The 140,018-nt window shown below is 49.4% G+C and overlaps 3 protein-coding genes and 1 pseudogene across 14 annotated transcripts in view; 2 read left to right on the plus strand and 2 right to left on the minus strand.

The window, feature by feature from the left end:
* The first annotated feature begins 1,606 nt into the window (after positions 1 to 1,606).
* EPN2 (epsin 2) lies at positions 1,607 to 95,712 on the plus strand. Of its 5 annotated transcripts, none has more exons than XM_012472061.3 (11): positions 1,607 to 1,768; positions 45,179 to 45,301; positions 46,171 to 46,935; positions 48,836 to 49,006; positions 70,812 to 70,924; positions 72,957 to 73,049; positions 73,995 to 74,169; positions 87,521 to 87,697; positions 88,359 to 88,445; positions 90,798 to 91,013; positions 92,918 to 95,712. In XM_012472061.3, exons 3-11 carry the CDS (start codon positions 46,341 to 46,343, stop codon positions 93,214 to 93,216), a joined length of 1,926 nt encoding a protein of 641 aa, XP_012327484.2. In that variant the 5' UTR covers positions 1,607 to 1,768; positions 45,179 to 45,301; positions 46,171 to 46,340; the 3' UTR covers positions 93,217 to 95,712. The 5 variants fall into 5 exon arrangements, with proteins under 5 accessions (XP_012327484.2, XP_012327487.2, XP_064234323.1 ...); XM_012472063.2 differs by having other exon boundaries at positions 1,737 to 1,768; positions 45,203 to 45,301; XM_012472062.3 differs by lacking the exon at positions 1,607 to 1,768 and adding an exon at positions 34,709 to 35,391.
* LOC105730698 (large ribosomal subunit protein uL15-like) lies at positions 84,925 to 85,395 on the minus strand (annotated as a pseudogene).
* A 6,564-nt stretch (positions 95,713 to 102,276) lies between the features above and the next one.
* On the minus strand, positions 102,277 to 118,866 carry B9D1 (B9 domain containing 1). Of its 3 annotated transcripts, none has more exons than XM_012472060.3 (7): positions 118,678 to 118,866; positions 116,484 to 116,552; positions 114,012 to 114,123; positions 106,840 to 106,936; positions 106,316 to 106,378; positions 102,892 to 102,959; positions 102,277 to 102,561 (listed from the first exon to the last, which is right to left on the minus strand). In XM_012472060.3, the coding sequence occupies exons 1-7, from the start codon at positions 118,738 to 118,740 to the stop codon at positions 102,419 to 102,421; spliced, it is 615 nt and encodes a 204-aa protein (XP_012327483.1). In that variant the 5' UTR covers positions 118,741 to 118,866; the 3' UTR covers positions 102,277 to 102,418. The 3 variants fall into 3 exon arrangements, with proteins under 3 accessions (XP_012327483.1, XP_021530440.1, XP_021530439.1); XM_021674765.2 differs by having other exon boundaries at positions 102,481 to 102,650; XM_021674764.2 differs by lacking the exons at positions 102,277 to 102,561; positions 102,892 to 102,959 and adding an exon at positions 105,993 to 106,240.
* A 16,344-nt stretch (positions 118,867 to 135,210) lies between these two features.
* MAPK7 (mitogen-activated protein kinase 7) overlaps positions 135,211 to 140,018 on the plus strand; it is a 33,015-nt gene continuing 28,207 nt past the window's right edge. For 2 of the 6 annotated variants that reach the window (XM_064378255.1, XM_012472090.2), the window contains exons 1-7: positions 135,327 to 135,382; positions 135,731 to 135,967; positions 136,602 to 136,767; positions 137,426 to 138,504; positions 138,599 to 139,284; positions 139,630 to 139,763; positions 139,871 to 140,018. The exon at positions 139,871 to 140,018 is cut by the window's right edge. In XM_064378255.1, the coding sequence (XP_064234325.1) occupies positions 135,736 to 135,967; positions 136,602 to 136,767; positions 137,426 to 138,504; positions 138,599 to 139,284; positions 139,630 to 139,763; positions 139,871 to 140,018 (2,445 nt within the window). In that variant the 5' untranslated portion in view covers positions 135,327 to 135,382; positions 135,731 to 135,735. Of the gene's footprint in view, positions 135,243 to 135,326; positions 135,471 to 135,730; positions 135,968 to 136,601; positions 136,768 to 136,803; positions 137,319 to 137,425; positions 138,505 to 138,598; positions 139,285 to 139,629; positions 139,764 to 139,870 lie in introns of those variants that run through there. The other 4 variants (XM_064378254.1, XM_012472089.2, XM_012472092.2 and 1 more) reach the window with 3 other exon arrangements.

Below are 140,018 nucleotides of genomic sequence, written 5' to 3' on the forward strand. Positions count from 1 at the left end.
GACTTCCAGCCCCTAGAGGGGAAAGGTTGGCTCCCTTCATCGCAATGTGAAGAAGGGCCACCAAGCAGCTGGAAGGGTGGTTAACTGGAGAGTGTTTCTAGCATCTAGAACTACCAGTGTTTGACTTTTTTTTTTCCCTCTTTTTTTATTGATCGAGACAGAGTCTTGCTCTGTCACCTAGGCTGGAGTGCAGTGGTGTGACCTTGGCTCACTGCAACCTCCGCCTCCCAGGTTCAAGTGATGCTGTTGCCTCAGCCTCCCGAATAGCTGGGATTACAGACGTGCGCCACCATGCCCAGTTAATTTTTGTTATTTTTAGTAGAGACGGGGTTTCACCATGTTGGCCAGGCTGGTCCTGAACTGCTGACCTCCTGATCTGCCCACCTTGGCCTCCCAAAGTGCTGGGATTACAGGCATGAGCCACCGTGCAGGCCGTGTTTGACTTTTCAAAGGAAAAGTGGCCACGTGGGTTTGCAAATGTGTTGCAAGCTCTCTCTATTTTTATTGTTTTTTTTTTTTTTTTTTTTTTTTTTTTTTGCCAGAGAATGGAATTCCAGATCTCAGCTTGTGAGAGCCGTAAGGGATACTTTCATACTTTCATCCCCTGGTTTCTATACAGGGAGGAGGAATCTGAGGCTCAGAGAACTACGGTGACTTACTAAGGTCCCTCAGTGAGTGAGGCCAGAGGAAGACTTTTGGCCATAGCTTCCCTGAAGCCAGAGCTAGGCACAATGTTGATGTCACCCAGGCAACAGGGATGGTGCCCTCTGCCCACCTAGCTAGCCCTGACTCATGCTCCGAGCCCCTGCTGTGAGAGGTCTCTGCTGACTCCCACCCTGATTGGAGCAGGTTAGTCAGCTTTGAGGTGCAGCCTCCAGTCTGCACCTCAAATTCCGAGACTCTCATTCGAGGCATTTGGGGTTGTCTCATTTCTGTGCCCAGCACAGGGCTTGGCACACAGGAGGTGACTTGTGGGTGCCCGCCAGTCAAGGGTTTCCGTTTTCGTGTCATTTAGGTATTCCCTTGCCCCAGTCGTGCCTTTAGGTAACCACTTGAGCAGCCTAAAGAAGCCTATGGACTTCTCCGAGTCATTTTTCAGTATATTTTATTGATGTGAAATACATGCACGGAAACACAAATCCAAAGTGTACTTCCGTGCATCCTCATAAAGTGAAGACACTCGTAGCCTAAGAACCCAACCCTACCAGCGCCCGGCAGGCCCTGGCCCCCTTCCAGTCTCGCCTACCGAGCAAGGTTTTTGAGTGAAACCGGCGGGCCGGAGCGAGTTTCAGCTTGACGGGGCGGGGCCCGCGCGAGGTGCCGGGCCGTGAGTGTGGGGACCGTGGGTGTGCATGGGGTGGAGGGGCCTGAGGGGGCAAAGGGTGCGCGCGTTCGGGAATTAATTTGCTAGGGCTTGTGTGGCGCTCCGGATTGGGGGTTGTTTGGGGGATCGGGCGTCGGCTGTGGAGCGCAGGAGGCTGAAGGGGGGGGAGCCACAAGGGCAGGGGGAGGGGGCGGGGCCCTGAAAGGGGTCGTAGGGGCGTGACCGGCGGGCGTGGGGGCGGGGCCTCGGCGGGCTCGGGGGCGGGGCCTGCGGGCGCGCGCGCGCGTCCGGCGCGCCCCCTCCCGGCCGCCATGTTGGCTGGTGTGTGGGTGTCAAACGGAGCCAGACGCGGCGGCGGCGGCTCCGCGATCTCAGGTCGCTCCCGCCTACTCAGCGCTGCCGGTGGCCGCAGCGGCGCACCCACGCCGGCCCGGAGGAGCACAGGTGAGCCAGAGCCCGTGGGGCTCCGGGGCCAGAGCGGGCCCCCAGGGCGCGGACCCTCCCCCCTCCAGAGCGCGGACGCCCATAGAGCACAGGCTCCCACACCTCACTAGCACCCCCAGAGCATGCATCCTTGCCGTCCTGCTGTCCTTACCCCAGGCTCTGGGGGTTCTCCTTCTTTCCAACCAGGCCCCGCCCCACGGGCTGGAGCATGGCCCTCTCCCCATCTGGATCCAGCTTTCCGCTGCAAGGATCTACCCCCTTACGCGTGCCTATCACCGAGAGCTTCCTTCTGTGTCCCCAGAGTCCAGGGCGCCCCTCACTCCCACCTCAGATCCGGAAGCCCCCTTCATCTTGGAACAACCCCGCCCCCCTCCCCAGACCACGTTCCTCCCTTCCCCGGGGCCGGCGCCCCTTCCTCCCGAGCCCAGCTTGGTGTCCCGTCCGCCCCCGTGCAGAGCCCGGCCCGGGCGCACTCCGGGAGTCGGGGGGAGGGGTCCTTTTCTCTGTCTGGGATCCGGCCCGTCTCACCTTTCCTGGGGGCTTTAGCGGCGCCCCCTTCCGTCCTCGGGGACCAGGTTCCGCACTCCCCAGCCCCCACCCCCACGGAACAGCGGGGACGGGGGCGGAAGAGCCAGGCTCCAGCTGCCTTTTGTTCCGCGTGGGATGGCAGAGACCCACCCGGCCCGGCGGTCCTGCTTGGCTGATCTGGGTGGGTGAATGGGCGCGTGGGGGCTGGCGTCTTCCAGAAGACACTTCTCTTTCCCTATGGGGCGGCTCCCCCAGAGCCGAGCGCGTTGGGAGGCTGGCCTTTGCTAGAGGAGTCGGTGCCAACAGGTTTTTGTTTGAGACCTTAAGTTTGCCCAGTGGCTTTGCCTGGGGCAGCTTGAGCTCCCTGTGAACCCCCGCAGGAGCTCGTGGAAGGCCATTTTTGCGCCCAAGGACTCCATCTGGGCGATTCCTTCACTGTTGTGTTGCCCTGGGGACGTATCTAAAATCTGCGCTTTAAGAGCGGAGAGGGCTTAATCATCATTAAGGTTCAGATGAGGGAAACTGATGCTCAGAAATGCAGTAATTTGCCCAAGGTCACGCAGCAATATTGTGTGAGTGCAGAACTAACTGGAAGCTACGTCTCAAGGGCTCTGTTTACCACATTTAATAACTTTTTTTTTAGGGAGATGTTCAGGACCCTACCTTCCTCTTTATTTTTAACATTCACACAAGAAAGTGGGCAGGAAAATATGAGAAGGAATGAGTTCTTTTTCACTTACAGAAAATACCCTGTAAAAGAAGGGATTGGAACAGGGGGTTAAAATGATGGGGAAAGGTGAATTTTAAGAATCCAAGCTTCCTCTCATTATGTAATATGATGAAGATTTGGCAGAAAACGTGCCTCTTGTAGCTCTAGATACAGAATACTAAGTACTGACAAAATCTGATGCTGAATCTGGCACAGCAGTGATTGAGTTAGCACTGATAATTAAGTTTTCATCTGTATTTAAATGAACATCAAAAGGGACTACAATTTGCTTCTGAATGGTACTTGTTCAGTGCTTGTTTTTGGGACAAGTGATTGTGTTGGGGAAGCCCACCTAGACCTTTAAATCTTTTATTTATTTATTTTTTTTGATACGGAGTCTCACTCTGCCACCCAGGCTGGAGTGCAGTGGCATAGTCTCGGCTCACTGCAACCTCTGCCTCTTGGGTTCAAGTGATTTTCCTGCCTCATCCTCCGGAGTAGCTGGGATTACAGGCACATGCCACCACACCCAGCTCATTTTTGTATGTTTAGTAGAGACATACATACATACATAGTTTTTCACCATGTTGGCCAGGTGGGTCTCGAACTCCTGCCCTCAGGTGATCTGCCCACCTCAGCCTCCCAAAGTGCTGGTATTACAGGCATGAGGCACGGCGCCTGGCCTAAATCTTTATCTGTATTTTTACTTTTACATTTTTTTTTTTTTTTTGAGACGGAGTTTCACTCTTGTTACCCAGGCTTGAGTGCAATGGCGCGATCTCGGCTCACCGCAACCTCCGCCTCCTGGGTTCAGGCAATTCTCCTGCCTCAGCCTCCCGAGTAGCTGGGATTACAGGCACGTGCCACCATGCCCAGCTAATTGTTTGTATTTTCGGTAGGGACGGGGTTTCACCATGTTGACCAGGATGGTCTCGATCTCTTGACCTCGTGATCCACCCGCCTCGGCCTCCCAAAGTGCTGGGATTACAGGCTTGAGCCACCGCGCCCAGCCTACTTTTACATTTTAAAAGCTTATTTGTTTCCCTAGTTTACAAATTGGGCTAGTCATTTTTCCCAGTCTCACTGGACTATTCTTTTGTAAGCATGGAATGAGATACAGGTTACTAAAGACTTTGGTAAAGTGTAAATTACTATAAGGCATGATTCAGGACTGCGTCCCACAAGTCCCTGACTCGGAGCCAGTTTGGATTGTCTTGTGGTATGTACCAAGTTCCCCCGGTTTACAGACGCTTTTTGCCTCTCTAAAGCATGAGCTGGCCAGATGGAGAGCTCTGTGGAAAACTCTTCAGCAGTGTGCCAAGCACTTGAGGTGTGAAGAAATGTAAAACTTTCAAGTGATAATATCTAGCATTGTGTATGCAGTCTTGAAAAATGACCCAACCTTTGTAGACATTCTCTGTATTATTAACCCTCTTCCATGATGAGCAGAGAGGATTTCTGGAGAATTGGGATTCTGATAAGAGTCCTGCAAAAGTTGAAAAGCTTTTGGGACTCTGATTTATTTTAATAGTTTGGTTTTTCCTGAACTTAAAGGAAGGACAGTTTTTTGGGGGGGGGACTTTAATTAGGAGGAGTGGCAACTTTCAGTTGTGAACTGAAGCATTAAGAGATTTTTATGCGTGCAGTTCTCCTTGTCATACTTTTGGAAAGTACATTAACATTTTCTAAGCTTTCTGGCAATTCTCACTCTTCCCCATAACCTTCCTGTCTGGCTACAGGGTGTGAAGGACCATGATTGTTGTCATTTTATGGCATGCATACCTGGTGACCCTGAGCCTTGGAGAAGTCCAAGGGCTTGGATTTGGGGATTTTTTTTTTTTTTTTTTTTTTGAGACAGAGTCTCACTCTGTCACCCGGGCTAGAGTGCAGTGGTGTAATCTTGGCTCACTGCAACCTCTGCCTCCTGGGTTCAAGTGATTCTCCTGTCTCATCCTCCTGAGTAGCTGAGACTACAGGCGTGCGCCATCATGCCCGGCTGATTTTTGTATTTTTAGTAGAGACAGGGTTTCACCATATTGGTCAGACTGGTCTCAAACTATTGACCTCAAATGATCCGCCTATCTTCACCTCCCAAAGTGCTGGGATTACAGGCATGAGTCACCGTGCCAGGCCTTGGATTTGGGGAAGTCGAGGCTTGAAAAGATGTGAGGAATTATCTAGTTTGTATCCCCTTTTTGTCTGTTGGACTTTTAACTCATATATTTGGTGTCAACAGACCTCTTCTGTCGATACTTTGCTGGCTAGCACCCCTGATGTTTGGCCCTTTTTTTCTCCTCTGTCCTACCTTCACTACCCCATGCAGTCTTTTGTTGCACTTATGACATCTTCTGTGTATCTGGGGCTCGTGTGACACTGTGACATCTTTGAGGCCCGTGGTCACCCTGTCTTTACTTGTCCAGTACCAGGCTCAGTCTCTGATAGAAGGTAGGTGCTCAGTAAAGGTCTATCATCAGTAGTCCTTGAGGCAGGGGAGCACATTTTTATGGCTCCATTACTGCAGGCTCTACTGTTCTGTCACACTGTTGCAGAAATCACTGCTGTTGGTCCAGCAATTGTGTGTCAGTTGTGAAGGTTTATCCACCTCATCTGCAGGTGAGAAAACTGAGGCCCAGGGAGCTTAAGTTACATGCTCGAGGTTGCACAGCCAATAAGTGATTTGAACAGAGCTGTTGGACTCCAGAATTTTGTTATACCCATTATCTACTTTGAGGACCAAGTCTCAAGGGGATGAAGAGACACGCTGCAAGTTAATGGTGGACTGAGGGACGTGGGGTGATACGATTAAGGTGGTTGAGGATGGGAAGAGCATTTGTTTTTGTTTTTTGTCAGATGCATTGTGAAATGATTCAAAGTGACATCTGTGTAATTCCCATGCCTGGGTCCCTTCTCCACCGGCCCCTGTAGAAGGCTCCACAAAATAATAGATATTTACTTAAATTATAGGATAAATTTGTGGTCTGAAAATCACTACCAAGTTTATTTAGAAGGTTGGGAATTGGAAATGATGAGATTTCTGGCTCTTTCCTAACCTTAGAACCTTTGAAAACACTGTGGTTTGAATGTCAATAATTAATGGATTATTTTAGCTGAAAGACATTAGATTTGGGGTTTGATTAAAAAAGAAAAAAAACCTAGGCCAACCATGGTGGCTAATGGTTGTAATCCCAGTATTTCAGGAGGCTGAGGCGGGTGATCAATTGAGGCCAAGAGTTTGAGGCCAGCCTGACCAATGTGGCAAAACCCCATCTCCACCAAAAAATACAAAAATCAGCCAGCCATAGTGGCATGCACCTGTAGTCCCAGCTACTCAGGAGGCTAAGGCAGGAGAATCACTTGAACCTGGGAAGGGGAGGTTGTAGTGAGCCTCCAGTCTGGGTGACAGAGTGAGACTTTGTCTCAAACAAAAAAAAAAAAAAAAAAAAAAAGCCTGCCTTCTTTTGAACCAGATCTGCAACATTGTTAAAATGCTCCCTGTGTATGCATTGGATTCTTTCTGGTGACTCATTCCCCTGGTACCTGGGTGCTGGAGCCTCCTTTGTTCCTTTTCCTGATTCTGTTTCATGTTGGTCCTGGTCTTGGCAGAGTGTGCTTTACTTTCAAGCCTTCTAGAGACTGAACAGGTAACTTAATTCTTTCTGTTCAAAGCAATACAGGGAATTGGACGTGCAAAGGGCTGTAAATAAAGGGACTCCCTGTCTTCTCTTCATGGTAACCCTGTTGATACATAGGACAGGGAAAAGTAGGCTCATCCTGGGGGATGGCTGATGATTTAGGGCTAATGCATGATGTGGATTTAAAAGCATTTATAATTAATCACTTCTGAGTGCAGGCTTCAATCTTCCTCTTGGTCCCACCCCTCTTGGGTAGTTGCACGTTGCAGCAGCTCAATATCTGAAAATAACAGTGGTACAGACAATTTGGCTTCAAAGGTCGTGTGGCAGATAGCTTTGAAATAAAGTGTGGGTACTAATGGGCCTCCTGGCTGGATAGCTTTGGGCACTTGAATCACTGAGCTTTGGCTTCCTCATTTCTAAAGTGGGGCTCGTAATCACTACTTCATGGCATAGACTAGCCATGTTTCTCAAACTCCATTGTGCAGCAGAAGCACCCAGAGGGCTTGCTGAACACATGGCTGGGGCTTCACCCCATTGTTTCTGATTAGAGAGGGAAGGCCTGAGAATGTGCCTTTTTTTTTTTTTTTTTTGAGACGGAGTCTTGCTCTTTCTCAAGGCTAGAATGCAGTGGCACGGTCTCGGCTCACTGCAACTTCTGTCTCCCGGGTTCAAGCGATTCCCTTGCCTCAGCCTCGTGAGTAGCTGGGACTACAGGTGAGTGCTACCATGCCTGGCTAATTCTTTTGTATTTTAGTAGAGACTGGGTTTCACCGTGGCCAGGATGATCTTGATCTCCTGACCTTGTGATCCACCTGCCTCGGCCTCCCAAAGTGCTGGGATTACAGGCGTAAGCCACTGCGCCCATCCTTTTTTTTTTTTTTTTTTTTTTAATAAAGATGGGGTTTCACCATGATGGCCAGGCTGGTCTTGAATTCCTGACCTCAGGTGATCCACCCACCTCGGCCTCCCAAAGTGCTAGGATTACAGGCGTGAGCCACCGTGCCCAGCCTTTTTTTTTTTTTTTTTTTTTTTTTAAAGACAGAGTCTTACTCTGTCGCCCAAGCTGGAGTGCAGTGGCACAGTCTTGGCTCCCTGCAACCTCTGCCTCCCAGGTTAAAGCAATTTTCCTGCCTCAGCCTCCTGAGCAGCTGAGATTACAGGTGTGTGCCACCATGCCTGGCTAATTTTTTATATTTTTAGTACAGATGGCGTTTCATCATGTTGTCCTGACTGGTTTCAAACTCCTGACCTCAAGTGATCCGCCCTCCTTGGCCTCCCAAAGTGCCGGGATTATGGGTATGAGCCACTGAATCTGGCAGAGAATGTATATTTTTAGCCAGCTTTTACATGCTACTCATAGTGCCGGTCTAGGGACCAAATTTGGGAACTTTGGCTCAGAGGACTGAATAAGAGGGTGTGTTAGGTGTCTAGCACCTGCTGGCTGTGCAGCAGGAACTCAGAAATGACACTGAAATGTTTCTAAATATTGCTTCGAATATGCTGGATGGCATGATATTTGGAAGGGAAATTTGGGTTCTCAAAGAGTGTTTTCACTTCATTCTTTCATGATTGTAATTTGGACTGTGGTCGCATGGATTATCACTATGTGGGTTAATTGAGATGCTTTCCTTAATGAAGGGGACAGAAGATGTCAGTGTCTTTCAAAAAGGCTGTAAATCTTGGATTCTCTTGAAAAAGCAGGTTCATTCTGACACATCATGCAAGAAGTTTGCTATCTAGGCTTTTTAGAATTGTAACTTGGGGGCTGGGTGTGGTGGCTCACGCCTGTAATCCCAGCACTTCGAGGCTGAGAGGCTGGTGGATCACTGGAGGCCAGGAGTTGGAGACCAGCCTGGCCAACATGGCGAAACCCGGTCTCTACTAAAAATACAAAAATGAGCCAGGTGTGGTGGTGTGGGCCTGTAGTCCCAACTACTAGGGAGGCTGAGGCACAAGAATTGCTTGAACCCGGGAGGCAGAGGTTGCAGTGAGCCGAGATTGTGCCACTACACTCCAGCCTGGGTGAGGAGTGTGACTCTTCTCAAAAAAAAAAAAAGCCAAAAAACAAAAAACAAAATTGTAACTTGGAAAGGTTGAGGGAGTAATGTTGGTGGGTCCTACTAGACTTGCACAGGGCTGTTTGGGATGGACCACTGGTGTTAATGGAAGTTGCTTCTCCTCCCTCCAACGGTTCAGATTTAATACTCTTTCATGTTTACAGTTCGCAGTTCTAGTATTTTTTCTCCAGTGGTAATTATCAACTTGTCCATTAAAACCGACTGTGCAGGGAGGTGTGTATGAGCCCAGATGGCTTTTGAATAGTTCCTGTGTGCCAGGCCTTACGTTACTGATTTTATGCACTGTGTTTAATTTTCATGGTGGTCCTGCAAGTCCTGTCACCTTTTCTCTTTTTGCATTTTAGAAAACTAAGAGGAGTTCAGTAACCTGCCCCAGGCCACACAGCTAGTAAGTGCCCCAGCTGGCATTTGCTGCCATCGGTGTCAAACTGAAAACTGCTTTATTTATATGACCTCAACTGCAACTGTGCCAGGTGTGCCCATTACCTCACTGTATCCTCACAACAACCCCGAGAGGTAGGCTGAGCAAGCTGGGGTTGGGAAGAGGCAAGCTTGGTCATGGGCACCCAGCCAGTGGCTGGCTGGACCTGAATTCAGTCCCACGCCTGTCTGATTTTGGAGCTTTATGAAGTTGTTTCTATGACAACACCTCACCTCTCTGTCAGGCTAAGCTGCCTGGATGTGTACAACAGGGATCTAGGGCTATCCCAGCTGGCTTGACCCCAAGGAAGTCTGTGTAGGCTGGTAAGGGTTTTTGTGTTTGCAAAGCTGTGTTAAAATAGTTGGCCAAATCGCTCTTTGAGCGAAGGGAACATTTCTTTTTGCTTTGTGATCCTGCAGCTCTGCATACTGGTATGGGTACTAAGGACCGAGAACCCTCTACTAATGCTATTGCTGGGAGGCTGAGGTGGGTGGATCACCTGAGGTCAGGAGTCGAGACCAGCCTGACCAACATGGTAAAACCCCATCACAAAATCAGCTGGGTGTGGTGGCGCACCCCTGTAGTCCCAGCTACTCAGGAGGCTGAGTCAGGAGAATCGCTTGGACTCAGGAGGAGAAGTTGCAGTGAGCCAAGATTGCACCACTGTACTCCAGCCTGGGTAACAGTGTTTCATCAAAAACAAAAACGGGGGGGGGGGGGGGTGTCAAATTCATATGGAAGTTGGTAGGTGTTTTTTTTTTTTTTTTTTTTGAGATAGAGTCTTGCTCTGTTGGCCAGGCTGGAGTGCAGTGGCACCATCTCAGCTCACTGCAACCTCCTCCTCCCCAGGTTTAAGTGATTCTCCTGCCTCAGCCTCTCGAGTAGCTGGGACTAGAGGCGTGTGCCAACACACCTGGCTAATTTTCGTATTTTTAGTAAAGACGGCCAGGATGGTCTCTATTTCTTGACCTTGTGATCCACCTGCCTCGGCCTCCCGAAGTGCTGGGATTACAGGCATGAGCCATTGTACCAGCCGGAATTTGGTAGTCTTAAAAAGTTACATGTAAAGTATCTCCTTCCCCGTCAGGCAATTAACACCTGGGTTCCAGCCAATGGATATTTTCTCCTGGTCTTACAATGTCCAGGGTGGGAAGGCTCGGGTGTGAGCACTTTCCCAAGGTTTGAGCACTGCTTGCAGCTCACCAGCCAAGGAATGGTAAACAGCTATGTGTTGGTGCCTGCCCTGCACTTGTGGGAGGCCCTGGAGACTTGGACTTGAGTTTGTTTTGTGAACGCTTTAAGACTCTGAGATGAATAAATCAATGCAAGCAAAAAGGGGTACTAAGAGCCCTCCCTACCCACCCAAAAAAAGTCCTCACAATAAAGGAATATGGACAGGTTACAACAGTCACTTTTTTTTTCCCCCAAAAGCAAATCCTCCCTGTGTGCCTTTTTGATACTCAGAGCTGTCCTGGGATATAATGACTGTACTATGGATGACAAAATTTGGGAAACATCTGATTGGAGAAAGAATTTGTCACTTTATAAGAAGCAACTGGGAGATGTGGAAGTATAAGTATTTCAAGGACAGTTTTATGACTGAGGCCAGTGTCAACCTGAAAAATGTGGAACATATGATCTAGAGGTGAATAATGGGTATAAAAAAAATGCCACCAAGAACTTAGTCTAATTGAGAAGACAAAGTTAATATTTGTGAGACAGAAGCTAGCAGTTTGTTGAGCCATGATTTTGCTTCTTTGTCGGGATGAAGAATGGAGAAAAAATCTGCAAGAGTCAGGGAGGGCATCAGGAGAAGATAGGATTTGAGCTGGACCTTGAAGAACAAGGAACAGTATCCCTAAGTGGAAGGCAAATGGGAAGGCATTTTGGATCTCAGGAGCAGCAGGAGTTAAAGCTTGAGATGGCACGGGGTAGGTGCCATGAGTATGTGCAGGGTCTTGCGGCCAGCACCGGGTGGATGCCTGCTGGGAGCAGTGAGCACCCAGGTGGCTTGGGGTTTGGTTTTCTGGGTAGTAGGGAGCAGGGTAGGTCTTGAGGAGTGGGTGCCTCCTCAAGTGTTGGGGAAGGGGGCCCCTGGCAGTGGCCTGTGGAGTAATCTCTGTGGGTGGGGCCTGTCCCAGACTGGGTTCCTGAGACTGGCTAGATAGCAGTTCTAGAGATGGAGGGTAAAGAGAAGCCAGAGTTGAGTTCTGTTTGGGGAGAAAAGGGAGCTTCACCTCTGGCTGGGAAGTTTGGATTTGACACTCTGGGAGCCTGCAAATCATGTGGCCTGGAAAGCTAAAAAAAAAAATGCCCATGATGGGGCCCCACCCTAGACCAATCAAGGGGAAAGCTAGTAATCTTTAGAAGTGCCCCCAGACAATTCTTATAGTCTGTGTGGGTTGAGAAGCTGAGCTGTGTGCTCAGAGGAGCCTCTAGGAGTGTCAGGGATTGGAAGGGGAGAATTAGAGCCAGATGAAGCCTTTGAAGTAATGTGGTGTGGGGACTGGGTTCCTGAGCTGTTGTAGAATGGCTGTGGATGGGCTCGTGGAATCAGGGCTGGAGAGGAACTGGCAGGGAATGATCATCCTGGCTGAAGTATGCCTGTAAGCTACCTTGGAAAAGAAGGACAGCTTAGCAGAAAGTTTAAACAAGAGACGGGCAGAAGAGACTGTGATCCACCGATTTGGCAAGCCTCCTTTCAACCTGCATTTTAGCCACAGAGCAGGCACAGCAGGTTCTTATCTGTTCTCTCACGCTTGCTAGCCAAGTTCCTCCCCACACCCTAAATTGTAGTGACTGCAGCAGATAGTACTTGTAAAATTTTAAATTACATTTCTTTAATTTTACTAAAGATAGTTATAAGGTAGAGTTACTAATTTAGATAGATTCTTATTAAAGTCTAGAAGTAAGGTTTTACATAGTACAGTTAATGCATGTCACAATATCATTGTAATATATGGTATTTCAGTCAAAAAATGAGTTTATAGTCCACTTCATTTATTCTTTTTTTTTTTTTTTGAGACAGAGTTTCGCTCTTGTTACCCACGCTGGAGTGCTATGGCGCGATCTTGGCTCACCGCAACTTCCGCCTCCTGGGTTCAAGCAATTCTCCTGCCTCGGCCTCCTGAGTAGCTGGGACTACAGGCGTGTGCCACCATGCCCAGCTAATTTTTTGTATTTTTAGTAGAGACGGGGTTTCACCATATTGACCAGGATGGTCTCGATCTCTTGACCTCATGATCTACCCGCCTTGGCCTCCCAAAGTGCTGGGATTATAGGCATGAGCCACCAAACCCGGCCCCATTTATTCTTAATGCTTATTGAACACATATGTATTATGTGCTATTGACTGAGAACACATGAGTGAATAAAATGTAAGATCCTCTTTCCAAAATAGTTTTTCATCTGCAGATGGTGGCTCTTGCCTCAGTAACAAGTAATATTAGCTTTGGGAGATAGCTGGGGGAGGGAAGTTTAGAAAGTGGAGTCAAACACTGGGAATGGAACCTGGGAACCAGAGAAGGTTTCCAGGAAATAGTATATAAGTCAAGTCTTTTTTTTTTTTTTTTTTTTTTTCTTTTTTTTAGCTTTTTTATAAGTCAAGCCTTGAAGGAAAAGTGGGAGTTCTTGGGGACAGAGATGAGAGGATCCTTGGCTGAGAGAGCTGCATTATGCAGAGGGCTGAGCTGAGCAAGGAAGGCGCAGAGGAGTAAGAGCTGGACATGTGGCCGAGGCTCAGCTGCCTGCTGACCAGGCCATCCAGGCAGGATAGGCAAGAGCTTGGTGAGGTTTGGCTCATGGACTGTGGTTTTCACATAGCCTTTTGACTGTGAGTGGGCAGGGCTGTGGGCCTTCCACCCCACCTGTAATCAGAGTATCTCTGCGCTGGTGAAAGTGAGGAGCTAAAAAGAGCCCACTTGACAAGTTGTTGTTGAAGAACAACCAAAGTTATTTGGAGCTGTGGTAAGCAAGCTGGTACCCGGAAGGTGGCTGGGAGGGAGAGATTGGGGGCTTCTTCCAGAGGACCTGAAGAGCCCTCACTTTTTTCTGTTTTCATCTCCATGAGATGTGATTAAACAGTCCCTAGGGAGTAGAACTCCTTTCAGTTAAGCAGCTCTGTTTTCCAGAAATCCCTGGATAATTTTATGACCATGTGGTAAAAGTAAGGGACCTTGTGTTAACTTGGGATGAATTTCAGAGAGCTGCTGTGTGCTAGGCTCTGTGCTGGGCACCCAGGAAATGGTCCTCACCCTTGACTCTGCTTAAAGCAGTCTGGACTAGAAAAGTGGTCCTTGGGTGGATTGAGCTCACGGATGTGTTTTGTTTGTGCCTCTTTCTAAACACTAAAATTGGTTGTTCTGTCAGTTTCCTATGGCTGCTGTGACAAATTGCCACAAATGCAATGGCTTAAAACAACACAGTTGTATAGGCAGGAAGTCCAACACAGGTCTTCTTCAGTGGGCTGAGATCGTGGTGTAGTTCTGGCTGGCTCCTGCTGGTGGCTCTAGGGGAGAACCCGTTTCCCTGCTTTTCTAGCTTCTTGAGGCCTTCTGTGTTCCTTGGCTCGTGCTCCTTCCATTTTTAAAGCCAGCTGCGGCTTTCCAGTCTTTCCCACATGGTTTCTCTCTGACCCTGACTCTTCTGCCTCCAATTTCCACTTTTAAGGATCCTTGTGATTACATTGGGCACACTGAATAATCCAGGATTCTCTTTTTAAAAGTCAGCTGATTAGAAACTTAAAATCTTTTTTTTTTTTTGAGATGGAGTCTCGTTCTGTCACCCAGGCTGGAGTGCAGTGGCACCATCTTGGCTCACTGCAACCTCCGCCTTCTGGGTTCAAGGGATTCTCGTGCCTCAGCCTCCTGAGTAGCTGGGATTACAGGCGTGTGCCACCATGCCCAGCTAATTTTTGTATTTTTAGTAGAGACGAAGTTTTACCATGTTGGCTAGGCTGGTCTCAAACTCCTGACCTCAACCAATCTGCCTGTCTCGGCCTGCCAAAGAGCTAGGATTACAGGCGTGAACCCCTGTGCCCTGCCTAGAAACTTAAATTCCAACTGCTACCTTAATTCTCCTTTGCCACAAAACCTAACATATTCACAGGTTCTGGGACTAAGATGTGGGTATCTTTGAGAGGCCACTCTTTGCTGATCATAGTTGCCAACATGAAAATCAGGAGATCTTACATAGCCTTCCAGTCTTGTAGCTTCATTGACAAATCAGAACACTTGGCAGCCTGGGGCCTGTACTGTTGCCTGGCAACAGTGGGTCAGAGCCAGTGTCTCTAGTTGGGGCTTGCGGGTGCCAGTTTTCCACAGTCCTCCGCTCTCCCCATGGTGCCTGCTCATTTCTCCTGGTTGTTTGGTCCCTGCTCTGGGGACACAGGGGCTTACGCAGAGTCCAGTCAAGGCAGAATCCCCAATGCACGGTGGCTGAGTTTGTCTGCCTCTCTGTTCATGCCCTGCTCTTTGCCCCCCTACACCTCCACCCCCGCTTACTGCCTCTATACCCTTTCCTGAAAGCCTCTTCTGCCTCTGCCTGGCACATACTGTCTCTCCTTCTCTCTATGCCCTCCTCCCCCTGACCCCCAGGGCTCTACATTCCATGGCATCTCTGGTGCTATTTTAGGTGGGATTGTTTGTGCTATCATTCCTTGTCTTTTGTCCCCTCCTTTTCTGGCACCCAACACTGGTACATTCTGATGCCTTCCCTTTTATGTCTTGCATTGGTGTTTGTGAAAAAAAGTCTTTATAATGTACCTTTAGAGCAATATTCATTAAATCCAGGATCACACAACAAGAATGTAGTTGAACATCTGTGTGCTCTGCATTCTCCTAGACATTGGGAATGCCATGGGGACTCCTGGCCTGCCTCCCCCATAGATCTATTTCTAGAAGAGGGATAGGGGAAAGAGGTGGATAGGCAATCACAGTGTCACCCTCTTACTGCTTCTGGAGAGGCAGGATCTTGCTTCCTTCAGCCCCCAAGCCTGGAGGTGAGCTCTGTTTGCATTATGTGTTGGGTGGGATTGTTTGTGGGGCTCTGTTAAAAGCATTTCAGTGGAAAACCCCAGAGTTTGCAGACATCACCTGGACCCCCAGCATTTTTAGTAGAGACAGGGTTTCACCACGTTGGCCAGGCTGGTTTCGAACTCCTGACCTCAGGTGATCTGCCACCTTGGCCTCCCAAAGTGCTTAGATTACAGGCGTGAGCCACTGCACCTGGCCAGGTAGTTGAATTTTGAGCAGGCAACTTGGAGGCCTGGATAGCATTGGTTGAGTATTCCTTGTCTGAACTGCTTGGGACTAGAAATGTTTTGGATTTTGGAGTGTTTACATATGCATAATGAGATATCCTGGGGATGGAACCCGAGTCAAAACATGAAATTCATTTATGTTTTGTATATACCCTACACAACTTGAAGATAATTTTTTTTTTTTTTTTTTTTTTTTTTTTTTTGAGACGGAGTCTCACTCTGTTGCCAGGCTGGAGTGCAGTGGCGCAGTCTTGGCTAGCTGCAACCTCCGCCTCCAGGGTTTAAGCGATTCCCTTGCCTCAGCGTCCCGAATAGCTGGGACTACAGGCTTGTGCCACCACGCCTGGCTAATTTTTTTTTTTTTTGAAGATAATTTTATATAACATTTTAAGTAAGTTTATGTACAAAACAAAGGTTTGATTGCATTTTGGTTGTGACCTGTTGCGTGAAGTCAGGTGTGGAGTTTTCCACTTCTGGCATCATGTTGCTGCTCAAGAAGTTTCTGATTTTGGAACATTTTGGATTTTGGATTTTCACATGAGGGATACTCAACCTGTATTGATTTGTAGTATGAGAGATTAGGCCACACAGCTCCCTGCACTGCTGCCTGGTGATCTGAACTGGGGCTCTGATTATTTTCTGTGAGGTCTTTTGTGTGCCTTCTGTGGAGGGGCTTGCACTAAGTGAGTCTGCACTGTTGGGCTCAGGGTGGAACATGACTGGTTGGGCCACCAGAGTTTGACAGCTTATGGGCAGCTGTTATTTTATCTACAGAGTATATTAATATGTTAAAGATCTTTGGAAATACACTTAAAAACAAAATGAAACCTTTCATTATGGAGGATTTTAAACAGAAAAATAATTTAGTGAACGCCTGTCACTTAGCTTCAACAGTTTAAATTCTAGGCTCCCCCTACCTTGGATGATTTTAAAGCAAATCCTAGGCTTCACTTTATTGGCAAATGCTTCAATATATATCTCTCTAACAAAGAGTGGACTCTTTATAAACTTATTTTTAAGTGAAGAATGACCACCAGCCCTCCTAATTCTGATTCTCGTATTTCTGTGTTTGAAGCTGATTTTTTTCAGTTGTGGAATAATTATATTTATACAAAAGCTTGATTGATTTATTGATTGATTGATTGACTGAGACAGGATCTCACTTTGGCACCCAGGCTGGAGTACAGTGGCATGATCTCTGCTCACTGCAACCTCTGCCTCCTGGGCTCAAGCCATCCTCCCATCTCAGCCTCCTGAGTAGCTGGGGCTACAGGTATGTGTCACCATTGCTGGCTAATTTTTTCTATTTTTTGTAGAGATGGGGTTTCACTATGTTGCCCAGCTCCAGGCAGGTCTTGAACTCCTGAGTGCAAGAGATCTGCCTGCCTGGCCTCCCAAAGTGCTGGGATTGTAGGTGTGAGCCACCGCGCCCAGCCACCTTGCTAAGGATTTAAAAGTGAACAATTCTGTGGCATGTGGTACATTTATAGTGTTGTGCAACCATCACCACTGTCTAGTTTCAGAACTTTTTCATCACTCCAAAAGAAAATCCACACTCATTAGGTAGTCACTCCTCAATTTCCCCAGCCCCTGGTATCCATTAACCTTCTCTGTCTCTATGGGGTTTGACCATTCTGGACATTTCATATAAATGCAGTTATACTATATCTGACTTTTTGTATTGGCTTCCTTCACCTAGCATGTTTTCCAGGTTCATCCATGTTTTAGTATCTATCTGCACTTGATTTCATTTTATGACCAATAATATTCCATTGTATGGATATACCACAATTTATTTACTTGTGGACACTCAGGTTGTTTCCACCTTTGACTATTGTGAATAGTTGCTTTTTTTTGAGACAGGGTCTCACTCTGTCACCCAGGCAGGCAGGAGTGCAGTGGTGTGACCATGGCTCATTGCAGCCTTGACTTACTGGGCTCAGATGATCCTCTCACCTCAGCCTCTTACGTAGCTGGGGCTGCAGGCCTGGCTAATTGTTGTATTTTTGGAGAGACAGTGTTTCAGTGTTGCCCAGGCTGGTCTTGAACTTCTAGGTTCAGGTGATCTCCCTGCCTCAGTCTCCCACAATGCTGGGATTATAGGTGTGAGCTACTGTGCCTGGCCAATAGTTGCCATTTTAATTTAACTTGTCATTGCTTAATTTGAAACCTGGTGATGTGCTGCCTAGATCAAAAAGAAAATGTCACATGTGAGAGGGAAAGAGAGTGATTTGCTCTTGACTCTATTTATTGGAATAAACACATTTTGAAAGAATTTATAACAGTCAGTCATAGTGGCTCATCCCTGCACTTTGGGAGGCTGAGGCAGGATCAGTTGAGGTCAGGAGTTTGAGACCAGCCTTGCCAGCATAGTGAAAACCCTGTCTCTACTGAAAATACAAAAATTAGCCAGGTGTGTTAATGTATCCCTGTGGTCCCAGCTACTTGGGAGGCTGAGGCAGGAGAATCACCTGAACTGGAAGGCAGAGGTAGCAGTGAGCTAGTGAGCCAAGATTGTGCCACTGTACTCCATCCTGGGTGACAGCAAGACTCTTGTTAGAAAGAAAGAGAGAGAGAGAGAGAGAGAGAGAACTTACAACTGAAGTATAATAAACATAACAGAGCTCATGCTTGTAATCCCAGCACTTTGGGAGGCCAAAGTGGGTGGATCACTTGAGGTCAGGAGTTCGAGACCAGCCTAGCCAACCTGGTGAAGCCCCATCTCTACTAAAAATTAAAAAATTAGCTGAGCATGGTGGTGCACTCTTGTAATCCCAGTTACTCGGGAGGCTAAGGCAGGAGAATCCCTTGAACCCAGGAGGCAGAGGTTGCAGTGACCTGAGATGCCACCACTGCATTCCAGCCTGGGCGACAGAATGAGGTTGTCTCAAAAAAAAAAAAATAATAATAATAAACATAACGGAAACTGTACTGCATATAATGTTAGTACGTAAGGGACGAGGCCTCTTCTGATCGTTTCTGGTGACCATTAAGCCTGCTTAACAGACTGCTAGTCTGATGGGCAAACCCCACCCTTCTTAGTCTTGAGAGGGCACTGCTGCAGGTGTGAGGATGAGCAGTGGCCTTTCTGAGCACTGGAATGGAGGTGGGTGATCAGCAGCCTCTGGGACTTTACCCTACTCCTGAGTTACAGGGACAGACTTCTGTTTTCATGAGGGTCATTAACAGAGGAGTTTGTTTTTCTGGATACCAAGTCAGTGCCTTTATTAACCTCAGTGACACAGGAAAAGAGTCTGTGCCTTTGTCTTATGTTTGCATTGTCCTGACGGCATCGTTGTCAGTATGGAAGATGAAGTGGATTTGGTAGTGTGTTTTATGTGTAGGGGACTGGTTCCAGTTAAGAGTATGTTTCCATCTAAGAGTTAGAGGGCAGCCCCTAATGAGTAGCCAAGTACCGACTGGTGGGTACCTTTCTCAAGGGCTACTTCTGTGGAACTGTGCTTTGAGAGATGCAGTAAGAAGTGGCCTTTGCCATGTCTTTGGTGGTTATGGTCACAGTGTTGGGGCTCATACTCTGCTGCATCATGGTGTATGTCCTCTTGTGGAGGGTGCGAGGGAGGCATTTATCTCAGGCCCAGGACAAGGAGAATTGTCTCTAGTGAATCTGGTTTGCTTTTTATCTTGTAGACAGTGTGAATTCTCTGGCTACCAGGAAGCTTAGTTCAGAGCCATCATTTCCCAGCTGTAGTGTGACCTGCACTTTGGGTTCTAACCTGGTCTTCTGGCTCAACTCCTCTACCCCTTGTTTCCTTATTTATTGCTTGAGTTTCTTCATTTACTTGTTGTTGTTGTTGTTTTTTCCCTCTCTTTCTTCTCTGGATTTCTTTAAGCCAGTGATTCTCAACTTTGACTGTACTTTAATCAGCGTCCTCTGGGGAGAGTTTTTTTTTTTTTTTTAAGTGCCAGTGCTTGGCCCTCACCCCTTCTGTTTGCTTGATTGGATTGATTTTATTTTTTTTGAGACAGAGTCTTGCTCTGTTGCCCAGCTGGAATGTGGTGGCTCACTCATAGCTCACTGCAGCCTCCAGCTCCTTGGCTCAAACAGTCCTCCCTCCTCAGCCTCCTGAGTAGTTGGGATTACAGGCATGTTCAACCACATGCTGCTAATCATTTATTTGTTTTTAGAGACAGAGTCTCATTTTGTTGCTCAGGCTGATCTTGAACTCCTAGCTTTAAGCAATCCTTCTGTCTTGGCCTTCCAAATTGTTGGTGTTACAGATCTGAGCCACCATACCCAATCTCTCCTGTTTTCATTGTTCTGGGATGGGGCCTGAGCAAAAATGTTTCCAGAGTTCTCCAAAAACTGGATGTGATGGCCTACACCTGTTATGCCAGCTACTCAGGAGGCTGAGATGGGAGAATTGCTTGAGCCCAGAAGTTTGAGACCAGTTTGGGCTACACAGCAGGACTCTGTCTCAAAGAAAAAAAGTTCCAGGCCGGGCGCGGTGGCTCAAGCCTGTAATCCCAGCACTTTGGGAGGCCGAGGCGGGTGGATCACGAGGTCAAGAGATCGAGACCATCCTGGTCAACATGGTGAAACCCCGTCTCTACTAAAAAAAAAAAAAGTACAAAAAAAAATTAGCTGGGCACGGTGGCGCGTGCCTGTAATCCCAGCTACTCAGGAGGCTGAGGCAGGAGAATTGCCTGAACTCAGGAGGCGGAGGTTGCGGTGAGCCGAGATCGCGCCATTGCACTCCAGCCTGGGTAACGAGCGAAACTCCGTCTCAACAAAAAAAAAAAAAAAAAAAAGAAAAAAAGTTCCTTAAAGATATCAGCCTGGGCTACACAGCAGGACTCTGTCTCAAAAAAAAAAAAAAAAAAAAAGAAAGTTCCTTAAAGATTTGAATGTGTGGCCGGGTTTGAGAACTACTGCTTTAGGCCATTTAATGTCTTACTAGCATCAGGACAGGGATAAGTAATCAAAAAGGGTGGCGTCTGGGAGGATAGCGGAACCAAAGGCCAGTGGTATGAGCTCAGAGAAGCCTCCTAAAGGGGATTATATAGCTTCCAGTGGTTTTCGGCTGGTCGCACCCAGTGGGAGAGCTCTGAGGGGCTCCTCTCCTTATCTAGAACCACAGGAGCAACTTAAAATTTAGCTGTGAAGTCCATGGGCCTGTCTAATGGTGGCACAGCTTTGTCACAGGATCTTCTGGGCCTTTCAGGACCCAAGTCCCACACTTGGAGCCTGATTTATGCTTAATATCATTTGCTATATAATGTGAAATGTTTCTTTAAACAAACCAAACCCTAATTTCTCCCTTCCCCCTCAAAAAAAAAAAAAAAACCCCTAGATTTTCCTTTAGCTATTTTGTCTTTGAACAGAAATCTTGCTTTTTCTCCCTTCTTCGCCCCCTGATAATCAGTAGTTTTCAAAGACTGTGTAAAAGTCAGGTCTACCAAAACAGGTTATACGCAAGATGGTGTTTGCAGGGTGCATTTATTTTTTGTACCAGGTTGCATGGAGATTGTTTAGGATGCCTGTTTTAATTTAGGTCATCAGAGAAGATTTGGAAAGTATGCCTAAGTAGGAAGGACCAAACTAGAACCTGACCTATAGCCTTAGAACCTATAGGTTAAGTCCTAGTTTGGTCTGTAATCACTGTTAATATTTTGATTTATTTTCTCTCTTTTTTTTTTTTTGACACGGGGGTCTCACTCTGTCACCCAGGCTGGAGTGCAATGGCACAATCTTGGCTCATTGCAATCGCTGCATCTCAGGTTCAAGTGATTCTCCTGCCTCCACCTCCCGAGTAGCTGAAAGTATAGGCACATACCACCACGCCCGGCTAATTTTTGTATTTTTAGTAGAGACAGGGTTTTGGCATGTTGGCCAGGCTGGTCTCTTAACTCCTGACCTCAGGTAATCCACCCGCCTTGGCCTCCCAAAGTGCTGGGATTACAGGTGAGCCACCACACTCGGCCTGGTTTATTTTCTTCAAGTAGATTGTGTTTGTTTAGTACTCAGGGATCTTTATGGTCTCTGTAACCATCATGGGATGGCTCAGAGCTTACCCTTGACTGGCTATGCTGGGAAGAGGTCAGCTGCCCACTGTGATTTGTTTTCTATTCAAGGAAGCTTTTGGTCCCGGTCTCCCATGCTCCAGGTGGTAGGTGTCTGCAGCCCGTCAGAGGCTTTGGGAGGCCAGGAGGGGAGAGGCTTTATTGGACTCATAGGGTGTGTTGTTGTTGTTGTTGTTGTTTTGAGACTGAGTCTGGCTCTGTCGCCTGGAGTGCAGTGGCATGATCTTGGCTCACTGCAACCTCTGCCTCCCAGGTTCAAGCAATTCTCCTGCCTCAGCCTTCTGAATAGCTGGGATTACAGGCGCCCACGACTACACCCAGCTAATTTTTGTATTTTTAGTAGAGACAGGTTTTCGCCATGTTGGCCAGGCTGGTCTCAAACTCCTGACCTCAGGTGATCTGCCCACCTTGGCCTCCCAGAGTGCTGGGATTACAGGCAGGAGCCACTACACCCGGCCGATAGGGCGTGTTAACCAGTTAGATGTGGGTAAGGGAAGAGGAATAAACACTGACTCAGGTGACTGCTGGTGCTGGTGCTGGTGCTGGTGCTGGTGCTGGTGCTGGTTCTGGTTCTGATGCTGAGACAGAGTGTGGAGAGAAACTGGCCTGGTGGGGAAGATGATTTCAGGGCCAAATAATGGGACCAAAGACTGCTAGCCCTGTGTGCACTTCAGAGGCTTCCAGAATGGGGCAGAGACACTTAATGCTCTCTGGGCTTCAGTCTCCCCTACATGAGAGAATGGAACTAAATGGTCTCCAGGTCCTTCCCAATTCCAGCGTGCTTTGATTCTGTCTTTTAAGACTCTTCTATTGGGTGAGAGTTGCATTCCTGCTGGCAGCTGTTTGGTTGTTTCTGAGTGTGTTCTCTCTTTGGTGACATTGGGTTGGGTTGACAATGGGAAATTGGCAGTGGGTGTTAGCATATTCTTTCCACACAGTTTTTTGCCTCTCTTTTCAGGAATTTTCAGAAGGGAAAACAGGCCAGTTCCTCAGGAAATATGTTTGCCTGAGTCTTAGCAGCTAACTGCGATTTAACTTAGAGAGCTAGTCTAGGCTGTGGGTCAGACAGATCACTTCAAGGTGACCCATGACATGCCAGTGTCTAGTAATTTTCTTCTGGGTGCCCTTGGCATTGATGCTGCATGTAGACATCATGGTTTGTGAGTCCCTGTGAGCAGAGTTCCCACAAGGGAAAGGTCCCTGGATCCTTGCCCAGTGGTGTTGGGCCCACCTGACCGGTCGCAGAGCCAACCCCAGTCTTCCCACAGGACTGCAGCCACAGGGTAGGACTGCTGTGTCAGTGAGTCTAGATGAGGGCCTGCCACGTATGTGGCTCAGTACACACTGGAAGTCAGCATGTGTGTGCCACATCATATTAACAACTGGTGGATATTAGGGAAATAATCCATTTAATAGAAATTTAAAGGCTACTGTGAAGGATTTTTTTTTTTTCCATTTGGAAGAAAAAAAATCAGTTTAGAATTTGGAACAGAGAAACAGATGTTACCTGCCTTAAAAGAAAAAAAATTCATTCTATAACATAGTGGCTGCTGAATCAAGATCTTGAAAATTTGTCATTTTTGAAAACCGCCCTATAAGGCTCGTGGAAATACAATTTGGAATCCACTAGCTTCAGATTTTTCTCCTTTGATAGGTGATAGGGAAACATGGTTTTGCTGCTGTTTTCATCCAATGTGAGAGTTGTAGCTCATTGATCTGGCATCTTTTGAGTGTTGAGTCTTTTCAGAGGGAAATTCCCTGACTGATGAATCTCCTCCCTTTAGGGGGTCAAAACTTTTCATCTTTACTTGCAGCTTTTGTGTTTTTCTCTTTTACACTCTCCCTGTTCCCTGATTAAATGAAGACCATGCTTGACTGGTTTCAGGGAAAAGGCCAAGGGTACCTGGAGCAAGGTGGATGGGACTTGTTCACAGATGGGCCTTGAGAGAGTGACCCCTCCCTCCTAAATGCCCAGAGGAAGGGGTTGACTTCATCATGGACATTCCACCTTCCTGCTTTGGCCTGTGGCCTTTCTTCACTTGCTTTTCCTCATTTTGCTTGGAATGTGCTTTGCCTGTTGCGTATCCACCTCATCTGCCCCCTTGCACGCTCCATGGCTGCCCTAAAAGCTCAGTCTGCTGTCCTGTGCCCTTTAGACTTCCATGGTAGGATTATCATCTGTATCCACGCTCCCTGTGAACTGTGTCTCTGGAGCTCTTTGCAGATGGGGACCATGTCTGATTGGCCTCCATCCTTCAGCACCAGCCCAGTGCCTGGCAGGTAGCAGGAGGGCGGGAGCTGAGGAAGAGGCTTGATGCACAAGTGGATGCCAGGAGCTCTGGTTCTTCACTCCTTGAATCTGCCACCTTATGATGGGAGGGACACAGATCTGCTCAGGGCTATGCTGGGTTTGTGCATGATGCTTTGGGAAGCCCATGGGAGAGGGCCAGGAGGAAGGAAACCCAGACCAGAGTGGATAGCAGACTGGATGGGAGCATGGACAGTGGGGGAAACATTGAAGGCCATTTGCAGCCTTCCAGGTATGAAGCTGGAGTGGCCTGGAAGAGAGATACAGAAAGGAAGGGACAGACATGGGAGAGTCCAGGGTTCCTGCCCTTCAGCTTCACAGGTGTTGGTGCTGGGCTCTTACATGGGTGTGTGGCAGAAGGACACAGGTGGGATCTGGGCTGGTGGTCACTCCTGGGCTACTCTTGGCGCTGGCGTCTGAGACCTGTTGGCCAAAGGCTTTGATGTGCTTCTGGTGTTTTTTTTTTCCTTTTTTTTTTTTTCTCACCCTGTTGCCTAGGCTGGAGTGCAATGGCCCGATCTTGGCTCACTGCAACCTCTGCCTGCTGGGTTCAAATGATTCTCCTGCCTCAGCCTCCCGAGTAGCTGGAATTACAGGTGTGAATCACTGTGCCTTGCCTCTTTTTCTTTTTTGAATGAGAATAGAACCTTTTTGTTTTTTTAATGAAGTGCTCTTTTGAATAGGCAATACAGTCACTTTTCTAAAATAAAAAGATACTAAAATACACTTTAAGAAATTTTGCCTCTCACTCTTGATCTCGTCTTCTGTGTCCTCCCTCCTCCCTGATAACTACCTGTAGTAGTTTGAATATCTTTCCAGTTTTTTTTTCCTATTTTTTTTTTTTTTTAACCAGGCTGGAGTACAGTGAGTGGCACGATCTTGGCTCACTGCAACCTCTGCCTCCCAGGTTCAAGTGATTCTCCTGTCTCAGCCCTCTGAGTAGCTGGGATTACAGGCATGTGCCACCATGCCCAGCTAATTCTTGTATTTTTAGTAGAGATGGGGTTTCACCGTGTTGGCCAGGATGGTCTTGATCTCTTGATTTCGTGATCCACCCGCCTCGGCCTCCCAAAGTGCTGGGATTACAGGCATGAGCCATCGTGCTCGGCCCCATTCTAGTTTTTCTTAATGCAAGTACAACAAACATAAATTGTATATTATTATTTCTTTCTTTTGGTAAATGAAAGTAGCATTCTGTGTATACTGTTTTTCACCTTATGCTTATTTTTTTTTTTACTTATCCTGAGATTTTTTCATATCGGTGCATGGAGAATCCTTGCCATTCTCTCTTTCAACTGTATAGTATTGTGAAGTTGTCCCTATTTGAACGCTCACCCCTGAGGAAGGGGGCCTGGCTGTTTCCAGCTTGCCGTTTCATGACATGCCGGCAATAGTTGTCTCACCTGCACATCATTTCCCACATTGCATTGGTCCTGCAGGGTGGCATCCTGCAAGGACGTTGCTGAGTCAAAGGGGAAACACAGTTGTAATTTTGACAGCTTTCGCCCAGTTGCCCTCTACAGGGGTTGTCCCATGTTGCACTCCTACTGGCAGTGTTGATGCCTGATTCCTCATGGCCTTGCCAACAGAAAGTTTAGTCAAATGCTTGGAGTTTTGCCAGCCTGACCATTGTAAATAATATTCAGTATAGTTTTAATTTGTATTTTTCTGAAGTGGAACTGATCACGTTGTCATGTGTTTAAGGACCATTTATAGTTTTCTGTTCTTTGATTTTCTCTCGGGTTATTGTTTTTTTTCTCAATTTCCATGAGCTATTTTTTATATTTTTAGAAGGTTAGTTCATTGTCTTATGAGTTATAAATTTTTTTCAGGCTAGAAATTATTCTGATCTAGGCAGAGTCTTTAAATAATTCCATTCCTCCCCTTCCCTCTGCCCCATCTCCTTGTGTTTCAAGATTCAGACAATGGCTTTGGGACAGAGCCTGGTCCCTATTGGGACAGAATTACACCTTTGGCTTCCTTCCAGGATTTAAGTTAATTGGCATGAGACACATTTTCGGTATGGACTTATGGTAGTGTGAATGTATTTGAATTGTATCAGGATATGGGCTACATGATGTGAGAACAGCCAGCCCCTCTAACCTCAGTGGCCTAACAGCAGAGGCTCATTTCTTTTTCATGCTGTGTGTCCAGTGTATGTGGTCAGGAGACTTGACTCATCATAGTCATTCATGATTCCAGGATGATGGTGGCACAAGCTTTCTTTTTTTGTTTTATTAACAGTTTTATTGGCTGGGCTCACTGGCTTACGCCTGTAATCCCAGCACTTTGGGAGGCCGAGACGGGTGGATCACTTGAGGTCAAGAGTTGGAGACCAGTCTGGCCAACATGGTGAAACCCCATCTCTACTAAAAATACAAAAATTAGCCCAGCGTGGTGGCATGTGCCTGTAGTCCCAGTTACTTGGGAGGCTGAGGAAGGAGAATCACTTGAACCCAGGAGGCGGAGGTTGCAGTGAGCTGAGGTCTCACCATTGCACTCCAGCCTAGGTGACAGAGAGAGAATCCATCTCAAAAACAAACAAACAAAAAAGGTGCCAGGGGTGGTGGCTCATGCTTGTAATCCCAGCACTTTGAGAGATCGAGAGTGTGAGACCAGTCTGACCAATGTGGAGAAACCCCATTTCTACTAAAAATACAATATTAGCCGGGCGTGGTGGTGCATGCCTGTAATCCCAGCTACTGGGGAGGCTGAGGCAGGGCAGTAATTTGAACCTGGAGGCGGAGGGTTGCGGTGAGCTGAGATCGCATTATTGCACTCCAGCCTGGGCAACAAGAGCGAAACGCCATCTCAAAAAAACAAAACAAGTTTTTTTTTTTTTTTTTTTTTTTTTTTTTGAGACAGAGTCTTGCTCCATTGCCAGGCGCCAGGCTGGAGTGCAGTGTTGCGATCTCGGCTCACTGCAACCTCTGCCTCCTGGATTCAAGCAATTCTCCTGCCTCAGCCTCCCGAGTAGCTGGGACTATAGGCGCATGCCACCACGCCCAGCTAATTTTTGTATTTTTAGTAGAGATAGGGTTTCACCATGTTGGCCAGGATGTTCTCGATCTCTTGACCTTGTGATCCGCCTGCCTTGGCCTCCCAAAGTGCTGGGATTACAGGCATAAGCCGATGCTCCTGGCAAAAAAACCAAGTTTTATTGATATATAATTTATTTGCTATGCAATAAAATTCACCATCAGCATAGTCTTCTTTTAGAACATTTTATTATCACCAAAAGCAACCCTGTACCCATTAAGCAATCATTTTCCCTCCCACTCCCTCCAGTCCCTGGCAACTATCAGTCTGCTTTCTTTATCTATGGATTTGCCTGCTCTGGACATTCCACATAAATGGAGTCATACAGTATGTGGGCTTTTGTATTTGGCTTCTTGCATTCAGTGTAATGTTGTCAAGGTTCATCCATGTAGTAGAACGGACCAGAACTTCCTTTTTAAGACTGAATAATATTCCATTGTGTAGACAGATCACATGTTGTTTATTCATTCAACAATTGGACAAAATTGTCTCCAGTCTTTGGCAGTCGCGAGTAACACAGCTGTGAACATGGTACATGAGTCCTTGTGTAGACATGCTTTCCTGTCTCAGGCTAGATAAGGAGGCTCCATCCTAACACAGGCACCCACTGTCAGCACCACAGGGAATGTGGCACCTGCCTTTTACTGTTCAGCAGAGAGTGACACACATTATTTCTATCTCATCTTACTGCAGTGTCTTGGCTGACTTCAGAGGAGTGGGAAAATGCACTTCTGTTATAGACCCAGAAGTGGATGAACTGGAAATACTTGGTGACTAGAATCAGTACTATAGAAGAGAAGAGAAACAGACATTCCTGGAGCCCAGGAGAGTGGTTTTGTTTGGACAGGTCACTCTGGAAAGCGTTCATTAATAAAGAGAGAGTTCCAGGATAGAAATTATGTGGGTTGGCCTTGAAAGGTGGTTGGTGGAAAAACCTCACATCTACCAAGGAGTGTCTTAGATGGATATGATGATATTGAAACAGAGAAGGGCAACCACATAGAAGTAATACTAAATAGAACAGAGGTTTAGGATTGGATACTTCTGAGTTTCACAGGAGGTGTTGTGGCCCAGAGCTTTATCCCAGCTCTGTGACTTGCTATATGTTACCCTCTTTTGCAATGCCTCCCTTGCAAGAGTGCAGCAAGATCAGTGCCATGAAACCCCTGGGTCAGTGCCTGGCACATGGTAGGCACTCAGTAAATTACAGCTGTCACCTTGGCGCATTTGACCAGCAGTAGCTGAGCCTGCAGTCACTGAGTGACCACAGCTGTCCTTCTTGAGGCCTTGGGTTTATGTTTTTCTTGTGAAGCATTACTGTGCTGAAGAACATCCCTGTTCTCTTGGCCTGGTTATCCCTGTGGTGGCTGAAGGAAAGCGGGCTGGAGCGAGGAGGGGGGTTAGGGACACAGATGTAGCCAGTGTACATTCTGAGGGCAAGTAAACAGTTCTTCCTCGGCCTCTCGGCGCAAAGTTCTAAAGTGGAGCAGTTTCTGAGCAAAGGAGCCACGGGCAGATCTGCACATGCACTTAGTTGTCAGTGCTGGAAACGAGCCCCTTTATTATTATTTTTCTAAACAAAGCAAGACAATGGCAGTGTAAACATTGCTTGAACAAAAAGCATTTGCCCAATGGAGATAAAACCAAAAGGAAAATAACAACTTTGATTTCCTTTTGGTTTTTGTGTTTTGACATTTGGTAGCATACTTCTAATCTTTTAGGAATTAAAAAAATTATATGGTATGCGAACTCCAGTTTGTTTATGCTGTTAAATTTAGTGTGAAGTAGACTCAAAAATTCCCCTCCTGTTGGGATGTCAGCTTGTTCCCATTTTTGCTTTTCTTTGGGAGAGGTGTGATCAAGGGTCCAGTGGGCCCTGAAGAGGGCCCATAAAAAGCCTGAGGCACATGGGGAAACCTGTAGTAGAAGCAGAAGGTGCAGTCTGATTTCCCACAGCTCGCTAATGTTTCTTATCTTGTTGATCTTCAAAGGCTGCCATTTCCATTTTACAAATGAGGAAACTAAACTGAGGTTCAGCAAGGTGACTAAAAGGTGCTGGGTAGAGCAGTGATCTTTTCATTTTGCCAAATAGTTATTTTAAAACTGTTATCAATATTGATAGGCCATGTTTTATGTTCAGTGAGTGCATTTGTGGTTTAGTAAGGGTGTAGAGAGGATCAGACAGCTTGGAGGAAGGGAGGGAGAAAGGGGGAGCAGGTGGGGCCAGACTCGGTGCCCTGTGGAGTCATTCATTCCTGCAGCAGATGTGTGCCAGGCACCATGCCAGGCCCAGCATGCAGCAGCAAGGAGACAGTCGGGGTCTCTGTCCCTTGAGAGCCTGCAGTCCAGAGGTCGTGGGAGGAAGGAGGGAGGGTGAAGGGAAAGCCGGAAGCCCAGGCAAGCTCCAAGGCCTCTGGCTCAGTCAGCTGAGCAGCAGGTGGTGGATCCTGGGCAGAGCATCCCTGGAGGGAAGGGGAAGGGGGCAGGTGTGGGACTGAGGGTGATGGGTTCAGTTTTATCCTGAAACTGGAGGGGAAGGCGGCATGGTGCAGAGGTGTATACCAGTGACCAAGAAGGTCTAGTGACCAGGCATGGTAGCTTATACAATCTCAGCACTTGGGGAGGTTGAGACAGGAGGATTGCTGGAGCCCAGGAGTTCAAGACCAGCCTGGCCAACATAGGGAGACCCCATCTCTACAAAAAATAAAATAATTAGCTCGGCTTGGTGGTGCACACATGTAGCCTCAGCTATTTAGGAGGGTGAGACAAGAGAATCACTTGTGCCTGGGAGGTCCAGGCTGCAATCAGCTATGATTGTGCTACTATACTCCATCTTGGGTGACAGCGAGACCCTGTCTCAGAAAAAAAAAATGTCTAGGAAGTTACATATGGCCTCACACAAAGGCGTCTGAACTGTTTGTTGGTGGTCATTAGAAGGAGAATGCACTGCTCTGCATGTGGCAGAAAAGCATGACCTGTCCATTCTCTGCTTCTCTGGTGCTGACTGGGTGGTTCTCTTGTGTCTTCACCCTGCTTTTGGCCCTTTCTTGGACTTCGCTGATGGCTGTTTGCCTCCTTAATTGCATTCTTGTCCACATCTTCTCTGCTCTCTTTCTCCCTGGGGCCTCTCACACGTTCCTCTGAGATGAATATGTTGGCCACAGTGCCCTTCCTGTGCCCTGATCCTAGGCGCCAGCTGCCACTTGGCTGTTTTCATTCTTCAGGCTTGTCCTGAAGCACCTCCAGTCATGCTTGTTTGAAATAAAACTAAGTATGCTGCCTCCTGCCTTCATCTGGAACCTCTCCACCTTCTCTTTCTGTTAAAGGTGCCTCCGTCCTCCTGGCTATTCCACCCCTTCTACCCCACCCACACTGACATTTGTTTGTCAGGGTTCGTGTTCCCACTTGTGTTTACGTCCGTCGCCTGCCTTTCCCATTCCCCTGCTGCCAGCTTCAGGCTCTGGACTCACCATGCCTGTGTGGCTTCTCAGTCATCTTTCTGTCTTCCTCCTCCCGCCTCTGCCCCGATCCTTTCTCCCACTGCTGCTTGATGAAGATTCAGAAGTGCCATCCTGACAACATGAGTTCCCTGCTCCAAACAAAAATAAAAAATCAACCTAGGAGCTTCACCTTCCCCAGTATTTCCCAAAATAATTTTAAGTGACATACAATTGAATGTTCTTAGTTTTAATCTTTATCTTAAAAATGCCATAGTATTTTGGTAGGTCCTGAAAAATTAAAACCTATAGTTACCATATGACCCAGCAGTTTCACTCCTCTATATATACCCAGGAGAACTGAAAACATGTCCACACAAACATTTGTGCATAGATGTTCATATCAGCATTATGAATATGAATATATGAATATTCTTCATGGCACGATAGCCACAAAAACTAGAAACAACCCGAATGTCCATCAACTAATGAACGCGTAAACAAAATGTGGTCCATCTATACAATGGAATATTATTTAGCCATAAAAAGTCATAGAATATTGGTACATAATGCAACATGGATTAACCTTGAAAACATTGAACCTTTCACATAAGTGAAAGAAGCCAGACACAGAAGTTCACATATTATATGATTTCATTTATATGAAATGTCTAGAGTAGGCAAATCCATAGAGAGTAGATTTGTGGTTAACGGGTTGGGGGTGAGGACATGGGTGGTGACTACTAATGGATATGGGGCTTATTTTTGGAGTGTTGAAAATGTTTTGGAATTATAGTGATGATTGCACAACATTGTGAATATGCTAAAAAAAAAACTGCACTGATTGTTTACTTTAAAATAGTGAATTTGATGCTATGTGAATTGTATCTCAGTAGAAACAAAACAAAAAGATCCCCCCATATGCCGTAGCAATAATACTTGATTTTATATGTTACTTAACATGAGTATTTTAATTTAAAAGTAAATTGGATATGAAGAAAAATATGAAGCAAACAGTAGAGCAGCTTTTATAGTAAGGAATGAATGGGATAATTCCTGAGACAGTGCCTGCACATAGTGGATGCTCTGTAAGTGTTAGTCATTGTTACTGTCGAGAGGAAATGGCAAAAATCTTGAAGGTGAACAACCCATGTTGGCAAGTGCAGATCTCTGGTGTGCCTAGTGAGGCCCTGTTGGTGCAGCCTCAGCCTGCCGCAGCCTCTGCGTTCCCAGCTACCTTAGTGACAGGTGTCTCTCCCTGAAGGTTCTCACTTTGCCTGCAGAGGCCTCTTCCTTACTCAGACGCTCATCCCTCTCATTCGTCATGGCAGTGCCCTTGATGTCCCCCAGTCTGTCCTCGTCTTCTCAGTAGCTGCCTGGAGCACCCAGTTTGGAGTCATTTTGTTGCCCCCCAGCCCAGACTGGATGCCACATCTGTGCTTGTCCAGACCTCGGTGGCTGCTGGCATGGGGACATGGATACACAGTGAGTGTGTGAAAAATACTTGTCAAACCTGTGCCAACTAAAGTATGAATACATCCTTTTTTTTTGAGGCAGGGTCTGGCTGTGTTGTCCGGACTGAAGTATAGTGGCATGATTATGGCTCACTGCAGCCTCAAACTCCTGGGCTCATGCGATCCTCCATCTCAGTCTCCCACTCCCAGAAGTGTTGGGATTATAGGCATGAGCCACTGCACCCGGCCTTAATACATCTTTGTAATGACCAAACGATGTTTTAAATCAGGCAAAAATATTTTAAAAATATACTGCAGAGATAATTTGTATATCCTATGAATGAGCTGTTCTAGGAACAGATTCTAGAAAACTGGCCCATGTGTCCTGAGAGACATGCATGGCTATAGAAGCATTTTTCACAGTAGCAAAAATCTGGAGATAACCCAGATGTCCATGGACAGGAACACGGGTAGGCACATTGTTAAATATTGGCAAGATCACATGGTACACAGCGGTGACAGTGGGTGAGTGGCAGCCAGCTGTGCATAGCAACAGAGAGAACCTCAGAAGCAGTATAGAATGCCCCAGGCGGGCTGGGGAAGGCGGCATACTGTTCAGTTTTACTAGTGTGTGATATAAGTGTGTTCTTTTTTAAAAAGTGAGGGACTGAAAACCCAGTACTAGGGCTGTTTGCCTTGGGGGGTCAAGGAGGTGGGGAGAGGGAAGTGACGGGGAGCCAGGTGGCTGGACATGGTGGTCATGTTCCAGGCTTTGAGGGGGCTGTGGAGTCATGGGGACTCATTTTGTTTGTCCTCACATGTGGTTTGCACATATTCTTTTATATTTGCCTAATGTTACATAAGAAAATATTTAAGAAAACAGAGGAACAGCAAGAAAACATTAGGGCTGGCTCATGCCTTCTGTGGGGTGGACTCTGACATTTAAGAGTTAGGAAGGAACATTTCCTCCTAATGTATCCAGTCAGTGTTGCACAGTAAATAAAACACTGGGAATGTCTCCAGCAGAGGAGGAAAGAGGGAAGTAATATTTTTACTCTGCACCAAAAAAGGAAGTTTACCTTTCAACATGAAGAGGCTTTTTTTCCTGAGTGGTATTTCAGATGACAACAGCTATTTCAAAGGAACAGTGCAGATTTCTCAGGGTATTAAAGTCAGTGTGACACTGTTAGTAGCCAAAGAGGCATCATTTCCTGAGGATGTGAGTTCTAAAGAACATGTCTTTAAGAATAGTTTTAGAGTTTCTTTGTTGTTATTTTGGACCTCTACCCTGACTGACACCGTTGTATTGCCAGTGTGTAGAACCTTCCACATTTCAAGGTAAAGTTTTCTTTGAATAGTGTTAAAGCCTTTTCCCGTTTGCTGGCTGCAGTGAAGGGTGCTGGGAATGCCAGGTTCTGATCCTGGCTTAGCACTGAACAGCTCTGGGTCCCGGCATCTGCATGTGGGTGACTTCCAAGGCCCTTCTAGCTGTAGCGTCTTTGCTTCTGCCTGCTTGACTTGGTGAGTGGCTGGGGAAAGGATCTGTTATGGCCACAGAACATGAGGTCGGAAAACAGTTGTTTCTGTGCCGTCTTTTGGCCTCAGACATCTAGACAAGAGGGACCTTTTTAGGTCTGCAGGTTCAGCAAAGGAAAATTCCTTGTTCTTAAGACTTTGATCCGTGAATTTCTCTAAAGCCACAAAGAGTGGGAATAAGAATAGGGATTAAGAGGATGGGAGCAGAAGTCAGAGTCTGAGATCAAATCCTAGTCTCACCACTTGCTGGCAGTGGAGCCTTGGGAAAGTGACTTAATCTCTCTTTTGCCTCACTTTCCTCCTCTGTAAGATATGAATAAGAAGAATGACTCCTCCATAGGATTGTTATGAAGATTCAATCAGTGGACACATGTGACCTCAGTTAGTATTCACTAGCCTCTGCTTAGAGAGCCCCTTCTCTTTCTTATGGCTCTTTAGTATCAAAGAACACATCTGAGACTTTCCTTGGAAATGCCAGCTGCAGAGGAAAAGAGTAGGCAAGATTGCTGACTGTTTTTAACAAGTTGTTTGTGTAGTCTGGAGAGAGATGCTTGTGGACAATACTACCCTCCCCGCTGGAAGGTGATTTCCACCCAGTATGTCCTTAAGGGGATTCTTCTGTGGGCTTTCATCTCCTGCCGAGCTGTCCTCAGGAACCTGCTGAGAAATGTCCCTGTAGGCCGGGCGTGGTGGCTCACGCCTGTAATCCCAGCGCTTTGGAAGGCAAGGCAGGTGGATTACGAGGTCAGGAGATCAAGACCATCCTGGCTAACATGGTGAAACCCCATCTCTGCTGAAAATACAAAAAATTAGCTGGGCATGGTGGCACGCGCCTGTAGTCCCAACTACTCGGGAGGCTGAGGCAGGAGAACCACTTGAACCTGAGAGGCGGAGGTTGCAGTGAGCCAAGATTATGCCACTGGGTGACAGAGTGAGACAACCTCTCAAAAAGAAAAGACCAGAGAAGTGTCCCTCTCCCTTGACAAGACATGCACCTTGGCAAGACATGGGAGAGGTATTTGGACACCTCTTATTTGCCAGTCCTACTCTTACCAACCCTCACAAACATGCTGAGCAGCACCTGTTACCTCCATTTTAGAGGTGTGGAAACAGAAGCTCAGGAAAGCTCACCTTGCCTCAGACCATGCAGCTGGAAAGGTAGGACATAATCCCTGTGGCTGGAGTGAGAACTGCATGTTTCAGCCCTAGGCTGCTGCCCAGGCTGCTGGTGTTGCTCCTGAGTCCAGCTGTCAGGGGCATTGAGTGGCTTCTCAGGCCCTGTGGTGCCTGGGCTTTGGCAGGTGCTGGTTTGCGTGGAGCATGTGTTAAGCACCAGGTAGGGCTGTTCCCGTTCCCAGGTAGTTTATTATGAGGCACATGTACAGCAGCTGCCCTTTATCTCAAGAGATGGAGACCAAAAGGGAAACAAGAACTGGGAGAACAGCCTCCAGGTGTGAACTCTGGCAGTCTCCGAGTAGAGGGATAATGGGTATCTTTAACAGTGTTCGTATTTTTTGCTTCTGTGTTGCATGGAAGATGTTCGTTGAGGGCTCACTGTGTGCCAGGCACTGTTCTAGACAGTGGCAAAAAGACAGGCTGTGCCCTGCTCTCAGGGGTGGTGCGGGAGCAGGAGAGAAACAGATAAACAGGCACATAAGAAATGTCAGATAGAGGAGGAGCTCTGTTCCAGATGACAGCTGGTGACATTGATAGAGAGTACCTGGTGGGTTCTGAGGAGACCATGTGATCTGAGTGGCAAGGAGCCAGTCTAGTGACAGATATGGGAAGGATGCTGGGTGGGAGGAATGGCAGGTGGGTAGATACGTGCAAGGCAGGAGCTGGTTCTGGTCATAGGGAAAGTGACCGGAAACGAGAATGCAGCATGTGGGTGACATGTAAAGAGTTAACCCTCAGGGCTTGCCCTGCCCCAGGGCCCACCTTTGGGGTGAAGGGGCTCATCCTTTGAGCTTCAGCTGTGGTGAGCCTGCCCTTGTGGTCTCAGTGGCCCTGGCTTACCACCCATCCCACAGTGCTGCTTGGACGAGGCTCAGCGGGCATCAGCCATCACTAGCACCAGGTCCCTGCAAGTAACTCCCTCAGAAATCTGCCTTGTTCCTCGAAGCTGCTGTCGGAAGAGTAAGATGTGACCTCCTGGAGGCACAGGTTGGAGGGCAGAGGTGAGCAAACCACTCAGTTTTCTTGAAGCTGTGGTCTTGCACTTGTAAGTGCACAGTGTAAAAATACCTGTTCCTTGGCCAGCATCTGGAGCTCCCTTTGAGAAAATAGTTATGTCACTACTGTGCCTGAAACCAGAAGTCAGCAAGGCCTGCCTGAGAGGATCCACTGCCCCGCCTTTACTTCCACAGTCTCGCAGGCTCCTCGTGAGATGGCGACAGCCCAGCAGTTAGCACCACCACAGCCACCAGCCAGGTCTAAATTAAGCACAAGATCATGGGAATGTAGATTTTCCCATGCAGCTCTGCATGTTTTTCAGATGTCTCAAGCTGGAAAATTATACTGATCAAATGGCAATCCATAGCTCAGCCTGTCCTGAGGGGTGGGGGTGAAAGCCATCAGAGGCTCCTGTTCGCCGTACCGAGTCTCTGGTTGGCTTAGTCGTCTCCTGTCAGCGAGTGTTTTCTCTAGCAGAGCCACAGTATGTTAGAAATGGGGAATCTCTGCCTAAGGGTCACAGGTGTCATCCTCAGAGGAGGGAAGGGTTCTGAAGGCTGCTTTTCACGTTTCCAAAGGCTGAAGGGAAGCCCTACTTTTCTGCCCACCACGAAACTCCACAGGCCAGCAAAAACATCTGCTGCTTGGCTATGGCTGGAATTCCACTCCCTCAGTTGGTGACCTGTGGCTGGGCTGATCAGAAGCTTGAGTTCCTCAGGACACCATGGAGATGGCAGGGAATTGAACCACTGGTCAGAATGGGGGCCTTTGGGACTGAAGGGTTTGGGGCGAGCATCTGATTTAATCTCATCATTTTAGAAACAAGGACCCTGGGTACTGGCTTCTTGGTGCCACAGACCGGTCACAGTATTGGCCCTGGTCCCTGGATTCCAGTCTCTTCTCTCTACCACACCACGTTATTTGCATTTTGGCATGACTTTTAAAAGAATGCTGTTCTGAGGAATAGGAGAGGTAGGGGAACATTCAAGAATTCTCACTTGCCTTTATGGAGTGTTGCTGCCTGCCCTTGTGCAGTCAGTGTTTGATCCTCTACCCTGAGGGAGAGGTGCAGCTCCTTGCCATACCCCTGTTTTCCTGGATTGGCAGGAACAGCCAAACCAGACCTCCAGACCCCTTTTTTCCTTCACACAGTCTTTAAAAATGACTGCATTTCCCCACCTGCTCATGTAATCTGCACCCACAGGCTGCTCTTCCCAGAGACTAAATGGTAGGGGCATGTTGATAGCAAGAAATTAAATTCCTTGTGTGTGTTTTGGTACTTGATTTCTGCTTTTAGAAAATTAAGTATATATCAAGTTCTGGGAGGCCAGGTGACATCTAATTTGAGCTCTGCTGTGTTTGTTCCAGTGGCTCTCAGATCCTGGGGGAAGCTGCCTGGGTGGCTCCTTGAGGGTGGACCTCCTATTCCCCTGAAGGATGGTGTGGACCAGCTTAGGGGGTTCTTCCTATGCAGTCAGCCCTTCCTGGCTCCTCCCTGGCAGTAGGTTAACTGATACCGGCAGGGATCTTCCTTCCTTAGAAGAACGTCCCAGGGGAGACAAGTGAGGACATGGGCCATTTACCTTTTCCTGTTCTACCATCCAGAAGTCAAGTCTGAAATGTTTGTTTTTCTTCAGAATTCTTTTTTTTTTTTTTTTTTTTTTTTTTTTTTTGAGATGGAGTCTCCCTCTGTTGCCCAAGCTGGAGTGCAGTGGTGCGACCTCAGCTCACTGCAGCCCCTGCCTCCCAGGTTCAGGTGATTCTCCTGCCCCCCGCTTCCAAGTAACTGGGACAACAGGCGCCCTTGCCACCCTGCTTGGCTAATTTTTTATATTTTTAGTAGAGGTGGGTTTTTACCATATTGGCCAGACTGGTCTCGAACTCCTGACCTCATGATCCGCCCACCTTGGCCTCCCGAAGTGCTGGGATTACAGGCATGAGCCACCTCGCCCAGCCCCAGAATTCTGTAAGTATGAGTATAAAGGTCTTTTTTTTTAGCCTACTTGTTGGAGACTGACAAATTTTTTTACTACAAAAAGCTGTTCATTTTTATAGACAGAGTCTTGCTAGGTTGCCCAGGCCAAAGTTGAACTCCTGGGCTCGAGTGATCCTCCTGCCTCAGCTTCCTGAGTAGCTGGGATTATAAGTGTGTAGCACCCTGCCCAGCTGATATAAAATATGATTTCTCTAACCAACAAGAAGTCATCAGAATATAGATGCCCACTTTCAGTTAGTGAAGATGATGTTTCTTTTTTGGCTGAATCTCACAGTTTTTCTGGTATGAGGGAAATAAAGGATTTTTTTTCTTTTCATTTCTTTATAGGATGAGCAGCCGTTATTAGGCTTTAAGTTATTGCTAGGGTGGCTGAAACAGTCATAGTAGTCTTTTCTCTTTTGGCTGAAATGATGACTGTTGAAAAGAATGTGGCACTGTCCATATTGTCCTAACTGGCCTGTTGTCTTCTGGAGAGCCTGTGAGGTTTGGTCATGTGAACTGTGGTCTCAGCTACCCCAACTGAGCCTCCTTGTAATGATCATCATACCCTTTCTCCAGTAGGAAGATAGAGATGTTTCCTCACTCATGGTCTGCACCTCAGGAAAGATAAAGCCAGTGAATTGAGGATTGTGGAGTATTGCACACATTCACATGTCCTGCAGTGGACCATGACACTGACTCCAGCATGCCTAGAAGTCCCCATGGGGGCTAAGAGAGTGGCAGTCCCTCAGCTCTGCTCCCAGAATGACTGGATTTTTAAACAGATTCCCTCTGGTTGAGGGACCACACTGGTAGAACACTATGGAAAAGGTGGGGTGTACCCCTTTCCCAAGCATTCTCTGTCATATGCTTTTACAAAAATAAAGTATGTGTAGAAACATAGGAGGCTGTCAGACATACATAGGTGGAGCTGCTATCCAAGGTGAAAATGTTCAGGTCAATTAATTCACTCATGTTTATTGATTGGGACTGGATTTTCCCGTCAATATTGATTGACCTGTGACTGTAAGGTTTGGGGCGGGGAGTGGAGAGATAGTTCCCAGACAGCCGAGCTTGATCTTCAGTCATGGCTGCTGAAAAGCCACTACCTGTAGTTTCCTTACGGACTTGATGTAGACCCCAGCTGAAAGGTGAGCATCCTCTCAGCGCATGGTCAGCCACGCCTGGGTGGCGCAGAGGCATCGGGCACAGAGGCGTGTGCCTTCACGTCTGCTTGGAACTTTGAGAAGCCTCTATCTGTCTCCCATGATGGGGAACTCTAGATTTGGAAAGAATTTCCCCACCCAGCTCCTCAAGCTCTCAGAATACATTTTTATGGAATACTTCTTGCCTCCTGGGGCATAACCCTAGCCTTGGAAATGTTTTTTCCAGTTTTGTTCTGTTTGCTATTTTGTTTAGTCTCTTTCCAGTCTCTACCCTCATTTGAATTCTGATTGTGTTTTCAAGTATGCCAGAAATTTTTCCCCCAGCTTGTCCCCTGCATGTATGGGGATCCAGCTGTTATTTTATGGTTCACGTCATGAGTTACTCTCAAAAAAAAGAGCAGATAATCCCAGACTGGTTGGGGGTGCCTCATTCACAGGGAGTGCTGAGCCCTCCTGAGAAGGATGTGGTTTTTCCTTGGTCAGTCTGGGGCTGTGGGTCACCTGTGACTGAGGAGAGCCTGGCTGATGTCTCTGCACTCCTACTTGAGGCCCTGTTGGAGGTTCAGGGGAGTGCCCATGCTCTTCGTTGTTTAGCTGTTGCTGCCTTTCTACCTCTGTCTGGTTCTCTCAGGTGCTTCGTGCACAGGGTTTGCAGTTGCGGGTGTCAAAAGCACGCATTGCTGTAGGTTACAGCATGAGAATTCCAGGGGATAAAAGGCTTCATGCACAGGTAGACCTAGAGGTGCAGACCACGTGCTGTTGTGTCTTGTGCCTTCTCCTCTTCTTGGCTTCTTGCTTTCTTCTGTGGCTGCTTCAATCATAGGTAAACTCTGGCTCGGGCCGTGTGGTGTCTTCCAGCAGCTTAGCAATCCTGCTGGTTTCCCAGAAGTTTTAGGAATCGTCTAGAGAGGTCTACAGGTGGTCCAGTCTGGATTCTTCACATATCATTGATGTAGCTGCTGGACTGCGGGACTGTGGGGCTTTGATTGGCCTGGTCTGAGTCCTGGGCCTATTCCTGGCCAGTTCCCCAATGATGACTGATGTACTCTTTCCAAGAGGGGTATTATGGTTGTTACATAGGCAAAAACAATGATTCAGTTTTCAGAATGGAAATGAAATATTTGAATTAAGGGAACTAACTGTAGAAAAGTGAGTATTCTCTTTCATATTGAATATATATGGCTTTTTACGTGGAGACTCTGAAGCTCTCAGGGTATTTCAGAAGGCCTGACAATTTCTGCCTTGCTCATGGTGCTACTTCCCCAGGCCACCTCAAACTTGCAGTTTTTTTGCTGTTGGTTAGAATTTTATTGACTCAGTGTGGTTAACAATAGTTATCTAATGTGCACCAGCTCCCTGATTTCTTAGTAAAATGAATTATTCATTAAAACAATTTCAAAACAGGTTTTTAGGGCTGGGGCTGGAGTGGGGAAGGTGTGGCTGGTAGGGTGGTGGCTGGGAGGCTTTGCCTGGTCATCTCATCTAGAAAATAAAGTGGCCATTCTGTGGGCCTACTCAGCCTGTTTTTGTTTTGTTTTGTTTTGAGACAAAGTTGCTCTGTCACCCAGGCTGGAGTGCAGTGGCATCATCATGGTCCACTGTAGCCTCCATCTCCTAGGCTCAAGCAGTTCTCCCATTTCAGCCTCCTGAGTAGCTGGGACTGCAGATGTGCACCACTATGCCCAGCTAATTTTTTTTGATTTTTAATTTTTTTTGTAGAGACAAGGTTTCACCATGTTGTCCAGGCTGGTCTTGAACTCTTGGGCTCAAGTGATCCTCCTGCTTTGACCTCCCAAAGTGCTGGGATTATAGGCATGAGCCACCACACCCGGCCCAGTCCCTGTCACAGCTCTCTTGGAAGGTACAGAAAGGTTTGTTTGCCTTGAATAATAAATCCCACTTTACACTTTGTTGTCTTCATTCAAACACATTTAAAATTTTGACAGAATTGTACAAGTTCATGTACTTCATTTATCACTTAGCATAAAATAGTTCTAAGTAATACCTGATGATATGATGTTAGAACTGGATTTCTAAAGGCATTTCTAGTTACTGAGGATCCTTTCAATTGTCAGTATGTAATTTATGAGAATAAGGTTTTTTTATTTTTTATTTTTATTTTTATTTATTTATTTTTTTTTCTGTAGTGAGTCTAAACCTTTAACAGTTTAATGTTATTTTTCCTTGTTTTGACAACCCTCCCACCTCGACCTCTAACATCCATATCTGGCCTTAAGAAATGATTGTGAACTGATCACAGACACATTTCTTCAGGTTTGAGTGAGAAGCTCAGAAGGTAACAAATGATCCTGTTTTAGTTGCATTTGCATGTGCGTTAGTTCGGTCTTAACAAGCTGGAAACAAGAAAATTGACAAATTGAGAAGGAAAGTTTGGAAAGTAGAGCATGCAAACTATGCAAAAAAGAGTGAGAACAAAACAAAACTCAGGTTCTAGAAATAACAGAATGTGGCTGGGCGCGGTGGGCCACGCCTGTAATCCCAGCACTTTGGGAGGCTGAGGCGGGTGGATCACTTGAGGTCAGGAGTTTGAGACCAGCCTGGCCAACGTGGTGAAACCCCTTCTCTACTAAAAACACAAAACTTAGCTGGGTGTGGTGGTGGGTGCCTGTTATCCCAGCTGCTTGGGTGGCTGAGGCCAAAATCCTGTGAACCTAGGAGGCAGAGGTTACAGTGAGCCGAGATTGTACCACTGCATTCCAGCTTGGGCAACAGGGCAAGACTAAGTCTTAAAAAAAAAGAAAAGAAAAGAAAGAACAGGATGTGCCGTGGAGGGTGGTATGTGTTTGGGGCTTGCTCCTGGGATGGAATCATGGCAGGTGTTTGCTGGGAGAGGAGATGTTTGAATGTTTACATCCAGTCCTGTGGTTGAGGGGAAAAGCAAAAAATGGGGATCTGAGGTGTACAAAGCCAAGTGTGGCAAAGTGATGGAAGTCCAGGTGTTCATCTGGAATAGCAGGAGCTTTGTGCTCACTGGCACTGCTGGAGTCCTGCTTCATGGCCCATGCATCATGGGCTGTTTCACGGTTGGAACCATTAGTTTCGGTCTCCAAAGCCTTGCTTAGGTGAGATGCGTAGCCCAGTTAGCCTAGAAAGTGATTTCTTGGAGGCACCTCCAGTGACTTTTCTCCTAATGATGATTATTTATTTATTTATTTATTTATTTATTTATTTATTTATTTATTTATTCTTTAGAGACGAGGGTCTCACCATGTTGCCCAGGTTGGTCTCAAATACCTGAGCTCAAGTGATCTGTCCACCTCGGCTTCCCAGAGTGCTGGGATTACAGATGTGAGCCACCACACCTGGCCCTAGTGAGGTGTATTAGTCCATTTTCATGTTGCTGATAAAGACATACTCGAGACTGGGAAGAAAAGAGGTTTAATTGGACTTACAGTTCCACATGGCTGGGGAGGCCTCAGGATCATGGCAGGAGGTGAAAGGTACTTCTTACATGGCGGCACCAAGAGGAAAATGAGGAAGAAGCAAAAGTGAAAACTCCAGATAAACCCATTAGATCTTATGAGACTTATTATCACGGGAATAGCAAGGGAAAGACTGGCCTCCCATAATTCAATTACCTCCTCCTGGGTCCCTCCCACAGCACATGGGAATTCTGGGAAATACAATTCAAGTTGAGATTTGGGTGGGGACACAGCCAAACCATATCATGAGGATTTCTTTTTTTTTTTTTTTTTTTATCTTGAGACAGAGTCTCACTCTGTAACCCAGGCTGGAGTGCAGTGGTGCGATCTCAGCTCATTCCAACCCCAACCTCTGCCTCCTGGGTTCAAGCAATTCTCATGCCTCAGCTACCCAAGTAGCTGGAATTCTAGGTGTACGCCACCATGACTGGCTCATTTTGTATTTTTAATAGAGACAGTGTTTTGCCATGTTGGCCAGGCTGTTGCTGAACTCTGGCCTCAAGTGATCGTCCTGCATTGGCCTCCCAAAGTGCTGGGATAACAGGTGTGGTATTTTATTATTTTATTAGCTTTTTTCTTTTTCCTGAAGCCTGAGTATTTCAGAGACCATCAACAGATATCCTTGCAAGTTTGTCTGTTAGAGAAAGCCCCTGCCTTGGTCAACAGCCCCTGTTTCTAAATTGTTTGGAATTCTTTTCCCAGCTTGTGTCTAAGAGGGCAGCAGCACCTCGGCCCTTCCTCACAAGAATTGCTGCTTTTTCTTTGCTGCCAAAGGTCTAGGAGGCTCGTTGGGAGCCCTGACAGGGCCTCACAGTCTCCCTGGGAGGACACGGAACCCAGTTGGAGCTTTCTGATGCCACCCACAAGGTCACCAGATAGGGGAGGGTAGCAGAGTGCAGGATATTGTTTCTCCTTTAAGAAAGTGTTTCTTTTTTTTCTTAAGACATTCTCAACCATTTAAGACCATTTACTAGGAAGGAGGTAGCTGAAGTCCTCTGTTTTTTCTTTTCCTTTTCTTTTTTCTTTCTTTTTTTTTTTTGAGACAGGGTGTCACTCTGTCTATCGCCCTGCAGTGGGGCGATCTTGGCTCACTACAACTTCCATCTCTCAAGTTCAAGCAATTTTCTTGCCTCAGCCTCCTTAGTAAGCTGGGACCACAGGTGTATGCCACCATGCCTGGCTAATTTTTTGTCTTTTTAGTAGACACAAGGTTTTGCCATGTTGCCTGAGCTGGTCTTGAACTCCTGAGCTCAGGCAGTCTGCCTGCTTTGGTTTCCCAAAGTGCTGGGATTACAGATGTGAGCCACTACACCCAGCCGAAGTCCTTGTCAGTGGTGAATCCTAGCTCCGCCCACTTCTCTAAGAAGCTGAAGAGTCATACCTGCCCTGTGTCACATAGAGCAAAAAATAGAAGGGCTTGGTGGTCCCTGGCACATTGTAAGGTTCCTGGACATTAAGTATATCTGAACATTACTATTGATTTTGACATATATTTGCACTTTAAGCTGGGAAATATTCATTAAAAATTATTCTTTTTTTTTCTTTATGAGGCCCATCATATCTTTGCTAGCAGTGAATGTTGCATCATGAATGAAAAACCTAATTACATAAAATGTGCAGCTCACTGTGAAAAAGTCTTTATTCCTGGTCCTTTGACAGCCTTTAGAGGATGTATGATAGCTGGCCAGATCGATGGAGAGGCAGAATATGCCTGCTTTTAGCTGAAGCCCTGTTCTGTGGCTTCAGATAGAGACAGAGTCCTTGACATATTTGAGGGTGGAGAGAAGTCCTCCTTGGCCATAGCAGATGTGTGGGTTATTACCAGGGTGAAATTTTACGAGCTGTCCCCTTTTTGTGTGTGGAAAATCATACAAAGTGCTTTTTCCTATTTTCTCACTTAACACTGAACAGCAGTCAATACAGAAGACTTCTGTAACTTTCTCCCCACATAACAAGCAGTCAATTTTGCAGAACACCAGCTAGGTGTCCTTCATTTAAACTCCGATATTTAGCTGGAGATAGCTTCAGATCCCACGTGTTGAAGGCTCAGTCCCACAAGACCACTCCCTCCTTCCCAGCAGTGCAAGTCCAGTCTCTGGAATGTTTGACCAACCAGCTTCAAATTGGGATGCTTTCTTTGGGTTATTCCTTAGAGTGGCTCACAGAACTCGGGGAAGTTGACTTATATTTACCTATTTATTATAAAGGATATTGCAAAGAATACAGATGAAGAGATACATAGGCCAGGTGTGGGAGAAGGAGCACAGAGCTTCCATGTCATGCCACAGTGCCACCCTTCAAGAACCTTCATGTGTTCAGCCATCCAGAAGCTTCCTGAACTTGTCCTTTTGCCTTTTTATGGAGGCTTCATTATGGAGACACAGTTGACTAAATAATTGGCCATTGGTGATAAACTTAACCTTCAGTCCCTCTCCCCTTCCCAAAACTGCCTTGGTCTTTCTGGTGCCCAGCCCCATCCTGAAGCTGCCTAGGCACCCCAGCCCTCAGTCAATCATGCACATGCAAAACGACATCACTGTGGAGTTTCCAAGGATTTTAAGTCTGGAATCTCTGCCAAGTGTCAGGGATGAAGACCAAATCCATATTTCACAATATCACACCCTTCTTTTTGTGTGATTATTTGTGATGAGTAATCATTGCATTTCCTGTGGCTTTTCCTTGCTTCTGACACCTTTTGTTTACTTGTTTGTTTGTTTTTTTGATGTGCCCATTACTCATCCAAGGCTTTAGATGAGGAAGGTAGGAGCTGCCTGTTATTTCTGTGGCAGAAACATCTTGAGAGTAAAGTCCCCCATAGGAGGAAAGGGAGGCACAGGTTCTAGGCCTGGAGTGACTTAGTCACCTACCTTGCGATTCCAGGCCTCAGGTTCTGTGAAAAAGTTTTTATCCCTGGTCCTTTGATAGCCTTTAGAGGATTTATGATAGCTGGCCAGATATAGCGGGAAAAATAATCCTTACGCTGAGGGTTTGCAGTGGGGAGCCAAGCAGGTGGATGGGATGGTGAGTGGAGCCCCTTGCTTTGTATCTGGGCCCCAGCTGTGTTAATCTACCTGGGGCAGTCCTTGGAGACTTCTAGGGCCTCAATTTTCCCATTTTATAGATAAGGCACCTTCATCCCCTGCCAGACTGTGGCCTTCTTGAGGGCAGGGACTCTGTTTTTAATTTGTAACATTCATTTATTTAACAGTGTTCATTTCTGTGTCGGGCACAGTGCTAAGTGCTGAGTGCTCACTGGTGATGAGGCAGATGGAGGTTACCAAACTTGTGGACAGGAGCCTCATGTCACAGACGTGGATCTCACTATAGCCTGGTAAGTGAGTGCTATCTGGGGGAAGAGAGGGGATAGAGGATATGTTTGGTTGGAGCTAGTTGATGGGTAGGCAAGGGTCTCAGTTTTCTTTGTGAAATGAGGGGCTGGGCTATAACCAAATAAGTTTTAAGGCTGTATTAGCTTGGGCCAGATGCTGGAGGCTTCTGAAAGCCAAGTAGAGGTCTTTATCCTTGTTCTAGAAGAGCTGTCAGGAACCTTTATAAATTCTTGAGCAGGGAAGGTCAGGCAAAAAGTGGTTTCAAGGAGAATTTTCTGGACCTTCAGAAGCACAGTGGACCAAAGCAGTTTTGAAGGTATTGACAGGCATTTTTGAGTTAAGATAGACCTGAAATTAGACTCTTTCTTGTCCTCATGTCTATTTTTTTTTTAAATTGAAATAAACTTAAAAAATAGAGATGGAGGTATTGCTATTTTGACCAGGCTGGCCTCCAGTAATCCTCCCATTTCAGCTTCCCAGAGTGCTGGGATTATAGGTGTGAGCCACCATATCTGGTCTCAGGTATAATTTTAAATCTGCCAAGATCAGCTTCCCCCAGCATTTCTGATTCTTCCACAGCTGGCTTTTGCCAGGCAGTGAAAAATCCCACAAAGTAGCCATTCCAGTGGAAGTGTTTTGAAAATACAGCAACAGTCATGATGTTTACTTCTTTTCTCCTGAAGGCTTAAACTTGAGTTTAAGTTTTATTCATTGTTTACTGGCAATACTGATTTTATCTTGGGTTCCTCCTAAGGAGGCTGGGTGTGTCCACTCAGCCCTCCAGTTTTACCCTGTACTTGCTGCTAGACCAGAGTCTCCCACCCTCACAGGGGGCTTACGTCACAGTGGAGTGGGTTTTCTCTTTCTCTAGATCATGGCTTCCAGCTTTTCAGATCTGAGGCTCCAAAGGAGGAAATGACCATTCAGGGATCTTGCTCCAGCTTGATTACGGAAACTGAACCTTCATAGGGTACGCACTTACCAAGAACAGGAAAGTTTCTCTCTTTGAAGGGCTTTAAATTTGTAACAAAGAAAATAAAAATGACGACTTCATCTATTAGACGGCAGATGAAAAACATTGTGAACAATTACTCAGAGGCAGAAATCAAAGTTCGGGAAGCCACCTCCAATGACCCGTGGGGCCCGTCCAGTTCTCTGATGACCGAGATAGCTGACCTGACCTACAATGTGGTGGCCTTCTCGGAGATCATGAGCATGGTGTGGAAGCGGCTCAATGACCACGGCAAGAACTGGCGGCATGTGTATAAGGCACTGACACTGCTGGACTACCTCATCAAGACAGGCTCCGAGCGTGTGGCCCAGCAGTGCCGTGAGAACATCTTCGCCATCCAAACCCTGAAGGACTTCCAGTACATTGACCGAGATGGCAAGGACCAGGGCATCAATGTGCGTGAGAAGTCAAAGCAACTGGTGGCCCTCCTCAAGGATGAGGAACGGCTGAAGGCTGAGAGGGCCCAGGCTCTCAAAACCAAAGAGCGCATGGCCCAGGTTGCCACTGGCATGGGCAGCAACCAGATCACCTTTGGGCGAGGCTCCAGCCAGCCCAACCTCTCCACCAGCCACTCGGAGCAGGAGTATGGCAAGGCCGGGGGGTCCCCGGCCTCCTATCATGGCTGTGAGTAATGGAAGTGCTTCTCACCCTTTGCCAGAGCAGCAGCAATGGGTGACAGGTGGGATTGGGTGTCCCTGGGTTTAGGGAGTGGTGGCTACCGCAGAGCTCGAATCTGTCCTCAGTACCCAGCTTTTGGTGGCCCAGGCAAATTGTCCTTGGTCTGGATTGAGCAGTCCCTTGGCTGCTCTGGTTCAGGGGTCTCTAATGCCTCTTGCTGCCTTGTGGTCTCATTCTGTACATCTGGGCGGACGGTGGGCAGAGACAGGTCTTGTCTGCTTCCTTGTCAGAATGGGTCTGGCAGCAAAGGGGTTGTCCTGCTGCACATACAATGGGAAGTTAACTCCGGTAGCCAGGAGGAAACAAATGCTCTTTCTTGATAATCTTGTTTCTTTAATCTCATATTAAATGTTTTTCTACTGACTGAGCTGCAGGTCTCTTGAATGGCTCAGTGTTATTCTACTTCAGCAAAAAAAACTTCTACAGGTTGCTAGTGTGAACAAGGCCTCCCTTTCAAACATGCAAATGAGAGTTCTCAGTGAATTGGTTGTATGGCTGGGTCTGCATTGAGTGGGGCTGGTCTGTGTTCAAGGTTTACATGTTGGATTATTTTGGGTCTTTGCCCTATGTTCGGAAGAGATGTCTGGGAACAGAGTGGAGTTCAGGGCCTGATGGAAGCCGGTCTCTGTGAGCTACATTGGCATCCTGGCTGTTCATTGGAAGTGGTCCCTGAATAGGTGCCTCTCCATTTTCACAGTGCTGTGCCAGCCACAGTGTGGACCCCATACTCAGAGAGACAGGTGGCCCTAGTGGCCTTTGTGGGGCAGGGTGAGGATGGAGGTGGGGTTTTAGAAATTTTATCTTCTGGCTGCAAAAACAAAAGTGCAGAGCCCTAGTAACACTATGTCAGCATAGCGAAAAATTTTTTTTAAAGGCAGTTGTTTGTAGTTTGACAGACCTCAGTCAACCCTTGCTTAGTCAGTGTTCTGTTACCAGACCATTTACTAACATTTCCTGCCTTTGCAGGTTTCGATTTGACATTGTATCGCCACCACTAGCATTTTGAGAAATGTGTCAAATGAGAGATTTGCATATTAAAGTCAGATTTCCTGCCTCTAGGAATTCTGAATTATTACCAAGCTTGGAGCAGGTTAACATATTCTTGTCCCATATGTAGTTGTCATTTTCCTCCTTAGTTTGAACTGCTTTGCTTAAGCAAAGGTTGTGACCTTAGGTAAACCGCTAGAAAACAATTTAACCTTAATCTCAGAAGTCTCGCACAGGGTTAAGTTGCATCAAAAAGATAAAGATTGCCCTTTAAGAAGTGAAATTGTTTTATTTCTCTCAAGGACCCTCTTACCAACCCCCAGAGAGGCTCCCTTTGGATTGAGTTGGTCCCAACCTGCCTTGACTTCCTCTGTTCCTGTGGTTGTGTCTGTAGCTTTGATGCAGGCCAAGGGGAGCTGCCATTCTTTTTATGTGCTTTTCACAGTCATTATTCTCAAGAAGCCAGAGGATACTAAGCAAGGAGCTGAAACAGCTTCATGTTCCATGAACAATTTGTGGAACTTTGCATATGCAAGGGTGGGACAGTGTGGGTACAGGAGGAGCCTGGTTTGATCCACCCTTCCTCCTCGTACTGAGTCCAGGGCCTGTAGCCCTAGGTTCTGTTGGGCTAAATGATACTGCCACAGTTCCAGCTCTGAAGTTTTTGGTTCCCTCAGACCTTAACGCTTGAGCTGCATGTTCAGGGTCAGAATTTGGTCAGCGGGCTTTTCACGGCTTCCACTGCGGTGGGCTGCAGGGTTGACCCCAAGCGGCCTTGGCCTCTACCTCCTGCAGGGGCTGCTATGCTCCCTCTAATGGCGTGTCTCTCTCTGTGTGTGTGTATGTCCCTGCCCCACAGCGCCTGAGGCCTCGCTGTGCCCCCAGCACCGCACAGGGGCCCCGCTGGGTCAGAGTGAGGAGCTGCAGCCACTAAGCCAGCGCCACCCCTTCCTGCCGCACCTGGGGCTGGCCTCCCGCCCAAATGGCGACTGGTCCCAGCCCTGCCTCACTTGTGACCGCGCAGCCCGAGGTGGGACGGCGGTTTGCTTTTTTCCTTACTAGAAATGCTGAGCAGCTTGCTGGGGATATGCTTGCCGTGCCAGTACAGCCAACTCTCTTCCTGTCTCCTCTGGGCCTGGCGGTTTGGCCACCAGCAGGCCCAGGAGCCCTTTCTTCCTCTCTTCTGGGAGCTTGTGGCCTAGTCGTGCTCCCCTCCCATGTCACTTTCTAGAAGCTTTGTCAAAGGTTTAGCAGGGGAGCTGTTCTTTGGGTAAGGTATGGGTGATGGCCCATGCTCTCCCCATGCTCCCACTCCCTGACAAAATGGAGGGGCTCTGCCACCTGCCAGGCCCACCCACGGTGGTGGGCCAGACAGCTTGACTTGTTGGACCGGAAATATGTGATTTAAACCTCGCAACGCCAGACAAATATAAGATCCTCAGTGGATGGTCATTGGAAGCCATCATCCTAAGTGCAGTAATGTATGCCTTGCCCTGAATAAAATGGGATTTTTTTTTTGCTTCCCAATTAACTGCTTTTCTTCCTGAATCCCCGTTACCATGGAAAACAGAGAGTTAGCTGTACTGTCAATTCTAGGTCATGGTGTTTGAAGATACCTAATTCAATGGGTAACTAAAAATGGGGCTTCTCTTTCTACTAATTAATAATGTATCCTGATCAGAGCCCTACAATTGTAGCAGATTTTCACTGTTGCCTACAAGAAAATGCTCTCAGTCTAATCTACCGTGGGTCCCAAGTGGGGTCTCTGCTACAGAGAAGAAAGGTGTCTGTTCTCTTCTACTCTTCTTACAAGAAGGGGCACGACAGAGAGCTTTTGTGTGACTTCCCTGATAAGGTGGCCAGCCTTTATTCAGCCCTGGAAACAGTTACTGTTCATTCATGCCTCATTAATATTACAGCTTGTTTGACTTGGGTATTTGTGTGATCACTATATTTAGCGCTAGGATATTTCCCTTCATGCCCCTGTCATCCCCTAACAGTTTATACAGGATTTTTGCTTGTTCTAAACTGACATTAGAAAACGTAAGGAAGGCCAGTTCTGCACTGTAAAGAATGTAAATGATAAAAGTGTGCTTTAAAGGGTCACCCAGAGGCATTGGAGTTACATGTCCACTTCACTCCCCGGTTATTCAGGGGCTGCTCTTCTCAGCAGGACCCGTAGAACTCTCCATAGAGTTTCCTTTTTGTTTTTTCTATGTTCTGTCCATTTGGCAACTGACAAGGTCTGTTTTGAGCCCTGGTGGCTAATTCTGTGCTCCCCTGGCCCTTTAGCTCTCCTGTTGGTGGACTGGCTTTCCTAGGACGTTTGCGTGTTAAATATGGCCTGGCAGGCCTGCAGGCTGGCCATGTCCTCCGCTGCGGCTGTCTCTGGCCTGCCTCTGCACCTTTGCCTGTGCCATTCTGTTCTCTGCTTTGATGCCGCTCCCACCACCTGTCCCCTGTTCCTCCAACCTGGCAAGTTGCTTAAGGTGTCCAGCCCATGTGGATTTCTCCTGTCTTTCAGCCCCAATAGGATTTGAAGATAAAACAGTATTTTTTTTTTTTGAAGAGTTCTCATGCTCCAGATGAGTTTTAAGCAAACATGTGTTACATGGATTGCATTTCATCCTTTAACTGTTGGGTGTGCACATCCTCTCCACATCTTACTCCCTCCCAGTCAGAGGGTAGGGGACTGTTGGAGTGGAGGGCAAGGACTCTGCCCTTGTTTCTTCTCTGTTCTTTCTTGATGCTTCACAAAGGGTTGAGTGTAAGGTAAGTGCTTAATCTATGTACACCAGTGGATTTGTTTGGAGCACACCTTCTTGGAAATCGGCACTGGAAAATTCAGAATGATGCCAGCTGTTCAGAAAACCATCAGGTGAGATATAGGCTGTGATTCAGGAGAGATGTTTGTGAGGAGTGCATTTGGGACCCCAGACTCCACAGAGGCAGAGGAGGCAGGCTGCTGGGAAGTCTTCTTCACACGAGAGCAGCCGCAGCTGGAAAGGCCTCTCGTGTGATTGGCAGTAATCGTGAGGATGTTTGAGGAGAGCTTTCTTTCATGTGCCATATGCCATCTCATCCTTCCTCTGCCCCTCCCTCTCTCTCACCTCCCACGTAGATCTGTAGATCTGACCTCCGAAGTCTCTCCAATTGTCCATCTTGTTCCATGGCCTCAATTCAGTGCCAGCTTTCTGACCAGTTTCCTGCCGTCAGCCTCTCCCAGTCTCACCCACCCTCCATCTTTGTAAAGGATGCAGGATCCTGAATCTCAGAAAGCCCTGTTAGATGCTAGCCCTGCAGGGGCCTTTGATGTTGCAGACCTCAGTTGCTTCTACCAGTTCTGTCCCCTGCCCTCAGTCTGGGGGTCCTCCTGTTCCCACAGAAGCATTCTGGACCTTTCTAGGTCTGCTGACATCTGCCTGCAGGCACAGCTCTGGGCTTTCCTTTTGAAGCCTACCCTACCTGCGCTCTGCTCTGTCTTTATTGAGTTTCCTTGGGGCGCCAGGCACTGAGCACAGAGCCGAGCCCCCTGTCCTTGTGGAGCTTACATGATAATAGGAAAGAAAAATACAATATAAATTATTCAGCATGTTATGTAATGAGTGCTCTGGAAAACAGCAAAACAAAAGCAGTCCTGCTGAGTGTCTTGGGGGAGGTAAGGGAGGGTGGCTTGCAGTATTATTGGATCCAGGATTAAAGGAGTGGGGGGATTAAAGCCTTGTGGAGGTTGGGAAGAGCCTTCCAGGCAGAAGGGCAGCTGTGCAAAGGCCCTGAGGTGGAAGTGTGCTCAGGGTGTTTGAAGAAAGGCAGCCAGTGAGGTAGCACTGAGTGACGGAGCATGGCAGAGGTGGGCCTGGAGGAGGTGTAGGGCAGGGCCCCTCAACTCTCTCTGGCTGGGAGCGTTCCTTGAATTCCTAGTCTATCCAGATGGGTACTTTTGTGTCCATGTTTGGATGCTGTGATGATGTTATTGCTAGGAGCTTTCGAAACACTTTCACTATGCTTACCTTAGAGACCATGCACTCAGTGGCCTGGTGCTGGGCCTTCTGGGTTTATGTCAGAAATTTCTTTGACTCACAGTGAGGTGGGGGAAGAAGAGGGTTAGGAGGATCCCTTGGGCTGTGTATGGGCAGGGTGGGAGCAGGGAGCTAGATAAGGAGGCCACTGTCCCCTTCCAGGTAGGAGATGGTGGGGGTCTGGACCCAGCAGGGCTGCGGAGGTCTGGGCAGTGGCTGGGTTCTGGGTATGTTTTAAAGACAAGCCGACAGGCCTTGCTAGAGGACGGGGCAGAGTGAGAGGGGAGCTGAGGATGACTCTGAGGGCTGGAAGTGGAGCAGCTGGAGGCGGAGCTGCCAGCACCTGAGGTGAGGGTGGGTGTGGTAGGTTCGTGGAGGGGTTGAGTTCAGGACACTTTGAAGTGTCTCCTAGATGTGCGGTGGAGGTGTCAAGATCTGAGAAGTCCAGAGTTGGGAAGAGAATTCTGGGCTGCAGACACACTTTTGGAGTTGTCAGAGCATGAACAGTGTTTATTGGCAGTCAGCTATTCAGCCTCACCTGGTGCTCATGTTCTTGTTCCCCCGCCGCCACCCCGAGATGGCGTCTCACCTTGTTGGCCAGGCTGGATTTCAGTGGCTCACTGCAACCTCTGCCTAGTTGGCTTCAGATGATTCTCCTTCTTCAGCCGCCTGAGTAGTTGAGTAGTCCTACAGGCACATGCCACCACGCCTGGCTGATTTTTGTATTTTTAGTAGAGATGTGGTTTCATCATGTTGGCCAGGCTGGTCTCGAACCCCTGACCTCAAGTGATCTGCCCAGCTTAGCCTCCCAAAGTGCTGGGATTACAGGTGGGAGCCACCACGCCCAGCCCCTGGCGCTCATGTTTACTTCATTGTCTTATAATTTCTGACACACCAGCTGCTCTGCCCTCCCAAGGCTGGGGCCTCTTAAGGCTTACCTGCGTTGGCTGCCCACACATGATCCTGGCATGTAGTCAGTGCTCAGGACTGTTGTGTGTGGGCAGAAGCTGCGCAGCCCAAAGGAGGACCCTCAGGCCCAGGGGACTGAGAGATTTGTCTAAGATCACACAGAGATGACAGTAGGCCGGAACTGCAGCTTATAAAACTGGTGGGGGTGAGCAGCTCACATGTTACCCATGCCCAGGGCTCTTTCCACCATCTCCTGTTACGTTTTGCAGGACTGACCACAGTGTCAAAAGGCTTTGGAGAAATTACAGAAGTTCTTGCGATGGAGGGAACCTACATCAAAGGGAGGCAGATGGGGATGGGAAAAGCATCCCTGAGCCAAGGTGGAGGACTGGAAAGAAAGATTGCTGCTGTCCTCTCACCGAGGACACTCTAAGGCCAGGGGCCAGATCTGCCCTGGCTGGCCTCTGTCGAGGGCTGGTGAGGGAAGGAAGGAATACTTAGCTTGGTGTTCTCAGCCCCCTTGCTGAGCTCCCTGAATTACAGTCTGCAGAGCCAGAGCTACAGCTGTCTTGATGTTCCCTGAGCAAGTCCTGTGTTGCCTGGTGGTATCTTGCAGTTCTTGATGGAGTTTAACTGCCCAGCATTCCTGTTGTTAAAAAAAAGAAAAAGAAAGAAAAGGAAGGCAGACAGAATAGAAATCTTCATTGCCTTTTGATTTACTCAAGTGAATCAAAACCACCTTGGGTCCTGAAACCAAAGTGAGCAGTGGTGGGCTTCGTACCAGGTGAGTGCTGCTGCCTGCAGCCGGTCTTCTTGGCTGTCCTGATGGCTCCTCCTGTCTTGCTGACACTGTTGGCCCTGGCTGTGGTATAATTCAGGTCTGCTCCCAGAGAAATGTCATGGATTCCTTTGGGCCACTGGTCCTCTGGGCTGAGAGCCCCGGCAAAGGTTTGCCAAGTGATTACTAGAGGTTATGACCATTTAATTTATTTGCCCTGCTTCACTCTAGAAAGGATTTGAGTTGGCTTATAAAACACACGACATGCCACAGGATTAAATAGATACCAGAAGAAATTGGGGCAAAAGGAAAATAGAGGTGAGAAAAAAAAAAGCCAGGATTGTATACAGTGGCTAGAGATGGATCCAAATTTGGTTTAGTGCTGTGCAGCTGGGAAGGACAGAGTGTCAGGCAGCCTGCCCAGGACACCATGGAGCAGTGGCCATGATCATTGTCTGGTGGCATCACCCCAACAGCTGCTACTGCTGTCCCCCAGGCCTTCGGGCCATGCCTCCACTCTCTAGTGGCCTGGCAAGAATCTAAGGGGAGTACAGGATTTCTCAGGGAGTGGAGGAGTGGCAGGGCTATCCACGGTTATCTTAAACCCAGTAGAGACTTGCTAGAATTTGAAAGCTTTCTTGTACACTGTTTTATGAGTGTGTCCAGGAAGTCTCCAGGCACAGTAGGCCCTCAGAGGACTCTCTACAGAAGCTGTCTTCATAGCAAGGGAACCTCAGGAGTAAACCAGAGTTGTCATGGCCTCAGCTCTGTTTGCCCAGCTCTGGGAGTAGAGCTGGAGCATGCATATACACAGACACATATGCACTTACACGAGACATGTACACACATGAAGGAGAGTGTTTTGATAAGAAGTAGGCATCTGAAAAGGGAGTCCTACACAGGTCTACTTTTGAAAACTCAAAAATGTGGGGAAATACATTGTTAAAAAAAGAAAAGCCAAACTCAACCAGCTTCTAAGGTGGACCTTGGAATGATCCTGGGCCAGCTGAGGTCTCCTGAGAGTGTGGGAGGTGGCAGAGCTTCGAGGTGCAGGGCTGAGTGATACCACCGGGAGATAGGGGGACAGCAGGGCACGCCTGGGGCTGAGAGGTGGTTGGTGGCTGCCAGCCAGGTATTTCCTAGTATCACAAAAGGCCAGGGACAGCTACCTGTGGGGAGTCCTCAGGGCTCTTCCACTGGGTTTTGGGGATGGACCAAGAATTTGGTAGGAGATGAGACTCATTTGGCATCTTGTTTTGCTGGAACAAATGTGTTCTGTAAGTCAGAGGAGCCCTGCATCTTTGGCGGGCAGTCAGTCCTGGGGGCAGAGGCACAGCAGGGCTGTCTGTGTTAGCTTACTCTAGAGAGAGTTAATCTCTTCAAGTGGAAAATTGAGTCATGGAGGAAGTTGCTCAGTAACATGAACGCACCCTCAGAGGTGGCAGATTTATTGACACGTCTGTCCAAGTGTTGGGTATAAAAGATGCTCATTTTTGCCACAGGGCTTGGGTTTTAAGTGGGATTTGAATATGATTTGGTAAGGTTATTGAATGACTGAGCTACTGAAGTCAGGCAGTTGCCCAAGACACGCAGTAGGCATCCGGATCACCTCTCCTGGGCCTTTGCCTGCTCTTAGGAGGAATCCATTTGTTTCTCACACTTGTCAGAGCAGATGACGTTAGTAAGGAAACTACATGAACTTGCTCCCCTAAATCCTCTCATTTGTAAGTGAAGAAGCTAGGATTGGAACTAGGATTTTGAAGAAGTCTGGTTCTCTTTCCTTTACTTGATGATTTTTGAAATTACTTTACATTTCTTTTTATTTTATTTTATTTTATTTTATTTTTTTGAGATGGAGTCTCGCTCTGTCCCCCAGGCTGGAGTGCAGTGACACGATCTCAGCTCATTGCAACCTCCACCTCCCTGGTTCAAGTGATTCTCTTGCCTCAGCCTCCCGAGCAGCTGAGACTACAGATGCACGCCACCACACTCAGCTGATTTTTGTATTTTTAGTAGAGATGAGGTTTCACCATATTAGCCAGGCTGGTCTCGAACTCTTGACCTCATGATCCACCCACCTTGGCCTCCCAAAGTGTTGGGATTACAGGCGTGAGCCACCGCGCCTGGCCAAAATTACTTTAAATCTTTCTGCAAAATAGACAAATACGGTGTATACCTATTACAATTTTAACATTATGTGGTTCATCTTATGTGATGCTTTTTTCTTTATTATTATTTTTTCTTGTTAAGACAGGGTCTTCCTCTGTCGCTCAGGCTGGAGTGCAGTGGTGCGAATGTGACTCACTGCAGTCCCTACCTCCCTGGGCTCCCACCTCAGCCTCCTGGGTTGCTGAGACTACAGGTGTATACGACCATGCCCAGGCTTTTTTTTTTTTTTTCTGTATTTTGTAGAGATGGGGTTTTGCCATGTTGCTCAGGCTAATCTGGAAATCCTGGGCTCAAGCTGTACTCTGGCCTCGGCCTCTCAAAGTGTTGGCATTACAGGTATGCAGGCACGTGCCGCCACACTCAGTCAGGAATATCTAATTAAACTGTTATTTAATTGGATCCCAGATCTTAAAGAGCTCTTCTGATTGTCAGAGTATGGGATTGTTCTTGGAATTGCAATAGTGCTATCAAGGCCGGCTGCGGTGGCTCACACCTGTAATCCCAGCACTTTGGGAGGCCGAGGCGGGTGGATCACTTGAGGTCAGGAGTTCGAGACCAGCCTGACCAACATGGTAAAACCCTGTCTCTACTAAAAATAGAAAAAATTAGTCAAGTGTGATGGTGAACACCTGTAAGCTCAGCTACCTGGGAGGCTGAGGCGGGAGAATTGCTTGAGCCCAGGAAGTGGAGGTTGCAGTGACCCAAGATTGTGCACTGCACTCCAGCTTGGGTGACAGAGCAAGAGACCGTCTAAAAAAAAAGAGTGCTATCAAAATTGCAGATTGGGAGGCCATCTGCAGTGGCTCATGCCTGTAATACTGGCACTTTGGGAGGCTGAGGCAGGTGAATTGCTTGAGGTCAGGAGTTCAAGACCAGCCTGGGCAACATGGCAAAATCCCATCTCTACAAAAAAAAAAAAAAAAAAAAAAAAAAAAAAAACTAGCATGGTGGCATGCACCTATAGTCCCAGCTACTTTAGGGGGCTGAGGTGGTAGGAATTACCTGAGCTCAGGAAGTCCAGGCTGTAGGGAACCAAGATTGTGCCACTGCATTCTAGGCTGGGTGGCAAAGTGATACCCTTTCTCAAAAAAAAAAAAAAAAAATTGCTGATTGGGGATTATTGACTAAATGATTGACATTGACGTATGCCATAGAAAATGGATCAATATGATATTTACCTGTTTTTAAAGGATCCTTTGTAGTATGGGTAAACAAACTATTGTTTATAAACTGTCAATAAGTGTAGGAGGGAAAAGGGAGGTATTTTAAGTCAGATTAGTCACAGCTAAGTTTTAAGTTAGATAGTCATAGCTACTGACAGTGTCTTTATTCATGGATGCTCAGTACAGCAGTTGCTAGTTTCAAATAGCCAGCTTCCAGGAGACATTAAAAAATCATATGAATAGAAACAGGAGGGAAGGCATACAGATAGATTGCTCTTCACATGGGGAAGTAGGCCATACAATTTAAATCTCTGTCATATCCTTCTTTACTGTCTTCAGAGTCTTTCTCACTACCTGAAATTCTCTTACTTTGTTTTGTCTCTCTGCACTAAAACGAGCTGTTAGAGCAGGAACCCCATTCATGCTTCATGCTGTATCCCTAGTGTCCCTAGCACAACACCTGAACCAGGTGAAATATGCTCAGAACATATTTCATGTATGAGTGCTAAATAAGCTTCTCCTCTCCTCTGCCCACCTTTTTTTTTTTTTTTTTTTGGTGGTATTTTTTATTTCTGTTGGTTTGTGACCCAGGCATGGGTGTTAGTTTTTTGAAAATACATTTGAGGGCCGGGCAGGGCTCACGCCTGTAATCCCAGCACTTGGGGAGGCCGAGGCAGGTGGATCACCTGAGGTCAGGAGTTCGAGACTAGCCTGGCCAACATGGTAAAACCCTGTCTCTATTAAAAATACAAAAAAATTAGCTGGATGTAGTGGCTGATGTCTGTAGTGCCAGCTACTTAGGAGGCTGAGGCAGGAGAATCACTTGAACCAGGAGGTGGAGGTTGCAGTGAGCGAAGATCGTGCCACTGCACTCCAAGCCTCGGCGACAAGAGCAAAACTCCCTCTCAAAAGAAAAAAAAAAAGAAAAAATAATTTGAGGTCAATTCCATAAATATAGGAATGTTTTATGTATTTGTGTGGTTTCTTGATGCTTTAAGGTTCAGTTTAGCAACAGTATGATTCATAGTTGTTAGTTTTTGTTTACTGTTAAAAGACAATTCCTCATTTTGACAGTTGCCTTTTCTTTTTTCCCTAAATCACTAGCTCTCCAGCTTTTAAATCTGCCAAAAAGTCCCAAATCCTGGGCCACACCTCTAGCCACGCCCCTCAAATTGGAGCCTCTGGGGGGGCCCCAGGCGCCTCGGTGGCACTGACGTGTGCTGAGGGCTGCAGGTTCCCTGTCAGGCTTTATTCGGTTAAAGGGCTCTTCCTCCCCCTCTCCTCAACTCAAGGCCCATAGTAGTGTCTTTTCACAGAGTCACAGGCAGCAGGTGACATTCCAACTGGGAGCAGCTTGGAAATTGATGTTACACATGGAATTAGTCTCCTTCTGCTGACTGCTAATGGAAAGCTTAGTCCAGCTTGCAGTGGGATAAGCAGAGCCCCTCGCGTGAATCTACTTGGCGACTTGCTTCTCCTAGTATAGTGAGACATGAAGTCAGTCATTCTGCCAGTTTTGTTTTGTTTTAATTGGGGCAGAGTCTCACTCTGACTCCCAGGCTGGAGTGCAGTGGTGCATCTCGGCTCACTGCAACCTCTGCCTCCTGGGTTCAAGCGATTCTCCTGTCTCAGCCTTCTGAGTAGCTGGAACTACAGACGCCCACCACCACACCCTGCTAATTTTTTGTATTTTTGTAGAGATGTAGTTTCATCATGTTGACCAGACTTGTCTCAAGCTCCTGACCTCAGGTGATCCACCGACCTTGGCCTCCCAAAGTGCTGGGATTACAGATGTGAGCCACTGCACCCAGCCTCTTGTTGGTCAAAAGTAATGTATGTCCATTCATGATAGTTGGGAAAATGCAAAAAATAAAATAGAAAAGAAAAAGAAGGAAAAAATCCTACAATCTTAACTATAATGTACAAGGACAACTGTTGTTTACATGTTGGTGTATTTAATTTTATTTTTTTAGAGACAGTGTCTTGCTATTGCCCAGGCTGGAGCATGGTGGCACAATCATGGCACGCTGGGTGCAAGGGAAGGTGGTATTCAGGCAGGTGGTGCAGAGTGGCTGTAAACTGTGAAGCTGCTCTAGCCCTTCACTTGTCATCATCCCAGTTTGTAAGGGAGCATGAGACCAAAGGCAATCCATTGGGGGGCCTAAACTAGGAGGGCAGGAGCAGTGGCCTTGGTGTGCTTGGCCACAGAGGGTGCCCCTCATTTTCGTGAGAAATAAGACAATTATACAGTCTGATTTTTTTGAAAAAGATCTAACTCTCTTTATGCATTTTCCATGTTGCTAGATAGTTACACTTTGTTTTATTGATTGATTCATTTATGCTTTATTTATTTGAGACAGAGTTTTGCTCTGTCGCCCAGGCTGGAATGCAATGGCGTGATCTCCACTCACTGCAACCTCCGCCTCCCAGGTTCAAGTGATTGTCCTCCCTCAGCCTCCTGAGTAGTTGGGATTATAGGTGTGTGCCATCACACCCAGCTAGTTTTTTGTATTTTGGCACAATCTCAGTTCACTGCAATCTCTGCATCCTAGGTTCAAGTGATGATTCTACTGCCTCAGCTTTCCGAGTAGCTGGGATCACAGGCATGTGCCACCACGCCTGGCTAATTTTTGTATTTTTAGTAGAGATGGGGTTTTGCCATGTTGGCTGGGCTGGTCTTGAACTCCTGACCTCAGGTGGTCCCTACTGCCTTGGCATCCCAAAGTACTGGCCATTGCACCCGGCCTATTTATGTTGTTTTTAGAGTTGGGGTCTCACTGTGTCACCCAGGCTGGCTGGAGTGGTGTTTGTGATTCCACCTCACTGCATCTGAGAACTCCTGGGTACAAGGTTTCCTCTCCTCTGAGCCTCTTGAGTAATTTGGGACTACAGTTGCCTACCACCAAGCCCAGCAACACTTAGTTTCTTAGTTTTAAAGGTTAAACCTTGGACAGGTTACTTAACTTCTCCAAGTTAACTTAAGTTGGAGAAGTTGTAACTTGTAAAATGGGCATAACCATAGTGCTTCTCTCCTGGGTTATTGTGTAAATTACATGCGCTAATTATGTGCTTCGCATACCAGCTTGCACACAGAAAATATTCCAGAAGTGGTTCTGGAAAACTTGCATTTTCTTTTTTTTTTTTTTAAGGATTATTTGGATTATTTCTTCCATGTAGAATTCCCAGAAGTGAGATTAGTGGGAAAAGTGTATGAACATCATTCTGTTTCTTGAAACATGACAAATGCTCTCCAGACAGACTGGGCACCAGCAGTGGAGGAGAGTGCTCAGTTGGTAGCCCTTGAGCCCACAGCAGGTGCTATAATTTTGTAATCGATTATTTCCAATTGAATAGGTGAAAATTACTATCAGAATACTAATTTTAAAAATGAGTTTCCTGTTTACAAGTATTACTCTAAGAAATTGTTGCAGGCATTTAACTTCTTTTAATTTTATGATTGAATTTAAAAAGAGACAAATGATATCTTTGTTGAAGTGCCTGCTCTCCTCAGCTGGCACTGTCTGGGCTTCAGCACCCCTCCTCCCACTCTGGCTCATGCCTGGAGAGCTTGGGGTGGCTCAGGGTGAGGCTGCAGGTCCCCAGCCATGATGAGACCCCTGCCCTAGCACTCTACCCAAAGAAAGACAGGCTGTAGCTTTGTTAATTTCACGGTGGACAGAAGCAGCAGGAACCTCAGGGACTCCTGGGTAAATGGCAGTGAGAAAAAGCTGCTTAGTGTTTTGGCTAAGCCCTTCCTTTCCCATCTAACAAGCTGGTGGTCTTTTTTTTTTTTTTTCCTGGGAACCTTCAGAATGAAAACTGGTGGTCTTATTGTAGGAGAGGCTTTGATATAGCCCAAAGAGAATGGCACAACTTGCTTTTTTATTTCTGACTGAGGATGGGATTGATTCATGCAGACAAATGGATGGACTGCCTTTTGTCTCTGCTTTACCCTCCCCTATCTGTCACCAGCCCTGTGTTGGGGCCTCAATGTGGTCATTGTTGGGGCTCTGCCTTTTTTCACCTGAGATTTTAGCTTCCTTGTCAGTAAACTGAGGCAGCGGTACCAGTGTTGCAGAGTGGTAATGGGGAAGTTACAGTCATCATTTGTTTTTAGCAGAATGGGTGTTTGCACACATACTCCATGCCAGAAGCAAAGCTGACATGGCCCCGGCTTTCCACCCGCTAGGGGAGATGGCCAGCTGGATGCAGGTGAACAGATGAGAACACGCAGCTACAGGCTGCAGGCTAGGTGCTGCCCAGCCGTCCCACGGTTCCATGGTGGGCAGGTCTATGTAAATCTACCCACAACATCCGGAGAAGCTGAGGGGCCAAGGAAGGAGGCTGACAAATGCAGTTTCTTAGGAAGAATCAGGGACTTATGAGCAGAAGCCATGTCTCTCTCAGGCAGTGATGAGACAAGATGTCAGATCCCACACCATTATCCCCCAGAGCCAGGGCTTATATACCATAGGGAAGGGCTGGTTTAGAAGGAATGTGTAGGACATTTGAAGTACAATAACATTAAGGTAGTTTGACCTCAAGACAGGATTTAAGGTAAGTTATGTTATGTGCTCTTACATAAAAAAACAACAAATTGCAAATCTTAGAGACCCTTGCAGAACTGGGATTAATCAGAAGTCAGCCTGGTGAATTAGCCTCCAGGATGGAGCTGCTTTGGCCTCCACATCCACCAGGTGCTTCCTGTGCATCAGGGCCAGCTCCAGGTGCCAAGGTGTAAGTAGCAAATAAAACGATGGACCCCCTTCCCTGTGGAGCTCTCACTCTGATGAGAGACTGGCCTGATAACACAGCCAGGGGAGGCACAGTGAGAAGGTGGCCTTGGAGCTGATGATAGGGATGAGGATGCGTATCTGCTTCCCATTTGAGGACCTCAGGCAGCACACAGAGCCTGAGGGAGCAGCGGGCAGGCAAAGACTCGAGGCAGGAAGAAGCCTGGTGGCAGGTACCCAGGGAGGGAGGATGGGAAGCAAGCAGGCCCATTGTTACTTGGCTAGCTGCTGTGTCATCCCAGTCTCTGCCTCCACGGTCCCATGGCAGTCTCCCCTGGTGTGTCCGTGTCTCTGTCTCTTCTAAGGACACCAGTCCTGTTGACCCTAGGGTTCATCCTGCTCCAGTATGACCTCATCTTCACTAATTACATCTGCAGTCACCCTGTTTACAAATAAGGTCATGTTTTGGGGTACTTCGACTTACTTTATGGGGGGCCCACTTCAGCCCATAACCCCTAGTCAGAAGAAGGTACTGTAAGTACTGAGTCCACACCACGTGGCAGCACCATGCGCCAGCTGGTTCAGGAACCAGGTATCATACATAAGGTCCCAATTAAATGTGTGCAGACTCCAGCCACTTCTCATCCCCTTCATAGCTACTTTTCTGGCCCAAGCTCCCTAGACCAGTCAAGTGGCATCACTGCCCCACATAGACTCTCCAAAGTACCTCTGAGGGCTTCTGAACCCCCACCACTCTTTGGTCATGTGCCCTTGGGTGCCCTCTGCTGACACTAGCCTCAGAGCCTGTCCCCTGTTCTCAGAACAGAAGTGCCCCTGCCCTTTTGTCAGCCCTTCCAGGGCTCTGTGCCAGGACCTCCTGTGTCAGCATAGCTGAGCAAGCTCTCCTCTTCCCCACCCTGCCCTTGTTCGCCCCTCCTTTTTAGATTTGTTTGTGGTCTCTCCTTACTAGAACACAAGCTCATGGGAACAGGGACTTTCCTCCCATCTAGAGGAGGCCCTGCTTGGTGTGGGAGTGTGCATGTAACTGACTGAGGGGGAAAGGTTCCTTTAGGGTGCTAGGAGCAAGTGTGGGGCATAGGTCTTGAGTCTTGGCTCTAAGTTTTCATCCTGCCCCCGGGCGACTATGAGCTGCAGCTATTTGCCCTCTCTGGGCCCTGGTGTCCTCATCAGTGGGAAGGGTTGGTAATGAAGAGCCGGACCTTCAGCGTCAGACTCCACTTGCCCCAGCTGGGTGGCCTTGGGAGAGTCACTGCACCTCTAGGCCTCAGCCTGGACTGTAACGGGGTAGTACTTTACAGTTGCACAGGCATTGGGTGCTTTTCACATCATGACTTGTTTGTTCCCCACAACAACCCCGGGAGACAGGTTCTCCTTCTGCAGATGAGAAAACAGACACTGAGAAGGTAATCACCTAGGCCAAGGGTCCCCAACCTCCTGGCCATGGACCCAAAGCTTCATCTGTATTTATAGCTGCTCCCATCGGTTGCATTACTGTCTGAGCTCTGCCTTCTGTCAGATCAGCAGTGGCATTAGATTCTCATAGGAACGCAAACCCTCTTGTGAACTGTGCATGTGAGGGATCTGTGTTGTGTGCTCCTTATGAGAATCTAATGCCTGATGATCTGTCACTGTCTCCCATCACCCCCAGATGGAACCAGGTAGTTTCAGGAAAACCACTCAGGGCTCCCACTGATTCTATATTATGGTGAATTGTCTAATTATTTCATTATATATTATAATGTAATAATAATAGAAATAAAGTACACAATAAATGTAATGTGGCTGAATCATCCTGAAACCATCTACAACCCCACCCCTGGCCTTGGAAAAATTGTCTTCCACTAAACCAGTCTCTGGTGCCAGAAAGGTTGGGGACAGCTGACCTAGGCCAAGGTCACACATGAAGAAGTGCCAGAGCCCAAATCTGAGCCCAGGCGTGGGGACTCCAGGGCCTGTGCTCTCGCCTGCCACACTGGGGTACCCTCACAGGCTGATGACACTTGGCTTGGGGTCAGGCTCAGGTGGGAGAAGCACACAGGGCAGGAAGGTGGGGTTCCCTATGGGCAGGTGTCAGAGAGGGAAATGTGCTACAGGCATCCACACACAGAGTGTTCATTCAGAAGCTTTTCTGGGTGGAAACACAAGAAAATGTGAACAGCTGTTTCCTCTGGGGAGAGCAGTGGGACAGGATGAGAGGAGTGGCTCTCACTTCCTTTTGTGCCGAGATATTTAAGAATAAGTTGTGGGTATTCTCACATTCCTCCCCTAAATATTTCAGTACACATCTCTTCCTGGAGAGTCATACAGCCACTGTCACACACACAGTCATACACCTCACAAAATCGGAAGTTAGCATCAGCATCTTACACTGAGGTCACGGTCACATTTTACCAGTTGTCTGAAAGTGTCTTGCTGCTGATCAGTCTAACATGAGACCATGTCAGGACCCCAGGCTGAGTCTGGCCATCCTGTCCTTACAGTCTGTCACGGCAGCACATTCTCCATTCCTCGGGACCAGCCTGCCTTCGGGGTGTCTGACCCTGGCCTGGATCTGTCCATCTGCTGCCTTTCACTGTGCTCAGCCTGTGGATATCAGCATTTTGCTGGGACTGTCATGGCTGGGGGTATGACATCACCTGACAGGCAGCCTTCCCGCCACTGGTAGTGCCAGCATTGGCCACAGCACAAGATGGCTTTGTGGTTTGTCCCTGTGTTGTAAAGTCGCATCCACCTTGTGGCTGGACAGTGATCTGGCTGTGGTCATCCTTCGTTGCATTTTTCATTGTACAACTTTTTGGCGTTTGCATCACATATTTATATTCCTGTTAAATATTACCTGGTGTAATCTGAACTTATTTTTTATAATTTGCCTCATTAGACTAAAAGCAGCCTTTGCTGCTCCTCCCTGCGAGGAGGAAAAGTGAGGGCCCTGGAGGCTCGCTCTCTTGTGTTGAGAAGCAACAGGAATGTTCTCAGTAGCCAAGGTCGTTGCTGATTTAGGAAATGGCCCCTGGAACCACAGGATGATGTCAGTGATGTCACCACATTAAGGAAGTGCTTTGCTGCTGTTCAGTAGCAAAGAGGAAGGAACTTAGCTGGATTGGAGAACTGGCCCACTGGCTGGTGGATGCTGACCCCGGGCTCAGCGCTGGCTCCCTAGCCTCTCCCTCCAAGTAGGCCAGCCCAGCAGAAAGCAGCCCCAGGCCTGTTCCTCGGAGGCCTGGGAAGGGCCACGATTTATGTGTGTGAGGTGGAAGGTGAGGTGCCTACAGAGCCTAGCCGTCAGGTGGTCTGGTGCTCACGGATGGAGGAAAGAGCACCAACTCAGGGCAGGACTGGAATCCACAGGGAAGAGCCACCAGCATCCTGGCACTCCTGACCCCTTTGTAGGTCAGCTGCTTACCTCCTCCCACAGGCCCCACTGTCCCCATTTTACCAGTGTGGGAACAGAAGCTCATAGAGGTCAGGCTGTCACATGGACTCCCACTGCTGGTCAGTGGTGGGGACAAGATTGGTCCGTCCAGTGCTCTTTCCACTATCTGGTCTTCCCTCCGCTGACGTGCACAGGGTGTGAGAAGTGGTAGCAGTGTTTGGGCCCATGTGGGGTCTTCTCAGGCCCCCAAGGCCTGGCAGCTTTTCATTCTTGCTGAATTGTCAGACATGCCTATGTGCCCAGCATTGCCAGACCAAGCCCAGGGACTCATGGAGACCAGGACCTCACCCTGTCTTCCCCACAGGGTCTGTGATGCTCATGTACCTGTGCAGTCATGCTGCCCACTGCACAGAGCCATTTGATGGTAGAGTCCTGTTCCATGTGCTGTAAGATGTAAAAATACATTTGTGGGGGATTTTTTACTTTTTTTTTTTTTAGACAGTCTTGTTCTGTTGCCCAGGCTAGAATGCAGTGGTGCGATCTTGACTCACTGTAATCTCCACCTCCCTGGTTCAAGCGATTCTCATGCCTCAGCCTCCCGAGTAGCTGGGACTACAGGCATGTGCTACCACGCCCAACTAATTTTTGTATATTTAGTAGAGACAGGGTTTTTACCCTGGTTGGCCAGGTCGGTCTCGAACTCGCAAAGTCTGTGACATCATTACAGGCATGAGCCACCACGCCCAGCCTACATTTGTGTTTTTGGTAACTGTAGTTTTCTTTCTCTTTGACCTGTCCATGCAGATGAGAGGAGGCTCTTTAATCAGCACTGTGTAACTGGCAGATGCTGCTTCTGTACTTGCTAGCAAAATTGCGAAGTGTAGCTGATAATCAATTCTGGTTTTCTACCAACTTGATTGCCTTACTTTTTTCACAGTTACATGAAAGTGACCCATTGAAGCATCTTTATTAGAAAATCTTTCACACTTTGTTTTAGGAGCACATTTGGGAAAGGATGTCTCTCCCCCAGCACAGAGCACAGGCACGCAGACTCTGCAGGGCAGTCCCTAGAGCAGACAGATTGGACTTGAGTGGAAGAAACCCTTGTCTGCCTGAGCTGGGAGAGCTTTCTTGGTCTTCCTTTTATTGTATTTTGAGGGAAATGTTTGGTTTTTCCAGGTTTCCTACTCAGCCTCTCCACTTTAGGCTTTTTCTCAGCCAGTGTGACAGACTGGAAAGGATAGAAATAAGACCTACCTGTGGTTACAGTTCTTGGCCACAGCAAGTGAAGACTTGGAGCTCTTCCAGTGGGGTTTGTAATGCAAAAGGCTGCCGTCGCCGGAGAAGGTCCGCTCATTTGATGCTACTTCAGTGATGAGCTTAAACTAACAATTCCCATTCTTCTTCCAGTGAGTGTCTGGGAGAGAAAGCAACCTGCAGCAGTGCGAGAGTGGCACATCCCCCAGCACTTGCTTTTTCTCTTGGTCCCTGTGAGCTCTGAACCTTCAGATTCTCAGAGCAGAGCCAAAGTCAGGCTCAGTTGGTCAGAAGGGCCCATTCAGGTCTGTCTCACAACGACATCTGTGTTCACTGTCATGTGCATGGGCACAAGAGGCCCTTTGTGGAGCCGAGTTGCTGTCACCAAGGCAAGAATATCTCTGCTGGAATCCTCCCTCGAAACTCAGACCCGCTGTGTATAGCTCAGCTGATGTTCAGGGATGGTGGCCAAGAATTCTGCCATCTGCAGAACTGAGAGCTGTACATCCGTTTATAAAAACCACAGCGTTCAGGGGAATACCCTTTGTCTTAATTTCCACATTGATGTGGTGAGCTATGATGTGGTGAGCCGGTATATACCAGCTGTGCATTCTAGCAGTGTCATTTATGGTAGACATAAACATGTACATTTGCATTTGAAGCTAGTCTGGCCTTGCAGATGTGCTAGAAAGCTCAGAGGACAAAGGAGGCCTCACTTCTCCAGCAGGTCCAGTTCAGAGCCCCACGCCCACTCTTCCCTCCAACCTGTCTGTAACAGGCACAGTGGCTGTGCAACCCAGTACCAGCTTCCTTGCCAGGATGGGGCTTGATTACCAGAGTACTTTTTCGGGGTGAGGTGGGATATGAACCTTCTACTTGATTCATTTGTGGTTTCCATTTGGTAGTAAATGGAAGATGTCAGAAGTGCAATATTCGTTATAAAGCAAGGTTTTTGTGAACCATGCCTCAGAGATTCCTTATCAGGAAAGAGGCTGGGCTGGAGTGGTTAATGATTTGGATGGGACTGCTCTGTTCAGTTCAGAAGAGTCCCCCTAGAACTGTCTGGCTTCCCTTAATCTCTTCCATGTGGATGGTGACATCTTATTGAACATAGGAAAGCCCAAACTTGAGAGTTCTGATTGGCATAGGTGAAGTTTGGGAGCAAAGCCAACAAAAAATAGACTTTTTGTTTTGGTGTATTATTAAGAAATCAAGTTGTTAAGGATTGAGGACTTTTCATTACCCTCTAGCTTTATTTCTATAGAAATGCTATGGAAAATATTTGACCAGGTGCGATGGCTCACACCTGTAATCCCAGCACTTTGGGAGGCCAAGGCAGGCGGATCACAAGGTCAAGAGATCAAGACCATGCTGGCCAACATGGTGAAACCCTGTGTCTACTAAAAAATACAAAAATTAGCTGGGCGTCATGGCGTGCACCTGTAGTCCCAGCTACTTGGGAGGCTGAGGCAGGAGAATCGCTTAAACCCAGGAGGCGAAGGTTTCAGTGAGCCAAGATTGCGCCACTGCACTCCAGCCTGGCAACAGAGTGAGATTCCATCTCAAAACAAAACAGGCCGGGCGCGGTGGCTCAAGCCTGTAATCCCAGCACTTTGGGAGGCCGAGGCGGGTGGATCACGAGGTCAAGAGATCGAGACCATCCTGGTCAACATGGTGAAACCCCGTCTCTACTAAAAATACAAAAAATTAGCTGGGCATGGTGGTGCGTGCCTGTAATCCCAGCTACTCAGGAGGCTGAGGCAGGAGAATTGCCTGAACCCAGGAGGCGGAGGTTGCGGTGAGCCGAGATCGCGCCATTGCACTCCAGCCTGGGTAACAAGAGCGAAACTCTGTCTCAAAAAAACAAAACAAAACAAAACAAAAAAAAAACAACTTTGGAAAATATAATTGAGTAATACACTAGGATGGGATTTGACTTTATTTCATTTAGAAAAATACATTTGTTTGCTGAGAACATAGCAGAAAAGAAGAAAAAAAAAGAAAAATACATCTGTGTTTTTATAACTGCACCTTTCTCTCTCTTTGGCCTGTCCATGCAGATTAGAGGAGGCCCATGAGGCACTGGTTGCTGGCTTTTTTCAAAATAAATTTATCACTATATGTTTTGAGTGTTTTAAAGAATTTCATGATGGGATGATGCCTCTGCTTGGCAACCTCACATGGTAGAGAAGTTCCCAGTCTCCTCCCTGGCTCCACCTCAGCCCTCTGCCCAGAAGCAGCCTCTTTCTGCCTCCCCTGGTTCTGTGGATCACGTCTGTGGCCTGAATTGCATTTAGGCCTCTTCCCCTGTTTTATTCACCATAGCCATGGCCCAGCCATCTGAAAGCCTCCTTTGTCAGGAATTATTCCCAACCCTTTAGTTTCTCCCAAAGAGGAAAACCAAAGAAGCAAATGTAGATTGGAAAGTAAGGCAGAAGCAACACCTAGGTGAGTGAATCCTGATAGTTAGGTTTCCTAGAATAGATATAATAAAAGAAGGAAGTAAACTAATACACAATTAGAACATTCATTCATTCATTCATTCATTCATTTATTGAGATGCAATCTTGTTCTTTCGCCGAGGCTGGAGTGCAGTGATGTGATCTTGGTTCACTGCAACCTCTGCCTCCTGTGTTCAACTGATCTGCATGCCTCAGCCTCCCAAGTAGTTGGGATTACAGGTACCTGCCACCACGCCTGGCTAAATTTTGTATTTTTAGTAGTGATGGGGTTTCACCAAATTGGCCAGGCTGGTCTCAAACTCCTGGCTTCAGGTGATCTATCCATCTCAGCCTCCCAAAGTGCTAGGATTACAGGCATGAGCTGCCATGCCTGGCACAATTAGAGCATTTTAAAATGACCCATTAACCGTGAAATTGAATTCTGTAGCTATCTGTCCATCTGTCGACCTGCACATATACCTCTCCATGCGTGCATGTAAGCCTCCACCCAACAGGTGTGTGTCAGCCAGGGGCGAGTGCTACAAGGGAGAGGTACGGAGTCTGACGCAGCATCAGGATGGAGGGGAAGGACCAGGTTGGGGAAGCTGAGCTCTGAATACTAAAGAGGAGGTGGGTGTGCTGAGGGAACAGCATGCACAGACACCCAGGAGGAGGGCAGGGCAAGGAACCATCTAAAGCAGTGGCTTCAAACCTATCAGAGGGCAGGTCTTGCTCTGAGAGTTTTAGAGAAGCTGTGGATCCTTCCTGAAATGGGGCAGAGGTGGGCACATACTTCCAGAACTCTACAGTAGTTTCTGGAGGCATTCAGACTCCCTGATCCATGCAATATCCCAATGGCTGTGAAGCCCCAGCACCATGGTTTATGGTGTGACTGTCAAGACTCCATTTGGGGTTTGTTACATCAGCTAGGACTTCATGTCTCATTCATTCAATAAAAACTGTCTTTGAGACAGGGCGCGGTGGCTCCTGCCTGTAATACCAACCCTTTGGGAGGCCGAGGCGGGTGGATCACCTGAGGTCAGAAGTTTGAAACCAGTCTGGCCAGCATGATGAAATCCCATCTCTACTAAAAATACAAAAATTAGCCAGGCGTGGTGGTGGGCACATGTAATCTCAGCTACTTGGAAGGCTGAGGCAGAAGAATCGCTGGAACCTGGGAGGTGGAGGTCGCAGGGAGCCAAGATGGTGGCATTGCACTCCAGCCTGGACTGACAGCAGGGAGCCAAGATGGTGGCATTGCACTCCAGCCTGGACTGACAACAGCAAGACTCCATCTCAAAAAACAAAAACAAAAACAAAGCTGTCTTTCCAGGAGCTGCTTAGAAGTATTTAAACTAGCTAAGTATACAGCAAAAATGTCTGCATGTGTGTTTGCATTTTTATCTGCATTTCTTTCTAGTCAGTATACAGAGGTGCTTACAAAACAGAAATGTTTAGGGTCACTGCAGAAATGGGCGGGCTTCATTTTCCATGATCTCATAGTAACACTACGAGAGGCAAAGGTCAACTCTTAAACGTTGATGTGCCTGGAGTGGAGTCCTTGGTCTCCAGATGCCCTGCACCTGTTTGAAGGATGGCTCTTTGGTTCATCTGTTCAAGAGCTATACTTTGAGTCTTTGAGTTAGTTCCTTTTTTGAAGCACTGCAGATCTGCAGTGAAGACTGAGGTTCTGATCCTCGTGAGGCTCGAGGGCTGGGGCTTGCACACCCAAAGGCATCTTCTCTTGGGCGGTTCCAGGGGCTTCTGTTGTTGAGAAGCTACGTTTGGCTGTCACTTGATTTTAACATTGAAGTATTTGTAAGCCTTTCCTTTCCTCTGCCTGCATTGTTGGGCCACTGCTGTACCTTGTGGGTTTGAGATGGGAATGGGATATGGTCTGTCTGGGAAACTGCTGTGCAGGAGCTGTATTGGCCTTGTCTTTTGCATATGATGGCTTGGTCTTCCCCGACAGCTACCTCTCCACGAGTGTCCTCCGAGCTGGAGCAAGCCCGGCCCCAGACTAGTGGAGAAGAGGAGCTTCAGCTACAGCTGGCACTTGCCATGAGCAGAGAAGTGGCTGAGCAGGTCAGTGCCCCAGGCAGGTCTGCACTGCATTGACTGCCCATGCTCAGGGTGGTATGTGGCCCACTGGGAGGACAATGGCAGAAACAGCCCTGTCTTCAAAACAGTTCAGATATGCTTGCTGAGATGGCATTTCATGCTGCCTTAAGTGTATATTCTTGTTACCCACTGTCCCTCCCAGTTAGGGAGGGAGCCCATGCAAAGTTACATTTAGGAAAAATTTTCCAGGAAGTTGTTCCCAAGGAAAGAAACCAGTTAAAAATGCCTCCCAGAAACACTTGCACAGACACAGCCATGTCTGGGCTTTCCCTGAGTGAGCTGAGCCTGCACAGGTTCCTTCAAGGGTGGCTGCAGGGTGGGCTCAGGAATGCAGGCCTGAGGGGCAAGAACCAACCTAGCCCCTGCCAAGCACTTTGGTGACCTGTAGCAAGAGATTTGCAGAAAAACAAAGGCTGGGAGGAAATGCTCCCAAAATGAGAGTGCTTATGTTTCTTTCAATGACGGAACTATGTGTAGTTATGGTTTTCTTCAGTTCTTATTTTTCTTTTCTTTTTCCTTTTCCTCTTTTCTTCTGTTTTTGAGATAGTCTCACTCTGTCACCCAGGCTGGAGTGTAGTGGTGCAATCTTGGCTCACTGCAACCTCTGCCTCCCAGGTTCAAGTGATTCTCGTGCCTCAGCCTCCTGAGTAGCTAGGACTACAGGTGCCTGCTACCATGACTGGCTAATTTTTGTATTTTTAGTAGAAACAGTGTTTCACCATGTTGGCCAGGCTGGTCTCAAACTTACAACCTCAAGTGATCCGCACACCTCAGCTTCCCAAAGTGCTGGGATTACAGGTGTGAGCCACCGTGCCCTGCCCCCATTTTTCTTTAGTAAGCATGCATTACTTTAAAATAGGGAGAAGGGAAAGGAGTAATTAGAGTGGCCTTACAAATTGTCATGCCTTTGGTTGCAGATATCAAGGCCTGTCTCCACTGACCTTTGGTTGAAAAAGGTAGATGGAACCAGGGGGCAACACAGGGATTCCTCTCTTTAGAAGCTGGTGTTCAGAAAGGGATACTAGGGACAGTTAGATTTGAGTACAGACAAGTTCGTCCTGGCATTGTTTGTGTGTCTGTAACTGGCAACATCCTAAAGCTCAGTAACAGCGGACAGTCTCAGTCGTGACCCTTCTGTCCCTGCAGTGGGAAACAGGCCACCAGTAGCTGCCCATGTGGATGCATGCGGCTCCGTGGCCAGCATCCCAGGAGGAAGGTGCATGGTGGTAGCATCTACTGAGAAGCACAAGGGCGGACAGACAGTTAGAGCCCCTTTTAGTTAATGTTTATAATAAAAGGAAACAAGTTAAAACTCCTGTGCTGATCAGTAGTGGGATTGTCCCTGTGAATAGCCAATGTGTGCCAGCCTGGGCAATACAGTGAGACCCTGTCTCTTAAAAACAAGAAAAGAAAAAACATAAGGAATTTATTATTTATATTTAATTATTATATTATATAAAACCTTAATACAACCCTGTCTTTTGCATATGGTGACTTTGCCTTAAAAAAGATAGTGAATCATTTCTGTTAGGACTCATAGAAATAGGCAGCCATTTTCTGGAAGCCATTTCCACACAGTGGAGATGGAATGATACATCATTTTTATCCTCTTTCTAATTCCTTTTTGGGTTATTAGATTTGTGTTTTATAAGGACGCACATTGCTTCTATAAGTAGAAAGAATTTATAAAGCTGCTTTCATTTTGAGAAAAAAATATTTTAGATTAAGTGTCCCCTTTCCCCAGTTTGGTGGTACTAAGCCATAGTCTCCTTGGCGTGACCCCAAGGGGTTGAAGTCACAAGAGTCGCAATCAGGGAGGAGCCTTCTGGGTATACACACATTCAGGATTTGAAAGTAATTGTGTTTTACAAGTAGTTTTGAAATCTTCCTTTGAAATACTGCATCATACAATGTGCATTTCCTGTTTCTGGCCAGCGTGGTTTTGTTCTGTATAGCAATGTTATTACAATTACCAGTTTCCATTGTCCCTCTACAGGAAGAACGCCTCAGACGGGGTGATGACCTCAGATTACAGATGGCCCTGGAAGAAAGCCGAAGGGACACAGTTAAAATTCCAAAAAAGAAAGAGGTAAGCGCTTGCTGGGAGGGCAGCTGTTTCACACGGTCCTGTAGTTGTTGCTCCAGTGTCCCTACCTGACTTGCCTGGTGGGCGTGATGCACAGCAAGTTCTCAGCAGATAACCCTCATGCCTGTAGTGAGCAAGAGCCAGGTGAGCAGGCGACTGAAAGCACACCTGAACTAACCAGGAGACAATGTCCCAGTGCCTCAGTCTCCATTTTACAAATGGAGGTGATGATAACGCCTGCCTCCTGTGGCTGTGGCTACAGCAGTTGTCAAGGGAGCTACATGCCAGTGGCTTCAGAATGCTTTCCTGCCCCAGGATGTGCCCCCAGTAGTGCTGGTTGCCTGGTCAGCACTGTGCCAGGCTTCCTGCTTTGATGTAGAGGTGACCAGGACATGGCTGTGCTCTTGACAAGCTCATCATCATCCAGTCAAGACCCAGACCCCTCCTCACACCACAGGCCCCAGGACTCCATTGGCCTCCCCTGTTACAGTGCTGCCATGGCTGGTGGAGCCCCTGACTCCTGACTGGATGATGATGATCCCTGGTGACACGTGTGGTGGTCTTGGGAGTAGGGAGCATGCAGGCAACCCCAGGAGGAGGGCCCTTAGGCTGGCCCTGGATGGTGGCTGGCAGGTGGGAGGGATGGTGTTCTGGAGGGCATCCACAGCCTGGGCAGAAAGAAGCCAGTATTAGCCTGGAAAAGTTTGTGGAGCCCTGAGGTCTGTGAGGTCTGTTGGGGCATTTGGCAGACAGTAAATACCTTGTTGTGACTGGAGAGCTGGCGGGACGGGGAGGGAGATGGGACGGCTCAGTTTCCAAGTTCTCAGCACCTCCTAGAGGGCTTCACTGGAGAAAGAGACACAGGTGGGTGATATTTATGGCTAGTTTATGGGTATTTGCTGTAACTGTAGCAAAGTAAAACCTATTCCCTTCTCTTTCTCTTAAAAGCATGGCGCTCTCCCACAGCAGACTACGCTGTTGGATTTAATGGATGCTCTCCCCAGCTCAGGCCCTGCAGCCCAGAAAGCGGAGCCCTGGGGCCCGTCAGCCTCTACTAACCAGACCAACCCCTGGGGCGGGCCAGCGGCTCCTGTGAGCACTTCGGACCCCTGGCCATCATTTGGTAAAGACCCCATCACTGGTCTCCCGTGCTTGCCTGCTGGATGGGTGAGGGGCAGGGCCGTGCTTCTTGCTGTTTCTCACCTAGTTGGGTCTGGTCGATTGTATTGGGTGTCCAGGCTCCTCCAGCTCTCAGCAGTGACATCCACCTGGCCCTCACCCTCCTCCTTGAGGATGGTGGCATGGTGTTCTCTCTGTTTTGAGTGTTTTTCTGCTTTGGGAGAAGGAAGTCGACTTCCCCTCAGCCTCCCACTTGCATCAGAAATGCCTTGTGCCTTCTCTGGGACATGTTTCAACTCTTGAAGCCTCAGCATTGCGCCCAGCACCCCAGCTTAAGAAACCATAATACACAGTGTGGAACATCCAAATCAATCTGTTGTAATTAGCTGGAAATGATGATGTGCTTACCACCACTGCTGATGAAAAGGGGATGCATTTGCTATAATTCTCGTTACTTTAAACAGTAGGAAAAAATCCATTTAATAGGCTAAATGAATATTTTAAAGTTTTGTTTAACGTGAAATGTAAGAAAGTTCAAAATGTGAGCATGACGCAACTGGTTTAATCTGGGTGATGATCTTGGGTGCATGAGTTTCTTAATCACTGGGGAGGAGTGTGGCCCAGCAGGCTTTGTGAAGGCTTCCTGGCCTGGTGCCCTTGGAGGCCCCTCCTGGTGCTCTAAACCCTACTGGGCATGGCTGACCTGTGGGCTTTCTGTTTGGGAACTTTGTATATTTTGTGGCATCTTGCCTGTATCTCTTGGAGTCTCTGCTTCTCTCAATTAGAACCGTCTCTTGTATTCAACTCGGTTCCCTAGATGTTTGCTGAAATGTACCAAATGACAGGCTGTGTTCTGCTGGGCATGACCTCTGAGACAGCAGGTGATTATTGTCGCTGTTGTCTGTTGTCAGGGCCCTGCTCAGGAGCGGGCAGGACAGGAATACAGTACAGTAGTCGTACTGTGTAGTCCAGGCCTCAGTGGAGGTTGAGAGCATCCTGGGGTGAGATGAGATGCAGTATAGGAGTCCAGGGAGTGTAAGGCAAGCATTTTGGAGGATGGCTACTTCTGTTGGGTCCCCAGGGAAGAGAAGGTGGCCAGGCACCAAGAGGCAGGGAGTTCCCTGCAGAATACTCAGTGTGTGAGAAGCAGAGGGGTATGGAGTGGTGGAGTAGGTGCAGATGCTGCTGCCCACCTAGGAATGCCACCCACATGAATCTGCCCTCCTAAATTTTAAGAAATTGAGATAAAATTCACCATTTCAACCTTTTTTTTAAGACAGAGTCTCACTGTGTCGCCCAGGCTGGAATGCAGTGGCATGATCTCGGCTCACTGCAACCGTCGCCTCCTGGGTTCAAGCAGTTCTCCTGCCTCATCCTCCTGAGTAGCTGGGATTACAGGCGTGCGCCAACACACCCGGCTAGTTTTTTGTATTTTTAGTAGAGATGGGGTTTCACCATGTTGGCGAGGCTGGCCTCGAACTCCTGACCTCAAGTGATCTGCCAGCCTCGGCCTCCCACAGTGCTGGGATTACAGGCATGAGCCACCACACCCGGCCTATTTCAACCATTTTAAAGTGGACATTTGAGTGATTTTCAGCACATTCACAATGTTGTGCAGCCACCATCCGCTATCTAATTCCAGAACATTTCCATCACCTCAGAAAGGAACTGCATGCCCAGCCCCTGGCAACCACTGATGTGCTTTCTATCTCCAGGGATTCTTCTCTCTGGACATTTCATAGAAACAGAGTTGTGCACTCTGTGGGCTTTTGTGCCTGGCTTATTTCATTTGGCATCATGTTTTCGAGGCTCGTCGGTGTTGTAGCATGTGTCAGTCCTTCATGACTTCCTGTGGATGAATAATATTCCTTTGCATGGATATACAACACTTTGTTTAACCATTCAGCAATTGATGTGGAATTTGGGCTGTTTCCACATTTTGGCTATTATAAATGCAGTTTTTTTAAAGAGAAGATAGAAACCTGGATTGTTGAAATCTATTTGTGTTTAAATGTTGGCTGTGAATTTTTAAAGTTAAGAATATGGTTGGAGCTAATTAAAAGCTATCTGAGGAGGGGCACATGTGGCTTGTTGACTGCCAGTTTGCCATCTCTTGCCACTTGCCCAACCCAGGACCTTCTTGGTTCTGATGCACTTGGCATTATTACCAGTGACTTGGGGAAGAGACAGGCCACCAAAGCCCAAAGACATTGTTAATAGGTTTGGGGCAGGCTCAGTGCTTATGGCACCATGTCCTATACTTGTCACACCATCCTGGACTGCTGCAAGGTCCTTCTGTGGCCCTGGCATGTCCTGGAAAAGTTACTGTAAATTTCAATCTGGAGAGATAGCCACTGTTAAAATGTTAGCTTGTCTGCTTCCTGTCTTTTTTTCTGGGCATTATGTTTTTACTTAGTTGAGGCTATATTTTATATATAATTACACGTGTGTGTATGTGTATATTTCAATTTGTAGTGTCATGAGCAGTTCTTGGCATCGTTAGAAATTCTGAACAATACCAGGCTGTACCATCATTCACTAAGCAGCCTGGTGATGTTCATAGGAGTGTTTTGCAGTTCTAAGCACTCTGCTTTCAATAGAAAAATACATTAAAATCACAGTGTTCTTTTAATTTTCTGTGGTGGTGCTGACCAGCTCTGCAGGAGAATGGCCCTGTGCTAACTCCTGCATTTGCTGAAGCATGTTAGCACACCTTCCGCTTCTGTCAGCACAGCTTCAGAGCAAGACCGTGGTATCAGATTTATTGTTTAGCATCTAGTTAAATCCAATAGTGCACATTTTCAGGGTCACCCCTCCATCCTGAGACACATTCATATATTAGAAAGATCGGAGTCTCTTCCTGTAACACTGTTAGCTGTGCTCTCTGGATGAAAGAAACATTGTTTTGAAAGCCACCATTTGTAGTGAGCCCCATCATTACCAGCTCTTTCCAAGCAGCACTAGGGGCAGCTTGGCTAAGTGGCCTTGGGAGGAAATGCTCCGGGCTGAAAGGAGGGAGGTTGAAGCCTGCCAGGTCAGTGGGGCACTTCCTCCTCTGTTCCAGACACACAAAGCAGCCACCTGGTCTGAGGAGGGCTCACAGCCTGCTGATTCAGAAGACCTTGGCTGGCTGGAGCCCTCTCTCTGCACTCCCGCCCACTGCCTGGGCTGGGACAGAAGCTGCCTTCCGCCATGGCAGCAGCAGGTGGTGCTGCTGGCTTCCTGGTGACCTCTATACAGCTCAGTACTTCTGTGACCCCTTAGTTGTGACTGTCTCCCTCTGCACATGAATATTCATCTGTGAGGCTTGGGATGAGCCAGGCTGGTGGATGGGAGGCGACCAGGACACAGACTCCCTGTGAAGAAGAGGCCGGAAACTGCTTGATCTTTCAAACCTTGGTTCCATCTTCCTTTCCTCTCATTCACTTGAGCTTTCAACAAGCATTTATTGATCAGGTGCGTGACATGGCCTGGACCCTGCAGAGGATGTGGAGGGGGAGAGCACAGAGAGAAGCCTTGCAGCGAAATCTATCCATTCATAGAGGAGTATGCCCAGTGCCTCCCCTAGCCAGCAGGCATCCCCTGAGGGCACAGCTAGCCTCAGGGAATGCTCGTGACTTTGTGACTTTGTCTGCGAGTCACGTTTGAAGAAAGCAAGGTACCACAGTATATGGCCTTCCATGACTCCCCTGCACACAGTAAAGAAGGAGGTCACACTGACCATGGGATTGTATATATATGTCTGGGGGGCTTTGCCCATCTATGTAATCTGAATTCAACACAGCAGTTTGCAGTGTCCTGAACACAGATAGGTCCCCATCGTCACTTGCAGGATACAAAACTAGACAGAGCTCACCCATGCCAAGCAGCTTGTCCATGATTACCTGGATGATTTGGAGGTGATCAGGGTTTGATCCAAGCACATACTTCCCATCCAAAGCTGTCTGAGCTGTTACCAACTTTGTCTATGCAGGCTATAGAAGTAGGGAGTTCTTGGCCAGGCGCGGTGGCTCACGCCTGCAATCCCAGCCCTTTGGGAGGCTGAGGCAGGTGGATCTTGAGGTCAAGAGATCAAGACCATCCTGGCCAACATGGTGAAACTCTGTCTCTACTAAAAATACAAAAATTAGCTAGGTGTGGTGGTATGTGCTTGTAGTCCCAGCTACTCGGGAGGCTGAGGCAGGAGAATTGCTTGAACCCAGAAAGTGGAGGTTGCAGTAAGCCGAGATCGCGCCACTGTACTCACATCTGGTGACAGAGCAAGACTCCATCTCAAAAAAAAAAAAAGAGTAGGGGTTTCTTTCTGAGCCAAAACTTGTTGGTTTCAACATTGTGCATGATACAGTTGCTGAGTTTAAAAATTCTTAGCAGTGCTGTTGTTTGTTATTTTAATAGCAGATTCCAGAGTGGAAGCAGGGCCCATAAAGGCTAACTGGAGGTGTCAGAGAGTCTCTGGAATAGTTTCAGGTGTCATTGCACTGCAGTGTGGGGTTCTCACATGGAAGTCTGGTCCATGAGCCCTGGATGGTGGGTCAGCATGCTACTGGCTCATGGAGAGTGCTTCAGAACTCATGCAGTGGAGACACTGCACATGTTACAGAATTCCTAATAGAAAGAATTCTTCCAGAAATGTTGGCCAGGCGTGGTGGCTTATGCCTGCACTTTAGGAGGCTGAGTTTGGCGGATCACATGAGGCCAAGAGTTCAAGACCAGCTTGGCCAACATAGTGAAATCCCGTCTCTACTAAAAATACAAAAAATTAGTCAGGTGTGGTGGTGGATGCCTGTAATCCCAGCTACTCGGGAAACTGAGGCAGGAGAATTGCTTGAACCTGGGAGGCAGAGGTTGCAGTGAGCCAAGATCACGCCACTGCACTCCAGCCTGGGCAAGAGTGAGATCCTGCCTCAAAAAAAAAAAAAAAAAAAAGATTTCTTCTAGAAACGTTAAAATGCCTTGTGTTAACTCTTAAAGATACAAACCTATGGGTTTAAGCTGTGTTTAGAACCTTACTGTCTTGAGAGTACATCTGGATGGAAGGACAGATTCTGCTTTTGCAAGCAGCCCAGGTGTGTAGTGACTGAGGTCAGAAAGGTGAAGCCTGAGGAACCTGGGAGTCTGAGCAGAGCTCAGAGACTCCTCTCTGTTTGGTGAGGGCCTCTGCAGGGGCTCAGGCAGCCTGGATTCCTTTAAATGCCTGATCTTTATATTGTGTCTCGTTGTCTACCTGGCAAACTCTTACATATTTTTGAAATCATGGCTCAGACATCCCTACTCCGGGGGATGTGGTCACCCTGTCTTCAGGCCTGCCTCTTGCCCTGTCTCCTGCCATTGATGGCTGCCTGTGACCTGCATGCTGGCTCTAGTGGCTTGCTGTGTTTCTGTCTCCGAGGGGCCGTCCTGCGGCCAGGCCTAGGGACTGCTGATGAGATGTTGCTTGGATGGAACAAGATGACTGTGGGAGGCCGGAGCTCGTCTCCACCACGCATCTGCCCACTCAGGCCTGTGGGTCTGAGCTGGGCCCTCAGATGGCGCCTCACTTGTGGGAAGGGCTTGGTGAGGGGTCTGGGTGCACCCAGAGCTCAGTGTTTCTTATGCATCCTGGCTGCCCATTCGAGTCATCTCAGGAGCTTCTAAAAACCCAAATGCTCAGGTCGACCCCAGAATCTGAGTGTATGGAGAGGACAGCATCAGTATTTTACTAAAATCTCTAAGAGCTTCCCAAGAAGAGCCATGGTTGAGAACCACTAGTCTGGTGCCCCTTGAGTGCCAGGGTGTGTGAATACCACTCAGTCTAAGACACCTGAAAGCTCCATGTCTTAGATCATCAGGATGGAGATTATGGGCCACTCTTATCTGGTTGTGTTTCTGAGCCTCTGAACCAGACATTCATCCAGAACCTGTTAGAAGTGGTCACTGAACTCCAGTGTGCAGAGATGCAGATAAACTGCAAAGTCCCTGCCAGCCTGAGGTCTTGTTGTTCCCTTGATCCTTGTGACCTCTCTTCAATCCCTAGTTAGTGATGGAGCACCCCCTCTGTGTGTTAGGCTTGGTTCTCGGGGATGGGGAGCAAAGCAGACCTAGCCCCTATTCTCTTGGACCACATGCTTTGGAAAGGGGGACAGATGCAGTCTCACATACACACAAGTGGCATGAGTGCCCTGAGGAGGGCTTTGAGCTGGGTTTAGAGTGGGGAATGCATGGCGGGCTGGCATGGAGGCTGCAGGGTGGGGGCCAGGCCTTCCCGGCAAGCACCCCACGCAGTGTGTCACGGGAGGCAGTTTGATCAAGATGTGATGCTGCCCTCAGCTTGACCAGTGGCTAGGAGGTGACCACCAAGAGTCAGACTCCCTTTACTGTGCTGTCCACCCCAGAAGCTCAAGCCTCTGCTCTGGCAAACACAGTGGCTGCCTTGGGTACCCACCTCATAGTCCAGTTCACACAGCCCAGGAAATAGAGAGAGGATTTCTCTGTAGCTCCAGTACCATTTCTGGGATTTGGGGATGGGGGATTGGAGTTGGGGGCATTTTGCAGATTGACTTTAGCCAGTGAGAACCCTTCTCTGTTGCCAGGGCAGGGTCTGTCCCTTACAGAGTCTGACTGGGAGTGGGTGAGGGGAGAACTCTCCCAAGGAGAACCAGGGCATTCTTGCAGGAGAAAGTGAGAGTGGGGGCTGGAAGTAACCAGGGCATGGCTCCTGACGAAGGCAAGTGGGAAGGGATGGTAGCTGGGGAGTGGGATAGTGTGCAGGGGAGACGATGCACAGTCAGGGCTGCAGGGGAAGCTGAGACTCCAGTCTCTGTCTTCCAGGCACAGCTGGGCTGTGTGTGAAGAATATATGTTGACTCCTCCAGGCTGTACAGGGAGCCAGAATCAGCCTAGCTGTGGGTCCTAGGTCTTCCCGTATCCTTGTCACGGCAGCACTGAAGTCACACCTCAGCTCTTCGGCTGGCAGTCAGCCCTCTCCCTGACGCGTCGTTTCCACCATGCCACTTACTTCCAGCTGGGACAGAGAGTTGAGGACCCCCAAGGTGTCCTGTTGCAGAGGGTTAGAGCGAGGGCTTGTCTCCACAGTGTGATTCCAGCAGGAGGCAGGTTCAGTTTCCTGATGGGCCCTTCCCCATGTCAAGCAGAGGTGGAACTGGCAAGGGCAGCTTCAGTCCCGGGGGAGGGTGATCTGCATGAGACACTGGAAGATGAGGAGTGAAGTGTCAGAAGGAGCTTCTGGATGGAAACAGTTATTTCTGGAGCCTCTAGAAATTGGTGGGTTCTGGAGCAGCAGCAGGAGAAGCTCTAAGTCCAAACAGGAGTGGACAGGCCACGAGGAAATGAAAGGCATGAGTGTCCATGGGATGTTGGGAATGAAGCTTGCAGATTGACGTCTGCTTTGGCCTGGCCTGTCCCCCGCTGCCACTGCAAGCTTGGAAAGGAGAGAAGGCAGCACTGTTCCCCTCTCCCTCCTTGTGCTGCCTCAGCTAGCCAGCAGCTGATCCCAGCCGAAAGTGAAAAAGGCCATCAAGATAATGGCTGGTGGGCCAGGTGCAGTGGCTCATGCCTGTGACAACAGCCTGGGCAACATAGGGAGACCCCCTCTTTACAAAAAATAAAAAATCAGCCAAGCATGGTGGTGTGTGCCTGTGGTCCCAGCTACTTGGGAGGCTAAAGTGGGAGAATCACTTGAGCCTAGGAGGTTGAAGCTGCAGTGAGCTGTGATTGCACCACTGCACTCCAGCTTGGGTGACAAAGCAAGAACTTGTCTCTTAAAAAGAAAAGAGAGAGAGTGGTTGGTGTAGCTTAATAGGCCCTTATCAAAGCCATTCAACATTTCAGAGATTAGAAGGCATGAAGCTACATGTAGAATGGCTAGCAGCTGGTTCATCTTTTTGAAAGCCAAGGAGTCTCCTCTTCACCTGTCTATTGTTGAGTAGTAGAGCAAAGAGACTAGTTCTCTCAGAGGCTCAGGGGAGTATTCCCTAGTCTTCTGAGATTGACATGTCACTGCCACCTTCTGCTGCCTTTCTCTAAGCCTCAGAGCTCAGCCAGGTTGTCACAGGCTTGCTGGGTGCCATCCTCATTTCTGGTGCCAGGGCTGGAGGTAGCTGTCACCTCAGGGAATTCACAGTCCATGGGAGACTCATGGTTAAGTAATAGTTATGGAGCTATATGATAAGGGATCTAAAAGAAAGTCAAGGGGAGGATTCCAGAGGAGTCAGAGAAGGTAGGAAGAGAAAATAAGAGGGCTAGAGAAGCACAGAAGGTGCCAGGCATTTGGGAAGCAGTTGGGAATCAGTGTGGCTGGGGATAAACATGGGAGCAGAGTGAAGACATCTGACACATATCTGTTTGGGGTTTCAGAAGAGCTAATATTTGAAAAGATGACTGAGGGTTTTCAAGAATTTTGGAGACATACTCAGATCCAGGAAGCCTAGTGGATCCTAAGCAAGATAAAGAAATCCCCACTTAGACATATCATCAGGAAATTGCAGAATACCAGAAGAAAATACCTTTGATAAACCTACAGAGAACAGGCCATTCATTACAAAGAATTGGAAACTAAATGGATAGCTAACTTCTTGACAGCAACAGTAGATGTCCAAGTTGCATAGAGTCTTCAGTGTGCTGAAGAAAAACACAGTCAACCTAGAAAGCCAGTGCTAGTAAAATCATCTTTCTTCCAAGAATCGATAATTTTAAAAAGATATTTTAAGTTTGGAAACAACAGCAGCAACAAAAACTGCCAACCTCCAGAGTTCAGTATTCAGTCAAGGTGTTCTTGAAGCAAAAAGGTGAAAGGATGACATCTCCTGGTAATAAAACACTAAGAGAATTTGTGACCAGCACATCTGTACCACAGAAATGCTAAGAGAAGTTCTTTAGGTTGCTAGGAGAGAAAACCAGATGGAAACTCAGATCTGCAGGACAGAATGAAGAGCATCGGAAATGGGAGGTAATGTGGGAGAACATTTCAGAAGTAATAAGGATATAAGAAAATCTGAGCAGCACAATCCACAAGCTTGTGAATTTGTTGTTCCCAGCAATTGGAGAATACACATTCTTTGCAGTCACATGCAGAATACTTGGAAAAAATTGACGATGTCCTAGGTAGAAAAGCTAGTCTCAACAAATTTCAAAAAATGGGTATCACATATAACACAATTTCTGATCACAATACACTTAAGAAATCAGTTAACAGGATAAGTAGAAAAACTTCATATACCTGGGTAATTTTAAGAACACTTCTAAATTCTCGAGTCACAAAAAAAATATAATGAAAATCAGATATATTTAGAACCAAATAATAATATATTGTAATATAAGAATTTGTGGGACAACTGAAGCAATAGTAAAACAAATTTATAGCTTTAAATGTTAACAGTAAAGAAGAAGGATACAGTGAGGTTAGAATAGCATTATGCTGACATAAAGTAAAAGGAAATAAGGTAGAAGATAGAAATTAATGAAAAGAACATAAACACATAATAGTATCCATAAAGAAAAGTCAGCAATTGAAAAGAGGAATAGGAAAACTTCTGACAAGATTAATTTTTTAAAAAGAGGAAGGGCACGAACAGCATTAGGAATGAAACAACGTAGGCACGAGATTTCATGTTGAGTGCTGGGCGCTGTGGCTCACGCCTGTAATCCCAGCTCTTAAGGAGGCAGAGGTGGGAGGATAGCTTGAGCCCAGGAGTTCGAGACCTGCCTGGGCAATATAGCGAGACCCCGTTCTCCACAAGAAGGAAAAAACAAAAGAAAAGACAAAAGGTTTCATGTTGAGTGAGAGGTTGGCTCTTTGGTCAGCTCTGTGCTTACAAAACCAAAAACTTAGATAAAATGGATAAAATTAAGGAAATTTAGTAAAGCTAACTGAAGAATAATTTTAAAAACCTATAAATAGAAATAGTTCTATAATCATAAAAGGTATGGAATCAGTATTTAAAAATCCTCCCCTTCTGCAAATCTACCCAGAAGGCTTTGCTGGTAAGTACTAACAACATTCAAGAAATAATTCCACTTCTATACAAACTCCGTTCGAGAACAGGAAAATAGAGGATATTCCTACTCTTTGTATGAGACTAGCATAACCCTAACACCAACACTAGACAAGGGCTGTGCAGTGTGAGAACAAACATTTTAGGCCAGTTTAGTTATGAATACAGATGCAAAGATCCTAAGGAAAGAAATAATTAACAAAACCCAAACCAGGGAAATGTTTTAAAAGATGTAGTACATTATGAAGAACTTTGTTTGCAAGGACCAACTCATTAGAAAATTTACAAATGTACCATATTAACAGATTAAAACAAAAAATGTGGTCATCTAAGTAGAGGCAGAGACCATTTGACAAAATTCATTAGTCATTAGTTTCCAAATTCTTGCAAACTTGGAATAATGGGGAACTTCCATAACCTGTTAAAGGGCTTCTAAAAGTGAAAAAAGCCTATAGGTAACATTGAACTTAATGGTAAAATACTGAAAATTGATACTGTAACATCAAGAGCAAGACAAGGATACTGACTACCAGCACTTCTATTTGATGATGTAACTGGTGATCCTAGCCAGTGCAGTAAGGCAAGAAAAAGGAAAAGTATGAAGGACTAGAAAGAAGGCACTAAACAGTTAGCATTTGCAGGTGATGAGATTGTACATAAAATATGAAGAAATTTATACAGATAAGTTATTAGAATTGAGTTATTTGAATTATTAGAATCAATAATTGGAATGACTTGTTTTTTTTTTTTTTTGAACAAGTTTTCAGCATTTAATGAACCTCCTTCCATGTGGCTTCAAGCCACCAGGACACAGGCCCCCCGACATCCTTAATCTTCTCCTCAGCTCTTCTGCTGAAGAATTTGGCCTTGACGATGACAGGCTGCTTTGGGAGCTTTCCCTTGCCCAGAACTTTGTAGTAGCCCGATCACACCACATCAGTGATGGGAGCAGCCCCAGTCTTGTTTTTAGCAGCATTCACCCGTGTCTGCTCACTGACCAAAGTCCACAATTTGTCAAGGTTGACAGTTGGGCAGAAGGTCTGGTTCCTCTTTAAGTAGTAATACCTCATACCAACTTTCCCAAAGTAACCTGGGTGGTATTTGTTGAAGTTGATCCTGTGGTGATGCATACCAGCAGCATTACCACGGCCTCCGGGGTGCTTCCGGTGCTTGCCGATGCGGCCGTGGCCGTGGCTCATGTGGCCCCAAAGTTTCTGGGTCTTCCTCAGTCTGGATGGCATGTTGGTGGCCCAGATGAAAGAGTGGAATGACTTCTAATTAACAGTTTAGCAAGATTGCTGGGTACAAAAGAATATACAAAATTAAATTGTTTCTTTACATAACAATAAATAGATTATGAAAAGTTTAAAAGATACTAGTTCCTAGGAATAATACTAAGTTACTAGGAATCAGTCTTACAAAAGTTGTACAAATCTCTTGTGGGAGATAAAGGGTAAAATTAAAAAGATTAAATTTCACCAAAAGATATTAAAGTAACCTTTAGTAAGGTAAAAATAAAAAGGTACCCTAAGGGATGGTTGGTAAAAGAAAGACTCAAACAGGCACCTCATAGGAGAGGAATCTTGAGTGACCCATGAATACATGAAAAGATGCCCAGCCTCATTGAAGAACAGGGAAATGCAAATCAAAACCACAATCAAATAACTTTTCAACCCACCAGATTAGTACACCTGGGAAAGTAAACTAATACTAAGCATCAGAGAGGTTATGAGGCACCCACTGCTGAGGGAACATAAACTCATACCGCCATGTGGAAATAGTTGTAGCATTCCTCAGTGAAGGCAGAGTACCCACGACCCAGCAACTCGTATACATGTGAACAAGGACAAGCAGCAAAACCAAATGAGTATCCTTCAACAGAGGAATCCGTTGTGACTTTTTTTTCCACAGAATGGAACAAAACAAATTCCAGCTCCACCTCAACACAGATGACTCTCTCAAATAAAATGTGGAGTGAACAAAGCCAGCCATAAAGGAATGTATATAGTATGCTTCTATTCATATAAAGTTCAGAAAGTAGGGACCTGGCACAGTGGCTCACACTTGTAATCCTAGCACTTTGTGAGACTGAGGCAGGAGGATCGCTTGAGTCCAGGAGTTTGAGACCAGACTGGGCAACAGAGACCCCATCTTGACAAAAATTAGAAAAAAAGTATCCAGGCATGGTGACATGCCTGTAGTCCCAGTTACTTGGGAGGTGGAGGTGGGAGGATCACTTAAGCATGGTGAGTGGAGGCGCAGTGAGCTGTGATTGTGCCACTGGACACCAGGCTGGGTGACAGAGTGAGACTGTGATAAATAAATAGACATACACTTAGACATACATACATATACATATATGTGTGTGTGTGTGTGTGTGTGTGTGTATTCAGAAAATATGCACAGCTAACTAAAGGTATTCTTATAGGATAAACTAGAAGGAAAAAAGAGAAAGGCTAATACACAGTTCATGGTTGGGGTAGGAATGTCATTGGGAGGCACTTGGTGGTCCCTAAGAGGCAGAAGTGGTGTCTGAACACTTGCAGCACTCCACCAGAAGGAAGGAGATGGGGGTTTTATTTGTACTCATAACTACACAAATCTGTGTCTACACAGAAATGAAAGATGCACAGCATAGCACTGACACTTAACATCAGATGCTCTCTGATGTTGTAGATTGTTTGTTTTTTCTTATTTTTTTTTATAGTTTTTTTCTTTTATTTTTTTCTGTTCTTTTTTTTTAAGCCAGCTGTGACCCACTAAATTGATTTTGTCACTCCCTGTTTGAAAGTGTTTTATTGCGTAAGTTGGGTGGTGAGTATGTAGCTGTTTTATTCCTTTTTATACAGGACTCGTCCATTTTATGTACGCTTCTGTCGGAAAGCAGAAATCACTCAAAGCATGTGGGGAAGAGGATGCCTCTGTGCCTCTAGAGAGCCTGGCTGAGCTGGGCGGGCTGCTTGGGGCCCCTTGTCGGGGGAGGGAGCCTGGATTCTGTGGGGAGGGAGATAGGCTTGTTTCAGATAGTCCATTGAAGTGGAGTTGAGCTCAGGAGCCTTTGCAAGCCCCCTGTATGGTGGGGAGCTTGGAGAGGACCTCTTTCAGTTGCTTCCTCTGGTCATTACCGGAAGACAGGGAGAGGCTATCCTGGGCCGTCCTGGCCTAGCATGCTCCCTTCCCAGGGTTGTTGGCCCTGGGCCCCAGCTGTGTCCCTGTTTGCTGGCATGGGACAGTACCCTTTCAAGGTCTGTCTCACCTGACACAGGACACAGACCCTGGCGTGACCTTCAGTATTCTTTTCCTTTCTCACCCCAACTGCCCAGACCCTCAGGCATTTTTGGGCCCTGACACCCTGCCTTCCGACAGGTACCAAGCCAGCTGCCTCCATTGACCCATGGGGGGCGCCCACTGGAGCCAGCACACAATCTGTCCCGAAGAGCTCGGACCCCTGGGCAGCTTCGCAGCAGCCTGCCTCCAGTGCTGGGAAAACAGCTTCTGACGCGTGGGGCGCAGTCTCCACCACCAAGCCCATGTCTGCCTCTGGTGAGCCTCTCACCCACCCACTTTCCTACCTGGCCTCTGAGAGCCCATGGGCCCTGTACCACTCCTGGTCCTCAGCGTCAGCCCTGTTCCTTTGCTTGCGGTTGCTCCCTTCCTCCCCCTTAGCCTTTTTTCCTGATCGCCAGATCCCAGGCACCCCAGTATGAGAGCTCGAGTTCCCAGGCTCTGTGCACCAGTACCTCCCTCCTTCAAATTGAGGGGGATTCCGAGTGGGTGTTGTGAGTGGAGGCTGCCCTGGGCCCACAGCCTGCGGCTCCTATCTTCACCCCTGGGGATCTGGGTGCTGGCCTCTGGGCACTTCTTCTGGTGACTTCCTACAGACCCTCATTCAAGAAACCAGACCCAGCTCGATGTACCTCCACCACTGCCAGCACCCCCTTCCCTTTTGGGGTGGGGGTGGTAGAAGCAGTAGCAGGTGGGCGTCGCACATCCTGTACTGGGAGGCCAGGCTCCCTGTCTCCCTTTCAGCCCTCCAGTGACCTGAGCCTATCTTGCCCTCTTTGGCTCTCAGAGTTCTCCATGAGGCGGGGTAAGCGGGGAGAGGCCCCTGTTGCCAGCCCACCCTGAGGGTGTGCACTGGGCAGTGGAGTTGCCACGAAGTCCTGTGAGGTGCCCCCAGTCACTGGCCTCTGTGTCCACCCAGGGTCCTTTGAGCTCTTCAGTAATCTGAATGGTACAATTAAAGACGACTTTTCTGAATTTGACAACCTTCGGACTTCAAAAAAAACAGGTATGTAGAGGTGATGATAGTTTCTGTAATCCTCCGTGCATTTGACCAGCTCAGTTATTACAGAAGTAATAAACCCTTCAGCTTCCTGCATTTTCTTTGTATTTTGATCTAGGGAGCCTGAGGCTTCTAATTCTAAGAATTCATACATCAACAGTTAAAAATCTCGAGCTGGAGTCCCCCAGGACTGTGTCTCCAGGCTAGGAAGCCTGAAGGCTTCCTGCTGATTCCACAGCCCTGGCCTCTCCAGCTCAGAGTGGGCCTCACCTCCAGCCGTATCCAGTGTTTCCATTCACCTTCCTCCTGCCAACTTCCACTCCTCAGAGGGCCTCCTTTCCCCAGACAGCCATCTTTGGGCATCAGTGGGGCCAGCCTCTGCCCTGTGTTGTCACCTCCCATCTGACCAGGTGACAGCTCCTGCCCAGCAGACCCACAGTCCAGTTTGAAGACCTGTTTTCCTCCCCTGTGTGCCTGTGGGATGGGAGGGTATTAGGTGGATGCAGAAAGAAGGGGTCTGTGGGCCAAGGTGGGCCTGGAGGGGCACAGGGAGAAGGCCTGGATGCATTCTTCACAAACCCTATTTGGACTGGAGTGTGGCAGCCTCTGTCCATCTCTGGGCCACGTCTCCCAGCCATGCATGGCAACTTCTCTCTTTTTTCTTTCCTCTCAGTTTCTGCTGCTTGTCCTCACCATTTCCCCATCACCTTTCTCCCAGTCTCTTCCTTCTCTTTTAGCCCTCCCCACCAACTGCAGCCACAAGCCTGGCTGGACCCTGGTGTGACACCCTTGAACCCCACTCGACCCCTTTGACCTCCAACCCATCTCAGTTCAGGAGCTCCCAGCTGGGAGACCAGAGGCAGCTTTGAGAATGTGCTGCTTTTCTGGGTCTTTCCTTTGCTCCATTAATGAGATTCCATGTGTCTTCTCTGCAGGCCAAAGTACAGCCTAACCTGTCCTTGCCTGCCCCTCTGTGCCTCAGTGACAGGGCAGCTTGGCCATTGTTACATGTCAGCTTTTGAAACATTTAATCCCCTGCCGGGTGCAGTGGCTCACGCCTGCAATCCCAGCATTTTGGGAGGCCAACATGGGAGGATTGCTTGAGCCCAGGAGTTTCAGACCAGCCTAGGTAACATGGTGAGACCCCGTCTCTACAAAAAAAATATAAAAAATTAGCCAGCTGTGGTCATGTGCACCTGCTTGTGGTCCCAGCTACTCAAGAGGCTAAGGCAGGAGGATCCCTTGAGCCCAGGAGATTGAGACTGCAGTGAGCTTTGATGGCTCAGGCTGGAGTGTAGTGGCGTGATTTAAGTGCAGTCCACCCTGGGCGACACAGGGAGACCCTGTCTCAAAAAAAAAAAAAAAGAAATCTCTAGTTGTAGAAAGTCCTTTAGCAAAACGTGGACTCATACAATTTGGAATTTCTAAGTTGTAGAAAATTTGGAAAAGGGAAAAGTTTATGAAAGAAGCAGCTACTCTGTTTCCTTCCAGTATTTTTTTCTGAGCTCTTAGGATTCTTTTTAGTCTTTTTTGCTCAGCTCATATTCTCAGATAGCGTTGTCCTGCCCCTTGCCTCAACTGTTACGAATTAAAAGATTCATGACTTTAAAATTTATTTAAAATATTTTGTTGCTATATTATCTCTCTTTGTATGGCTCAGCAATAATTAGTTCATTAATTTGGGGGAGGACATTTTAGGTTGATTTCAGGTTTTGCTGCTGTAAGTGCTGCTGTTGTGAAGCCCTTCATGTTTACAACCCTGTTCACATTTTGCATTATTTGCTTAGACCAGATTCCTAGAAATGGGGTCACTGAGTGAGAGACAGACTGTCGTTCAGAACTCCTGTACCTTGAACGCCCCGTCGCAGTAGTCACATTCCTACCGACCTGTCTCAGCACATGCTGTGTCACCTTACGGGCTGAATTTAAAAAAAAATCTGCTTGCTTTTTACTATCAAGAAATTCATGTTTATTTTAGAAAATTTAGTAAATGGAAAATGTAAACAAACAAATAAATAAATAAATAAATAAATAAATTGCCCATGTATAGCCTCCAACCCAAAATGACATCTTAGTATTCTGGAGGATTGAGCTATATACACACTCTTCTGTAACCTGCTGTTTTCCCACTTAGTATTTTGATAAAGTGTTCTTTGCTCATCATTAGGTATTCTTCTGTCCCTCATTCTGGTGTTTGGCTATGTGGACACGTGATTTATCCAGCCCATGACTGACTGTGTGTCTTCACACGGCGCCGTCAGGCAGGCATGTCCCCCAGGAGGCCACGTTTTATGTTAAGTACACAGTCTAGGCGGTCCTTACCACACTCACCCTGCCATATGTGTCCTTGTCTCGTAGCTGAATCTGTGACCTCTCTGCCAATCCAAAACAATGGAACTACCAGCCCTGACCCTTTTGAGTCTCAACCCCTGACTGTCACCTCAAGCAAGCCCAGCAGTGCTCGGAAAACACCTGAGTCCTTCCTGGGCCCCAATGCAGCCCTGGTGAACCTGGATTCACTGGTGACGAGGCCCACCCCACCTGCCCAGTCTCTCAACCCTTTCCTGGCACCAGGTAGGCTCTCATCCCAGGCTTCATCCAGCTGCTTGCTGTGCCTGAGAATAAGTGTGCAGCAGGCCTCTCAGGGCCTCCTCCCACTGTGTGACAGGGAAAGGGTGGGGCTAGCCGGAAACTCCAGATTAGCACTTACACCCTCACCAGGGCCGCATGGGGAGGGGTGTGGAAGCCGTTGTTCAATTTGCGGGGAGAGTGTGGGTTGGAAACAGCTTCTCTCCTCTCAGTTGAGACTACCAAGCAGAAGCTGCCCCTTGGAACTAGATTAGCTTCCAGGCTCCTTGGTGCCCCCGGTAGGGAGACTCGAAAGGGTGTGTCAGTTCCAAGACAGGTGAAGTAGGGTGGGCTGCTGGGGGTGAGGAAGAGCTAGGGTTTGCTGCCTAGCATGCCTCTCTTAGTGAAAATGTAACTTAGCCTTTGGGTACAAACCTTCCTCTAGGTCTCTCACTTCCACTCCTGATGCCAGAGTCTGCCATCCGCCCTCGGGGCCCCACGTTGTCTGCTGGGCAAGACCCCAGCTGTTCATTTGGGTATCCAGGGCCATTATGGCCTGGCTCCACCCTCCTCCTCCCTCCCTGTGTGTATCAAACCCTCATGACACTCAGCTCCTTGGCACCCCTCAGCCTGCAGAACCCTTTCTTAAGCCCAGGCAGTTACACACACGGTTCCCCCTGCCTGGAATGTCCTCCCTCCTCTTTCCCAATGAAAGCATCTTGCTCATCCTTCAACACCCAGCTCAGACAACCCCCTTCTAGGAAGTCCCCCCAGCCCCTTCCTCATGGGTTTCCCCAAGGACTTGGGCTTCCCCCAGTACAGGAATGTGTCACCTTCAGGTGTTCATCCTCTGAGCTGGCCCCATGATGCAGGGTCTGAGGATTCTGGGCCACCGTCCCTGACAGTACCTTGCAGAGGAGAATGACCACTGAACTTAGGCTGAGGTTGGGGAGCCCTGGGCAGAAGTGAGGGGTGTGGAGTTCCTGGGTCCTGGCCAACCTTGAGGTCCTGAGATGTGTGTGGATGTGGCAGCCCCCAGGGGAGGATGACTCTCCAAGTGGAACGAGATTAGCTTCCAGGCTCCTCAGCCAGCCAGGAGCCTGTGCCTGCCCCGGAGGCCTCCTGCCTCCTCTGCCCAGAGAGCCCTTGAAGGCCCTGCAGGAGCTCCAGTCGTCATCTGTGTCCATCAGATCTTGGTGGGCACCTGGCTGGAAGCCTAGGGCAGCTTTGCTGGCTGCACACCAGTCATGGTCCCTGGGGGCTGCAGCCAAGATGGAGGAGGTTTGGGCGGCTCTGCTGGACATCCAGGGCCATTCTCCAGGCCACACAAGGTAGTGCCAGGGTGCGTGGGAGAGTTGGTGCCGGCAGCACACACACTTTGGCAAAGAAGAGGCTTTCTGGTGTGAGATAACTTCTGGAGACACTGGGAAAGATAAAGCTGCATCAGCTTCTTGACTGCAGGACTTCTAGCCTTTGCAGTGTCACATGTGGGTCCCTGGGTGCAGTGTGGGCACTGCCACGTGAGCCACATACTGCAGGTCCCATGTTCCCCTCAGCAAACAGAATGAGGGAGCAGTGGCAGCTGATGGCTGCTGAAGGTGTCCTGGGTGCCAGCCCTGCAGAGGAGCCCGGGTGTCCCAAGATGGGTGTGTTCCTGGCATGGCCGTGTTCAGCTTTGTAATGCTGGACAAATCACTTGGCTTCTCATAGCCTCAATCTCCTCATCCTTAAAAGTGCAGATTCATGCAGTCAGCAGATATTTGCTAGTGTCTGCCATGGACTCAGCTGACACTGTCATGGGCTCTGAGGGCACAGCAGGGACCAGAACACCTGCATGCAGTCCCTGACCTGGGAGCTCAGAAAGCCACACCCTGGCAGCTCAGTCTCTGCCGTTTCTTCTGTCTCCCCAGGTGCACCCGCCACCTCGGCCCCTGTTAACCCCTTCCAGGTGAACCAGCCCCAGCCGCTGACACTGAACCAGCTTCGGGGGAGCCCAGTCCTGGGGACCAGCACATCCTTTGGTCCTGGCCCAGGAGTGGAGTCCATGGCTGTGGCCTCGATGACCTCCACGGCTTCACACCCAGCTCTGGGGGCCAGTGGTTCCTCTCTGACCCCACTGGGCCCTGCAACAATGAACATGGTGGGCAGCGTGGGTATCCCCCCATCGGCAGCCCAGGCCACTGGCACGACAAACCCTTTCCTTCTCTAGTGCCTGGGCCTGGGACCCGCCCCAGAGGGAATGCCCAGAGCACCTGTGCTGGAGGATGCTGAGCAGGGACTCTGGTCTGTGGGACGGGATCCAAGAGTTTGGGGATTAGGGGTATTAGGGCTTTTCAGCTCCAGCTTCCTGATGAAAGGGCTGTCTTTACAGCCCCAACCCTCAGACCCTCGCCTTCCAAGGCAGGCCCACTTGGCTTGGCCTGCTCTTGCCACCTCCTCCCAAGCACTCAGGTCCGGCAGGGCTCCTCTGAGGCCTTGGATGAGGAGGTGGAGTCATCAGTGTTGCCCTTGCCCCCATCCTCAGCCTACGGGTCTCTAGGACGTTGCCTGGCCCAGGAAGTGGGACGGTAGCCTCGTCTTTGTTCTCCCCCGACCAGTCTTAGGGACACCCCAGGCAGTCCTGGGTGTGGACATGATGAAGCACCGGCTCCACAGACACTGACCTTTTGGGGAAGTGGTTGTGCATATTTTATTTTTCTTTGACTCATGTGAGTTCAAAGTAAACACCACCACCGTGGACAACTCTTGAATTAAATCCACTAGAGCGAGCTTTAAAGCTAATCTGAGCATAACCCCCAGCGCGGCTCTATGCTTGTGTACCTTTGCACATATTTTGTTTAGTACAGTTTCATATTTGAGTTTGCAGAATTATCTAATAGTCTTTTTTTGGCTAATATTTTTATAACGTGGTTCTTATTTAACTGTCTAGTTTTGATAGAATTTACCAGGTGTGGCTGAATGAAGATACCGGCACATGCCATGTTAGTGGTTTAAATCCTCTTATTTATGGTTTTCACTCTAAGAAAATTTTAAAAGGAAGAGATGTTTGGATGACAAAAAAAAAATGCCTTATGAAAAAACTAAAGCAAATTCTTTATAGGAAAAAAATACAGGAATTTGATTACACATAGATGATGATGTTTATTTAAAAAAAAAAAAACTATAACAGCAACAAAAAAATCCTAGCCTCCAGTTGCCTTTTCCTTTCTTTAACTCCTGTTTTTGGTGAATTACTAAAGGGATTGACTTTCAGCCTTTTTGGCTAGATCCTGAGAGAGAGGCTATTTTTCTTACTGATATACCAACATCCTGAAAGTTAAAGAAAAAATACAGTGTATGAATGTGACTCACCAATTTTTATCAACTAATTCCTTTTTTTAATTAAAGGCGTGCAGGGATTAACAAGGACTTGTGTTTACAATGGGAATCTGAAATGGAAGAAACATCTTTAACCTTGTGTGTCTGTGATCTCCTCTGTCTTAATCCACGCTCAGGCTAAAGATGGGAATAATGTGGAAATGGCAGTTGTCCCAAGGGCATGTGTGGTGCTCTGTGCCCACGGGTCCCTGGGCAGCAGTCCCTAGGCTAAGATGGGGGTTGAGGAGATAAGGGACCAGGGCTGGCCCTGATCCACCTACCTGCTAACTCCAGACATTATTTTTAAGTTTTACAGACCTAAAAATAATTCTCTTGCATTTTGGAGATGAAGAAAAAGGTCATTCACCTGGGACAGATTTTTAACAAACATGCACTAATAGTACCTCCCTCTCCCAAACTCCTCCTGTCCTTACCTCAACTACTACTGTAAAAGTATTGAGTCATGCATTAAAGACCAGAAAAGACTTGCTTTTACCCAGGGAAGGGACATTCCCCCACTCCTGTGTCTGGGCAGGTTGCCTGGTGGACATTTCTGGCCCGCTTTCCACCATGGGGACTTCTCACCTCCAGCTCTAAGGGCAGCTGACCACCTGCCAGCCCCTCTCTGGTCCCAGAAGATCTAACCCTTCGCACTGGCACAGGAGAGATCTTCACTGGTCTCTGGGCTGCTGGGACATGCAGACTCTGAGTGAGGACTGCACCCACCTGTGCTGCTGCTCCTGAGGCCATCCTCTCCAGCCCCAGGAGCTGTGTCTAGAGCTCCTGACCAGCTACCCTCTGCCAGAATCGCAGGCCTGGGGCTGGGCCTTAGGCTCCTGCTGCCGTTTGGGAAGGCTGGTGGCTGGTTGCATCTGCCAGGGGAAGGGTAGGAAGGTGCAATGGGATGGGAGGCAGGATGCTTGCCCAGAAAGGTGCTTTCCTTCAGACGGTGCAGGGCCTGGGCTAGCCTTACAGGTCAGTAGACCAGACTCGACTACTTGGGGTCAGTGATTCTTTTGTAACAGAAGAGCCCTTCGTGACTCGACTTTGAGGCCCCAACATGACAGCCACTGGGCCACCAGGACCCAAGAAGACAGCCCTCCGCCCCATCTTCTGGCACAGGCCATCCCGAGTGCATGTCCCTGTTGCCCACTGCACTGATCATGAAGCCACCGGCCACTGCCACGTGTGCTGCACCTGTGCCATCGTTCTCCCTCCTGATGGGCACAGTGGTGGAAGAAGTCACCCAGCTGTTCCTCAGTCCCAGAGGCCGGTGGCTGGTTTTGAACTTGTGTTGACTGTTGATACTTATTTACTGTATAAATATAATTTATCATTTGTATCATGATGCAGTTTCTGGCTGTGTCCTTCTCCCACCCCATCCTCATCAGTCCCGTGCCGCCAGAGAGGGGTTGGAGATGAGGGAGCCGATTCCTGTGGAGCTTGATCTGCAGTTATTGAGGCCACCAACCTAGTCCTAGTGCCCATGTGAGCCGGGCATTCAGTTGCTCCTGAATCTCAGGGAAAAGGGGCTGGGAGGTAGCCCTTGAGGGAGGCCTGCCCTTGGTGAGGTGCTTGGACTGTGGCCTGGGGGAAGTGCTAGCCACTGCCCTTTACCCTTTCACGTCCACCCTCTTGCCGTGGCCTTGTCACTGGTGGAGGCTGCTTTGGATGAGATGTGACAGTGTGCTGGGTCCCCAGAGGCATCCTGTGATCTGCCTCTGTCCGTGCTGCCGAAGAGCTGCTCTGGGAAGCCGCCACTACCATGGCCACGGAGGGAGGGAGTGTACAGAGCTGCCCAGCCAACTGCGTGTTCGGGAGAGGAAGGGCCTTTTGGAGCCACTGGTTCTTGGGTGGCTTGCTGTGCAAAGCTGACCGACACAAAGGGCCTGTGCCTCAGAGTTGCCGACCAGAGGAGGGCAGCGGCTGGAGGACACATGCAGCAGAGGTAGAAGTGGTGCTTGGGTCATGGGAGGAGGCCAGGCCAAGGCAGGGGCGGCTGGGAGACGCTGGTGGAAAGGGTTGGAGGTCCTGAGGCAAGCCTGGAGGGAGGTCTGGGGCTGCCCTGCAGCCCTCTGCTCTCTGCCAGTGCCTGGCTCCCAGTGTACCCAAGGACAAGCGGACCAGCTTGACTCACAGCCAGGAGACTAGGGGCTGGTGGCAGGGGGCACCCATTCAGTGCAGGGGATACGAGCGAAAGAAGGGTGTGGGGGATGCTCTTCTGTTACGAGGCAGATCTCCAGGGCTCAGCGGCTTCACACGAGTTTATTTCTCACAGAAGTCAGTGACTCAGGGACCCAAGCCACTTTTATCTTGAGACACTGCTGTCTCTGACAGCCCTTAAGGTGGCTACGAAGGGACAGATGGACATGGGTCAAGCATAGATTTCTTACAGCCAGGCCTGGAAGTGCCTCACTGCTACCCATGCCAGTGCCAGAATTAGGTCCTCGGCCCCCATCCAGATGTGGCGGGATGGGCAAGTGCAGGCTTCCTTTGAGGCGGAAGGTGGGAGGTGGGGAAATGGGCTTAGTTAACATTGCCAGTCCCGGCCACAGTGGACTCTCTGGCCCCCAGAGTTATTTCAGTCTTCTCACACATAGACCATAAGGTCCTGTGTCCTGGCCCCTGTGGGTTCAGAGCCTTCTCCAGCAAGGCAGACACAGCCTGTAAACTAGAAAGACTTGTGATCTGTGCCTTTCCCACAACAATAACAGACAATGGGGCAGGGGTCAGTACCCACAGTCCAGCTCCATTTTGAGGAGCAGAGAATGGGAGATGCCCCTACAGTGCTGAAAGCTGCAGCACAGACTGAGGTCGCCTTGCACCGAGGAGGGAAAGGACCTGATGGTGCCCCCTGGTTTTGGGCAGGGGTGGTGGTGGGGGCGGCTGGCCTTTTTTGTATCCCTTTGGCTGCAGCTCTTGGGCCAAGCTCGGCTTTCTCACCTACTGCCTGTGGGTGGACGGTTCCGGGCTAGGACCTGTTTTAAGTGAATTAGCGGCTTCAGTCGAGGCTTGTGGGCCTTGTAGAAGCACAGTTCCCTCAAAAACATGACAATCTTAGCGCTTCTAATCAGTTCCACGTGCAAGTAACTGCATTATTTTGGCCAGAGTGTTACTTTAGTGGCCCCTGATAGACCCTGTCTCCCGGTGTGGTCTCCCTCACCTGATGGGCGTGGCCTATGACTAGATGGGGCCAGTGGCATGACGGCAGCAGGGGCTTAATAAACACCTGCACGTGGGGCTTGACTTCTTGGCATGTTCCACTGGTAGCCTACCTGTCGTGCTATGAGAAGTTCAAACACAGGGAGAGGCCACATGAGAGAGAACTGAGGTGTTCTGGTCAGTAGGCCCCGACGAGCCCCAGACAACAGCCAGCCATGTGAGTAATCATCCTGGTCAGCTCAGTGGAACAGCCCCAGCCAGCATCAAGTGTAGCACAACCACCCAGCTGAGCCGAGTCCCTGACAAGATCATGAGTGATAAATGATAGTGGTTTTAAACAACAAAGTTTTGGGGTAGTTTGTTAAATAGCAATAGATATCCCAGGCACACACATAAAATTCTTTCCCAGGCCAGGCGGTGGCTCACACCTGTAATCCCAGCACTTTGGGAGGCCAAGGTGGGTGGATCACGAGGTCAGGAGATTGAGACCATCCTGGCCTACATGGTAAAATCCCGTCTCTACTAAAAATACAGAAATTAGCTGGGCGTGGTGGCGCGCACCACCCGTAGTCCCAGCTAATCGGGAGGCTGAAGCAGGAGAATTGCTTGAACCTGGGAGGCGAAGGTTGCAGTGAGCCAAGATCATGCCATTGCACGCCAGCCTGGTGACAGAGCGAGACTCCATCTGAAAAAAAAAAAAATTCTTTCCTAGACATAAGCTGTCTTATATCCTTACCTCCATGCTTCTCTCAACTTAAATGGTAGCTATCATGAGGCCATCTGGGATTATGATGGGAGAACCACCCCCTTAATTCCATATTTACCAAAAGGCCAAGTTATTTTGTTCAGATGAGAAGTTTTATTATGCATTTATTGTTCAAAGCAATTTTCAGCCTTACCTTTTCTCATCTGAGTTCTAGAAAGATTGCTTTTGCAACCTTTTGATACACTTTTTTTTAGATTCTTTGTTTTCCCGTTCATTTCTGCTTGCAAACTAGCCAGTTCTTTCCTCTTTACTGTGCTGGCGTTCCAAAATGCAGTCAGCATAGCGAGCTCACACCGCATGTACATCCTATCTGGCGTGTCCCTTTCCCCTAGAGCTGCTGGCTCTGTGGGCGCATAACCTGCCTCCAAGTTAGCACAAGAGTCTTACAGATGTCTTGTACTTGCATAATACGGATGTCCTGCTGCCCAGCCTGTGAGCTGTGTTCATTCTGCCTGCCACCCAGCTGTTTGGCAATGACACTGTTTGTTTTTTGGGTTTTTTTGGCTACAGCAGAGACCTACTCCTGATTTCCATATCATTTGCAATAGAATAGGCTGTGCAGGATCAAATAACCCAAGCTCTGGTTGGCTGGGCACAGTATCTTTTCTCATAAAAAGCCTGATGGAGATATTCCTGGCGGTGCTCTGCAAACTGGGGTGCCAAGACCCAGGCTCCTCCCTTATGATGCTGCTATCTTCAACGCATGCCTCAAAGAGGGCCATGCCCCAGAACGAGGAGAACTGCTCCTGTGACACTGAAGTGGGTCCGCCTGCTCAGTGGTGAACACCCTTTTCATACTTTGCTTTGGCTAGAACTGCTCACATGGACCCACCTCGATACAAGGGGCCTGGGAAATGTAGTCTTCTGGTATGCCAGGAGAAAAGGGAGATCGTCTGATGAACATGCGACTTTGTGACAGTGGCCGACAGCATGGACAGCAAGTGAGCGTGGACCTGGGCCCTGTATGCCTCACCTGTCCTCATGGAGGGGGTCCCACGTGCCCAACACCACCCCCCCCAGCTTCTCAGGCACTCACACCTTCAGCCTTTAAATCTCATTGCATCATCTCATCTTCACTGGGCAGGGATGCAAGGAGCTTTGTGAGGTGACAGTGACGCTCGTTCTGTGCCTTTGGGGCTGGGTTGTGCACTTTTTTTTCCAACTTTCGCCTCCTGGGTTCAAGTGATTCTCTTGCTTCAGCATCCCAAGTAGCTGGGATTACAGGTGCCTGCCACTGCGCCCAATTTTCTGTATTTTTAGTAGAGATGGGGTTTCACCATGTTGGCCAGGCTGTTCTTGAACTCCTGACCTCAGGTGATCCGCCCTCCTTGGCCTCCCAAAGTGCTGGGATTACAGGCGTGAGCCACTGCATCCAGCTGGGTTGCGAATTCTTAAAGCATTCTGGGCCAGGCGTGGTGGCTCAAACCTGTAATCTCAGCACTTTGGGAGGCCGAGGCACGTGGACCACCCGAGGTCAGGAGTACAAGACCAGCCTGGCCAACATGGTGAAACCCCGTCTCTACTAAAAATACAAAAATTGGCCGGGCATGGTGGCAGGTGCCTGTAATTCCAGCTACTCGGAGGCTAAAGCAGAAGAATCGCTTGAACCCGGGAGGCAGAGGTTGCAGTGAGCTGAGATTGTGCCACTGCACTCCAGTGTGGGGGACAGAGTAAGACCCTGTCTCAAAAAAAAAAAAAAAGTTATGCATTTTTTTTGTATGTAAATGTTCCCTCAAAAGAACACACTAAAGTCGATTCTGGTTAATGGTGAGTGTGCTGAAACACACGGAAGGCGGTGTCCTGATGCCACAGTTTATTTTGAAATGCACTAAAAGTAGGATAGATTGAAGGAGAGATGAATAGTTGATAGATGTAAAAGTATGCAACAGGAAAGCGGTAATGGTAGAATCTAGGTGGTGGGTATGTGGTGTTCACTGTAAAATGAGGTCAACTTTTCCATGTTTAAACATTTGAGTGATGTTGAGAAAAATTGGAAAAATTAAACATAACCAGAAGAGGGTGATTGAGTATGTGGCAGCTGCTGACAGGCTGGATGAATGGGGCCTGAGGCTCGAACATGCACGCCACAGGCTAGAGGCTTCAGGGAAGAAGCTTCAGGTCGCCTTGATTCAGACTGAGGCCAGTGGTCTGGGTGGGGTGAGGCCATGGACAGAGAAGACAGCCCCTCAGGGAGCTGTGATAAAATGGGGCAGAGGACAGGAGCAGCCTGGGGGTGCAGGGCTCTTGCTCTGTCCTCCCATGACACATGTGAGGCATGTGTGGAGGCTGATGTGAAGGAGCCTGTGCAGGAAAGCTCACGATGGAGGGAGAAGGAAGAAGCCCCTCGTGGGTGGGGGGCCTGGGAGAAGCCAGAGACACCGCGTCTCCCACACACCAAGGCCGGCTCGGGAAGGCAGCTAGTGTGGGGTGGTTGTGGGAACGGAGGGAGCGCCTCAGCTAAGCTGGCAGGAGGGTGCTGGAGGTCTGAAGAGACAAAAGCTGTGTTTCCTCAGAGAACTCATGAGGGAGTTGTCCAAGGAAACGCAGACCTGGGCTGTGGATGGAACATGGGCTGCCGTGGCTCTGGGGCTCAAGCAGGTGCAGGGCAGGCGGACGGACAGCTGGCTGTTACCAGGGCTGAGGCTCTGCCAGGTGAGCATGAAGGCAGGAGGGCACTACCGGGAAGTGCATGCAGGTGACTGGGAATTCTAAACTGGGTTGGGAGGAAAACAAGCAAAGAGGGGCTGACAGTTGGCAAAAAGGGGCTGGGTCAGGGCCTTGGAGAGCCTGGTGGTTTGAAGGGCCCAGGGGAGCGTCACATGAGGGAGAGCCTGGCCTGAGTGAGGGACACTTCAATCTAGCCCTCGGAGGCAGTGCGGTCACCAGTAACAAGAAATACGCGTGGCTGTGCGGGGAGTGGTGAAGAGGGTTGCGAGTGAGGCAGCAAGGACACACCCCGTCTTGGCCCACTCCACACGTGGGGTGTGGGAGGAAAAAGATTCCACTTAAGAGGGCTGCAGGTGACTGAGTGGGCTTCAGCAAGGCCAGAGCTAGAGGGAACTTCCCATTCAGAGAAGACGGTTGGAATCAGGAATTTTGCTGACAACAGACCCTGAGTTCCAGAACGCAGTGAGTTGGGGGGAGGGCAGGGGAGTGCCCGTGAGATAAAGGGCAGAAGACAGTCGGCTCAGGTGGTCTCAGGGCAAGTGCCCATAACAGCCCAGGGTAACATGGGCGAGCCTGTGCTCTCTCCTGGATCCCGCTGAGGGCAGTATCTAGGCTGGGGCACCATGTCTGCCGAGGAAAGCTCAGTGGCAGGGCAGAGAGGGCCGGGGGCTGCCTTGTGAGGTTCCAGAGGCTTGCGTGACGGTGGGGAGGCCCAGGCCCAGGGCCCCCCGAAGTAATGCTGAAGGGACTCGGCTTCCAGAGGGGCCCAGATCACCTCAGAGGCCAGGGTGTTAAGCCAGGGAGCTCACCCTCCTCTCTTGCTAAGGGGCTGCCAGAAAGCTGGACTCCAGCTGGCAGCCTCCCACCCCTGGGAGGTTTCCAGCCCCAACCCTGGGACTGCGGGTAGTGGGGGCGGAGAGGGGAGTGGGCAGGCTGAGGGTCTGCCATCCTGAGGGTACCTCACCATCCAGCTCCCAATAGTAGGGTTCTCTCCTCCTTGCCAAGAGAGGCTCGTGGCTGAGAGCATGGCTGAGCAGGTGATTCTGCTTAAACCCCAAGCCTCCAAGGCGGGTGCCATGCCCAGTTCAAGGATGAATGTGTTGAGGTGCAGAAAAGGCCACACAGCTGTGAGTGGCAGAACCTGGTGATGTCTGAGCTCCCATCCCAGATGGCCACGGTCTGGTCTCCAGACAGCTTCGATGGCACAAAGGGTAGGGACGGGGAGAGCCCTGGAGGTGGGGCCAGGGAAGGCCCAAGAGCCCCCAGCTCCTGTGGGGGAGGGGCTAAGCAGGAGAGAAGGCAGCCCCAGGCCTGGGCTCTCTGAAAATATGACTTTATTATAGAAAACTGTTCTGTGTGCCCCAGCTCCCGCCACCAGGCTGCCCTTTAGACCGATGGCCAGCGGCTGACTCTAGGAAGGCAGTCCTTCATTATCAGAGACTGTGCACCTGTGGTGCCTTCACTGGGGGAAGCCCTGGGGTGGGCTGGGCCCTGAGACACCCTGTGTGTCCGCAGGCCCAGTGTCGTAGCCCAGCTTCCTCATGTCCTTGGTCACTACGTTGAAGAGGAGGGTGACAAAACCCTGAGAGCGGACACGGGTCACTGGGGACAGAAGGGCAGCATCAGCCAGGCTGGGCTGGGGCAGAGACAAACCCAGGTTGATTTGGGAATCTCAGCCTCAGCGTTCTCATCTGTAAAATGGGGACAACAGCGCCTGACCCATGCCACTCACTGGGAGGGAAAGAGGCTGCAGCCGGGACAGGCAGACACGACAAACCCTCTGTGTTCCAGCAGCCCTCATCTGGGAACATTCGTGGGCCAGCTCCCAGGTGCCTGGCGGGTCCCTGGCATTCACCCCCAACCTTGGGCCCACCCACTCCCAGGCTCTAACCTGTCTGGGGGCTGGGGGTAAGGGAGGGGAGGGAGCTTTACCTTCCCGGCCTTCACCCTGAGCCACCACCTTGGGGTCTGTGTACTCGGGTCGCCGCCCCATGAACCAGCTGGGAACACAGAAGAACGTGGGTGAGCAGGACCCCACCCGGGCACTCCTGGCCATGGACGACGCTGGATGTGGACTCTCCTCACTCTGGAAACCATCACTTCTCCTCCAGCCGCACCCTGCCCCCACCAGGAGTCAGGCCCGAAGCAGAGCCTTCCCGGTGGCTGGGCTCCAGCGCAGTGGTGTCCCTTGCTAGGGTCACACAGCCTAGCCAGGCCTCAGGTGCTCTGTGGCCGCGCTGCCTCCGCTGGTGGGTTAGGCTTTTCCATCTCCGGCTTCCATAGGTTTGGTTCACTGGGAATGGGAGCTCAGGGAGATTCTGGGGTGGGGGTGCTGCCTGAACCCAGGTGGAAATCCCAGAAAAGTGACAGCAGCTGAGGTGGGGGAGGGGAGGGGACAGTGTGACCCTTCAGCCTCCCCAGAAGGGGATCCCACCCCAAAGAATCCATGGGGTGGGCAAAAGGGCCAGAACTGGGCTCCTCGGCCTTGCCTCCTGTTAGTGTAGGGGTCCAGGAAACGTCACTTCCCATCCCTAAATCGTAAGCTTGTCAACTGTAACATGGGGACAATCGTGGCACCCACCGCAGGCCATGTCAGGGGCAGCACGCAGCCACCGGGCCCAGCATGCGCCCTCCCCAGCCCCAGGCCCCAGTTGGGTCGGCGGGAGGCCGGGAGGCCGGGGGTGTCAGGCCCCGCCGCCGACACACCCACGCGAGCCGGAAACAACCAGGAGCACTATTCCCGGCCGGGTGGGTCCGGCAGCCGCGGGCTTTGCCCCGCCGGGACTCACGGCCCCGCCTCCTCCGTGCCACAGCTCCCAGGGCCACCCCACATCACACCCGGCCGAGGGCCGCTGGCAACCGTGGCGACGCAACAGCCCCGCGCAGCCCTCCCCGCGGTCTCTCTGTCTCCGAGGTGGGCATCAGCGCTCACCCGGGGCTGCCGCGGAGGGGCCAGGCCAGGGAGGGGCCCCCGGCTGCCGCAGGGGGTTGGCCTGTGGAGACCACAGCCAGGGAGCACTGCCCACCAGCCCCCAACCCCAAGGAGGGAGCCAGGGAGTGAAAGCCAGTGGGTGCTCCCCAAGGGGAAGGGACGGGCAGCCACAACCCCTGCACCTCAGTTTCTCCTTTGGGAGAGCGAGGCTCTTGCAGCACCCACCTCACAGGGGGCTGTGTGTGAAGACTGGGGCCTGGGAGCGTCCCCACCACGCCCAGCAGACCCCAGATCCCATCCCGGAGCTCACATATGGAGAGCCCGTCCCCAGTGAACTTCTTTCCTGGGGTGCACCAGGGCGGTCTGTTTGGTTGGCTGGGGTGGGAGAGATGAGAGACTGTTCTGGAGGGCGTTCCAGGTAAGGGCTCAAGGCAGGGAAGGACCCCTCGGGCTAGAGGAACTGAGACAGATGGGAAGCAAGGGGCAGAGGCCATGAGGTGGGCAGGACCCAACCACCGGCCTGGCGGCATTCTGGTTGAAGTTCATCCTGAAAGAGGCACAGCGTGGGGCAGGTTCTCGCAGGGGAGGGGTGTTTTAGGAACACTTTTTTTTTTTTTGCTGTGTGAAGACTAGACTGGAGGGGGTGCAGCGGGCTGAATAACAGCCCCCAAAGATGGCAGAGCCTAGCCCCAGGAAACCGTGCATGTGACCTTACTGAGAAAAAGGGTCACATGCACTTTGCAGACATGATTAGGCCAAGGCTCCTGCGACGATTATCCAGGGGGGCCTAAATGCCATCACAAGACCCTTATCAGAAAAGGAGAGAGGGAGATTTCACAGACAGAGGAGGTGGCCCTGTGACCCTAGAGGCAGAGACTGGAGTGATGAGGCCACAAGCCAAGCAAAAGCTGGGGCCACCAGAAACTGAAAGGGCAACTGCAGCAGCCACCATGGGAAATTAATCCAGGGGCCAAGAGTGTTCGGGGCAGGCCCTAGGCCAGGCCAGAGGACGTGGAGAGAGGGTGGGAGAGGGGTGGGGATGACCGAGCTCTCAGCTTCAGCAAGTAGCCTCCACATTTGGGAAGATTCTGCCAATCAGACGGCCTTCACTAATCAGACCTTTCCCCCATTTTTGTAATCCAAGCACATACTGCCTTGCCCAGTTGCAAGCCCCTCCACAGGGGCTGTGAAACCCCTTCCAAAGCGAGCTTTCCCCTGGAGGCCTGCAGTCCTCCTTGGAGCTGTGGGCGGTGGAACAGGCTGAACAGCCCAGCCGGGATGGCTGTGCGGGTCCCACCAGTCCCTGAGGCTTCCCCAACCCACTGACAGCGCTGCCCTGCTGCCTTCCTGATAGCCTGTGGCATGGGGATTGTCACCTCTAGGTGATGCTGGCCCAGGCCATCTGGGAAAGAAGTCCTTTGCCACATGGTGGCCTCCCAGAAGGGCTCCTAGGGGCAGTGGGCACACAAATGCTTAGTCTGAGTCAGTGGAGACCCTGCCGTTCCTCCCTCCATAGTTCTGAGTTCAGTGAGGTGTTCTCAGCCCTGAGGCGCAATGCTGTCCCTCCACCCAGCAGGGCTCTGGCCAGTTCTCAAGTCCGATACCGGCCAGCCTCTCCGGGGCTGGAACCCAGGGAGTCCTCCATCTTCCCCTTGTGCCTCACTGACCTGCTGGGGGGCGGCAGAGGCTTGCTGCCCAACTGTGCTAATGGGCCGCCAGTCAGAAGGCCAGGGCCCAGCTAGCCCTCTAAGCTCCCACTTGGATGTGGGCAGGGGTAAGAGACCTTCCTGCTGGGGCTGCACTGGGCATCCCCCAGGCCCTCCTGGCAGGCGCTGGTGTCCTGGGCCCTGCCTGCCTCCCCATCTCCCTAATTCTGCCTGGCTTACCATGTAGTGGCCACGCCACCGTCCTGGCTTCTCCTAACATGCTAAGCTCGTGCTCCCCTTGGCCTGGCAGGCACTGTTCCCTGGGCCTGGTGTTCTTCCCTGCTCTTCCCTCCACACTAAGCCTCAGCGCAAACGTCAGCTCGGGCCACAGACTCCCACATGTAAAGGCGTTTATCATGATTACTGTGCCAAGGTGTCTGGCTCATACTGCTGTATCCTCTTGTCTCCCACCTTTTAATGTCACATTATGTCATGAGCATTTTTCCCATCTGACAAGAGTTTTTCCTCTGCTCCATCTGACACAAAGATTTTTCACAGGGCACAGGGTAAAATCAGCCAGGCTTCTGCTGCTAGAATAGAGGCTGAAGGGAGCCCCGTGACTCAGCACTCCCAGGGGACGTGTTTCTATTTGTCCCCAGTGGGTGGAGCAGCTTGCAGATCTGAGGAGGCGACCAGGCACAAACTGAGGGGTAGAATGTGACATCCATTCATCCAATAGATCAGGAGGAGATGCTGGGGTTATAGGTACAAAACTCACCTTGTAAACTTCTGCAGTATAGACGTAGATTCTGGGACAAACATGGGGATGGTCCTTTTGTGCCTGAAACAAATGTTTTTGCAGACAGAGGTGCTGTGTCACAGACCTTTCTGAGCCTCCAGGGAGCAGAAACACTCGGATCAGGCCAGTGCACCTGCAGCGTGGGCCAAGTCAGGGCCAATGCTAATGAATCCAACCTGTGCTAACTGAGCACCACTGTTCCCCAGGCATGGAGCTGAGCGCTGGGAGACAGTCTCATGAAGGTCAGAGTACATCGGGAATTTTCTTTTCGGGGGCCCACTACCTCCCCACCCCACCTGGTGTGTGGCAGACATCACCCATCCTAGAGGTTCTCTTCCCAAATACAGGCTACACCCCATGCCCCCCGCCCCTGCCACCAGGCTGAGCTGCCCAGGCCCCTGGGGACCCCAGAGCTTTCCCACCCTGAACCTAAGACAGAAAATGGGGCAAGGTCTGTCCTAGGACAAGCTCTGCCCAGGGCCCAGATCAGAGTGAGGACGTACCGGCCAGGTGAGAAGGGCACGTGCACCGCCCCATAGCCTCGAACCACATCGTTCCCGAACACATCTGGTCCATACACGCTAAGCACGATCTGTGGCCCTTGAGAAGGATAAGGTAGGGGGTGGACACGTGAGGACACATGGGGGAGGTGCAGGGCAGAGAAGAGGGAGTGTCCAGCTGAGGGTGCTCAGAGGATTGAGCTCAAAGCCCTGAGGTAGCAGGCCTGAGAGGGGACAGGAGCAGGCATGGGAACCCAGACTGTGCCAGGACTTCTGCCCACCCTGGTACTTCCTGTGTCTCTACTGAGGCCTGGGCATGCACTCCACACCCCGTCTCCCCGCTGCAGAGTCAGGGCCCACTCAGCCACTCCATTTACAAGGAGCCACTTCCAGAGGCCCTAGTCTAGGCCCAGGGCCGCAGCTGTGATCAGAGCAGACTAAGAACCTCTGCTCTCTGGGTGCTCCCTTCCTGATGGAGGCAGGCTCAGGGGATTGGGGTGGCACAGGTTTATTTTGGGGGTGTCTAGAGAAGTCAGAGAGAAAACAAAAACTTTCTGGGCATTTTTCTTTGAAATATTATAAGTAATATAATAGGTGTGGTTGTTTTTACACCCGCTTCCTGTAACCATCAAGGTGCAAAGGCGCTTTCACCTCGCCAGTTTCAGGTGAGGCCCAGGGAAGGCCTAGGAGACAACCTACCAGGCTCTGACCTTGCAGCCACGGCTGAGGCGAGTTACCCAACCTCTCTGCCCCTGTTTTGTCATCTCTAAGACACATGAAATAGTACCTAATGCATAGTAAGTGCTCAGTAAATGTTAGAGAGAGGTCTGTGCCCTTTCCGTGACTACCTTCCACCACAGGTAACTGTTACTCTGAATTTTATGAAACCACCTCTTTACTTTTCTTTAAGACTCCACTGTCAAAAAATGCATCCCAAACCTGGTATTTTACTTTTACCAATTTTTTTGAACCTTTATGCAAAAGGAATTATACAATATGTTTATTTGTGTGCCCAGCCTCTAATCCAACATTATGACTGTGAGATTTTCTCAAATGGTTTCCTGTAAAGGGGGGTGTTCATTTTCAATGCCATTTAACATTCTGCATGGGAATCTGCCACAGGGACCGTTCATTCTGGTGCTGATGGACACACAGGCTGCCCTTCTGCTAGAGGCTGAGCACCATGGTGCAGGCTCTCAGTACTCATGTGCACGTTACAGATATGTGCACATGTGGTGGGCACACACCCAAGAAGCATGCTGCACAGGGCCCATGTCCGTTCCCTCCAAAAAGGTAACACCAAGCTGCCAGCACTCCCCCCGCAGTGGTGTCTGATTCCCGCTACTCTACATCTCACCAAAACATGGCATTACCAATCTTTTAAATTTGAGCTGTCCTAGTGAGCGAATACTGGTAGCTCACTGTAGGTTTAAATTACATTTCCCTTCATTTTAGATACGTGTGTGTGTGTGTGTGTGTGTGTGTGTGTGTGTATATATATATATTTTTTTTTTTTTTAGATGGAGCCTTTCTCTGTCTCCCAGGCTGGGGTGCAGTGGTGCAATCTCGGCTCACTGAAACCTCTGCCTCCTGGGTTCAAGGGATTCTCCCCAGCCTCCCGAGTAGCTGGGACTACAGGTGCCTACCACCACACCTAGCTAATTTTTGTATTTTTTAGTAGAGACAGAGTTTCGCCATGTTGGCCAGGCTGGTCTCAAACTCCTAATCCACCTGCCTTGGCCTCCCAAAGTGCTGGGATTATAGGTGCAAGCCACCATGCCTAGCCTAACATACTGTGATTATAATTGAAGCTTGCTATCTGGTAGAACAAGTTGTATTTTAATATTATTATAAAGAATATATCTTAAAAATACCATTTTCTATTTATTGTTGGCATACAGAAAGCATACTGATTTTTGTTAAGATATATTGATCTTATATCCAGATTCATGCTCATCTATTAACTCTAACAATTTATCTATGGATTATTTTGAAATTCTACATAATCATCTTGTCTATGAATATTTTATTCTTCCTAATTCTTACACTCTTTATTTGTACAGCATTAATGGTGATAGCAAGCATGCCGATCTCAAGAAAAATCTTTCGACATTTCAATGGCAAAAGTAATGTTTGCTCTAAGCTTTTCGTAGATAATCTTGATGAGGTTAGGAAAGTTTCTTTCTCTTCCTAGCTTACTAAGCTTTTATCATGAATGAGTGTTGAATTTTACCATGTTTTCTTCATTTATGGGGATGATCATTTTTCTTCTTATTTTTGAGACAGTCTCACTCTGTCACCCAGGCTGGAGTGCAGTGGTGCGGGCTTGGCTCATGGCAACCTCTGCTTCCCAGGTTCAAACAAATTCTCCTGCCTCAGCCTTCCAAGTAGCTGGGATTACAGGCATGCACTATCATGCCGCTAATTTTTGTATTTTTAGTAGAGACAGGGTTTCACCATGTTGGCCAGGCTGGTCTCAAACTCCTGACCTCAAATGATCTGCCTGCCTCGGCCTCCCAAAGTGCTGGGATTACAGGTGTGGGCCATAGTGCCTGGCCTGACTCCAACTTTTCTTCTATTTATTGTAGTGAATAACACTGATCGATTTTAGATTTTATTTTTTAAGAGATAGGGTGGCCGGGCGCGGTGGCTCACGCCTGTAATCCCAGCACTTTGGGAGGCCGAGGTGGGTGGATCACGAGGTCAAGAGATCGAGACCATCCTGGTCAACATGGTGAAACCCCGTCTCTACTAAAAATACAAAAAATTAGCTGGGCATGGTGGTGCGTGCCTGTAATCCTAGCTACTCAGGAGGCTGAGGCAGGAGAATTGCCTGAACCCAGGAGTCGGAGGTTGCGGTGAGCCGAGATCGCGCCATTGCACTCCAGCCTGGGTAACAAAAGCGAAACTCCGTCTCAAAAAAAAAAAAAAAAAAAAGAGATAGGGTGTTGCCCAGGTTGGTCTCAAACTCCTGGCCTCAAGCAATCCTCCCACCTCGGCCTCCCAAAGTGTTGGGATTGCAGGTATGAGGACTATGCCTGGTGCCTTAAAAGCTTTGTATTTTTGGAATAAACCCTACTTTTTATGATGTGTTTTATTATCCTTTGTTTTTTTAATCTTGCTAGTTTCTGAATATTTCATTTGGGAGTTTTGAATTCAGTTTCTGAATATTTCATTTGGGAGTTCTGCAACTATGTTCATGAGTGAGTTTCTTTTTCTTTTTTGAGACGGAGTCTTGCTCTGTCTCCCAGGCTGGAGTACAGTGGTGCCATCTCAGTTCACTGCAACCTCCGCCTCCCAGGCTCAAGCGATTCTCCTGCCTCAGCTTACTGAGTAGCTGGGATTACAGGCATGCACCACCACGCCCAGCCAATTTTTTTTTTGTATTTTTAGTAGAGATGAGTTTCACCTTGTTAGTCAGGCTGGTCTTGAACTACTGACCACATGATCTGCCCACCTTGGCCTCTCAAAGTGTTGGGATTATAGGCGTGAGCCACCATGCCCAGCCTTTTTTTTTTTTTTTGAGACAGAGTTTCGCTCTTGTTGCCTAGGCTGGAGTGCAATGACACCATCTCGGCTCACTGCAACCTCCGCCTCCCAGGTTCAAGCGACTCTCCTGCCTCAGCCTCCCAAGTACCTGGGATTACAGGCATGAGCCACCATGCCCAGCTAATTTTGTATTTTTAGTAGAGACAGGGTTTCTCCATGTTGGTCAGGTTGGTCTCAAACTCCTGACCTCAGGTGATCCACCTGCCTCGACTTCCCAAGTGCTGGGATTACAGGTGTGAGCCACCATGCACAGCCTTCTTTTACAAATTTCTTAAGATGAATGCTTAGATAATTAATTTTTCAGCCTATTTTTTTCTCTAATATGCATTTAAAATTACAAAATTGGCTGGGTGCAGTGCCTCACACCTGTAATCCCAACACTTTGGGAGGTCGAGGTAGGTGGATCACCTGAGGTCAGGAGTTCAAGACTTGCCTGGCCAACATGGTGAGACCTCGTCTCTAATAAAAATACAAAAAAATTAGCTGGGCGTGGTGGCGGGCACCTGTAATCCTAGTTACTTGGGAGGCTGAGGCAGGCGAATCGCTTGAACCCGGGAGGTAGAGGCTGCAGTGAGCCAAGACCGCATCATTGCACTGCAGCCTGGGCAACAAGAATGAAACTTCATTAAAAAAAAAAATTAATTAAATTAAAAAATAAATTACAACATTTCCCTCTAACCATGACTTTAACTGCCCCCTGCAAATTTAAATAGCTCAGTATTTTTATTTTCAGTTCAAAATTCCATTATGCCATTAGTATTTCTTCTTTGACATATGGGTTATTTTTAGAAGTTACTTTCTTATTTTTCAAACATATGGAGATTTTTCTCATTATCCTTGTTATTGGTCCCCAGCTTAAGTTCACTGTGGTCAAAGAAAATACTTCACTGCCCCTGGAAAGCTAAAAGAGTTCCAAGGTACTGGCACTGACTCACTACTGGGTCATCGTTGACAGCTGGGTCTACTTGCTGTATTGCCTCTCCCCATGCCTCCGTCAACTCATCCTACTTGTGAGGAGTATCAGAGTAAATTACAGATCTCTGGACACTTTCCCCGACATACTGCACTATGTGCATCAGGAAATAGAGCTCAATATTTGTTCACGGTTCTTTCCAGATAAAATTTATGCACAATGAAACACACATCGTAAGTGTACTATTCAATGGATTTTCACAAATGCATACATCTGTGTAACCCAAATCTAGCTGCTTTCAAGATTTTCTTTTTGTCTGGTTTTCAGCTGTTTTATTATCATGTACCTAGGGGTGGGTTTCTTCCATTTATCCTGCTTGAGGTTTGTCTACTTGAATCTGTGGCTTTGATGTCTCTCATCATTTTTGAAAAAAAATGTAGCTGCTTCCAATATTGTCTCTATCTTGTCCTCCCTCCTCTCCTTCCGGGACTCCAGTTCCATATGGCAGACTTCCAGTATTCTCTGTCTCCTACCTTCTCGTCTATATTTTCTATTCTTGAGTTTCATTGTAGGTATTTTCCTTTGACCTAACTTTCAGTATATAACTATCTCTTCAGTTGTGTTTAATCTGATGAATTCCTGCTTTTGGTTATCATATTTTTCAATTCTAGAATTTCTATTATAATGTTTAAAAAGTATGTTTAGACATGGCTCTCAAGCCTGTAACCCCAGAACTTTCAGAGGCTGAGGTGGGAGGATTGCCTGAGTCCAGGAGTTCAAGACCAGCCTGGCCAACATGGTGAAACCCAGTATCTACTAAAAATACAAAAGATTATTGGCCAGACATGGTGGTACATGCCTGTAGTCTCAGCTACTCAAGAGGCCGAGGCATGAGAATTGCTTGAATCCAGGAGGTAGAGGTTGCAATGAGCTGAGATCATACCATTTTACTCAGAGACAGAGCAAGACTCTGTCTGCAATTTAAAAAAAAGGTAGGCTTCCTAATTCTCTGCCATAATTCTCAATGTGTTTTATCTCTTTTGATCATAGTAAAAATGTATCTGACAATTTCAGTATCTAGAGAGTCCGTTTATCTCTATTGCCTTATTGCCTTATTTTTGCTGGTTATCATTCATGTTGTCTTGATTCTTATGTGCCTTAGTATATGCCAGATATTACATGTGAAAAAATGTACTCCAGCCTGGGTGACAAAGTGAGACCCTGTCTCAAAAAAATAAGAAAAGAAACCTCTTTGGAAAAATATAACATTTCATAGACATCAAATTATTTCTATATATTTTTTCAAAAAGCAACTACCTCAAAGGCATCAGAGAGCTAGTGAAGTAGAAGAGATTTACTGGGCAAGATCCAGGAGAAGAACAGAAATCCAGAGGTTACCCCCATCCCATCTCCCTTGGGAGTGTTTGCTGATTCCAATAGAAGTGATTGAGAGACTGATTAAGACTTTTGACAGCCTCTCTGGGCCCAGGACACACACAAAAAACTGATGTTCAGAGCCTTCCAAGGGGTTGGGAGGAGGGCCTCAGGTAAATCTCTGCAAACTGGGTTAAGACCTCAAAGAGCTACCCTAGGAATAAGGGAGCGATGGAAGTGGAGCAGCCTCACAGGGATTGCAGCCTGGCCCCTGATAATCTCAACCTCCTGATTTTTGCATTCAGCTCCAAGATTGTTACAGCCAAGGCACCTGGCAAAAGCAAATAAGAAACCTCTTTTGGCTGGGCATGGTGGCTCACGTCTGTAATTTCAGCACTTTGAGAGGCTGAGGCAGGCAGATCACCTAAGCTCAGGAGTTTAAGACCAACCTGGGCAATATGGCGAAAATCTGTCTCTACTAAAAATACAAAAATTAGCCTGGTATGGTGGTGGGCACCTGTAATCCAAGCTACTTGGGGGGCTGAGGCAGAAGGATTGCTTGAGCCCAGGAGGTCAACACTGCAGTGAGCAGAGGGGCCTGAATGAAAATCCACACTTGGTCACTAGATGTAAAGCAGAAGGCAAGTGAAGTCAGTTTTGAGTGTCAGTTTCTTCATATGGGAAAAGAAATGGAGAGAAATCTATCCAGCAGGTATGATTGGGAAGCTCAGATGAGTCCACACAGGGAAAGTATTCATCATCTCTATGGAGACTAAGCCCAGGCTTTGTGTACAGTAGGCACTTATTAAGTGCAAGTGGAAGATCAGCATGGTTAATAAGCACCAGCCAGGAAGCCCTTGGGAAAGAGGTTGGAGATTAGGACATGGGAAGGGTATCCGGAGAGAGGGATCAGCATGAATGAAGCTCAGATGAAGGAACTTGAGGGGCTAGCACAGAAGGAGCAAGCGCCAGGGTCTGGTCAGAACACAACAGGCCATGGGAAGTCAACAGGCACGGAGTCAGACCTCCAGGTCAGACAGCTGCAGCCCTGCATGCCAGGGAGGGGCCTGCCTTTTACAGGCCTGGTCACTGGCCCTGATCCACTCTGAACTTCCAGAAGGCCAGCTGCACAGCCTGTAGCAGATGAACCGGGGTGAGTGTGGATGAGGAAGAGGAGGGAAAGGGACAGATGGCGAGAGAGAGAGTGCTGAGGGCTGCTTCAAGAGCCCAGGTGACAATCTGAATATGAACAGTCATGGGCTGGATGAGGCAGAGGCCGTCTTGGGGGTGCTGTGTGAAAGCTCTGCCACCCTACCCTGCAGGGCCCCTGCAGACTCACAGCCGTAGGGGTTGGTGCTTTTAAAGGTGACATCAATAGGTAAGTTCCACACCAGCGCTTGCCGCACATCTTGGCTCTTAGATGTGATCTGTGAGATCCCCTCCTCCAGACCCTGTCGGGACAATGACAGAGACAGCTGGAGTCAGATCAGAGTCAGGCTGCTGTGGCTCCTCCCTTACCGTCGGCAGGCAGCTGGGAGGGCCGTTTTCTCAGCTATCTTCTCCCAAGACACTAGCTTCCAAACAAAGGGAACTAAGAGATGATGGAGTACCTCTTAAGTGTGGTACTTTAATGTGGTAGCGTGTGTGACAACCCTGGGAGGCCAGCCACTCTCCCAGGCACCAGGGCACTAGATCTGGTCCCAAGTTCTTGCCCCACTGAAGGAAATGGTCCAGGAGTGCTTGCACTCCCCTGCATCCCCGCCCGCATTGGAGCATCCCCACTGGTAAGCACATAGATGTATTTTGTCTATCACACAGTCCTCTTTCAACTCTGCTGCCTCTTCCACTCACCAACCCATTCTCTGCTTCCCGTTACAGCAAAACTGCTTCCAAGAGCTGCCTCACTCACCAGTTCCAATTTCTCCCCTGCTATTCTTTTTTTTTTAAACAGAGTCTCACTCTGTCACCTCAGACTGGAGGGCAGTGAAGTGATCTCGGCTCACTGCAACTTCTGCTTCCCGGGTTCAAGTGATTCTCCTGCCTCAGCCTCCTGAGTAGCTGGGATTACAGGCACGCCATGCCCGGCTAATTTTTGTATTTTTAGTAGAGATGGGGTTTCCCCATGTCGGTCAGGCTGGTCTCAAACTCCTGACCTCATGATCTGCCTGCCTCAGCCTCCCAAAGTGCTGGCATTACAGGCATGAGCCATTGCATGGGGCCCCTCCCCTGCTATTCTTCTGTGACCCCACTCCAATGTGACTGCTGGCGCCAGCACTCTACCAAAGGGTTTTTTCCAATAATGCCCGTGATCAGCATTGCCAGATGCAAAACTGTCACTTCTCCGTCCTCGTGTTACTTGAGCCATCAGCAGCACCTGATACAGTTGCTTCCTCCTTGATACGCTGTCTTCCCTTGGCTTCTGGGTCTCTCCACTGCACAGGGTGGCCCTGCTTGGTGGCTCTTGCTGCTTCCTTCTCAGTGTGCCGTCCTAAGGCTGCATCTTTGGCCGGCTCCTCTACCTGTACTCAGTGATCTCATCTGTCTCATGGCTTTCGATGTGCTCTAGATGTCGAAGGTTCCCAAATTTATGTCTCCATCCTGGTCCTTGCCTCTGTACTGTGGATCAGCACCTCCTCTTGTACATCCAGTGGGCGCCTCAACCTTAACTCACACCAGGCTGAGCTCCAGGTAGCGCTCCCCAATCTACTCTTCTCACTGAAAGGCAGCTCCCTACTTCTAAGTGCTCAGGCTAAAAACCCTGCTGTGAATCCTAGCTCCTCCTTCTCTCAGACCCCACGTCCATCCGAAGAGCCCAGCGGCTCTGTCTTCAGGGTGCACTTGCAGTCCAGCCCTCCCGCCACCGCACTGCTGCCGCCCTCCTCTCATTGCATTGCTGTCAGAGCCAACTGCGCTGCCTGCCCTTGCCCTTTCCCGCCGTCTATCCTTGTCACAGAAGCCAGGGAATCTTCTAAAAACATAAGTCAGATCACTTTCTTCTCTGTTGAAAGCTCTCCAAGGGGACCCTACTCCCTTTAAGTAAAGGTCACAATCCTTACTCTGACCTTCTAAGTCCTACAAGTTCTGCCCTGGTGCCTCCCTGCTCCATCTCCGGCTGCTCTCCTGCTGGCTCGCTCTCCAGGGGCCACATGGCCTCCTTGTTGGTCCTCAAACATGCCGGGCATGCTCCTGCCCCAGGGCCTTTGTACTCTCTGCTTTCTGCCCGGACACTTATCACAGGTTTCCCCATGGCTTGTTCCCTCACTTCTTCAGGTCTTTACTCAAAAGTTACTTTCTTGGCAAGGCCCTCCCTGGCGGCTTTAGTGAGATCGCGGCCTCCCTCTCATGGCTCATCCCTGTCACTTCCTGGCTTGGTCTCCCCACCGCACTTCTGGCTCACTGACATCCTAGAATATGCACTCCTTGTTATCTGACCCCTCCCCAGCAAGAACACGTGTCCTCCCCACTGGCTAAGGAGAGGCCAAATGGTGAGCAGACTGGCCAGAGTGTCCACAGCTCAGCCATGGCCAGGCTGGCTCACCAGGGCCAGCTTCCTGCTGCAGGCGCTGCTCTTTGCTGCCCCGGGCAAGCTCACAGGGCAGGGCGTGTGAGTGGTCTTGGGGGATGAATCAGGGGGTCCAACCATGGCTGTGTCCTCTGCTCCAGCTTACCAGGAACACTCATGTGTGGGTCCCCTGAACTCGGTGTCTACCTCTCGACTGGTTCTGAATGGGGAGGGGAAGGGTATGACACCTTCAGAAACCCCAAAAGTCATGAAGGTGGTAAGTAAGGGAGGCCCAAGAGTGCAGCTTACCGCTGTGGGGACCCAGTCCTGGCCGTATACAAAGCAGTACTTGCAGAAGAGGTCATCATACTCTGGAAACTGAAAAAAGCACAGTCTGTCAACTGGTATTCACGCTGAGGCCAATGCGTTTGCTAGACAAGGGCAGCCAAGAGGAATTCTGAACGCGAGGACCTGGGATTGGGTCTAAGAGCCAGCTGGGGATGTGGACCTGGCGTTCAGAGGAGAGGCTCAGGGCCAAGATGTGGGAATCCACGGAGAGTCCCAGGCTTTTGCTCAGGCTCTGCCTTCTGTCTGATCTGTCCTTTCTATTTCTTCATCTGGAAAACTCCTGCTCATACTTCAAAACTTACCCTTCAGGGAGCCTGCCCTCACTCTCAGGCTGGTTTAAGGTCTCCTCTTGGCTCCTGTAGCCCTGTGCTTCCCTCCATAAAAGCAATGATTGCCTGTGCCTGAGTCTGTCAATTCCTCTAGACCATAAGCAGAGAACAGATTTCATGCCTTTCTGTGTCCCCATTGCCCGGCACAGGACTGGGCACAGATGAGGTCTAAGACAGGGGTCCCCAACCAGTACCAGTCTGTGGCCTGTTAGGAATGGGTCCACACCACAGGAGGTGAGCAGCAGGCAAGTGAGCAAAGCTTCATCTGTATTTACAGCAGTTCCCCATTGGAGCTCCACCTCCTGTCTGAGCAGTGGCGGCATTAGATTCTCATAGGAGCACGAACCCTATTGTGAACTGCGCATGCGAGGGATTCAGATTGCGTGCTCCTTATGAGAACCTAACGCCTGATGCTCTGTCACTGTCACCGCATCACCCCCAGATGGGACCATCTAGTTGCAGGAAAACAAGCTCAGGGCTCCCGCTGATTCTACATTACAGTGAGTTGTATAATTATTTCATTATACTTTACAATGCAATAATAATAGAAATAAAGTGTACAATAAAGGTAATGTCCCCAAATCATCCCCAAACCATCCCTCACCACCTCCTGTCTGTGGGAAAACTGTCTTCCACGAAACCAGTCCCTGGTGCCAAAAAGGCTGAGGACTGCTAGTGTAAAGGAATGGTGCTGAAGTGAAAGGTCTGAGAACCCAGGAAGCCATCAGGCACAGGGCATATGCAAGGCTGGAGCTGAGGCCCTGAAAAGAGGGAGGTGCTGAGAGCAGAGCAGGGAGGAACAGTGTGAGTGTGAGTGTGTGTGTGTGGGGGTTGATGATGCTGAGAGCACAGACACATGTGACTCAGCCCAGCCAAGAGCCCCTAATGGGATAGAACAGGAGAGGGGAGAAAGACGGTCTTAGGCACTAGGCTAAGGCAGAGGCGGACAGGGTGGGAGCGTGGAGCAGTATCCCTGATGAAACAGGAAGGCAGGAGACACCAACAAAGCATCAGGCCCTATCAGAGCCTTACCCAAACCGTCTGTCACACCTCACAATAATATAATAATAAACACCATCTCCAACAACCTGGAAGGGCAGTGTGGCGAAGCTTTGAGGTCAGACAGGCGTGGGTTCAATTCCCAGACAGGCCAGTTGCTTTGGCTGTTTCCCCGGCTGTGAAATGGGGGTGTTAGTAGTGCCTATCTGGCAAGGTTGTAAGGATGGAATAAGCAGTGCTGAGCACTGACTTTGGCACATATTGAGGACTTGGTGAGCGTTGGTGTTTGTTTACAATAAATGGTTCCTCTAAAGTGTAGGGGGATGGAGAGTAGCGTCCTGTCCCTCGGGCCTGACAGGCACACCTTCCCTGGGGCATTCCAGGCGACCACCATCGTTGGATGGTTGGATTCAAACCTGAGTTCAAGGATCTGGGGATTCAGAACGCGGGGCAGTAGGTGGGCACCCGACACGGAGCAAATGCCGGAAACTCGGCCGAGCCTCGGCTCCTCGCGTTACACCCCGGGAGGCTCCTGCCAGTGACTCAACCAAGTGGGCATGATCCGTGCGAAGGGCCACTGGCTTGGCCGAGTGTGACCTCAGTACTAGCTCAACATCTCGAGGTCTGCTTCTACACCTGCACATCGGAACTCAGATCCCGAAAACCTCGCGCCAAGTCCTCCAATGCTGGCTTCCCGCCCCCGCCTAACGGAGAGGCTCAGAGGAATGACGTGGCTCTCTGGGGGCCACAGGGCAGCCCGCGGGGTTGCGGGAAGGGCCCCGGGGGACGCTGGGGGGTGGGCCCCGGCGGGGTCCACGGCCGCTCACCTGGGCGCTCTCCACCTGCCCGTTGACCATCAGTAGAAAGACGCTAGGACTCGCGGTCATCATGGCACGCTTGGGGGTTCCGGGGGAACCCACCTAGGCCGCGCGCGGTTGCTAAGAGACGCCGGCGTTGCCCTAGAAACAGACGGCGTGGCGAGCGGGACACGTTTCTTGGCAGCGACACCTTCGCGAGAGAGAGAGAGAGAGTGTGTGTGTATGTGTGTGTAGCACGCGCAGGCGCAGTTAGCAAGCGCCGTCGTAAGGGGGCGGGGCTTGTGCGGGGCGGGGAACGAGGGGCGGGGCTCCACACCGAGGCCCCACCCGTCCTTGGGGCAGCTAGGACCGTGAGACCTGCGGCGGCAGCGATGAGCTGTCGGAAAAAGCCAGCCCTACCGCGCGACTCAATTGCATCGCAGGGAGTGCGTGTTCACTCTGACTCTGCCCAGCTCCCCACGAAGCGCGGAGGCGGAAGAGAGCTGAGTCCTGGGGAGCAGCGCCCCTGATTCACGTCAGCGGCACGCCGAGTGTTAAAAATACCTTCAGCCACGAGATGTCGCTGTGGCCCCACCGCTTGGATGCGGAGGGAGGCGCTGCGGAGCGCGGGCGGCGTGACCATAGCTGCCCAGGTTAACGCTGGAAGAGGCTCCCCACCTGGGGTCAAGCAAGGTCCAAACAGGTGAAGGGGATGCCCCCTTGTGGCTTGGAGACCCTCACCCTCGAAAAAGTTTATTAAACAAACTTGGGAGGGACCTCAAGAATTCTTACATCCAAGTCATCGCTCTTCAGTGCGAAGCTGGGGAAACGGAGGCCTGCAGTGGGCGGCGCCTGGCACCCCGGTCAGCCAGCGCTCAGGGGAGTTGCTAGCCAGAATCGACGAATCTCAAGACCGCATTCAAATGTCAATTACCCCCTGGACGCCCCGAGTAGGTCACAGCCTCCATGAACACGTGGATCCGGTTCTCTTAAAGCCTACATGGTTTGTGTTTGCGCATTTATTCCGGTCATAATTCGGCCTAGTGCTTGCCTCCCTCACTGGTCTTGTATCTTTTTGGCCTGTCACATAGTAAGCACTTGGTAACTACTAACTTCTTGAATAAATGAGTAATTGAAGACATCTCCATTTTACGGAGGAGGAAACAGATTCAGATGGGAAAGGCAGGTAAATAGCTAAGTCAGGATTCGAACCCAGGCAGGACTCCAGAGGCTAACAACCTTCACTGCCTCTGTCTTATCCTGGGCCAGTCCCAAGAGCATCTGTTGGCAGAGGTGTCAAATGAGACGTTGGAGACCTTATCTCGGATCCAGGAAAAGAAGTAATTCACAGATGTGTAGGCTCCCAGGAGGCAAGGCTCCAAGCAGGGACTCCAGGTCATCACACCCTGCAGCAGCTAGCTGCCAGCTTGGGAGCAGACTAGGGGGGTCCCATCAGCCACCTGCATGAGGGAGAAAAGGAGCAGTCTCAGCCCAGCCCGCACCCACTGAACCACCCCGTGCCTGGTGAGCAAAGATATTTGATCAGGGGAGGCGGGCAGTGGGTAACCAGGTTCACACATCTGACAAGACCAGCTCGGGGAGGGAGTGGGAGGACTGGGGGCCCAAGTGCTGCACCCAGAGCCCAAGACAGGGCCCATTTCCCCTCTTGGAGGGGGGGGTCATACTCCCTTCCTCCACCCTTCTGTCCATCCCTTTCTAGTGAAAGTGCTTTCTCCCACACAGCCTATCAGTCTCACCCAATTCTTTCCTCCCTTTGGCCTTTGAGGCTCAGTATTACACAAAAGTTAGTTTTCAGCAAAATGCTTGTAATTATTGAGTAACTGAGGGCTCCCAGTAGTTTAAGACCTGGCTATACCAAAGGCTGCCCCACATTCCATAGGACATAACGAGGGAGTCTCTCCAAGGGGTAGGAGGTTCTAGGGTGGCCTTCAGGGGTGCAAATAAGCCTGACCGCTGGTTGCTGGGGAATGGGAGACTCCAGGATAGGATGGGAGGATGACCAGGCCTAACTTTAACAAGTCTAGTGGCATTAGAAGGGACTTCGGAAGAGGGGGTCTCAGGGGCTTGCATAGGGCCTGCTGGAATCCTTACCACCAGTTCAGGGGGCCCAGTGGAGAGCCTGGTGCACTGGAAGCCGTTGGACAGGTTGTCCTTCAGGTCCAGACAGTCAGGTTGGGGGAGAAAGTCATCTCTGCAGATGCTGATGTGCAGTGGTCTCAGCAGGACACTCTGCAGCACAGGGTGGGGCAGACCCTCAGCCTGACTGGCATCCAGCAGGCCTGCACCAGCCCAGCCATGCTGGTTGTTACCATATATTGCCAAGCTTCTCTGCCTGTGCCAAGTCTCCCTGCCCCCGGATGCCTTCCTGGGCTCTGTCCTCCTTGACGTTCCGCACTCCCGTGTCACTCTTAGGACAACTCTGTCCTCTGGTACACTCCCACACAGCTCCCTCAGGGAAGCTTCCAGTGCACTGGGCAGGTGGGGCTGTCAGTCACTGGGCAGCGGTGGGGCTGGAAGCCAGCTCCAGAAGACCAGGTGTCAGCGCCAGCCCTCTCACCTGCATGCCCGTGGCCATAGTGCAGCCGGGCAGCTGGCTAGAGCCCCTGCAGGGTCCCAAGCTCCACCCTGGCCACCTGCCTCCCCAAGTCTCTCAACCATCCCAGGCTTCTGCTCCGACCTTTACTGAAATCAGGTTCAAACCCCTGGGCCCAGCAGAGCTGTCTCAGGAAGAGGAAACAGTGGGATTGGGCGGCCAGAGGGACAGGCTGCACAGCGCTGGTGAGCGACGGAGGCCTTGCCAGTCATGCCAGGGCCAGGCCACCAAACCCAGAGCCCTCAGGCCCTGCTGAGGACAAGAGTAGCTCGCCATGGAGACTTGATCTCACAAGAGTCCGTCTGCAGTAGACCTGGACTCAAGGTCACACTGAAGTGGGACCAAGGTCAGTTGTGGAGGGAGGAGACAAGGGGGAGGTGGAGAGGGTGGAGGGGCCACCCTCCGGGAGCTCCTCCTCACCACCCCTCCTGGCCATGCAACCTGTCAATGCAGTTGGCACCTGTGAGCACCCACTCTTCAGAGATGAGAGCCCCCTGACAGCAGTACCAGGTGTCCAGGAAGATGCTGGCCTGCCAAAGCCATTTGTCTAGGCCCTTCTTGCTGGAGGCCTCAGCCGGCCTGGGCCCTGCACCTTAGGGGATTGAGGCTTCAGCTCAGCTCCAGGTCCCAGAGCCTTGCAGGTCTACCATGTGTCCAGCCCCTGTGACCTCTGCAGCCCAGCTTCCAGCCCTCGCCCCTCCAGCTCGAAATGGGACTGCCTGCAGTGGAGTCCGATGTGACTGCAGAAAAGTCCCTTAACCTCTTGGAGTCCCAGTTTCCTCATCACACCCAGAGGGTTGTTGTGAGGATTAAATGTGATAATATATGTCAAAGTTCCACACATTTGTAGCTATTCTCTCTCTCTCTTTTTTTTTAATTAAAAAATGTGCCAGGTGTGGTGGCTCATGCCTGTAATCCCAGCACTTTGGGAGGCTGAGGTGGGCCAATCACCTGAGGTCGGGAGTTAGAGACCTGCGTGGAGCTCCTCCCTGCAGGCTGAAGACTGAGACCCTTGCTGCCTGTTGCCTTCTCTGTGCTGGCCCCAAGTTCCTGTTGCTTAAACCCAGGGTGGGTTACTGGTTTTAAGAGAACTGGGACCCTGACCCTGGCCTTCCAGGAATGGCAGCCCCCCTTCCCCTCTATTCCCCAGGTCCCTTACCCACAGCTCTTTACCAAACAGCAGCAGCAGTGGCCACATCTGCAGAGCAGGCCTGGACCTTGTCCCCAGCTGGGTTTGGCCTCCACCCTGTCGGCCAAGGAGATCTAACCTCTCCAGTGCCCCTCCCTACCGCCCCCATAAGGCACATGTCACTGGGCGAAGGGGAAGTAGAGGAAGCTGCCCGGCAGGCCTGACCTGAGACTCAGGGTGGGCAGCTGAGGAGGTGCACACTAGGGGCAGGCGTCCTGCATACAGACTCGTCGCTGGGGTCTGCAGATCCTCCTCCCCGGAGCCCATCCTGGCTACTGGGGCAAGAGACTTCTCAGAATCCTGCTCTGCCTCCTGTCTCAGGTAAGAGGCAGACAGGGCGGCCGGCTGAGACCAACAGTCGCAATGATAATCCCACGCGCCCTCTCTTTACACCCCACGAAGTTCTGAGCACCCATGGTTCTGGGCTCCTCACAGTGACTCTGCAGACCAGTGCTCCTAGCCCCCTTTTACAGATGGGGAAGTCAAGACTCAGAGACAAACCGACTTCCCAAGATCACAGTGAGTTGGAAACAGAGTTGGGATTTGAACCAGGGTCCCTGTAACTCCAAGTCCCCGAATCATTCCTCTTAAAGGCCTTACAGGTTTTTTTCTTCTGTCTTTGACTCTTGGCTCTTCAGTGGAGGGACCACATTTGGAATGCCTGTTGTGTGGAATGCCTGGCACAGGCCAAGCTCGGCTGAATTTCATAAATGGTGCCAAGTCAGTACCCTTTGTGGCCTGTCCCTGATGATTCCTTGGGCCCTACCTCACCCTTCCCCTCTTCCTTGAAGCACTGTATGGCTTCAGTCCTATGGTGAGCAGGTCTTTGCAAACCAGAAGCTACAGGGGCTGAGAGGTCGAAGAAAGAGGCAGACAAATCCGGTTTCTCAGAAAGAAGTATTTTTTTGTTTGTTTGTTTTGAGGTGGAGTTTTGCTCTTTGTTACCCAAGCTGGAGTGCAGTGGCATGATCTCGGCTCACTGCAACCTCCACCTCCTGGGTTCAAGCAATTCCCCTGCCTCAGCCTCCCGAGTAGCTGGGATTACAGGCGCCCGCTACCATGCCCAGCTAATTTTTGTATTTTCAGAAGAGACGGGGTTTCACCATGTTGACCAGGCTGGTCTTGAACTCTTGCTGACTTAAGGCGATCCACCCGCCTCGGCCTCCCAAAGTGCTGGGATCACAGGCGTGAGCCACCGCGCCCAGCAGAAAGAAACACTTAATAGAGGAATACAAACAGAAGCCATGTCTCAGGTGGTCACAAGACAGGTAGATTTCTGCACAGTTACCCCCAGAGCCATGGCATGTACACCACAGGGAAAGGGCATGCGTGCTTCAGAAGGGATGCCAGGGTCAGTCAGTGAAGTAGAAATCTTAGAGGCTTTTCTGGAACTGGGTCAATCAGAAGTCAGCATGGTGGATTTGCCTCTGAGATGGAGCCGCTTTAGCCTCTGCACCTGCACACGACATTCTTAACAATGTTGTGTGTTTATTTTTTGAGGGGAAGTTCACATAACCTAAAATCAACCACTGTTTATGTGTACAATTCAGGGGCGTTCTGTATATCACCTTGTCTTTGCAAATGCTGTTCCTTTGTGCTAGAAAGTCCTTCCTACCCTTTCTTCCTGGAAGCTTGCTGAACTTCAAGAGCCAGATAAATGCCCCTTCCTCCGGAATGTCTTCTTTCCTGATCCCCGACTTAGTCTAGGGGCTCTCTCTGGCCTTCCTCAGCCCCTCGGTCACAGCCCCTCCACACTAGTGGTCTGACTTGGTCTCCCCAAACTCCCGGCATATGCGGTGGACGGTGGGTGCACTGGGATCATTCACTAAAGGCTTGTTGAATGACTGCATGAGTGGAGGTCTTTGGGGAGCACTCTGCGGGGGCCCTGGGGCCTTGTAGGTGGAGCTGGGCCCTCGGGTTCCGGAAACAGGGAGGGCCTAGAGTCTGAGACGGGGAGAGATGACTCGGATCCAGTCTTCTGCAGCATAACAGAATCACCCGGTCTGGGTCTGAGGCAGAGCCCAGGGTGAGATGCAGGGCCCCGGGTTTCCATCTTCAGTTTTTCCCCAACTTGCAGTGTGAGCTCAGGCCAGTCATTGCCATATTCTGGGCCTCAAGATCTTCATTAATGAGAAGAGGGCATTGCCTGGACTATCTCACTCTCCCGTTAAGTCATTTGAAGGGCTGCAGGAATCCCTGGCCTCTAAAACCCTGACTCAGGGGTTAGGGAATGTCCCCTTTACCTCTGACGCTCACAGGAGAAAGTGCTTGGAGCAGCTTCTTCTAGGAGTTAGCCAGCAGACAGAGTTGAGTTCCAACCCAAACTACCCCTCTCACTGGCTGTGTGACCTTGGGCTGTTTGCTTAACCTCTCTGAGTCTTGGCTTCTGGGAAAACGAGGATCATAAGGTCCCTATTAGTAGGGCTCAGTCAGCAGCGGTCTCCACAGTGAAGATGATGACATGATTCAAGCCCAGTTTACTTGCGGACAGATGAATTGAATTGCTGGCCAAATTCTGAAAAACACTGTAGGTCTTTAAAAATCTTTCATTTTGGGGCCAGGCACAGTGGCTCACGCCTGTAATCCTAGCATTTTGAGGGGCCGGGGCAGGAGGATCATTTGAGCCCAGGAGTTCAAGACCAGCCTGGGCAAATAGCAAGACCCTGTCTCTAAGAAAAATAAAAGAGGCCGGGCGTGGTGGCTCGTGCCTGTAATCCCAGCACTTTGGGAGGCTGAGGTGGGAGGATCACGAGGTCAAGAGATTGAAACCATCCTGGCCAACATGGTGAAACCCCGTCTCTACTAAAAAATTCAAAAGTTAGCTGGGTGTGGTGGTGCATGCCTGTAGTCCCAGTTACTTGGGAGGCTGAGGCAGAAGAATTGCTTGAACCCAGGAGGCAGAGGTTGCAGCGAGTCGAGATCATGCCACTGCACTCCAGCCTGGCACCTGGCGACAGAGTGAGACTCTGTCTCAAAAACAAACAAACAAAACAAAAAACCCACACACAAACCCAGAACCATGAGTTCTGTTTTTTACATTAGATGTAGCTGAGTCTAAGCCCCTCTGACAGTTCTAGGATGCTTGTTTCCAAGAGCCACATTTTCCCCCTCTGAGAAGTAGTGGAGTGGATGACATTCCTTTTTTGTTTTTGACAAGTCCTATGAAGAAAAAACATGAAGCCCGGCAAAGGGCTAGCCAGGGATGGGGGCGCGTATAGGATTATCCTAGACAAGCAATTCTCCTCTCATGAGAAGACACTGGAGCAAAATCCAGAAAGAAGTGAAGGGTTGAGTCATGCACAGATCTGGGGGTGTGCACATCCAGGCAAAGAGCACAGTCAGTGCAAAGGCCCCGGGTGGAGGGAGGTGCAGTCTGGAGCCTGCCTGCACTGAGACAACTGTGCACCGCTTCCCAACCCCGCGTTCGGCAGTGTCATGCTGGTAGCTTGCAGTCAGCCATGGAAAGTATATTGACGCCAAGGGAATTGGCCAGTGCTACAATCAGGGCTTTACTTTTTTATATTTTGTTTTTTCTTAGAAAATGGGAACATGCCACTTTACCAGCACATCACTGTGGGGATGAGATGAGGTCAGAGAACGTGCAAGGCCCTGATCACCCAGGGCCTGAGTGGCTGGAGGTGAAGTGACTTGGGTTTTCACAGGATCCCTCTGTGTGGGTGTGGGGGGAAGATGAGAGGCCGCAGTGCAGGCAGATGTGGTCATCCAGGTGGGTTTGCCAGACTTAGCAAACAAAAATGCAGGATGCATGCATTACTTGGGACACACATAACTGAAGAATTATTTGAGACTGGGTATGGTGGCTCATTCCTGTAATCCTAGCACTTTGGGAGGCTGAGGTGGGTGGATCATGAGGTCAGGAGTTCAAGACCAGCCTGGCTAACATGTGAAACCCCGTCTCTAGTAAAAATACAAAAATTAGCTGGGTGTGGTGGCACACACCTGTAGTCTCAGCTACTCGGGAGGCTGAGGCAGGAGAATCGCTTGAACTAGGAGGTGGAGGTTGCAGTGAGCCGAGATTGTGCCACTGCACTCCAGCCTTGTGACAGCGAGAGACTCCATTTCAAAATAAATAAATAAATAAAAGAATTATTTGTTGTTTTTCTGAAATTCCAATTTAAAACACTGGGTATCCTGTATTTTACCTGGCAACCCAGGTGGCAGGTGGGAGAAGATGGAGAGTCACGATTGCTTCTGGAAGACTCGCTGCGTGATTCTGCCCACCCCATGGCCTGTTCCTCCTATATGTTCAGAGCAGGATCCCTACCTACTGCCCCACCAAACATGGCCCACACCCCAACTCATTCTGGACCACGCCCGCCCCTCAGTCATTTCCTACAGGCTTTTCCTGTAGATTGAGGGAGAAACTGGGCAGGGAGCACATTACCGATGGGTGAAAGGATGATCTCACAGGAAACCAGACAAGCTGGAGTTGTCGCCACACCCTGGACTCAGAGAGCTCGGGCACTTCACTGACAGCCACCTCCCGCCTCCCTTCCATTCTTTATGGGCAGAGCCTTGCAAGCCTCGGTGATGAGCTTTATTCTATGAAATATGGCAGCTGCTGCAGGAGAACAATTTGATTTGGTTTTTGAAAGATTGCTCTGGCTACTGTGCAGAGTGGATTCTCAGGGTGCCCACGGGGGACACATCTCAGGACAACTGGGTATTGGATCTGGAGCTCAGTGAGAACAACCCGCCAGGGAGAAGGCCTGAGCTGAGCCTGGAGATGCCACCATTCCAGAGCACAGCGGAGGGCCAGGAGGAGGGGCACGTGGCCATGTGGCTGACATCTCGATGACATGTGCTGTGTGTGTCCCTCACAGACTTGGGATCTTTCTGGCAGGCAAACGCAGGCCTTGGGGAATGTTCTGGGATGGGCGATGTCAGCCTCAGTGTGTTTGCTCAGCTGCTGGGCTCTCTTGGGACCACAGAGGACTGCAGCACCAATGGTGGAACTCCAGGCATGGTGACAGGACGTGACCAGCTTCCCCGACCCAGGTCTGTGGTCAGCCTGGCTGTGCTGAATGGTGGAAGCAGAAGTGAGGCCCGGAGAGGTGTCTGGAGCCATCTGGCCATGAGGTCAGCCACCCACCCAGGCCTTTGGAAGCCATGGGCAGCCACTTCCCAGATGCGGCTTCCTGCCCTTTCCTCCACCAAAACCACACTCAACTCATAGGAGGGCCTCAGGGGTGGTCCCTTTCCCAAGGGGAGGGCTGCAGGCAAATGCCACACTGGGCTGAGCCAAGGCAGGGGTCAAGGCTGGAGGCCTGGATGTCTACATGCTGTGGGCAGGTCAGCCACAACAAAGCCCACCCTACCCATCAAGTCCCACTGCTTTGGCGCCTTCGCCTCTCTGGGTGAATCCTGCCCGCCCCCGAGCCCCTGCATGTGAGGCACTTTCAGGCAGTCATCATCCCTCCGATATTCCTGACACAGGGAGAGGAAGGCAGCTGGCCCCGGCCACTCTGTGTGCTGAGGCAGAGTGAACAGGCAGCAGCCCTGGAGGGATAGAGGAGAGTGTGTATGTGTGTCCTGCGTGCTGATTTGTCTTTGAGTGTGCAAGTCCCTGTGTGTGTCCCTGAGGTGTATGGCCCAGTAGCTGGTGTGTACCTGTGCCCTGTGTGTGTGCTTGTGCAAATCTGTGTGTTTATGCAAATCTGTGTGTGTCAATGTAAACATGTTCCTAGGAGTGTTGTCTGTGTGTGAATGTGTGTGTATAGGTGCCTGGAACCAGTTATGATTGAGACCAACACCCCACTTTCAGCATTGGGGAGATTCCTTCCTGCATGACAGGGGAACAGATCACTACTTCCATTATGCAGAGGAGAGACGGAAGCTCAGAGAGGGCTGAGGCTTGCCTAAGGTCACCAGCCGATGGGATTACAATTCAATCCTTACCTCTATGGTGGCTTCTGAGGGCTCATGGGAGTCCTTGGTCCCAAACTCTCCTCCCCAACCTGTTCCATTGGTGCCTGGAATATCCCTGCTGGGAAGAGGCAGTGTCCTTGGCAGCTTCATCTGTTAAACTGGCCTCCCTTCATGAGACAGGGACAGGCCATCCTTCCCAAGACCACCCTGGCAGGTAGATGGCGCCTGGAGCAGGAGGCCTGCCAAGGCAGGCAGGGAAGGGGGAGGGGCAGGGTTCCTGCAGAAAGACAACTGCCTGCCCTTGAGAGCTGCAGGAGAGGCTGGTGCAGACGCGGCTGTGGGCTGTGGTTTGGCCACTTGGGCTTCAACCTGGATGCCCCAGCCATGCACTTGCTGACTGGATTACTCGTGGCTGCTGGCACTAATCAGAGAGCTGTGTGTGTGTGTAAAGAATGAGAACCCAGGCTGGGCGCGGTGGCTCACATCTGCAATCCCAGCACTTTGGGAGGCCAAGACGGGCAGATCACAACGTCAGGAGATCCAGACCATCCTGGCCAACATGGTGAAATGGTCTCTTCTAAAAATTAAAAAAAATTAGCTGGGTGTGGTGGCATGTGCCTGTAATCCCAGCTACTCTGGAGGCTGAGGCAGGAGAATCACTTGAACCTGGAACCTGGAAGATGGAGGTTGCAGTTAGCCGAGATCGCACCACTACACTCCAGCCTGGCAACAGAGCATGACTCCGTCTCAAAATAAAATAAAAAAGAATGAAAACCTGGTGCAGGGAGTCCTACAAGCAGAGGCCCCTCCCCAATGCTGAGCCCATTTTGTCACCTGTAACCAGGGATAATGATGCATCACCTGAGTTTCCCTTGGAGAAAGATGAAGATGGAAATGTTTACACACTGAAGATGCTGCTGGAACACCGCAGGGCTGGGCGGAGTGGGGGCAGCGTTAACAAGGGTGGCTGCTGCAGCGCCAGTGAAGGGCTGGACCCTGTGTCAGGTGCGCCTGCAGATGTAATTCCTCAAGTCCACAAAACAATGCAACCAGGTGGGTCTGAACATCCCCACTTTACAGATGAGGAGCTTGAGGTCAGGGATGTCAGTCTTGGCTACCTCCATGGCCTTGGGGCCCTGCATGGCCTCACCCCTGCCTAACTTTCTAGTCCCCATGTCTCTGTGTGACCCCCTCCCTCCTGCCACTTCCCTCTGGCCTTCTTGTGGCCCTCAGATATGTCACACTCTCACCAGCATCAGCTCTGTGTCCTTTGCCCACACTGTCCCTCTGCTGCCACATGCTCATCCGTTAGGTCCTGACTTACATGTCACTCCCAGGATCCCTTCCTGACTTCCCGTGCCGGGCAAAGGGCCAATTCTTAGCTCCTCAGGGCTGGCCTCCCATTTCGGTGCCCATCACAGATTTCCCTCACCAGCGAGGGCTGGGACTTGTGCATGTGGCTATGACCCCAGCACACAACACAGACTAGAAAGGATGCCTACCTACCGCCCTGCCTTGTGATGGAGCTGGATTCAAACCCAGGTGTTTCTGAAACCAAAGTGTGGCTTCGTAAAGCTTAGCAGCATGGGATTGGAGGGGAGGAAATAACAGCAGAGCGGCTCCCCTCTCAGACAATCAGGTTTCAAGACTCAGGTTTCCTGTGGGGAAATGGCCCTCATCCATACATGGTCTTAGGAGTTTGGCTGAGCCGCACTCCCTGCCTCACTTCCAGAGGTGGACAGGTGATTCAGGTCTGGCCAATCAGCATACCCACCTCCCCCATGCTGAGCCTGTCCAATGGGAAGCTGCCCTGGAACCCATGCTGGGGACTGACAGAAAAGGATGTCCACTGCCGTGATGGGCGTCCCTGAATGAGGGTAAGGTTCTGCGGCTCAGGAAGGTCTCCAGGACTTGGATTAGAAATAATAATTTCTATGTTACAGATGACTGAAAACCTCAAAGTACATCAGCACCCCCAGCCTCTTGTTCCTCATTCCTCATGTTGGTGACGTCCCCATTGCCTACTAGAAAAGGACACCATCACACCTCCTGCATTTACTTCTTTATATACCTCTTTGTTAACTTTTACTTTGAGACACAGTCTCACTCTGTCACCCAGGCTGGAGTGCAGTGGTGTGATCTTGGTTCACTGCGGCCTCCACCTCCTGGGTTCAAGTGATTCTCCTGCCTCAGCCTCCTGGATAGTTGGGATTACAGGCGCCTGCCAACACGCCCGGCTAATTTTTGCATTTTTAGTAGAGACAGGGTTTCACCATGTCGGTCAGGCTGGTCTCGAACTCCTAACCTCAGGTGATCCACTCGCCTCGGCCTCCCAAAGTGCTGGGATTACAGGCGTGAGCCACCACGCCCAACCCCACAAACCTCTTTTAATCAAGGCATGTTCTGCCTTCAGGTACACCCTCCGTGATGTCTGCTAGAAATATCTTTCAGGAAGGCAGCTCTGAAGGGCATTTGCCTACTCAAAAATCCTAGGTAGACACTTGTATTAGTTCAGAGGCTTTCGGTAACCTAACCCAGAAATCTTGAACTCAAGTGCCCACAGTGGTCACGCAGGAAACGTGAGCCAAGTGAGTGGAATATCTGTATATAACACACGGGATTGTCTTTCTTCCCCCAGAGAGATATACTTGGTCTCTCTTTCTTTTCTTAAAATGCATGTCATCTCAGCCTCTTTTGTTTTCCTGCTTTTAATAAGATGTAGAAAACAGTTGTGAAAATGCAGTGATAAGTGGCATATGACTTTCGGCCTGTGCTGGGGAGGCTGCTAGGCAGTGGCAGGGACTGCGGTGAATAGAGAGCACATGCTCTTTCAGTGGCGGGGTCACAGCTCGATCGCTATGTAGAAATGCTGATCTGATGTTGACAGATCTGATTTTCCAAAAGAAAGCAAAAATCAGGATTCTTATGGTATATCTCCCCGTTTTTGACAAGCAAATAATTCCAGGCTTTTAAAAAGCACCATGTGAGTCATTCTCTCACACTGCTGGTAGGTGTCTAAATTGGTGTAATCGCTAAGGATAGAAATTTGACATTAGCTACTAAAATTATATGAACAATACTCTTTAACTTGACACTCCCACTTCTGGTATTCTTTCTGCATATATTCTTGCTGTGTGCAAAATGATGCGTTCGAGAAAATGTATTGCAGCATTGTTTGCGATAGTGAAAAAACTGAACTAATCTAAATGTCTTCCTAGGGGGTCTTGGTTAAATAGATTACATTTGTAAAGGTATATTATGCAGCTATAAAAATGAGTGATTTTTTTAAAGATATGACAATAGCACAAGTGACAAAAGAAAAAACAGATAACTGAACTTCATCAAAATTAAAAAGTTCTGTGCAACAGAGGAGGTTATCAAGAAAGTGAAAAGACAACCTAAAAAATGGAAGTAAATATCTGTAAATCATCTGATAAGGTAATACCTGTAAATACCTGTAAATCATCTGATAAGGGACTTATATTCAGAATATATAAAGAACTCTGACAGCTCAACATTAAAAAGTGAAGTAACCCACTTAAAAATGGACAAAGGGCTGAGTGAGGTGGCTCATGCTTGTAATCCCAGCACTTTGGGATGCCAACGTGGGCAGATCACTTGAGCTGCGGAGTTCAAGACTAGCCTGGCCAACATAGTGAGACCCTGTCTCTACTAAAAATACAAAAATTAGCTGGGTGCAGTGGTGTGCGCCTGTAGTCCCAACTACTTGGGAGGCTGAGGCAGGAGAATCACTTGAGCCTGGGAGGCAGAGGTTGCAGTGAGCCAAGATCCTCTAGGCTGGAGTGAAACCCTGTCTCCATAAAAAAAAAAAAAAAAAAAAAATAGACAAAGGATTTGAATAGACATTGAACAGACATTTCCCCAAAGGAGACAAATGGCCAATAAGCCCTGAAAACATGCTTAACCTCCTTAGTCATTAGGGAAATGCAAATCAAAACTACCATGACATATCACTTCACACCCAGAAGGATGGCTATAATTTAAAAAAAAAAAAAAAATTATAGCCATACTTGGGAGGCCGAGGCAGGCGGATCACTTGAGGTCAGGAGTTTGAGACCAGCCTGGCCAACATGGTGAAACCCTATCTCTACTAAAAATACAGAAATTAGCTGGCTGTGGTGGCAGGCACTTGTAATCCCAACTACTCGGGAAGCTGAGGCAGAAAAATTGCTTGAACCTGGGGAGTGGATGTTGCAGTGAGCTGAGATTGCACCAATGCACTCCATAGAGCAAGACTCAGTCTGAAAAAAAAAAAAAGAAAAGAACAAAGAAAATAAGTGTTGATGAGGATGTGGAGAAATCAGAACTCTTAAATACTGCTGGTGAGTTTGTAAAATGGTGCAGCTGCTGGAGAAAACAGCTTGGCACTTTCTCAAGAACTTTATAGTTTACCGTGTGACCCAGCAATCCCACTCTGAAGAGAACTGAAAACATATGTCCACATAAAAACTGGTACACAAATGTTCTCAGAAGCATTATTCATAATAGCCAAAAAGTGAAAACAATCCAAATGTTCATAACTGATGGATGGATAAACAAAATACGGTATATCCAAACAATGGAATATATTTGGGCATAAAAATGGCTAAAATGACAACATGGACTTTATGCTAAGTGAAATAAGCCAAACACAAAAGACTACACAGTGTGTGATTCAATTAGTATAGAGTGTCCATAATAGGCAAGTCCATAGAGACAGAAAGTAGTTCAGTGGTTGCAAGGGCTCGGGTGAAAGAGGAATGAGGAGTGACTGTTAATGGGCGTAAACCAAAAATAAAATACGAACGCCCTTTGCAACTATCTGAATGGACTCCTTCCTTGGCCAGCGCACCCTAAAATTTAACCTGAAAGACCGGTTCAGGCCACGATGGGAGGTGGGAGTTGGACACACCTCATTACACCCTCCAACATTACCATCAACACAGACCTTAAGTCTCATAGGAAACATTTGTCTATTCTCTCCACAGCCTGCTACTTGGAGGCTTCAACTGCATAATAAAACCAAGGTCTCTTGGCTGGGTAGAGTGGCTCATGCCTGTAATCCCAGCACTTTGGGAGGCCAAGGCCAGCGGATCACCTGAGGTCAGGAGTTCAAGACCAGCTTGGCCAACAAGGTGAAACCCCGTCTCTACTAAATTAGCCAGTGTGGTGGCGCATGCCCGTAATCCTAGCTACTTGGGAGGCTTGAGGCAGAAGAATCGCTTGAACCCAGGAGGTAGAGGTTGCAGTGAGCCAAGATGGCCCCACTGCACTCCAGCCTGGGTAACAAAGCGAGAATCCCTCTCAAAAAAAAAGAAAAAGAAAAAAGAAAAAAAATCTTAGGTCTCCACAACCCCATATTATAACCCAGATATTCCTTTCTATAGGTAATAACTCTAATGGTATCCTTAAATCTACCTGTGACTTGGAAGTCCCTTCCCTTCGAGTTGTCCAGCCCTTCCAGAATAGACATTGAACAGCCATTTCCCCAAAGGAGACAAATGGCCAATAAGCTCATAAAATCAACGTCAATCTTGCACGTATTGATTTGTGTATTATGTCTTCCTAAAATGTATAAAGGCGAGCTGTGCCCCGACCACCTTGGGCACATGAGACTATGTGACCACCATGTCCTTAACTTTGGCAAAATAAACTTTCTAAATTGATTTTAGACTTGCCTCAGATACTTTTTGGTTTACATAGGATTCTTGTAGGGGCGATGATGTTTTATAAACCACTCTACCTAAAATTAGGTAGTGATGATGGCTGCTCAACTGTGAATACAGCAAAAAATACTGAATTGTACACTATAAAAGGGTTTTATGGTACGTGGTTAAAAGTTGTTTAAAAGTGAGGGACCCCTCCAATTATTAGTATGGAACGATCAACAGGAAAAGCGTATAATATGCTACATTTTGTACACGAAAGGGGAGGTGGGTATGAATATTTGTATTGCTTTTTTCTAGAAACTGCCTAGGAAGTGAAACCAAGATTCCTCACTTCTTTTCAGTCCTACTTCAAGCTCTTTAGAAAACCTTTCCTCTCAGTTCACACTATCCACCAAGTCCATCTTTCCCCTCTCCCCCGCGTCCCCCGGCACTAAGCCTTAGAGGAGTGGTGCTCGATACACATTTGCTACACAAGTGAGGGAATCAACTATCGGATTCTGGGGTGGGTCGGGGCAGCTGGGTTCCAGCGTGGACTCCGCCGACTCGAGGCTCCGCAGAGGGACAGAGGCTGCGCGGCCGTCTCGGTTAACTCCGAGGCAACCCAAAGCACAGAAATCACCAGACCAACAAACGAACAGAGGAAACACGCCTGGAGGCCAGGAAAGCACGAGGCGTCGTCCAACTCGGCCGGAAGCTGCGGAGAGGTTCAGCCACCGGAAGTCAGCGGACGTTTCGGTCGGACGCTCTAGAATCCCGGAGGACCGGGATCTCTGTGGTTGGCCGTGACGGGCCCCCTCTACGGGGGATGATACATTCTCAGAGCTCCTCGGACCGAGAAAATGGTGGGCACAATTCCCTGGGCGGTGGGGACTGATAAGGGAAGGTGGACCCCAAAGAGGGTGACTTCGGGAGCCAGTAGCCAAGGTAACAGTGCCAGTCCCGGGCATCTCAGGCTTTCAGAGAGACCGGCCGTTCCCAATGCTCACGAGACTAGCGGTGATTGGCCGGACGAGGTCGAGCGCTAGATGGGGACGCGCGCGTTACGTGCTGGGGCGTTCCTTCCATTCACTTGGCGCCCGGCTGCCAGTGCGCATGCGTCTGAAGGCAGTGCCGGGCGGGGAACACACCCTGAGAAGTGCCCGGCACTCTTTGGGCGGCTCCCGCCGGCGAGCTGGACAGCGGCGCACGCCAGGCGTGGCTTCCTCGGCCGGTGGGCTCGGATTGGACGCAGCAGGTAGAAGGGACAGGACCCTCCGCAGAAGTAGCTCAGCGATTGGCCAGGAGCTAGAGGGAGCGTGGTCTTGGGAGGCGGGGCGGAGGAGGACGGGCAGGGCAGCTTTCGACGCTGAGGTGGTGGCGGTGGCCCTTGAACAAGTAAGCTAGCCACCGTCGGGGACCCCCGCGCTGGGGACGGGAGGCCGGAGAGCCTCGGGACCTCTGAAAGTCCTGAGGAGGCGCGGGGGTGAGTGCGGCCCCGAGGAAACCCAGGTGCCCCGCCCCTCCCTTTCTTCCTGGCCCGCGCCTCGCGTCCCCCTCCCCTAATCCTGGCGAGGCCCCGGCTCTGGCCTCCGACCCCCGTGGTCTGCCCCGAACCAGGCGCGCGCTTCCGGCTCCCGTCGGTTTAGGGAACTGGGAAGTTCCCTGGTCCTGCTCCCCCAGCCCGCAGAGGGGACACTGAGGCCCACGGGAGGCGGGCCCCTCCTCACCCGCGTCTCCACACAGACACCATGGCCGAGCCCCTGAAGGAGGAAGACGGCGAGGACGGCTCTGCGGAGCCCCCCGGGCCCGTGAAGGCCGAACCCGCCCACACTGCTGCCTCTGTAGCGGCCAAGAACCTGGCACTGCTTAAAGCCCGCTCCTTCGATGTGACCTTTGACGTGGGCGACGAGTACGAGATCATCGAGACCATAGGCAACGGGGCCTACGGAGTGGTGTCCTCCGCTCGCCGCCGCCTCACCGGTGAGCTTCCTGAGCCGTCGACCCCCAGATGTGGCCGCGTTGCAGGGAGTGGGAAACCGGCCCGTCCCAGACAGCCGGGAAGGAAAGCGGGGTGCGAGTTCTGGCTGCAATCAACACACACTGACTAGGGCCCTCCGTGTGCCAGCCTCCGGGGAGACTCGATTCTCCGAAACCCTGGCCTGGTGGTTTTGCCATCCTGCCCACCTACTGCCTCCTTAGAAAGATGACAGTCCCAGTTAGACCAGAATGGAGAGCCAGTCCTTTGTGTCTAAAAGAGAAATGTGTTCTGGAGCCAGACACTGGCACAAGGAACCGTTGGTGGGTTGGGTGAGATCTGAGATGGAGAGGGTGTAGGCATCAGAGGCTGGACTCCACCACTGGGCAGCTGCGCAGCCTCCAGCAAGTTACTAAGCCAGGTTGACCTATTGGGACCTGCCCCATAGGGAAGTTGTGAAGGTAACGTTTAATAATGTAGGTAACCTGCTTAGCACAGGGCTTGGCACGTGGTATGTACCCAGTACTTGGTAGCTGTTGTTAATTTGTATCCTAAAAGGGAGGTGTTGATAGGGGCTGGGTTCGACTCTGCAGTTTCTCCAAGGTACCCTCTGGTATGTCCCTGTTCCCTGCTCCTCAGGCCAACAGGTGGCCATCAAGAAGATCCCTAATGCTTTCGATGTGGTGACCAATGCTAAGCGGACCCTCAGGGAGCTGAAGATCCTCAAACACTTCAAGCATGACAACATCATCGCCATCAAGGACATCCTGAGGCCCACTGTGCCCTACGGTGAATTCAAATCTGTGTAAGAAGCGGGATGGGAGAGGGAGCCAGACTTGGGACCTTTTCTGAAGGCTGCAGCCATATTGCTGACGTTCTGGAAAGGCAGCTGAGCCTAATGTGAAGCAGGCGGGAAAATTCCCGCAGTTCTAGGACCATTCCCCTTTAGAGTGTTGCCAGGGACAACTTATTCCTTAAGAGTACAGATGATTTTTCAATTTTATAGAATCTTAGTGTATAGGATGGCAAATGTAGGACATTCCTACCATGACCACACCCTCCTATTCCCATAGCTGACTTCACTAATCAATCACAGAACACTTTCCTACAGACAGTGGACAAGCCTGGTCAGTTTTCATCATAGTTCTTCAAGCTGCCACTACCAAACAATGGAGATAGCCCCAAAAGGAAACCTATTGGCCAGCCCTGGTGTAGTCCGACCCCATCTTTTATCTGATGGGGAAACTAGGTCTGGAGACAAAAGTGATTTAACCAAGTTCATGGAAAAGTCGTAGAGAATCTAAAACGTGATGCTCTTCCTCCATACCATGCCGTCAGCCCCCACGGGGTCCCAGGGTAAGGCTGTTACCTGTCTGGAATCGGAAGGGTATGGTGAGGATGGGGCTTGTCCCTGGAGTGTGGTCAGGCCAACCCATGCTTCTCTCCCTTCCTTCCCCTTCCAGCTATGTGGTCCTGGACCTGATGGAGAGCGACCTGCACCAGATCATCCACTCCTCACAGCCCCTCACTCTGGAACACGTGCGGTACTTCCTGTACCAACTGCTGCGGGGCTTGAAGTACATGCACTCGGCTCAGGTCATCCACCGTGACCTCAAGCCCTCCAACCTATTGGTGAATGAGAACTGTGAGCTCAAGATTGGTGACTTTGGTATGGCTCGTGGCCTGTGCACCTCACCCGCTGAACATCAGTACTTTATGACTGAGTATGTGGCCACTCGCTGGTACCGTGCCCCCGAGCTCATGCTCTCTTTGCATGAGTACACACAGGCTATTGACATCTGGTCTGTGGGCTGCATCTTTGGTGAGATGCTAGCCCGGCGCCAGCTCTTCCCAGGCAAAAACTACGTACACCAGCTACAGCTCATCATGATGGTTCTGGGTACCCCATCACCAGCTGTGATTCAGGCTGTGGGGGCTGAGAGGGTACGGGCCTATATCCAGAGCTTGCCACCACGCCAGCCTGTGCCCTGGGAGACGGTGTACCCAGGTGCCGACCGCCAGGCCCTATCACTGCTGGGTCGCATGTTGCGTTTTGAGCCCAGCGCCCGCATCTCAGCAGCTGCTGCCCTTCGCCACCCCTTCCTGGCCAAGTACCATGACCCTGATGATGAGCCTGACTGTGCCCCACCCTTTGACTTTGCCTTTGACCGAGAAGCCCTCACTCGGGAGCGCATTAAGGAGGCCATTGTGGCCGAGATTGAGGACTTCCATGCAAGGCGCGAGGGCATCCGCCAACAGATCCGCTTCCAGCCTTCTCTACAGCCTGTGGCTAGTGAGCCTGGCTGTCCAGATGTTGAGATGCCTAGCCCCTGGGCTCCCAGTGGGGACTGTGCCATGGAGTCTCCCCCACCAGCCCTGCCAGTGTGCCCCGGCCCTACACCTGACACCATTGATCTGACCCTGCAGCCACCTGCAATAGTCAGTGAGCCTGCCCCACCGAAGAAAGAGGGTGCCATCTCAGACAACACTAAGGCTGCTCTCAAAGCTGCGCTGCTCAAGTCCTTGCGGAGCCGGCTCAGAGGTGCCTTGTGGGTAGGTCGGGTGGGCAGAGGGGAAACTTGGACTTGGACAAGGCTTCAGGCTTTTACCTCCTTCCTTGCCCAACTTCCCGGCAGATGGCCCCAGTGCACCCCTGGAGGCTCCTGAGCCTCGGAAGCCAGTGACAGCCCAGGAGCGCCAGCGGGAGCGGGAGGAGAAGCGGCGGCGGCGGCAAGAGCGAGCCAAGGAGCGGGAGAAACGGCGGCAGGAGCGAGAGCGAAAGGAACGGGGGGCTGGAGCCTCTGTGGGCCCTTCCACTGACCCCCTGGCTGGACTAGTACTCAGTGACAATGACCGAAGCCTGTTGGAACGCTGGACTCGAATGGCCCGGCCCCCAGCCCCAGCCCCAGCCCCCACCTCTGTGCCAACCCCTGCCCCAGCACCAACGCCAACCCCAGCCCAGCCTACCAGCCCTCCCCCTGGCCCTGTAGCCCTGCCCACTGGCCCCCAACCACAACCTGCAGGCTCCACCTCAGGCCCTGTACCCCAGCCTGCCTGCCCACCCCTTGGCCCTGCACCCCACCCCACTGGCCCTCCTAGACCTATCCCTGTCCCTGCATCACTCCAGGTTGCCACTTCTACCAGCCTCCTGGCTCCCCAGTCACTTGTGCTGCCCCCTGGGTTGCCTGGCTCCAGCACCCCAGGAGTTTTGCCTTACTTCCCATCTGGCCTGCCACCTCCAGATGCGGGGGGAGCCCCTCAGTCTTCCGTGTCAGAGTCACCTGATGTCAACCTTGTGACCCAGCAGCTATCTAAGTCACAGGTGAGAGGGAGGCCCAGGCCATGGAGACACCTGGATCTGGGCCAAAGGAAAATGGGTTCAGGAAGTGGTCCTTATTCCACAAAAACTGAGCAGCAGATGGGGCTTTATCCCTGAATATGTCTTCTGGCTCACAGAAGGAGCATAATGCCAATGAAAATGTTGTTAGGAGACAAGTTAGATATGGCCTGGAAAGTGCCTGGCCCGGAGATGGGCCTAGCCAGCACACACTGACTGCTGAGACTGGTGTTAGCACTCCTAGGTATCCAGGCAGAGTAGTCAGCAGCACTGGGACAGGGTGCCCTGCAGACTCAGTCTGCCTGCATTGTAACCTATCATTCCTTGCAGGTGGAGGACCCCCTGCCCCCTGTGTTCTCAGGCACACCAAAGGGCAGTGGGGCTGGCTACGGTGTTGGCTTTGACCTGGAGGAATTTTTAAACCAGTCTTTCGACATGGGCTTGGCTGATGGGCCACAGGATGGGTAAGGTGGCTGGACTGAGCTCCTAGAATGGGGCTGTGGGTAGAGGTTCCTGATTGGTGAGGCTCCAGCCTAGGCTAATAGCACCACTCCCATCCCTTCCCCTGCAGCCAGGCAGATTCAGCCTCACTCTCAGCCTCCCTGCTTGCTGACTGGCTCGAAGGCCATGGTATGAACCCTGCCGATATTGAGTCCCTGCAGCGTGAGATCCAGATGGACTCCCCAATGCTACTGGCTGACCTGCCTGACCTCCAGGAC

Source organism: Aotus nancymaae, unplaced genomic scaffold (assembly GCF_030222135.1).
Source record: "Aotus nancymaae isolate 86718 unplaced genomic scaffold, 86718_ANA_hifiasm-v0.15.2.pri h1tg000018l, whole genome shotgun sequence".
In the NCBI taxonomy this organism is placed as follows: Eukaryota; Metazoa; Chordata; class Mammalia; order Primates; family Aotidae; genus Aotus; species Aotus nancymaae.

Coding starts and splice junctions, on each gene's coding strand:
- EPN2 (XM_012472061.3), top strand. CDS start 46,341: ATGACGACTTCATCTATTAGACGGCAGATGAAAAACATTGTGAACAAT. Junction 49,007..70,811: donor TTGTGACCGCGCAGCCCGAG/GTGGGACGGCGG, acceptor CTTCCCCGACAG/CTACCTCTCCACGAGTGTCC. Junction 88,446..90,797: donor TCGGACTTCAAAAAAAACAG/GTATGTAGAGGT, acceptor CTTGTCTCGTAG/CTGAATCTGTGACCTCTCTG.
- B9D1 (XM_012472060.3), bottom strand. CDS start 118,740: ATGATGACCGCGAGTCCTAGCGTCTTTCTACTGATGGTCAACGGGCAG. Junction 114,124..116,483: donor AGGACTGGGTCCCCACAGCG/GTAAGCTGCACT, acceptor TTGTCCCGACAG/GGTCTGGAGGAGGGGATCTC. Junction 106,379..106,839: donor GTGCCCTTCTCACCTGGCCG/GTACGTCCTCAC, acceptor CATTTGTTTCAG/GCACAAAAGGACCATCCCCA.